The 128,152-nt window shown below is 42.8% G+C and overlaps 1 protein-coding gene across 1 annotated transcript; it reads left to right on the top strand.

Annotated features, from left to right (window-relative positions):
- Positions 1–52,500: 52,500 nt before the first annotated feature.
- LOC120053314 (contactin-1a-like) lies at positions 52,501–104,481 on the top strand. The gene is made up of 24 exons (XM_039000443.1): positions 52,501–52,573; positions 61,757–61,795; positions 69,492–69,618; positions 69,875–70,050; positions 70,680–70,775; positions 71,937–72,040; positions 72,341–72,443; positions 73,628–73,727; positions 73,934–74,115; positions 74,439–74,563; positions 75,839–75,956; positions 76,331–76,481; positions 77,414–77,541; positions 80,485–80,657; positions 83,724–83,847; positions 90,768–90,929; positions 93,474–93,623; positions 96,002–96,072; positions 96,939–97,173; positions 98,095–98,198; positions 98,448–98,637; positions 98,901–99,013; positions 102,708–102,864; positions 104,402–104,481. Exons 1-24 carry the CDS (start codon positions 52,501–52,503, stop codon positions 104,479–104,481), a joined length of 3,081 nt encoding a protein of 1,026 aa, XP_038856371.1.
- The last annotated feature ends 23,671 nt before the right edge of the window (positions 104,482–128,152 follow it).

The raw sequence follows: 128,152 nt of genomic DNA, 5'->3' as shown, positions 1-128,152 counted from the left end.
CATTTAGTTGTGAAGTCCATACTTTAACGAGATCACCTGGTGCATTCTGCACAACAGTGAGTGACTCACAAGGCTCCGGTCTCTTGTCGCTGTGTGCTTTTAAACAAACACCACGTGACACTTGACTGGGGACTACCATAAACTTCATAATAATGTGACAGGTTAAAGGAAGAACACAATGTTCTTTATCTCCTAACGAATTGCACAAGATGATTGCTGGTATTTACTTAAAAAGTAGCGACAAATATTCAAATGAAATATTGTATTAACGGTATTGACGGTATTGAAAAACCATCCCGTGTCTTTTTCCAAATAGCCCAGTATACGGTATATACGGTATACCGCCCAAGCCTAACACACACACACACACACACACACACACACACACACACACACACACACACACACACACACACACACACACACACACACACACACACACACACACACACACACACACACACACACACACACACACACACACACAGCTCTAAGCCTAAGTGCTGTAACGATGGGGACAAAAACCCTTTCCCTTTTCCTCATCCCGCTGACAAACATGTGACGCTCTGGTCTTGATGGTCTCTTCAGATTGCTCAGAAATTTCACCCAACCTCCATCAATAAAGAGAGGATCACTAATGGTACCGCTAGCTGGCTAGCTTTGTGAGAGAGACATGACGTCTTCTTCTGTTTGCTCAGAGACAGACCCCTCCTCTGTTCCATCCAGAGGGGGAGAAAGGCCCTCAGTCCGTCCCTACTGCCTTCTCTGTGCTCTCGCTCATCTTTGTATGTGTTTAGTCCCTACTGCCATCTCTGTCTGTGCCGCAGGCCTGTCATTCTCTACGTCTGTGGGTTGTCCTTCTCGCTCATGTATCAGAAGGGTTGGTCCATTTAGCTCTTTGTTCAAACCCAGAGAGAGAGAGAGAAATAAAGGTTGTCAGTTAGTCCCCACTGCTATCTCTGTATGCGTATTGTCCCCGCGGTTATATCCGCATGACCAGGGAGGTTTAGTATCATGAAATATTGTGTGGATGAAGGGCGGGCAGATTGAATAAAGAGAAAACAAGACCTTAAATAAATCCATGAATGTATAATTCTTGTGCAATTTATTTGTAGGATACATGGAGGTTGTTCTTTCAATATTTCAGGCTATCCTGGCATTAGTGCGTAAGCCTATGGCCTAACTATATGCGTGCCAAATAGCCTACAGGCCAGTCTCCAAATGCTTTTGGGAACGGGCAGAAAAGTTCACGTCGATCCTCAGAGGCAAAAATGACAATATCGGCGTTTAATTCACGAAAAGAAAAGCTGTGAAATGGAGAGTTGAAACTAAAGAGAAGAGAGGGCCAGAAAAGCTATGTTTGGGAATGATTTGTTGAAGTGGTAAAAGTGAAGTGAAGTGGTAGACCTATGGCACGTCAAGGGGAATGTAGCCTAGTGTTCAGATGAGTTAACCTGTCTGGCTCTGGCGTTCCGCTAGCGGAACTCCTCCCACATTCCACTGAAAAGGCAGAGCGCGAAATTCAAAAGATATTTTTTAGAAATATTTAACTTTCACACATTAACAAGTCCAATACAGCAAATGAAAGGTACGCATCTTGTGAATCCAGCCAACATTTTTCACAGCACAGGTAGCATGCACAAAGCCAACTTAACTAACCAAGAACCAACCAAACTAACCAACAAACAACTTCATCAGATGACAGTCTTATAACATGTTATTCAATAAATCTATGTTTTGTTCGAAAAATGTGCATATTTCAGGTATAAATCATAGTTTACATTGCAGCTACAATCAGAAATTGCACCGAAAGCAGCCATAATAATTACAGACACCAACGTCAAATACCTAAATACTCATCATAAAACATTTCTGAAAAATACATGGTGTACAGCAAATTAAAGACAAACATCTTGTGAATCCAGCCAATATTTCCGATTCTTTAAGTGTTTTACAGCGAAAACACAATATAGCATTATATTAGCTTACTACAATAGCCTACCACACTACCGCATTCATTCATCAAGGCACGTTAGCGATAGCAATAGGCACGTTAGCGATAGCGAATAAACCAGCAAGATATATAATTTTGACTAACCTTGATAAGCTTCATCAGATGACAGTCCTATAACATCAGGTTATACATACACTTATGTTTTGTTCGAAAATGTGCATATTTAGAGCTGAAATCAGCGCTTATACATTGTGCTAACGTTGTGCTAAGGTAGCATCTTTTTCCCACAACGTCCGGATATTTTTCTGACACTTTTTCTGACACACATATTCTGACCAAATAGCTATTCATAAACATAACTAAAAAATACATGTTGTATAGGAAATGATAGATACACTAGTTCTTAATGCAATCGCCGTGTTAGAATTCTAAAAATAACTTCATTACGACATCCAGCTTAGGTATAGCGAGAGAGTACCCAAAAGCTGGGCGCAAACGACTAGTTCACATGTACGACAGATATATGAAATAACATCATAAAATGGGTCCTACTTTTGCTGATCTTTCATCAGAATGTTGTACAAGGGGTCCTTTGTCGGGAACAATCGTTGTTTGGATTTAGAACGGCCTTTATCCCTCTCGATTTAGCAAGCACACTTGCCAAGTGGCGCGAATCTCTCCATGTCAACAAACGGAAGAGAACGGAACACGGCAAAACTCCCGAAAAAATTTCAATAATCTGATTAAACTATATTGAAAAAACATACTTTACGATGATATTGTCACATGTATCAAATAAAATCAAAGCCGGAGATATTAGTCGTCCATAACGGCAGCTTATCAGAAGGCAAATCCAGGTCCCTGCTCGCGCTCTCAAGAAAACAGGAAACTGGTGACACGTCATGCCAAGAGCTATAATTCGAGGCCAGATCAAGTTACACACTCCATTTCTTCTCTCACTCCTTGTCGACATCTAGTGGAAGACGTATGAAGTGCATCTAAACTAATAAACATCAAGGACTTTAATAGGCAGCCCCTAGAAGAGTGCATCGATTTCAGATTTTCCACTTCCTGTCAGGAAGTTTGCTACAAAAGGAGTTCTGTTTTACTCACAGATATAATTCAAACGGTTTTAGAAACTAGAGAGTGTTTTCTATCCAATAGTAATAATAATATGCATATTGTACGAGCAAGAATTGAGTACGAGGCCGTTTAAATTGGGCACGATTTCCCCCAAAGTGAAAACAGCGCCCTCTGTCCTCAACAGGTTAAATGGAAACTGAAATCTGGACACTGACTGTAGGTCTATAACCTCTCACATACTGTAGCTTTAATATTAACTTGTGCAGAATTAAGCATTTCATGCAGTAAAATTATACACCAAATGTAGGCTACATTTTGACTCAGGAACAGGAGTGGATAAATATGATTTCTTTCTTTCATTATCTTGAGAGAATGTAAATGTCTGTAGAGATGCTGTCTTTATCAGCATCATAAAGCAGATAGTATTTTAATCATATATATTACGCATCCAAGTCGAACTGAAATCTAATCAGTAACATGTTGGGTCGTTTTCACAGCTTTATTTTTTTTCCAACCGGTCAAACTGATGCCATTTGAAGATTTTGCACAGAAAATCGTGCATTTTATCCCCGGTACCTAAACGTCTTAGCTCCGTGCAAGAAGCAGAGATGACAGAGAAAACTTGATCAATGTCAGAATGAACGTTTCAATCTAGTTATCAATCTATTACATTATTATGTTGAGCAAGGGTGTATTTAGTCTTCTATGGCAACATCAAGGCTAATGGCAGAAGAGAATCTGCATGTAGCCTATTTAATTATAGACACGTTTACGAACAAATAGCCGACCAAATAGTAAAAAATTATAAGCAGAGACATATCTAAATCCTGTGCTCGCTGTAAAAAAAAAATGGTTCTATATTTGCAAGTTAGGGTAGGGGGCGGGCCTCAGATCTTCACTTTATCACATACAGTCATGCGGGTTGCGGATGGGTTATTAGCATTTGCGGATGAACAAACCGCTGACCCACACACCACTACGGTATGTGCTACAGGCTCGTCATTCTCTCTCTGTGTGGGTTTGAATTCACATAACATTTTTGGTGGCACTTCTGTGTTGCCTAGTGCCTACCTGTGTCCAATGACTTCAGCTGCTTTAGTTTGTTGCTAGGGCTTAGAAGGGCCAGTTATTATCTTTAAGGAATCACTTATGTTCAAGGCACTGAACTTGAAGAGGTAAATCGGTGCATTTAGTGTGTGCTTTAGTGTTTGTGTGGATGTGTGGCATCCAGCCCTGCAGCCCATGTGTACACACCATCTCTATTTTCAGTATGATAGGTGACGTATCCCTGCAGAGGAGTGTAACATTTGATTTGATTTGAGTGGTACTATGACAGGTAACGTAGCCCTGCAGAGGAGTGTAAAATGTGATTTGATTTGAGTGGTACTATGACAGGTAACATAGCCCTGTAGAGGAGTGGGACTATGATAGGTAACGTAGGCCTGCAGAGGAGTGGGACTATGATAGGTAACGTAGCCCTGAAGAGGAGTGGGACTATGATAGGTAACGTAGCCCTGAAGAGGAGTGGGACTATGATAGGTAACGTAGGCCTGCAGAGGAGTGGGACTATGATAGGTAACGTAGCCCTGCAGAGGAGTGGGACTATGATAGGTAACGTAGCCCTGCAGAGGAGTGGGACTATGATAGGTAACGTAGCCCTGAAGAGGAGTGGGACTATGATAGGTAACGTAGCCCTGAAGAGGAGTGGGACATAAAATACAACAGTCAGGAAAGGCGATCAGCTATTTTTACGATATCAAAGTCCCATTGCAATTTATATTCTTCGTTCTCAATATCACAAGGCGGTTTGAAAGTGATATTTGTCATTTACTTGTTATAGACTGATGACTTTATGGATAACAGTTTTCGGGTGAAAAGGCTTTATTAAGGAATAATGCATCACAATCAGAGTGCCTGAGGAAGATTTGTTACAACGTCCTGTAATTGTATGTCATGTGTCTTTTTGGCATTGAAGCTTGTAAAATGTGTGTGTGCGTGTGTGTGTGCGTTCCCCAGTCGGCATCAGTGTGATTCTGTTTGCTGATAAAGCACTGAGACTTCCTCAGTCATATAGAGTGAGTCCCTTCAAGTTGTCTGTCTGCCAACGAGACGTCTCGTTCTAAATCAGATTGCCGCCGTTCATTAAGATAATGTTCCATTAGACAAAGAGGACCTCTGGGAAATTGACTCCATATCTGCCTCCATTGTCGCTTTCATAGGGTAAATAAGATGACATTGATAAAAGTCAGATACGTCTGAGGCTGTATTGGCTGAACGTATTGGTACACTTTAAAAAAAAAAAAAGGGTTAGAAAAGGGTTCTTCGGCTGTCCTCAAAGGAGAAGCCTTTTTGTTTCCATGTAGAACCCTTTTTGGTTCCAGGTAAAACTATTTTTGGTACCATGTAGAACACTTTGTGCAAAGGGTTGTATCTGGAACCAAAAGGGTTCTACATGGAAACAAAAGGGTTCTACCTGGAAAGAAAAAGGCTTCTTCAAAGGGTACCCCTGTTTTAGGTTCTAGTTAGTACCTTTTTTAAGTGTAGAGGGGTTGATGGTAACTGGGAAATGTGTTTGTCTAGTAGGCCTATATCACTCATAGGACACATTCCCAAAAGTCACCCTATTTCCTTTTATAGTACACTACTTTTGACCAAGGGCCATAGCGATTTGGTCAAAAGTAGTGCACTGCAAAGGGAATAGGGGGACATTTGGAACCAGTTCCATTCGAACTACCCCATTCAATACAATACAGTAAAAGAGCCTTGCTTTTCTATAATATCTTAATGCAAATATCAGATGATGATTGTTGGTGACTTCATACAGTATTTGGGTTTGTAACTGACTGTTGGTTGTACAGTACTTTATATTTGGGTTTGTAACTGGGTTAAATTTGACAGAGGATTGAACCTCTCTGATTCGTCTCTTGACTTCCTATGGAGATATTTTTAGCTTTTACAATACAAAAGTACATCTTTGGGGAGAAGTAGATCACAAAGGGTTCTCTGTGTCTCTCTGTGTCTCTCTGTGTCTCTCTGTGTCTCTCTGTGTCTCTCTGTGTCTCTCTGTGTCTCTCTCTGTGTCTCTCTCTCTCTCTCTCTCTCTCTCTCTCTCTCTCTCTCTCTCTCTCTCTCTCTCTCTCTCTCTCTCTCTCTCTCTCTCTCTCTCTCTCTCTCTCTCTCTCTCTCTCTCTCTCTCTCTCTCTCTCTCTCTCTCTCTCTCTCTCTCTCTCTCTCTCTCTCTCTCTCTCTCTCTCTCTCTCTCTCTCTCTCTCTCTCTCTCTCTCTCTCTCTCTCTCTCACACACACACACACACACACACACACACACACACACACACACACACACACACACACACACACCAGGCTTGGCTCGACTATTTTCAATTTCCTTCCCTGACAATCTAAAAACCAATTCTGTTCTACAACTAGCTCATTATATTTTGGTCACTATAGCCCGATGGTAAAGAGGTTATGCTCCATAACAATGATAAGAAGGAAAAGTGACTACTCTGATAAAGTCAACAGGGCCAAGCTTTTTTGTTGTTGTCTAATTAGTTGGTCAAGTTTAAGTCTCCTAATGTGGATGATATGGACATGTTAATTAACATCGCGATTAAAGTGTTAAAGTGCCAGTTTACCCACGTGTATTAGCTTAGCATTTGACGGAGCAGAAAGATCACGTTGCATTACACTCGCTGTGTGGGCTGTATTCTCACTGGGGAAGCTGGAACCATCTGTTTAGCTGGATAACATAGGCCTAGATTTAGTTCAATACATTGTCAAAACAGAATATATTTGGAAAATGCACATTTAGGTTATTTATATCAAAATGCGCGAAATGCACAAAGAGTTACATAAATCCTGATGGGTAGTGGACCTCAAATTGTTTATGTCCTCATATATTGGCAGTCGCAAAAATGTTAGAAACACAAGCAGATTATCTGTTGAATGTGGAATCCTGGTCTAAATATTATGCGGCTAACCAATCTAGGCAGAAATATGAACGATTACTTTTCTCACACTCCAGCATAGATTCTTCAGCTGATTTAGTGGTTTGTGGGTTTGGATGGATGGATGGATAAATCCTTCTCTTTGGTATTGCCTTCTCTATTCAAACACTAGTCACATCTCACTGGTCACAGACAGACATCCGTTTTTGCCCAGTGGGATACCTCATCTCTGCTGTTGAGATATGATAATTGATCCAGCCAATATTTGACATTGTTTTCGAGCTTAGAATGGCTCCTGGTGTGTGATCCTACTCTGAAAGGCTTTGCGACTACAGGCCCTGATGTGTTCCTGTAATGTTCTATCCTATTTAGATAAACCCTAATCCCTCTTTACTAATCTGTCCTTATTATCATGTACACATGCATATTCAACGGTGCTTTCTATTCTCTTGTTCGGAGATGGAACAGAGATATGTCCATTAAAATACTACGATTTTAAAAATCACCATCAAAATCCGTCAGTTTAATCTAGAGATATCTGTTTTTTTGCATGGGCTGCGTCTCAATTAAATCAAATCAAAGTGTTTTTTTGTCACGTGCACCGAATACAACAGGTGTAGACCTTGAAATGCTTACTTACAGGCCCTAACCAACAGCACAATTTAAAAAAAGGTATTAGGTGAACAATAGATAAGTAAAGAAATAAAAAACAACAGTAAAAAGACAGTGAAAAATAACAGTAGCGAGGCTATATACAGGCACCAGTTAGTCAGGGTAATTGAGGTAGTATGTACATGTAGGTATGGTTAAAGTGACTATGCATATATGATAAACAGAGAGTAGCAGTAGCGTAAAAGAGGGGTTGGCGGGTGGTGGGTGGCGCTACACAATGCAGATAGTCCGGGTAGCCAATGTGCAGAGGCACCGGTTAGTCGGGCAAATTGAGGTAGTATGTACATGCATGTATAGTTAAAGTGACTATGCATCATGATAAACAGAGAGTAGCAGCAGCGTAAAAGAGGGGTTGGGGGGGGGGTCACAATACAAATAGTACGAGTAGCCATTTGATTACCTGTTCAGAGGTCTTATGGCTTAGGGGTAAAAGCTGTTGAGAAGCCTTTTGGTCCTAGACTTGGCGCTCCGGTACCGCTTGCCAGTACCGCTGGGGTCTTTGCCAATTTATAGGGCCTTCCTCTGACACCACCTGATGTAGAGTAGGCTTTGTCGTGCCCTCTTCACGACTGTCTTGGTGTGTTTGGACCATTCTAGTTTGTTGGTGATGTGGACACCAAGGAACTTGAAGCTCTCAACCTGCTCCACTACGGCGCCTTCGATGAGAATGGGGACATGCTCGGTCCTCCTTTTCCTGTAGTCCACAATCATCTCCTTAGTCTTGGTTACGTTGAGGGATAGGTTGTTATTCTGGCACCACCCGGCCAGGTCTCTGACCTCCTCCCTATAGGCTGGCTCGTCGTTGTGTCGTCTGCAAACTTAATGATGGTGTTGGAGTCGTGCCTGGCCACGCAGTCATGGGTGAACAGGGAGTACAGGAGGGGACTAAGCACGCACCCCTGAGGGGCTCCAGTGTTGAGGATCAGCGTGGCAGATGTGTTGCTACCTACCCTCACCACCTGGGGGCGGCCCGTCAGGAAGTCCAGGATCCAGTTGCAGAGGGAGATGCTTAGTCCCAGGATCCTTAGCTTAGTGATGAGCTTTGAGGGTACTATGGTGTTGAATGCTGAGCTGTAGTCAATTAATAGCATTCTCACGTAGGTGTTCCTTTTGTCTAGGTGGAAAAGGGCAGTGTGGAGTGCAATAGAGATTGCATCATCTGTGGATCTGTTGGGGCGGTATGCAAATTGGAGTGGGTCTAGGGTTTCTGGGATAATGGTGTTGATATGAGCCATTTGCAGCCTTTCAAAGCACTTCATGGCTACGGACGTGAGTGCTACGGGTCTGTAGTCATTTAGGCAGGTTGACTTAGTGTTCTTGGGCACAGGGACTATGGTGGTTTGCTTGAAAAATGTTGGTATTACAGACTCAATCAGGAACATGTTCAAAGTCGTCCGGAACAGCTGATGCTCTCATGCATGCCTCAGTGTTGCTTGCCCCGAAGCAAGCATAGAAGTGATTTAGCTCGTCTGATAGGCTCGTGTCACTGGGCCGCTCGCTGCTGTGCTTCCCTTTGTAGTCTGTAATAGTTTGCAAGCCCTGCCACATAAGACGAGCGTCGGAGCCGGTGTAGTACGATTCAATCTTTGCCCTGTATTAGCGCTTTACCTGTTTGATGGTTCGTACAGCTGACTGCCTGCGGTCTTAGTGCCAGCATCCATCTGTGGTGGTAAATAAACAGCCACGAAAAGTATAGATGAAAACTCTCTTGGCAAAAAGTGTGGTCTCCAGTGTATTATAAGATACTTTACTTCAGGTGAGAAAAATCTAGAGACTTCCTTAGATTTCGTGCACCAGCTGTTGTTTACAAATATGCACAGACCGCCCCCCCCCCCCCCCCCCCCCCCCCCATCTTACCGGAGTGTGCTGTTCTATCTAGCCGGTGCAGCGTATATCCTGCTAGCTGAATATCCATGTCATCATTCAGCCACGATTCTGTGAAACATAAAATGTTACAGTTTTTGCTCTACACATCCTACACTTTCTCCATCATTTTTATCATCTAGCCTACCTATGTGTTTTTAGTAATTTCAGTTGTGTAGATTGTCCAAGACAAGTGTTAGGAACGAGCTGTGCCTGTAAGGATAAGTGATGAATGCCTACAGGTGTGAGTGAGCGGTGAGGCAGTGGCAGATTGCAAAGCCGTGAGGCTGGACTGTACCGTCGTGGCCTTGCGGGACAACTTGCGTTTGTTTGAATCTTGAATCTGTGTTTGTTGAAGAGTAGGCATATTCGTAGTCTGGCCAACCAGTTTTCGTAACACCAGCCAAGGACAAAAGGCTTTATGGTAATGATATAGGTTTTTTCATCATGCGTCTTGAGTGACAGACGACAGGCCGGCCATACTGCATATTAACTAGAGCAGGGGTGTCAAATTAATTTTGCCATGATGTTTGGCAATTTGGCCTGGCTTGCTGTCGGCGTTCCAATTGATCCCAATGGTGTTTGATCGGGTTGAGGGCAGGGCTCTGTGCAGGCCAGTGAAGTTATTCCACACCCATCTTGACAAACCATTTCTGTATGGACCTCGCTTTGTGCACATTGGCATTGTTGTGCTGAAACAGGAAAGGGCCTTCCCCAAACTGTTGCCACAAAGTTGTAAGCACAGAATCATCTAGAATATCATTGTATGCTGTAGCATTAAGATTACCCTACAGTAGAACGAAGGGGCCTAGCCCGAACCATGAAAAACAGCCCCAGACCATTATTCCTCCTCATCAAACTTTACAGTTGGCACTATGCATTGGGGCAAGTGGAATTCTCCTGGCATCCGTCAAACCCAGATTTGTCTCTCAGACTGCAGGATGGTGAAGCGTGTACAGCTCACCGTCCAATGGCGGTAAACTTTACAGCACTCCAGCCGACGTTTGGCATTGCGCATGGTGATCTTAGGCTTGTGTGCGGCTGCTCGGCCATGGAAACCCATTTTATGAAGCTCCCGAAGAAACAGTTATTGTGCTGATGTTGCTTCCAGAGGCAGTTTGGAACTCGGGAGTGAGTGTTACAACCGAGGACAGACAACTTTTTACGTGCTACGCACTTCAGCACTCAATGGTCCCGTTCTGTGAGCTTGTGTGGCCTACTGACCTCTTGCTTTTAGTAGGGGAGGGTCTGTGAGTTAGAGGCTGCAGATGGAAGGCTAATACTAGGGCCAGCTAGCAGCCAGGGAGGAAAAGGTGTGTGTGTGTGTGAGGGGGAGAGAGAGTGAGTGAGAGAGTGAGAGATAAAGACCTCCAGAATGGAGCGTGGAGGGAATACAGACTACGGATGGACAGAGTAGTGCTCTTAGAGGAAGCTTCATTATACATTTAGAGTGTCCTGTTTTCCTTCTCTTAGATCGGACAGGTAAATCGTTTGTGGATCAATAGTTTACCTTCCTACTGGCTCCGGATGGAGTGAAGTGCATTTAAAACCCAGAAATCCCATTATCCCTGGCAAGGATGGGAAGCGTAGCACTAACACAGCTCACTCTCATGCAGGGAGATGGGCCACAGCTAGCAAACAGACCTAGGTTCAAATGCTATTCAAAATCTTTCAGATACTGTCAACGTTTTCTTTAGGATGGCGTCACGTGTACTCCCTCTCTGGCCTCTAGGTCATCAGGCTGCTGATTATCCCGCACACCTGTCACCATCGTCAAGCGCACCTGACACTCACCTGGACTCCGTCACCTCCTTGATTATCTTCCCTATATCTGTCACTCCACTTGGTTCTGTCCTCGGGTGTTGTTGACTCTGTTTTCATGTCGGTGCGTTGGTTGTGTTTCGTGTTTATTTTATTTATTAAAACACTGCCTGAACTTGCTTCCCGACTCTCAGCGCACTCATTTACAGCAGGCCTGGAGTGCCAGGTGGGCAGGGTTTGCACTTTTGGGACTTTTGTATTGATCCCATTGCAACAGACAAGCACATCCTCATTATTATACCTTGTTTGTTGTTCTACCATGGCAATGTGCCCCCTCCATCTCAAGCCGGCTGTATGTTATTAGATTCCCCATCTTAACACAATTACCTACATAAATATCCAGTCACATCTTTTCATCATGTCCATTGTTTGGAAAGGTTTGGATCATTTGGAGCGGTGTTTATACACCGTGTTACTCTGAAAAACGTTCAGCGTTCAGTCACGTTGCTCTTCGACGCGAAGTTGCTGTTGTTGCTCGGTGGAATCGATCCGATGGAGGCCGGGGTCACGTCGTGTACTACAGGCTATTATTTATTACTGCCATTTTTAATGACGCAAGTCACGGCCAACACCGGGGTCGTTATTGATTTAACACTCATTTAGAATTCACTGTTGTTCCTTTAAATGAGTTCTGATGGTGACGGTGCACCAGAACTTGGCTGAGAATAAACAGAGAGACTGAACGGGAGAGAGAGAGAGAAAAAGAGAGCGAGAGAGAGAGAGCAAGTGAGGGAATGAGTGAGCGGAAGAAGACGAGGGCCAGAGGCGAGAGGTAATGACTAAGGCGGAGAAGACAACAACAACTTGAGCTCTGACTCTTTCCCTTCCAACAGTGTAACCATAAATTAAACCACCCATCCAGCTCTTGCCCTGTGGCTGGTGTCCCAGTGCTGAAGGCCTGTGCTGAAGGCCTGTGCTGAAGGCCTGTGCTGAAGGCCTGTGCTGAAGGCCTGTGCTGTGCTGTGCGCTGTGCTGTGCGCTGTGCTGTGCGCTGGTGCGTTTGTGAAATGCATGTCTCTCTGCTGGCTGCTACTTGCTGTCCCTAGCTATGAGCCAGCACTGTGCTATGGGCCTATGCTGTACACCATGGTGCGTTTGTGTAGTGCGGTTGTCGACCTACGGGTCTGTGCTTCTGTGTTTGTGTAGCGATTGTCTCACTGCTTGCTGCTACTTGGTGTCCCAGGCCCCCCGGGGGCCCCTTGGCAGAACCGAGTCTTTGAAGAGACCATCGATGTGGGCTGCATTAGCATTCCATGTAGGCGAGCCGCCGAAAACAGGTCAGGTTCCAGTTTGACACTACGTACCCTTAGAGTTTTCCGTTGGATCCACCCAAAAGGGTCTGAGACGCCACCGCCACCCTCTTGCTGCATACGGAATGAGAAGAGATAAAAGGCTAAATAAGAGACCTTGTGTTAGCCCTCTCGACTAAATAGCACAGACATTTGTATGGATGTGGCCCCTGGCTGCAATCAGGCCAGGTCAGAACAAAACAACAACTAATTAGCTAGAGCAGGAATGGGCAAAAATATACAGTCAGGTCCGTAAATATTGGGACATGACCAAGTTATTATTTTATCTGTCTTCCACAGCACATTGGAGTTGAAATGAAATAATGAATATGAGCTGAAAGTGCATCCATCGGGTGAACGGTGTAGGAATTACAGCACTTTTTATTTGTGGTCCCCCCCTTTTTAAGGGACCAAAAGTAATTGGACAATTGGCTGCTCAGCTGTTCCATGGCCAGGTGTGTGTTATTCCCTCATTAGTTAATTTACAAGTAAGCAGATAAAAGGTCTAGAGTTGATTTCAAGTGTTGCATTTGCATTTGGAATCTGTTACTGTTAACCCTCAATATGAAGTCCAAAGTGCTGTCACTGCCAGTGAATCAAGCCATCATTAGGCTGAAAAATCAGAACAAACCCATCAGAGAGACAGCAAAAACATTAGGTGTGGCCAAATCAACTATTTGGTACATTCTTAACAAGAAAGAACACACTGGTGAGACCAGGAACACCAAAAGGACAAGAAGACCACGGAAAACAACTGTGGTGGATGACAGAAGAATTCTTTCCCTGGTGAAGAAAAACCCCTTCACAACAGTTGGCCAGATCAAGAACATCCTCTAGGAGGTAGGCGTATCTGTGTCAAAGTCAACAGTCAAGAGAAGACTTCACCAGAGTAAATACAGAGGGTATGCCACAAGATGTAAACCATTGGTAAGCCTCAAAAACACGAGGAACAGATTCGAGTTTTCCAAACAACATCTAAAAAAGCCTGTACAGTTCCAGTACAACATCCTATGGACAGATGAGGCAAAGATCAACTTGTAACAGAATGATGGGAAGAGAAGAGTATGGAGAAGGGAAGGAACTGCTCATGATCAAAGCATTCCACCTCATCTGTGAAGCATAGTGGAAGTAGTGTTTTGTCGTGGGCATGTATTGCTGCCAATGGAACTGGTTCCCTTGTTTTTATTGATGATGTGACTGCTGACAAAAGCAGCAGGATGAATTTTGACGTGTTTAGGGCTATATTATCTGCTCAGATTCAGCCAAAAGCTTCAAAACTCATTAAACTGCACTTGACAGTGCAGATGGACAATGACCTCAAGCATACTGCGAAAGCAACCCAATACTTTTTAAGGCAAAGAAGTGGAATGTTCTACAATGGCCAAGTCAATCACCTGACCTGAATTTAATTGAGAGTGCATTTCACTTGCTGAAGGCAAAACGGAAAGCAAAATGCCCCAAGAACAAGCAGGAACTCTCAACTTACTGTTGAGAGTCAGAATAGTAGAATACACAAGGTGCAATTTCGAAATTTGGTTGTGTATCAGCAGTTTCTCTTGTTGTGTCAGTCACTGCTAGTAGTCACTCAATTAGCTGATGTCAGCAAAAATGTTTTAGATTGGTAAATAAGTCTAGCCAGCTATCTTAACCAGGGGAGGGGTGGGTCAATGATTTTGGGTCATTTAAAACGGAGTCACTCACTCAGATATCATATTAAAAACTGCAAACATTTCTCTCTACCCTATGGAAAAATTGTACATTGAAGAATTGCATGAAATTTGTTATAAAATTGCTAAATCTTCTCTCTGCCTATGGAAAAGTGTGTAGAATTGCAGAAAATTAACGCTAAAACCAAAATAAAATCTCTGTCCGATGAAAAACATCCCCACAGCATGATGCTGCCACCACCATGCTTCACTGTGGGGATGGTGTTCTCGAGGTGATGAGAGGTGTTGGGTTTGCGCCAGACATAGCGTTTTCCTTGATGGCCAAAAAGCTAAATTTTTAGTCTGACCAGAGTACCTTCTTCCATATGTTTGGGGAGTCTCCCACATGCCTTTTGGCGAACACCAAACATGTTTGCTTATTTTTTTCTTTAAGCAATAGCTTTTTTCTGGGCACTCTTCCGTTAAGCCCAGTTCTGCGGAGTGTATGGCTTAAAGTGGTACTTTGGACTGATACTCCAATCTCCGCTGTGGAGCTTTGCAGCTCCTTCAGGGTTATCTTTGGTCTCTTTGTTGCCTCTCTGGTTAATGCTCTCCTTGCCTGGTCCGTGAGTTTTGGTGGGCGGCTCTCTCTTGGCAGGTTTGTTGTGGTGCTATATTCTTTCAGTTTTTTTTACAATGGATTTAATGGCGCTCCGTGGGATGTTCAAAGTTTCAGATATTTTTTTAGAGCACAACCCTGATCTGTACTTCTCCACAACTTTGTCCCTGACCTGTTTGGAGAGCTCCTTGGTCTTCATGGTGGTGCCCCTTGCTTAGTGGTATTGCAGACTGTGGGGCCTTTCAGAACAGGTGTATATATACTGAGATCATGTGACAATTAAATAAAGTCCACCTGTTTGCAATCTAACTAATTATGTGGTTTCTGAAGGTAATTGGTTACACCACTTTTCAATTATTATTTTTTTAATTTGTTGAATTTCGCTTCACCTATTTGGACTATTTTTGTGTTTGTCCATTACATGAAATGCACATAAAAATCTATTTAAATTAACGGTTGTAATGCAACAAAATAGGAAAAACGCTGAAGGGGCTGAATACTTTTGCAAGACACTGTATGGCTGTTTTATGAAAATCTGGGAATATTTGGCCAAGGAAACCTTTCTGGTTGGTTTCAGTGAATGTAAAGCAGTTAGGAAGGGAGACATTTTAAAACGGAATTGAGTGAAGTAGCAACACATATGTTAAATGACCATCTAATGAGCATGGAGATCCTCACAAGTTTGACAAACCTTATACACTACCATTCAAAAGTTTGGGGTCACCTAGACATTTCCTTGTTTTCCTTGAAAACATACATGAAATGAGTTGCAAAATGAATAGGAAATATAGTGAAGATGTAGACAAAGTTAAAAATAATGACTTTTCAATTGACATAATAATTGTGTCCTTCAAACTTTGCTTTCGTCATTGAATCTTCCATTTGCAGCAATTACAGCCTTGCAGACCTTTGGCATTCTTGTTGGCAATCTGAAGATATTTCACCCCATGCTTCCTGATGCCCCTCCCACAAGTTGGATTGGCTTGATGGGCACTTCTTACGTACCATATGGTCAAGCTGCTCCCAGAACAGTTCAATAGGGTTGAGATCCGGTAACTGTGCAGGCCACTCTATTATAGACAGAATACCAGCTGACTGCTTCTTCCCTAAATAATTATTGCATAGTTTGGAGCTGTGCTTTGGGTCATTGTCCTGTTGTAGGAGGAAATTGTCTCCAATTAAGCACCCTCTAGACTCTAGAGGGTATGGCATGGCGTTGCAAAATGGAGTAATAGCCTTCGTCTTTTACCGTGTACAAATCTCCCACTTTACCACCCCCAAACCATCACATTGCCTCCACCATGCTTGACAGATGGTGTCAAGCACTCCTCCAGCATCTTTTCATTTTTTTCTGCATCTCACAAATGTTCTTCTTTGTGATCCAAACACCTCAAACTTAGATGTGTCTGTCCATAACACTCTGTCCAGTGTCTGTGTTCTTTTGCCCATCTTAATATTTTATTTTTATTGGCCAGTCTGAGATATGGATTTTTCTTTGCAACTCTGCCTAGAAAGCCAGCATCCCGGAGTTGCCTCTTCACTGTTGACGTTGAGACTGGTGTTTTGTGGGTACTATTTAATGAAGCTGCCAGTTGAGGACTTGTGAGGCGTCTGTTTCTCAATCTAGACACTCTAATGTACTTGTCCTCTTGCTCAGTTGTGCACCGGGGCCTCCCACTCCTCTTTCTATTCTGGTTAGAGGCAGTTTGCGCTGTTCTGTGAAGGGAATAGTACACAGCGTTGTACAAGATCTTCAGTTTCTTGGCAATTTCTCGCATGGAATAGACTGACAAGTTTCAGAAGAAAGTCTTTGTTTCTAGCCATTTTGAGCATGTAATCGAACCCACAAATGCTGATGCTCCAGATACTCAACTAGTCTAAAGAAGTTTTACGTAACATAACGTCATGATTTGTTCTCAAGGATGCTTATGAAACTAAACATTTTCCGTGATCTGGAAAAAGTTAACAACTCAGCTGCCAGGACAAAATTCAAAACAACCCAGTTGGCTAGTTCAGCTATCTGTCAAGAAATGGGCAGGGTGTAACTTGATCCTACTGCTACGATTGGATAGAGCGAAGATGTAACTCTGCTCCCTTTCACATCTCTCTCCATTGCTCAAATAATTTGCTGGCTGCTGTTTACTACTATATTAGCTAGCTCAATGGCAATGACATTTTCTACCAAGCCATAAATGTGCATAATATCTAACAAGGAGGGTGAGGGTAAGGTTATATATATTTTTTTATTACGACGATGCACATTCTGTCTGAATGACAGAATTTGAGAACTGCCCACAGTTTGAGAACTGAGAACACATACGCGCACGCTGATCTACAAGCTTTCTTGGTTCATAAACATGCAGGCACGAGCCTTATTATTTAGGCATTTTAAAACCCTTCCTTCTTTCCCTATTATGGCAATCATCTAATCCAACTATCAACTGTCAATTTACAAACACGATTGCAGCTGATCAGAGAAGCACGACAGTAAAATAGCTGTTTAGAAACTCTGTGGTAACACTGCAAGTCAGATGGCTCGTTACCGAAAATGGTGCATGTTGAAAATGATAACCAGGTAACGTTAGCTAGCTATGTTGGCTATTTTCTCCTATCTGATATCTTAGCACCATGTTCATCTAGACAGCTATCTAGCATAGGAACTAATATAGCTAGCTAGCTAACACCGCAGATGAAAGGGTTAGTTATTGTAATCTTTGCTAACAGGTCACGTAGCAATCTGCTTTGATAGCTAGCTTGCGTACGTCCAGGGCCGGGCACGTCAACGCAAGCCTTATTATTAGTGAATTAAACTAAACGAATATTTGCAACAGGAGTTCGATTTTGGTCAGTGTGTCAATTCATCCATTTCTCAATACTGTACCTTTCTGTTGGAGAATGAGTTAGCTTGCTGCAGCTGATTTTCCCAGCTATGCATTCCTCGGCATTGTGCAGTGCTCGTGGCTCAGGCGGTGAGTGGCGGCTGACATCGCAGCAGTTTTTCTATGTAGCGGGACTATCGGCAAAGCTGATAGAGAAGGGCCGATAGACTAGAAAATACCAATATCGGCCCGATATATCGGCTCAAACGATTATTGGTCATTCTCTATCCCAGACCGTGAGCCACTGCAGCCCTTCCTGATTAGTTGAGGTCAAAGTTGCCCATCCCTGAGCTAGAGTGATGCTTTCACATCTGGGCCAGGACTGGTCGGCTGTCTGATGTAATCTTACCCCATCATTGTGTAATGCTATAGCACACCCTCACGAATCGCTATTGATAAGACTACAGTACCTGAATGTTCCTGCCGCATCTGAGAGAGAAAAAAAAGGGGGAAGAGAGCGAGAAATAAAGATTTGCCCATATCACCATACAGTTCACCTGTGCCACCCTCACCGTTCAAAGACCGTTCGACTGACGTCAATACGGTGCAGTGCTTTGAACAAATGCCCTTGCTTTAGTTTTACCGACCAAAAATAACTTCTGTTAAATTCTGCTAATTCATGCCGCTATTCATACCACAGCTCGTATTAATTGAAAATGTTCTTAGCAACGAGCGTTGCCTGGAGAGGAAGCAGCTAGTATTACAGCCATGCGACATCATTTCACATCTGCTTTGGCGAGAGCCCGTTTTTTTCCCGCGGTTTCCTTTCTTTCTTTTCTAAGATGCAACGATTCCATACCGATGAGTCAGACATAGTTCAGTTACGTGAACTATCGTGGTGACATTGAGATGATTGTGTTTTCGATTGAGTTCAAGCGTGTGTTTGTGCTTGTGTTTGTGTGCGTGTGTGGTGTGTGTATGTACAGTATGTGTGTGACGCGGTGCCCTTCGCTCTGTCCGTCCTACTCACAGTATGGTCCTGCTGTGTGACTGTATGCAGCATGAGTGGAGCTGTGTGTGGGAGATAACAACCAGCAGGGTGGAGGGTTAGGATTCACCCGTCTCCCCCTCGTCTCCCCCTCGTCTGCCTCACCTCACTGCGACCTCTCCTCCATTCACTGCCATTACACAGCTCTCATAGTCATTAATAACCAAGCCCGTCTGTGATACAGTTGCAGCTATGCATCACCATCCAGCACATTTTAGACTGCTTTGGGAGGCGTCCAACACTCTGCCTTCCCGTCACAAATTGTAATCAAAACAACATATTTTTCATCAATATGTATCAGTATGTAGCCTACAGTATGCACTGACTCTGTACTGTAGGTTGCTTTGGATACAAGCGTCTGTTGGTGGGATATATTTATATTATTAACACATTATTTTTTTCAGAGAGGGGTATGATGTGATGTTTCAGTCAGTTGGTCAGACACTGGATGGATTGATGTTGGTCTGTGATTCCGTTTTTTTTGGTGGAGACGTTTGTGTGTGTGTGTGTGTCCATTTCTGTGGTTGAGTTTATGCTTATGCGCGTGTGTGTGTGCTGGAGACTAGACCAGACTGTTGGTCTCCTCTGACATGATCTATTCATTTCCCAATGGTGCGTCTCTCTAATACCACAAAGCACCGGGACAGCATTGGGATAATCCTAATGGCAATATGGGGACCTGCACTTTTTCATATTATTGGATAGGATAGAACGAGGGAATAAGGGAGAGTGAGTGTGTTGAAACATCAGTGGGGTTTATTCAAACCCACGCTGCAACTGTACAGTACACGTGTTTCAGCAGCAATGGCTTAGACAACTACACCCCCTGCAGAACACAGGGACCTGGACTTTTGGCAAACAACTCGTCACATGGATTCTCTTTTAATAAGTCTTGATGTGTTTGGCATCAATAGATTATGAATGATCAAATGCTTCCCCCCCCAAACAGATGTGAACTAAATGATTATTTCACAGAACAGTGCACGATGTCTCTCTACCTTCTACTAATCTCTGTAACTACGATTAACAAGCCGAAACAGCATGACTTTCAGCAAAATAACTTGAATAGCTACCATTCTCTGTGGCGCTCAACCGAAACCCCATCTATCTGTAGTGAAGCAGCATATTGTGTAACACATTCCTTACCCTACTTTAGCTATGTTCTACTTAGCTGCAGGAATCAAGATGATGGTGATTGAACCAAGTGTGTATGTCCCAAATGGCACCTTATTCCCTATATAGTGGACTACTTCTGACCAAAGCCCTATGGGCCCTGGTCAAAAGTAGTGCACCACAGTATACAGTGAATAGGGTGCCTTTTTGGATGCAGTCAGTGTACAGCCAGCATGTTTGGTGCATTTCAGGCTGCGTAGGTTTCATTTGAGAAATGAGCCCCATATTGTTAGCTGCTCCACTTGCAGGAACTAAACTGTTGGACGAATATACTGTTACATAAATTTGTAATCAGGATGTTAGAAAAACTGTAATGTGGGATTTTTCTTCAGTATGGTGAAAGGGAGCTATTTTTCACGTATTATAATACCTGCGCTTAAGATATATATTTCACATCAGCGTTTTCAGATTTACACGTTTCCTGTAAATCTGCCATATGATGTAGGTGATTGATTTGAGATTGCATCACCACGTATACACACTGCGTTGCTATTTAATCTATTATTATCACGTTTCAGGGAAGACCCAGATGCAGAAGGTGTCAAAGTAACAAAAGTTAATTACTAGAACAGGGGACCGGCAAAACGACAGGTCAAGGGCAGGCAGAGGTCAGTAATCCAGATCAGAGTCCAAAAGGTACAGAACGGCAGGCAGTCTCGGGGTCAGGACAGGCAGAGGTCAATAATCCAGTGTGGTGGGACAAGGTACAGGACGGCAGGCAGGCTCAGGGCAGGCAGAATGGTCAAAACCGTGAAAAACTAGAAACCAGGAACTATAGAAAAGAGGCGCAAGGGGAAACCCACTGGTAGGCTTGACGAACAAAACAAACTGGCAACAGACAAACAGAGAACACAGGTATAAATACAGAAGGGATAATGAGGGGAGATGGGAGACACCTGGTGGGGGGTGGAGACAATCACAAAGACAGGTGCAATAGATCAGGGGTGTGACAATTATCACAGTACTTGTCTCTTCACATCTACCTTAAGACGTAATATTGCTGTGTATGTCAGCACAGCGCTGTAGAGGGAGACAAGCAAATGAATGTTTTTCTTGGAGGCATTTGCTCTAACAAGACACCTGCTTAGTATGGCGAGCCGTGATGCCGACACTGTGACTGGGCCAGAAACAGCCAGCGGATGGTGACTCAGGCCTCAGAGCCCTGGGCCTAGTCAGAGCTCATTGGTCATTGCCAGTCTGGGCACACACAGGTTTTAAAGAGGGAGTTGCATTGAGGCCACGTTTCAGCAGTGGGAAGAATCAGCCCAAGAACAGGGCTCTGTCTCTTTTGCTTAAAGATATGCCCTCTCCTCGTCTCCTTCTGTTAATCTGCACTGATTGGGAAAGACTTGACAGTTGAAAACAATATGGTGGACACTCATCATGGAAATGTAATAGTCCGGTGGCCATTTGATTAGTTGTTCAGCAGTCTTATGGCTTGGGGTTAGAAGCTGTGAAGGAGCCTTTGACTTACAATGTCAGTTTACTTCCTGTCTGAATTGCCTGTGTTGAAATGTAACTGACCCAAGTCCTGATGACGAACTGAGGAGGATTTGTGTCTCAAAGATACAAGTCTCAAAGATACAGGACAAGAAGAAGATTCTTATGGTGATGAGTCCACTTATACCGGTTGCCACTTCAGAGGGACGTGTTACGAACTCGTACAGTAGTCAATACAATCACAAGGCTGCCTTTGTCTTGTTCACTCAAAGACTTGAGGAGGAGTACAGTTGCTCTTTCACCATTGTGTCCCAAAAATAAAATACTGTGACGACAACCTCAGAAACAGAAACAGAAATGTTTCCGGCCCCCCAAAAAACCTGGCCAAACAACTGAAAATCCACCAACTGGAACCTCTTAGGAGGGCTACAGAGGAGCTTGTTAGTACTTCACTCTTTGTTATTGTTTATTTATTGGGGTGCTTTTGACCGTTTCTAAGGGTTTCTCCTTATCTGTCCCCATTTGGGAATACCATTAACTGTAGGATTCATTAAGTTGGAGTTGGTTTAATTTATAGTTAAAGAGGTTTAAATGTAGATTGAGCTTTAGAATATCTGTCACTGTTTTGGAGATTCCATTAGAATATCTATCACTGTTTTGGAGATGCCCATTAGAATATCCATCACTGTTTTGGAGATGCCCATTAGAATATCTATCACTGTTTTGGAGATGCTCATTAGAATATTTATCACTGTTTTGGAGATGCTCATTAGAATATATATCACTGTTTTGGAGATACCCATTAGAATATCTATCATTGTTTTGGAGATGCTCATTAGAATATCTATCATTGTTTTGGAGATGTCCATTAGAATATCTATCACTGTTTTGGAGATGTCCATTAGAATATCTATCACTGTTTTGGAGATGACCATTAGAATATCTATCATTGTTTTGGAGATGTCCATTAGAATATCTATCACTGTTTTGGAGATGCCCATTAGAATATCTATCACTGTTTTGGAGATGCTCATTAGAATATCTATCACTGTTTTGGAGATGTCCATTAGAATATCTATCACTGTTTTGGAGATGACCATTAGAATATCTATCACTGTTTTGGAGATGACCATTAGAATATCTATCATTGTTTTGGAGATGTCCATTAGAATATCTATCACTGTTTTGGAGATGCTCATTAGAATATCTATCACTGTTTGGGAGATGCTCATTAGAATATCTATCACTGTTTTGGAGATGTCCATTAGAATATCTATCACTGTTTTGGAGATGACCATTAGAATATCTATCATTGTTTTGGAGATGTCCATTAGAATATCTATCACTGTTTTGGAGATGCCCATTAGAATATCTATCACTGTTTTGGAGATGTCCATTAGAATATCTATCACTGTTTTGAAGATGCTCATTAGAATATCTATTACTGTTTTGGAGATGCCCATTAGAATATCTATCACTGTTTTGGAGATGCCCATTAGAATATCTATCACTGTTTTGGAGATGTCCATTAGAATATCTATCACTGTTTTGGAGATGACCATTAGAATATCTATCACTGTTTTGGAGATGCTCATTAGAATATCTGTCACTGTTTTGGAGATGCCCATTAGAATATCTATCACTGTTTTGAAGATGTCCATTAGAATATCTATCACTGTTTTGGAGATGCTCATTAGAATATCTATCACTGTTTGGGAGATGCTCATTAGAATATCTATCACTGTTTTGGAGATGCTCATTAGAATATCTATCACTGTTTGGGAGATGCTCATTAGAATATCTATCACTGTTTTGAAGATGCTCATTAGAATATCTATCACTGTTTTGGAGATGCCCATTAGAATATCTATCACTGTTTTGGAGATGCTCATTAGAATATCTATCACTGTTTTGGAGATGCCCATTAGAATATCTATCACTGTTTTGGAGATGCCCATTAGAATATCTATCACTGTTTTGGAGATGCTCATTAGAATATATATCACTGTTTTGAAGATGTCCATTAGAATATATATCACTGTTTTGGAGATGCTCATTAGAATATCTATCACTGTTTTGGAGATGCCCATTAGAATATCTATCACTGTTTTGGAGATGTCCATTAGAATATCTATCACTGTTTTGGAGATGTCCATTAGAATATCTATCACTGTTTTGGAGATGCCCATTAGAATATCTATCACTGTTTTGAAGATGTCCATTAGAATATCTATCACTGTTTTGGAGATGCCCAGCCAGTGTGTGTGTGTGTGTGTGCACACGTGCGTTTGCGTGCATGTGTGTGTGTGCATGCATGTGTGTGTGTGTCTGCTCCCGGTCTGTCTATGTGTGTTGTCAAATCAAATCAAATGTATTTATATAGCCCTTCTTACATCAGCTGATATCTCAAAGTGCTGTACAGAAACCCAGCATAAAACCGCAAACAGCAAGCAATGCAGGTGTAGAAGCACGGTGGCTAGGAAAAACTCCCTAGAAAGGCCAAAACCTAGGAAGAAACCTAGAGAGGAACCAGGCTATGAGGGGTGGCCAGTCCTCTTCTGGCTGTGCCGGGTGGAGATTATAACAGAACATGGCCAAGATGTTCAAATGTTCATAAATGACCAGCATGGTCAAATAATAATAATCACAGTAGTTGTCGAGGGTGCAACAAGTCAGAACCTCAGGAATAAATGTCAGTTGGCTTTTCATAGCCGATCATTGAGAGTATCTCTACCGCTCCTGCTGTCTCTAGAGAGTTGAAAACAGCAGGTCTGGGACAGGTAGCACGTCCGGTGAACAGGTCAGGGTTCCATAGCCGCAGGCAGAACAGTTGAAACTGGAGCAGCAGCACGGCCAGGTGGACTGGGGACAGCAAGGAGTCATCATGCCAGGTAGCCCTGAGGCATGGTCCTAGGGCTCAGGTCCTTCGGTGAGAGAGAAAGAAAGAGAGAATTAGAGAGAATTAGAGAGAGCATACTTAAATTCACACAGGACACCGGATAAGACAGGAGAAGTACTCCAGATATAACAGACTGACCCTAGCCCCCCGACACATAAACTACTGCAGTATAAATACTGGAGGCTGAGACAGGAGGGGTCAGGAGACACTGTGGCCCCATCCGATGATACCCCCGGACAGGGCCAAACAGGCAGGATATAACCCCACCCACTTTGCCAAAGCACAGCCCCCACACCACTAGAGGGATATCTTCAACCACCAACTTACCATCCTGAGACAAGGCCGAGTATAGCCCACAAAGATCTCCGCCACGGCACAACCCAAGGGGGGTCCTGTGTACACAGGACAGGAAATCAACAACAGGATATCACAAAGCAGACAGAGAGCAAGGTTACCATCAGATCCAGACAACTGGATGAAACCAGACAGACAGGCGTACAGCTTCTTAGGGATTATTACAGTGAACATAGTATGGCTGCAAGACTATCATCAATCAATATTGTAAACTCAGTCATGCCTCTGCTGTGCGTCACATTTACAGTACATAATTATAATGCAAACGTGAGTTATTGATTGATTTATTGACTGGTTTACTGTCGTCTCACACTTCACAGAGGAGTGTTCATCTTATTCAGTCTATATTATGGCTTACAGTATGTGTTTTATACCTGATGCTGAATCTGTCAAGATTCTAGGCTTTCTAATGGCTAGAGGTTTCGAGACAGCCATATCACAGAGACTTCTCCATCCTCACTGTCTGAAAGTGTCTTGTTGAGCTGTTTTGACTAGGCAGTGCCAGTCGCAGAGTTACGTCTTCGGGTTTGCCTGCCATTGTCCAACGCCTGTTATGTGTACTTGTGTGTGTACAGTATATTTGACATCAGTCTCCCATTCGACATGGAGTGCCTAGTAGTGGAAAGGGCCACTCCACTGCAGGGATAGAGTGGCTCTCCTCTTTAGCTGACAAGCATTTTACTGCTCACACACTTAATGCACACACACACACACACACACACATTCAAGTTGCTGCGTCTCCCAGCCTGACAAAGCACAAGAAACAAAGGCAATTTAGGCAGCGTTCGATGCGGGGTAGATGAGTGTTAGGCCTGGGTCGAACTGAGGAAATGTACAGATAGGATTTCAGTCATTTTGATCTACAGTCCTGTGTCTCTTCTATGGCCTGGTGCTCCGAGTGCCTTTCTCATCTGCTGGCATACTCAAGTAGAGTTATTCTGATCAGATGGTTAAAATGAAGAGGAATAGGTCAGAGGAGAGATGTTGCTTTTGTTTTAAGAGATGAGGGAAAACGTTTTGCTTTAGTTTTTTTCTAGACCTGTATATAGTAGTCAGTGTAGGTTGCCTTCTCTTCAGTTTTCTTTTCCTGAGTTCGTGTGGCTGTGTGTGTTTGGCACACTTGTGGTCCTGCATGTGTGTGTGTGTGTGTGTGTGTGTGTGTGTGTGTGTGTGTGTGTGTGTGTGTGTGTGTCCATGCCTGTGTGTGTGTGTGTCTCCCAGATCTGTTATTATAATGTGGAGCAGTAGAAGGAACAAACAGGACCTTGGTCCAGGCTCTGACCTTGTTTGCTAATTAAGTGTCCAACCTATTTTTCCACTCGAGAAAAACGCTCATATCTTAGAGATCGCCAGAAGGTCCTAAGAGCCGCAATCCTCTCAGCCTGACTTTGTGTGTGTGTGTGTGTGTGTGTGTGTGTGTGTGTGTGGGGGTCTTCGTGTGTACTCATATCATCGGGCTAAGTATATATGGCCATATGAATGTTATTCCACAGACACCAATCCTCTAAACACGTTAGCTATCGCACATCACAGTGCACTGCACACACGGGCTCTCGACATTGTTTTAGTTTCTCTTTAGCCATATATTTCCAGTTGTCCCGTTGCATTTATTGGTCAGCTTTACATTATTCACTGAGCATGAACATTGCCCTATTTAACGACCGCTTCCCACGCTTCTCAGGACTGCGGTTAACCATACACAACGAGGCCCAGTGCTTTTTCTAACACCTCTTCTCCTGTACGCCCTAGAAAAGGTATCACGGTGGGGGAAAAAAAACCTGAACAGTCTATTCTGTCCTGTGATTTTATGGTACATTGACCAAGCACTTTCACTTAAGCCATTGTGCTTATTTCTGTGAGTTTCCCCCAAAACAATGGAGCACTATTGTTATTGTTAGGCTTTGACACAGGTCAGTCAGTCTAATGACAACCCTGACCTATATTTGGGGACCTCAGTCAAAGGAGAGGCAGACAGACCACCACACACTGTAGATGCCCTCTGTAATGACCTCAGAGTAGCACATACAGGATATGACACAAACAACAGAGAGTTCAGGGCCAGTGGGAAGGAAACCAATGATGTAGTATACTGTATGTCCTCCGTTGCAGCTCTCCAGCTCTACCAGGGTAACTGGGCTTAGTAGAGGGATATCATCCTGGCCACACAGTCGGAGGTGTGTGTGTGAAGCCTCGTGTGTGTGTGTGTGTGTGTGTGTGTGTGTGTGTGTGTGTGTGTGTGTGTGTGTGTGTGTGTGTGTGTGTGTGTGTGTGTGTGTGTGTGTGTGTGTGAGGTAGGTGAGATGGCTGGTTTAATGTGTGCGTTTAGTGGCTGGTGAGGTGGGATGAGATGATAGAGGGCTAGCGGAGGATAGGGGAGGGTAGGGAGCTGACTGGATGACTCTCTCTGTGTCCGTGTGTCTGTTTTGTGTATGTTTGTGCTGCAGTACAACACCAGCCTGCAGGCTTGTGGCCTGTGCTCTGCAGAAGGGGTCTCATTATCAGATGCTCACAGTGGACCCGACCGGTCTGTCTCAATACTGCAGTGCCGCACCGGAGAAGGGATGTGTCTGTAGTGGGTGTGTGTATGTGTCAGGGTTGTGCTCAATTCCGAACTGAATTGAATATGCCTCATAAATTCCAATTAAATTATTGAATTTGATACAGAATAGGATACAGAATTGCAATTGGAATTTGAATTAACCTTTCTAGGACACACGTTCTGCTAGCGGAACCCCCCCACAACATTCCGCTGAAAAGGCAGCGCGGGAAATTCGAAAAGATTTTTTAGAAATATGTAACTTTCACACATTAACAAGTCCAATACAGCAAATGAAAGATAAACATCTTGTTAATCTACCCATCGTGTCCGATTTAAAAAATGCTTTACAGCGAAAACACAACATATGATTACGTTAGATCACTGCCAAGTCCAAAAAACACACAGCCATTTTCCCAGCCAAAGATAGGAGTCATAAAAAGCAGAAATAGAGATAAAATGAATCACTAACCTTTGATGATCTTCATCAGATGACACTCATAGGACATCATGTTACACAGTACATGTATGTTTTGTTCGATAATGTGCATATTTATATCTAAAAATCTTAGTTTACATTGGCGCCATGTTCAGAAATGCCTCCAAAATATCCGGAGAAATTGCAGAGAGCCACATCTAATAACAGAAATACTCATCATACACTTTGATGAAAGATACATGTTTTACATAGAATTAAAGATACACTTGTTCTTAATGCAACCGCTGTGTCAGATTTCAAAAAAACTTTACGGAAGAAGCACACCATGCAATAATCTGAGACGGCGCTCAGATATAAAAAAAAACATTTCTCCGCCATGTTGGAGTCAACAGAAATACGAAATTACATCATAAATATTCCCTTACCTTTGATGATCTTCATCAGAATGCACTCCCAGGAATCCTAGTTCCACAATAAATTGTTGTTTTGTTCGATAATACCAATTATTTATGTCCAAGTAGCTACTTTTGCTAGCGCGTTTAGTACACATATCCACACGCTTTTGCAAGTGACGCATAACGTCAGACAAACTTCAAAAGGTCATATTACAGGTCGAATAAACTGGTCAAACTAAGTAGAGAATCAATCTTCAGGATGTTGTTATCATATATATCCAATAACGTTCCTTCGTGCCTGTAGAAGTAATGGAACGCATGGCGATATCATGTGGAATGCGCGTGACCAGGAACTGGCAATCTGCCAGACCACTGACTCATTCCCCTCTCATCTGGCCCCACAACACAGTATAAGCTTCATTCAACGTTCTACAGACTGTTGACATCTAGTGGAAGGCGTAGGAAGTGCAAACAGATCCATATCTTGGGACTTGAACAGGCGATGAGTTGAATATCAACCAGCCTCAGAATTTCCACTTCCTGTTTGGAAGTCTGCCTGCCATATGAGTTCTGTTATACTCACAGACATAATTCAAACAGTTTTAGAAACTTCAGAGTGTTTTCTATCCAATAGTAATAATAATATGCATATATAAGCATCTGGGACAGAGAAGGAGGCAGTTCAATTTGGGCACGCTATTCATCCAAAGTGAAAATGCTGCCCCCTATCCCTAAAAAGTTTTAAAGGAAATATAATTGAATTTAGTCAAATTCAATTAAATTCAAATGCCTCTTCTATTCCATATTAAGTGTAGTCTATACAAATATACATCTTGTACATAAAACACCCCTTACTGAAAAAAACATGTCTTCTGGCAGTTTTCCGCATATATTTTCACATGCAAATGAGTTTTGTGGCAAACCGTTGCGGCAAATTTGCTGCGACTACTGATCTTCTGGCAAGCAATTCTGGCAAACATTCTACGGTTTGCAAATTTGCTGCAAACTCAGTATGAATGTGCAAATGAGATCAGTTTTTGGGGTTAGTGTGTGTTAACAACGTTGAAATACATAAACCAAATCACATATACCTTTAAATGAACTTGCTTCTCACAGAGAAAGCTAAACATACTAAATGTAGTAAATATACTAAACAACATGTTTTCAATGTCTTAACAGATAGAAATAAATCCAATACAAATTGAACATCAGCATGCTAAAGAAAAGAGCAATGACTGGCTATTTCCCAAATAAATAGATGATTTAATATTTTTATGTAGCTACAACATTTACATGAGAGAAATGTGTACACTATGGGGATGTTTAAATGGGCAACTACAGAATTTACATGAGCCAAGTGATAACTGAGCAGTAGCTTTCAACCAATGGACATTTAAAAGATAGTTAACAACATTTAAATAATAAATAGAACCAAAACTAAATCAAACCCATTTCAGAACTATAGCCCTTTTGAGTGAACTTTGGAGATGGTGGCCCGGTGGAAGTCCTTCAGCCAAATCTTGTTGAATGCAAAAATAAAATGAGGATACTGAAAACAATTACTGAAAACATTTTCTATTTTGGCATCTTAAAAGTAGACTCCGTAGCTAATGGGTGGGTTTGGCTTTGGAAAAAAGGGGTCAACTGTTACAAAGTTGCCTTGATTTGGCTATGCTTCTCGCTGAAACTGGCACTCTATATATGTTTCAGCAAGGAAACAATGTTTCTGCCTTGTATTAATGCTATAAACAAATGATTTAGCTAGCATAAACTGGGACTTAGGCCTACTAAATCTAAATGTGTGGTCAACTGTTCCTAGAGAGCCACAGTATACAGAATTGATTCAAATGAATCAGCTAATTATGATATTAAATCTAGACTGGGGACTTCATAATTTAAAGACAGTTGTCTACTAGTCGTATTTTATTCCTGACTCGGGTGTATACGGCTTGGGTGGAAGAAAAGCAACATAAAAATGGAGTTATTGAGACCATATTATTTTTCCAAAATGAATTATTGTTGACGTACATCTCAAAGCCATGCATGCAACAATCCTTGACCTGGTGCACACACACATTTCTCTGTCCTCAGTTTGATTGAAGGCGTCAATCTGTCTTTTTGCCTTGTAACTGATTGCTTCTAGAAAGAGAGAAGGAACAACACATGATGAAGATGAGCTACTACTTTAAAGCAATGAAGGATCTAATTGTTACAAATAATGAATGTATGGGCTACATTTATGAGAATAATACATGCATTTGCTTAACTTATCAACCTTGAAGATGATACACTAATTTGTCACTCAAAAGAAGTGTTATGAGTGAGTGCATCAATGTCTCTTCCAACACCACAGGTAAATACTGTTGCCACCGGTTTGCCTCAGATTCACCACTAGTGGCAAACATTTGCAAACTCCGGGCAACATTTTCTGGCACACTATTTAGTTTGCAGCAAATTTGCCACAACTTTAGGGTAGTTTGCCGCAACAAATCCATTTTTGTAAAGGATCAAACGTGTCATTATAATACATAAAAAAAATATTGATGAAGAAAATTGATTTTCAGGACAAACTCTTAAAATGAATTATAAAAACCCCCAACTGTTATTATATTTCATGAATCACCTAAATTTGGTTTAATATGGGTAAAATAATACATTTCCCAGAATGCATTAGTTTAACCCTCAAGTTGACCCTAAAGCCTTCAAAACGAAGCCAAACGTATGAAATGGGTGGTGGAAATATAATTGGCTATTCTAAGTACAAGGTTAAAAGAGTACATGAACAATATTTCCAGAGAAAAGTGATATATTCTTTGATATCTGGAGGTATGATCAGTCAGATTCAATTAAACTCTCATGTGTTAAGACTGAGTGGAATTTCTTTGAATTGCACTGCATTTAATGTCTTTTTTTGTTTTTACCCTCACCAATTTCGTGGTATCCAATTGGTAGTTACAGTCATGTCTCATCACTGCAACTCCCTTACGGACTCGGAAGAGGCGAAGGTCGAGAGCCGTGGGTCCTCCAAACACAACCCGATCAAGCCGCACTGCTTCTTGACACAATGCCCACTTAACCCGGAAACCAGCCGCACCAATGTGTCGGTGGAAACACCGTACACCTGGCGACCGTGTCAGCGTGCACTGCGCCCGGCCCGCCACAGGAGTCGCTAGTGTGCGATGGGACAAGGACATCCCTCCCCTAACCCGGACGGCGCTGGGCCAGTTGTGCGCCGCCCCATGGGTCTCCCGGTCGCGGCAGGCTGGGACAGAGCCTGAACTCGAAACTAGAATCTCTAGTGGAACAGCTAGCACTGCGATGCAGTGCCATAGACCACTGCGCCACACTGCATTAAATTCTACTTCCTGTCACACACCAAAAAATCTACATCCTGTGGGGTGTGGTCAATTACATTTGGATTTGAGTTGAATGGGAGTCTTCCAAAATTCTGAATTGAGCACAACCCTGGTGTGTCGGTCTATGTTTCTCTGTAGTGGCAGTGTGTGTGTGTGTGTGTGTGTGTGTGTGTGTGTGTGTGTGTGTGTGTGTGTGTGTGTGTGTGTGTGTGGTGTGTGTGTGTAACGAGGGGGGATAGCACACAGTCTGTGTCTCAGTGTTTTTTTTCTTCCCTCCCTCTGTGTGTATTTGTGTAAGATCATTTTTACATTATGTTTGCTCTTGAGCTATTGATTCCACACTTAAATGATTTGGGGAATATGCCTCCTTAAATATGTATAAGTTAGTGTTTCGTCTTATTTTTTTTGTATTATTCATGTACAATAAAGTAAATGCATCGTCCTATGTGCCCAGTAGCCCAGTATACCCTACTTTGCTTTAGGGGGGGCATCCTTGTTAATTATCATAAGTAGGTTATGTGTAAGTCTGCCTTACAGTGTATATGCACTCACTGTATATACAGTGCATAGAATACAGAGCCATAGAGGGGTGATGTATTTTCAATCCAGGTTTAAAATGTCACCTGTAGAGAGCATTTTTGCACCTCCTGAGGGTCTAAAGGCGCTGCCACAGTATCACCATATCGGTTGCATCCAAAATGGCACCCTATTCCCTATTGAGTGCACTACTTTTGACCAAGGGCCCAAAGTAGTGCACTTCAAAGGTCTAGCGGGTTTGAATCCGGCCCAATGCTATTTCAGCACACTCTCCTCTACAAAACGATGGAGTTGATCGTGGACTTCAGGAGACAGCTTCAAGTTCCTCGGCGTACACGTCACTGACAAGTTGAAATGGTCCACCCACATAGACAGTGTGGTGAAGAATGAACAACAGCGCCTCAACCTCAGGAGGCTGAAGAAATTAAGACCCTCACAAACTTTTACAGATGCACCATTGAGAGCATCCTGTCGGCTGTATCACCGCCTGGTAGGGCAACTGCACCGTCCTCAACCGCAGGGCTCTCCAGAGGGTGGTGCAGTCTGCCGCATTGCATCACTGCCTGCCTTCCAGGACATCTACAGCATCCGGTGTCACAGGAAGGCCCCAAAAATGATCATGGACCTCAGCCACGGCCTGTTCCCCCCGCTACCATCCAGAAGGCGAGGTCAGTACAGGTGAGCCAAAGCTGGGACCGAGAGACTGAAAAACAGCTTCTATCTCGAGGCCATCAGACTGTTAAATAGTCACCACTAGCCGGTCTCCGCCCTGTTATTCAACCCTGCTCCTTAGAGGCTGCTTCCTATGCACACAGACATAGAACACAGGTCACTTTAATAATGTTTACATACTGTTTTACCCACTTCATACAGTATGTACAGTATATACTGTATTCTAGTCAAGGCCTATCCTATTTAACTATTGCTGTACATATACTATTCTTCACATATACTACATATTCTATCTACATACTGGCCATAATGTCTATACATCCCATCATATACAGTATATATCTATACTATGACCTTGTTAAATACTCTTTTCTAATTGGCTTGAAGGGCATTTTAGAGTGTGTATTATTTCCCTATAACGCACGGTATAGCAGCACGGTAGAATTCAATGGCTTTAGTTAATTCTTACATGTTCTATACTCCAGACTCCGATATTGCTCGTCCTAATATTTCTTTCTATATTTCTTCATTCCAATCTTTTACTTCTTTAGATGTGTCTGTATTGTTGTGTATTGTCAGATATTACTGCACTGTTGGAGCTAGGAACACAAGCATTTCGCTACACCCGCTAAATATGTGTATGCGACCAATACAATTTGATTTGATATATTTCACCTCTGTAAACATACAACAAGTAGTGCACTATAATGGAATAGGGTGCCCTTTGGGACTCAGACATTATGTGTCGTACTGTAGTGACCTTTTATAATGAGTTTGCATGCGTGAATAAAGTGCTGTTATTTGATTAGCCATGTATGAATAGCAGCAGGCAGGGAAATGGTTCTCACTTGTGTCCCTTGGGATAGGCACATTTTCTATTCTCTTTCTGCTCCTTGAGAAATTCATGAGAAAGCGCCCGCGTGTAAAAGAGGAATAGGGCACTTGTTTGGTTACTACAGTAGGTCACATTAATGTTCACTCGAAGGACAAGGACTTCAATTCAAATCAACAAAAATGTACCGTGAATATTATTACCCATTCACTGTTGATGGTAATGATAAGCCTTTGAGGTACGACCCTTAATATGTTAATCTGGATTTCAGAGGTTTCCTTCTGTATAATAGGTCAGGTTTATTTTGTTTTTTAATATTATTCAGAATATTATGAATGGGTGTTTTTTCTCTCCTTCCATGCAGAAACTAATCCAATTATAACCTCCAGCTTTAGAATACTTTTTTAATAATGCAGACAGCACTTTGGTAGACGGGTTGACAGTCTCTGTTTGCACGCCACCTTCTTTCACGGAAACCAGATGAACCCTGGTTCAACCTCTGAGACCGACATGGAGAAGATTCCTCTACGATCTGGCTGATTTCGCTCATCCTGGTGGGTTCTGTGTTGGGTTAGGATGGATTTGGCTTAGCCCTGTACCATAATAACCACATTGTTGTTTACTGATTGTTGTTGTTATTCTCTGGGAGTGCTACAATGCCCGTATAATGATGGGGTCATGGGGTATACGGCTAGGGTTGGCTGTGTGGTAGTATTGTTGTACTTGTATGCTAGCAGACAGACTGCACTCTTAAAAAGAAAGCGCTATCTAGAACCATATAGGGTTCTTCGGCTGTCCCAATAAGAGAATCGTGTGGAGATCCCTTTTTGGTTCCACCAAAAAAGTTATCCAATGGGGACAGCCGAAGTAGCCTTTTGGATCCCTTTTTTCTAAGGGTGTTGTTACGCATATTTTGTGTCGACATTGGTGTTGCTGGCGCCAGACTCTCACCAACTAAGCCACACAGGGCTGATGTACACTTATGGCACCAGACAGACTGTTTAGGAAGCAAAAGAGGCAGCTTTGAGCCCTACAGATCCCAGTGGTCAAATCTTGGCAATCATGGGTAGTTTTCCTGCTTTTGGCTTAGGCTCAATTCAAGCCTCTCTTGTCTGAGAGCTGAGGCGCAGCGTTTTATTATTAACAGCAACACAATTATCCATGTTTCAATAAAAATTAACTACCTGCATGTACACACTCTGATTAATTGACCTGATTGTCTTAAATACCTAGGGGTGGCAGGTAGCCTAGTGGTTAGAGCATTGGGCCAGTAACTGAAAGATTGCCAGATTGAATCCCTGAGCTGACAAGGTAAAAAGCTGTCATTCTGCCCCTGAACAAGGCAGTTAACCCTCTGTTCCTAGGCTGTCATTGTAAAAAATAAAAATAAAATACAGCCGATGTCCCCTGTGGAAATACAATTAGCAAAATACAAAAATCCCCCTAACGAAATCTGCATCTGGGGTGGAAGGTGGCCGAGCTACAGCGGTGTTTGTGAATGTGTTATTCAGTGTGTTTCTATGGGCTAATAGTAAGGCCAAATATATCAAACATTTTATCAAATTCTATTTGTATCTATTTTTTTTTTTTTATACCTAAAGGGGTCCTAAAATTCAAAATCAAATTGCTAAATGATCCTTGGTATGACCATCTTAAAACAATCCCATATGTTAGCTTAGTAGAACCCCCCCCCCACTTCCCCCAGCTTAGACTCTTAAGGATTAATGGATGGAGGCAAGTGTTTGGGGCAATGTGGTTCCTGACCTGATAGTAACTTGACTTTATAGTTATATTTAGATATCCCCAGTATGCTTCCCCTTCACGTACAGACACACACACGCACACACACATACACACTCCGCCACCCCCAAGTGGTAACAGTCAAGTCAGTTCAATCTGGTTAGTCTACTTTCGAAAGAGCGATTGAAGAGGAAAACACAATCAAGTGTAAGTACAGTACACTGTTGAAGAGACAGAACATGCTGTGTGGGCCCTAATAACCTCCATGTTGTAATCCCCTCCGGAGAATCCGAAGCCCCTATGTTCTGTTCTTGTACATTGTGGTTTGGAGCTCCCGTCGTGTCCGGTAGTCTTACCAAGAACCTCCAGGTGAGACACATAAGAATGTAGAATGTTAGGCTCAGCACTTTCTGGGCATCTAAAATGAGGCGAATGGCAGCTTCCATACAAAATATACTGTCAATGTTGTATTCATGACTACATCACCTGATGTTTGATCAGCTCTTGTGGTCAGATGAGTGGGCTTGATAGAGAACGTCAGTGTTTTCTCATGGTCCTATTGTATTCCTATCAGTGTTTGCGTGTGTATGTGTGTGTTTGCGTGTGTGTGTGTATGTTTGTGCATGTGCGTGCCCCTGTGTGTGGACTACAGGGAGGAAATGTGTTCAGTGGAAAGACTATAGTGCTGAGTCAGAAGACTGGAGTCAATCACATAGAGGAGAACTACCTCAGAGTTGTGTATGTGCATGTCTGGGTGTGTGTTTGTGCATGTGTGGGTGGGCGTGCGTGTGTGCATGTCTGTGCGTGTGTGTGTGTAGGTGAGCGTGTGTGTGTGTGCGTGTGCGTGCGTGTGTGGGTGAGCGTGCGTGCGTGTGTGTGTGCGTGCATGTGTGTGCGCAGCATAAACTACACACAACACAAACCCTATGCTCAGCTATTATGGTACTGCAGTGTGTAATGGCCACTAATGGGAACCTGGCTAAATAACATGAGTGTTCACTATGTAGTCTCAGGGAACGCCCTTGACTCTCTTCTTGACCTCATTAGCTTTTCAACTGTGATATTTGGTGGACCAGAGATATTAGATATCAGAGTTGGTGGCGTTGACTGATGCACTTTTACTGAGTTGCATTTTCCTGTTCCCAAGAGAGACCAGTGAGATAATTGTTTACTTATATTTTTTATTTTTAGGGTGGACTACTAATGACAATACTGTGGTTAATTGACATACTTATACAATGCAACATGAATAACAAGCAGTGATGTTTCTCTTCTCCCTCCAAACCATTACAGGAAAGTCTGTGTCACTGCGGTTCCTTCCTGACATGTTTTAAGGCTTCTGGAATGAGCTTAGCTCAATTAAGGTCCATATCCTCTTCTCACAGTGTTGGCATGGTCGACAGGGCATAAATTGCCCAGTTAAGATGGATGATATGTCTCTCTGTGTGTGTGTGTGTGTGTGTGTGGTTGTTCAGTTAAAACGGATGCATATGGGACACGCAGACAGAGAGAAACAACATGGTTTTCTGCATGATTACGCCGACTATGAACTCCTATAAATCCAATCAATCCTAAGCCCCGCTTGTGTTTCTCAGCTCTCTTTCTGTGTGTGTGTGTGTGTGTGTGTGTATCGTCTCAGAACACACGGAAAGTTCTCATCTTTAGAACGATTGCACTATTTATCACCATGGCAGAGCAATCTGGTAAGGTGTAACATCAAAAAAGAAATATAATAATAATTGCATGGAGTAACGCATTCAGTACTGTAGTAATGCAAGTCTTGCTTGCCAGACTCATGGCACTCCAGACAAGGCGGCTATGTCGAAGAGACAAACCCCGTTCAATATCTACTTATCTATTGTCTTACAAATCCTCGCCGCTCTTGCCCAGCACTTTGTCGTAAATGGTGACTGGATTATGTCCCCAATGTAGAGCAAAGGCTACATCTCTAATTAGCTTGGTATTCCGGGCTACACCATCTTGTGTTCTATTTCAATTGAAGTCTATCTTCATCTAATATTTGTGAAATTAGAAACTTAATGGAGCTCATTCGTGAATTAATAATCGAGCTAGCTTCACAGTTTCGTTTCCACTTTAAGTATCTTGCCACTGCGAGTTGTAAGAGCAACTCAGAATAGGAAGTTCCACTTGGGGCACACTCTCCCGAAAGATAACTGGTATGGGACGAAGGGAATACTTTACCACTGAAAAAAACATGGCACCCCCTGAATATGTTTGACAGACTATGTCGGTATTGAATTAGAACAACCCAGGGAGAAAGGCTTACTGGCAGTGCTTTAGTGCTTTAGTGGCACCCATATTCATTCAATCATCTTTCACATCCTCATGTTTCAAATCACGTTTTATTATGCTTCAGGGTGGTAAGGATGTTCACAAGGTGCTGAGTCTTGTTCTTCATGCAAAACAAGTTTTTATTTTATCATTCAAGTCTTAAACTCTCGGATTGATACTTGTACTCAAGTATCATCTTCAGTCAAAACAATGTCCCCGAGGGCTTGTGTCACAGCGAGCATGATGATGATGTTGAGGAGAAGGAAGGGGAGGAGGCAGAGGACAAATTGAAAAAGGTGCTTCTGCACTTGAGGTGCTGACTCTCAAAGTCTCATGGTCTGGCCCCCAGCCAGGGGTATGACTATAGAGAGAGAATGTGTATATCTGTCTGAGAGTGAGTGAGACAGGAGGAGGGCTTAAGAGATTAGACCTTCCCCTGTCCCCTGTCCGCTGTGTGTGTATCTGCGTGCGTGTATGTGTGTGTGTGCGTATGCCTCTCCATCTGTGTGTGTGTGTGTGCCTCTCCATCTGTGTGTGTGTGTAGCGACAACCCCTCGGCGAATCTACTCTCTCTGCGCTGCGGGGAGGCGTCTTCAATGGCAGCGTATTTGCATCGCTACCGTCCTAGTCCTCTCCGTCAGGGAATTAGGCTTTACTCCTCCGCCTCTCCGACTGAGAGCTTCTCTCCTCTGCTTGCCTCCATCCATCCACTGCTGCGCTCATTTGTGAGAGACAATGGAGAGAAGGATTTATAGGACAGTTGGCAGGAAAGGCCCGTTTGAGAGGATGGTAGCGACACGGGCTGCTAAGTAGGTTCGTTTTCTCACAAACAAGCAAGAAACCACATGCTGTATGCACACACACGAACAAGCACGCTCACATATGAACACACGCAGGCACACACAAACACACACACACACACACACACACACACACACACACACACACACACACACACACACACACACACACACACACACACACACACACACACACACACAACAACAACAACACTGTCATGACACAGTCCTCCTTCAAAAAGGAAAGAGGTGGCTACAGCAGATGGTTTTCCAGTCTATTTTGTATCCTGGTTATTTTCAGGTCCAGGATAATGACTCAATATGATATTGCAGGTTATGGATATGGATATTCATCGCACCAATGAATGTAACCCCTCTGAAGGACTAAATATAATTTAGCAGAATGCTCGTGGCTTATTTTATTATTCTGTTAAAGCGTTTTCTCTCTCTGTGGTTTAGGCGAAGTTAATCGGTGGCCTAATGTTGAATTCATTCCCTTTAATCCAATAATGTAATGAATGGGGCTCGGCGCTTGGAAGCCTCGACATAGATTCATCTGTTTATTGTTTGTCTCGGTTTAGCCGGGCTAATGTAAATGGCATTGACGCCTCTCTGGGATTCATTGCACAGTAATGTTCAATATTTTCATAGCATACCGAAGGCCCCTCTTGGAAAAATTATGTTTTTCTTTTCTATTCTTTCTATTCTAGACATGCATGATGCATTAAACTACATTTTTGTAGTTTCGAAGGTCCTATTTCTTCACACTTTTTGTATTAGTCTTCGACATAACTCTTCCTGATTGTGGTCTGGGACTATGCACCTGAAGTATATCTGTCTGGAAGCACCGATCCAACTGTTGATGTGTCACTCTTAACTACTGATTACAGTTATTTGTGTTGGATGAACCCATAGTTACCAGTGAGTGTAGGGGTTAAGATGTCTATTGTGTTTTGGGCCTGATGCTTGTCACTGCTATCCTATACTATTCTATGGAGACCACTTAACTGCTATCCTCTCAGACCAGATGTGTCATATAGTAATTGAGCTGTGTGTCTTTTTCCTCTGAGAGTTCAGTCCTCCTTTCGACATTTTGCCTTAAGCTCATTAATCATGTTTGGGTTTATAATGGCAATCTTTCCATACCTCGATACAACACCTCAATACACATGGGTTACTGATCTGGAGTGTTTGTTTAGTAAATAGTACAGAGGAGTGTGTTTATGTGTTTGTGTGTGGGCGCATGCGCGTGTGCGTCCGTGTGTGTTTGCGTCTGCGTGTGTGTCGTCCGTGTGTGTGCACATGCGGGTACATGTGTGTGTGTGTGACTACTGGATTGAAAGTTCATCCCAGTTCACATTACAATTATCAGTGATTAGTCCTGTGGGAAAATGCACAGCCATTTACCCCCTGTCCGACATTTAATAGACATGGTTATGGAGTTACTTGTGAGTGGGGAGAGAAAGGTCAAGTGAATAAAGAAACATGCTATTCTTATTTACAATAACATCTACTCTAAAATGGCACAATACATTATTTGACACTAATTTCTATTGGGCACAAAATAATCTGAAACACAGGTTTGGATAAAAAATACTCGCAAATAAAGCTGACAGTCTGCACTTTAACCTCATAGTCATTGTTTCATTTCAGTACAGAGCCCAAACAACAAAACATGTGTCACTGTCCCAAGACTTTTGGAGCTCACTGTATCTAATCAGTAGAGAATGTTCAAGTGAATAAAGAGCTGTGTCTCCATGGTGACGAGACAGTTAATACCATATACGAGATGAATCGAGAATGGACCGTATATAGGTTTAAATTATTACCTCACTCCAGTCCAGTAACATCTTTAGCAGCGAAATTGGCTCACACCTAAAAAATATATTATCACATACCAGTTACTCAGATTCCCGGTTAGTGACATTTCAAGAACTTGAAAGGCTTGATATCTGTCATTCGTGGAATAATATAAAAAGCCTGAGTAATCTGATTAAAGATGCATGTAAAAACGTGATATTCTACACTTCAAGTCATGCCTTCACTGATAGAGTATCTGATTTTCTCAATCTATTTCGAAATAGCATTGCGTAGTGTTGCCCTTGGAGGAGTCTACATAACAGAACGGAAACTCCAACTGGTATTCTTGACGCTTCCAAACAGAGGAGTCTACAGCCATGACTTAGGGCGAAGCTACTGCAGTGCTGACTGTAGAGCATGCATAGGGCTATGGGATTTATGGATAGCCTAGACTAGCATAAAGCTCGAATGCTTGGCATGCATTGAAGGAATGGTTGTGCTGGTGTTATTGATAACACAGGTCAGCTGGTGTGTGTAGCCTTCGTGACCCTAAAGGCATTATGTTGACTGAGAGACGGATAAATAGCTTACATTACATTAGCGTGACAAGTGGAGACTGGAGAGAGTGAGCGACACGGAGAACGAAGCATGACTGGGCTGTCTACGATGGGATTACGTCACGATACTACGCCTTCTGTTTGGGGCATTATTTTCAGTAGCCTAATCAGTGAGATATGTACCATACTGTGCCACAGGCTAGACCTAGTAGTAGCCTAGTCAGTGGGATGTGTTCCATACTGTGCCACAGGCCAGACCTAATAGTAGCCTAGTCAGTGGGATGTGTAACATACTGTGCCACATGCTAGACCTAATAGTAGCCTAGTCAGTGGGATGTGTAACATACTGTGCCACAGGCTAGACCTAGTAGTAGCCTAGTCAGTGGGATGTGTACCATACTGTGCCACAGGCTAGACCTAATAGTAGCCTAGTCAGTGGGATGTGTACCATACTGTGCCACAGGCCAGACCTAATAGTAGCCTAGTCAGTGGGATGTTTAACATACTGTGCCACAGGCTAGACCTAATAGTAGCCTAGTCAGTGGGATATGTACCATACTATGCTACAGGCTAGACCTAATAGTAGCCTAGTCAGTGGGATGTGTACCATACTGTGCCACAGGCCAGACCTAATAGTAGCCTAGTCAGTGGGATGTGTAACATACTGTGCCACAGGCTAGACCTAATAGTAGCCTAGTCAGTGGGATGTGTACCATACTATGCTACAGGCTAGACCTAATAGTAGCCTAGTCAGTGGGATGTGTACCATACTGTGCAACAGGCTAGACCTAGTAGTAGCCTAGTCAGTGAGATGTGTACCATACTGTGCCACAGGCTAGACCTAGTAGTAGCCTAGTCAGTGAGATGTGTACCATACTGTACCACAGAATATACCTAATAGTAGCCTAGTCAGTGAGATGTGTATCATACTGTGCCACAGGCTAGACCTAATAGTAGCCTAGTCAGTGGGATGTGTACCATACTGTGCCACAGGCTAGACCTAATAGTAGCCTAGTCAGTGGGGTGTGTACCATACTGTGCCACAGGCTAGACCTAATAGTAGCCTAGTCAGTGAGATGTGTACAATACTGTGCCACAGGCTAGACCTAATAGTAGCCTAGTCAGTGGAATGTGTACAATACTGTGCGACAGGCTAGACCTAATAGTAGCCTAGTCAGTGGAATGTGTACAATACTGTGCCACAGGCTAGACCTAATAGTAGCCTAGTCAGTGGGATGTGTACATTACTGTGCCACATGCTAGACCTAATAGTAGCCTAGTCAGTGGGATGTGTACAATACTGTGCCACAGGCTAGACCTAATAGTAGCCTAGTCGGTGGGATGTGTACAATACTGTGCCACAGGCTAGACCTAATAGTAGCCTAGTCAGTGAGCTGTGTACCATACTGTGCCACAGGCTAGACCTAATAGTAGCCTAGTCAGTGAGATGTGTACCATACTGTGCCACGGGCTAGACCTAGCAGTAGCCTAGTCAGTGGGATGTGTACCATACTGTGCCACAGGCTAGACCTAGTAGTAGCCTAGTCAGTGGGATGTGTAACATACTGTGCCACAGGCTAGACCTAGTAGTAGCCTAGTCAGTGAGATGTGTACCATACTGTGCCACGGGCTAGACCTAGCAGTAGCCTAGTCAGTGGGATGTGTACCATACTGTGCCACAGGCTAGACCTAGTAGTAGCCTAGTCAGTGGGATGTGTACCATACTGTGCCACAGGCTAGACCTAGTAGTAGCCTAGTCAGTGAGATGTGTACCATACTGTGCCACAGGCTAGACCTAGTAGTAGCCTAGTCAGTGGGATGTGTAACATACTGTGCCACAGGCTAGACCTAGTAGTAGCCTAGTCAGTGGGATGTGTACCATACTGTGCCACAGGCTAGACCTAGTAGTAGCCTAGTCAGTGAGATGTGTACCATACTGTGCCACAGGCTAGACCTAATAGTAGCCTAGTCAGTGAGATGTGTACAATACTGTGCCACATGCTAGACCTAATAGTAGCCTAGTCAGTGGGATGTGTATCATACTGTGCCACAGGCTAGTAATAGCCTACACTTGGTTTTATAAAGCAGCTGTTATGAATGTGCCAATGAAATCAATAATCAATCCAGTTCTTGACAGTTTGTGTTTTATGTTTATTACTTTATCTAGCATCATATTTCTTTGTCTTATCTGTCCTCTTACCAAACTATCACTGGTGCTACTGCAAAGTATTTTTGCAGGGATTGCTACTAGCGTTAGCGCAATGACATGCTAGCTGTTTCCATAGACTTCCATTTATTGAGCCAACGTCTATCCATTTAAAAGCGCGTCCCGGCAGCAATATTTATTTAAATATAATTACATTATTTGTTGCAGTGGTGGCAATAATTTATTTGAATGAATATAGGGTAAACACCGGAGATGCTTCCCTATGCTACAGGATGGGAAGCAGTGTCGGGAAACAAGGGAAGCAATTTAAAGCCTCTAAGCAGTTGTGTGGTTGCGGTCAGAAGTTATGTGGTTGCGGTCAGAAGTTATGTGGTTGAGGTCAGAAGTTACGTGGTTGAGGTCAGAAGTTATGTGGTTGAGGTCAGAAGTTATGTGGTTGCGGTCAGAAGTTATGTGGTTGCGGTCAGAAGTTATGTGGTTGCGGTCAGAAGTTATGTGGTTGAGGTCAGAAGTTACGTGGTTGAGGTCAGAAGTTACGTGGTTGAGGTCAGAAGTTACGTGGTTGCGGTCAGAAGTTACGTGGTTGCGGTCAGAAGTTATGTGGTTGAGGTCAGAAGTTATGTGGTTGCGGTCAGAAGTTATGTGGTTGAGGTCAGAAGTTATGTGGTTGAGGTCAGAAGTTATGTGGTTGAGGTCAGAAGTTATGTGGTTGAGGTCAGAAGTTATGTGGTTGAGGTCAGAAGTTATGTGGTTGAGGTCAGAAGTTACGTGGTTGAGGTCAGAAGTTACGTGGTTGAGGTCAGAAGTTACGTGGTTGAGGTCAGAAGTTACGTGGTTGAGGTCAGAAGTTACGTGGTTGAGGTCAGAAGTTACGTGGATTGCGGTCAGAAGTTATGTGGTTGAGGTCAGAAGTTATGTGGTTGAGGTCAGAAGTTATGTGGTTGAGGTCAGAAGTTATGTGGTTGAGGTCAGAAGTTATGTGGTTGAGGTCAGAAGTTATGTGGTTGCGGTCAGAAGTTATGTGGTTGCGGTCAGAAGTTATGTGGTTGCGGTCAGAAGTTACGTGGTTGAGGTCAGAAGTTACGTGGTTGAGGTCAGAAGTTACGTGGTTGAGGTCAGAAGTTATGTGGTTGAGGTCAGAAGTTACGTGGTTGCGGTCAGAAGTTACGTGGTTGCGGTCAGAAGTTACGTGGTTGAGGTCAGAAGTTACGTGGTTGAGGTCAGAAGTTACCTTCACCCTACTGTATCAAGGCTGAATTGGAGTGATGTAGATTATGGAGGCCACATTTTTATCAGCTGTTGCTCATTTTCTATTCACAAGTCAATTATTTTTGATAATTAATTCATAGGGGAAGGCTATGATATGCAACAAAGACTGAGACCAGAATGGAGTACTACAACACTGTACAGCATTGTTGTAGTACTTTCTCTGACACATTTTCAAATGTGGATAGTTGAATAGCAGTGAATCCACATAAACATACTTTTGGCAGATGGTGTACACTACAGTAGGTACTTATTAGACAAAAAAATGGTTGAATAAACATTATTTCCACATCAACTGTTAACCTAAATCCAGTGACATATTACATTTTTTTTAAATGTTGAATTCTACTGATTACTCAACCAAATGGAAATCAACACTAGTGGGTAAACACTGGGGAATGATCGACAGACCTTTCCGATCAAAAGAATTGAAGCATAAAGCTTTTACACCCAGACTACTGGTTTGTAAGACTGCAGCCTCACAACCATGTTGTTAGTATGCACAGCTTGACATCGTTTCTCCTTGCAATTCAGTCCAATCAATATACTGTATGTCTCCTCTCCTTTTTTCTCGTTATATATTTTCTGCAGCATTTGGACAAAATGTTCTCAGAACGACCACACAATAATGTTGTATATGATGATATACTGGCCATTCTCAACTTCCTCTCATGTGTGAGGACCGACATACATTCTTGACAAACATGTACAATAGCGGCAGCAAGGGGACCACATTGAATACCCCACGTTTGTGGTCAGTTCATCAACAGAAAATGTCTCGCTATAAACTTTGACCCCGGTGGTCACTCACTCCCTTTCTGATTGAGACCCATCCTGTTTTAACCTCTTCTTGGCATCTTCTATCACAGGATTACTTGAAATCTCTCTCTCTCTCTCTCTCTCTCTCTCTCTCTCTCTCTCTCTCTCTCTCTCTCTCTCTCTCTCTGAAGAACATCTTGTTTTTGCAGTTTACCTCTCTCATATATCCCCCCCTACCCTCCCCCTCCTTGGCTCTGACTAGGCTGATAAGGGCTGATGTCCTCATAAACCATAAACACCCCACCTCCCACCCTCTATTATGTGGCTTAGAGTAGACCAAGCGGAGGAGAAATGGGGGGAGGGGTGTCGCTCTGCACCAACGGATGCCCTGGGGGGAGGGGGGGGGGTCAATGGTGGGGGTGGGGAGTCTTGTTAAACCATAGCTAATGTTATTGGTTACTGGAGTGTGAAAGTAAAAAAATTGAAGAAGATCACCGAATCTGAATTTAAATCCTTGTGTTGTATACTGCATAAGGGGTCCTTAAGTAATCTCAGGATTTCACGCCAGAAAGTCAAGATGGGAAACCCAGCCCGAAAATCTGGCCACATGCAGTAATGGCGTGTCTGTGCCCGTGCGTGAGTCTGATGATAATGTTCAAGGTGTGATTTATAGAGGATGAGAAATGGCCTTGAGGCCTGGCTGTCGTGTCCCTGGCCCTCTGGCAGGTGATTTAGTGTGATAAGTGAGTTTCCTTCATCAGGTGCATTCAGACTGGTACAATAGAGGAAATTGGAGCCTGAAGAGACCATATTACTACTGATTATTAGATTCACTACCCAGTCTGCTGCTCTTCTGCTGCTCGCTCTGCTGACTCTTTGATTCTAGCGCATACTGTAATACATACCCCAGGACACCTATCGTAGAAAAAGAAAGCCAGGCCTTGGCACTCAGGTGTCTGCTTAAATCTTGAAATGAATTTGAGGGACCAACAACTATCCAGGCTGTAATAGGTCTATGTGAAATATTTATTTGATAGATCTATTCTAGAATCTGCCTTTGCATATCCTCTCCTAGGTGCACTTCTTAAATTCGTTCATGATTCATAACTTAATAATGCTGTAAAAATGAGGATCCTGTTTGCAGTGTATGAGAGTCTCTGGGTTGTTGTGGGCCTGGAATGAATGACCTGGTGCTGGATCAAACTGTATTCATGAACTGTCTCAGAGTAGGAGTGAAACTGATCCCAGATCAACAATCCTACTTTCTGCCTATTATTACAGGCCTAGGTCCCCAACAACAATGGCGTTCCGGACTAAAATTAGAGTTTGCATAGTTTTTATCCACGGTCACAAAAGGCCCCTGCAAACACACAATTGCTCCCTTTCAAATGTGTTGCTAGGATACGAGCGCAGCGGAGACGAAATCCCCTCTGTGTTTCGTTTCTCCAGCTGCAAAGCTCAGACATTATGTTATGTTATGTGTGTGTTGGAACCAGTTCAGGGAACAGAACAGAAAAACGGAATAATTTTTTTTCTTCACGAAAGTGATCTATACTGTTCCGGAACAGAACTGTTATTTTACAAGCATGGGAAACAGTTCAGAGGTTTAAAAAGGAACCGAAATGAACTATATAAACCTTAACTTTTTTGTTGTTGGTTCGAACCAGTTCAGAAAATGTGTTTTGTTGGTCAGAACTGTGGAACGGAACAACAAAAAAAAGATGATTCTGCTCAGAACGAATCGATTAATTTTGGTTCCAACCCTTGCCGAAGATACTCTGACATTTCATGCTCATAGGTCATTAGCTCGTTAGCAATCCAGCATGGCTTGGATATAAATCGATTGTCTGATTAATTGTTGTTGTTGATTTATGCTATTATTAGTCGATTTTCAAGTGTCAGCGTTTCAAGTGCCCGTTTGGTACTGATAAAGTAGTCCTCTGAAAAGTGTCTATTTGATGCTTAGAAATCAGTATCTAATTCAACATTATTGATAACAATACAAATGCTTTTATTATCTGATGAACCAGCATGCAACCCATCGTTTTTAACCCCCTGGTGGTGTTTCATGAATCCTGCCTAGTGCCCAGGGATGAGCATCATTACCTGAGCCTGTCTGTTGCTATGGCAGACGTCTCCAGGGAAACCAGGAAGATGCCGCCGCGCTGTTCTATTCTGCTGTTCCGCTGTCTGCAAGTAGCGCATTCTAGAGTGTTGCCGAAACAGCTGTTGCTTGTCATATTGTGTTTCCTTGGCGATGGGTTGATCATGTCACAGTATGCTCCAGGTAGTCTCTGACTCTGGGGGGCACATAGTGACTGAGTGTTCAGCGATGGCCCACTCAGCTAAAACAGCACTTAGGGAGGGTGGTTGCTAGTGACAACCATGGACCTGTCAATCATGGTGTTGTCGACCTGTTAGGGAAGACAGGGAGCTGGTCTCCTGCTGTGGTACCTAGAAGGCTGACATGATCAGTACTGTTGTTCAGGGCCAATGACATGAATAGTGGAAAGGATACTAGTACTGTATGTACCCGAGTTGTCTTACTGGGCATGACTAGTGCTGTTCAATTGTAGGGTATGACATGTAGTCAATTGATTCACTCATATGATCCCCAAGCCCTTTGCCCTCGAGCCTCAATTTGTCGGGGCATAGACTCTACAAGGTGTCAAAAGTGTTCCACCGGGATGCTGGCCCATGTGGACTCCAATGCTTCAGTTGTGTCAAGTTGGCTGGATGTCCTTTGGGTGGTGGACCATTTTTTATGCACACAGGAAACTGTTGAGCGTGAAAAACCCAGCTTGCCCATTCACCCTCTGAATGGCACACATACACAATCCATGTCTCAATTGTTGCAAGGCTTAAAAATCCTTCTCCTCCCCTTCATCAATGTTATGACCATATTATAACAGGTTATGACAAGTTATGTCTGCTGTTATGACATTTTATGACATGGTTATGACCTTGTCATAACGTGTTATGGTGCTGGGTGTCAAGTAAAGTGTTACCATATGTGACTCACCACCTGGATTTGGTCTTATGTAGAAATATTTGAATTTCAGTTTTTTACATTAGCTTAGAGTAGAGACTCAGAGCTACAAAATGGTATATCATACACTACATTTGAGGAAACAATGGGAAAGTAAATCTGCTTTGAAAGGTGATCAACTTGTAAACTCACTTATGAGAAAACCGTCTTTCAATGTTTTGGTACTACTTTTGGAGAGCCCTTCTTTGTCTACACCCATTCACCCTCTTAAGCCTTAGCCCCACCCATCTCTTTAAGGGTTGATCCAACCGTTCTGTACTAACTTGCCAGCTACTTCCAGACATCTAAGAGAGATAAAATAGCTCACTGAACATTACTAGCCCTATTGCTCTGTGGTTTCGCGTTGAGAGCGCACACTGGACGCTCTGTCCAATAAGTAGGGTTGTTCCGAAAGCTCTGACCTCACAACTACAGTCAAGCACCCAAGCTAACTAGCTAGCATTGGCTAGCTAACGTTACTTCCAGACACATAATGAGGAAACACCCCACTCTGACCATTCTACTCACCCTAGCAGAGCTGGTTAGGCTTTTTTCATGTTATCCAGAGTGTTTGTGACTGTAACTGTGCTGTGCTGTTGGCAGCAATTGAATTACACCTTGTTGCCGAACTTCACCGGACATATTCAACGGGTGTTGAGCGTTCAAAAATGCATCAGTTATTCTGCCCTCTGGCACACTAAAACTAGATTGCTAATCTAGGTAAACAATGAATCCCAATGCATGACGTAACGTTAGTTATCATTTACAACTGGGACCTGGCCAAGATAAAGCAAAGCAGTGTGACAAAAACAACAATACAGAGTTACACATAAACAAACGTACAGTCAATAACACAAACTGTCATTGTCCTGCTGGAAGGTGAACCTCCGTTCCAGTCTCAAATCTCTGGACAACTGGAACAGGTTTCCCTCAAGAATTTCCCTGTATTTAGTGCCAGCCATCATTCCTTCAATTCTGACCAGTTTCCCCGTCCCTGCCAATGAAAAACATCCCCACAGCATGATGCTGCCACCACCATGCTTCTCGGGGCGGCGAGAGGTGTTGGGTTTGCGCCAGACATAGCATTTTCCTTGATGGCCAAAAAGCTAGATTTTAGTCTCATCTGACCAGAGTACCTTCTTCCATATGTTTGGGGAGTCTCCCACGTGCATTTTAGCGAACCAAACTGTTTGCCTATTTTCTTCTTTAAGCAATGGCTTTTTTCTGGCCACTCTTCTGTTTAGCCCAGCTCTGTGGAGTGTACGGCTTAAAGTGGTCCTATGGACAGATACTCCAATCTCCGCTGTGGAGCTTCGCAGCTCCTTCAGGGTTATCTTTGGTCTCTTTGTTGCCTCTGATTAATGCCCTCCTTGCCTGCTCCGTGAGTTTTGGTGGGCGGCCCTCTCTTGGCAGGTTTGTTGTGGTGCTATTTTCTTTCCAATTTTTAATAATGGATTTAATGGTGCTCTGTGGGATGTTCAAAGTTTCGGATATTTTTTTATAACCCAACCTTGATCTGTACTTCTCCACATCTTTGTCCTTCTCCACATCTTTGTCCTTGACCTGTTTGGAGAGCTCCTTGGTCTTCATGGTGCCGCTTGCTTGGTGGTGTCCTGTGCTTAGTGGTGTTGCAGACTCTGGGGCCTTTCGGAAAAGGTGTATACAGTTGAAGTCGGAAGTTTACATACACCTTAGCCAAATACATTTAAACTCAGTTTTTCACAATTCCTGATATTTAATCCTAGTAAAGATTCCCTGTTTTAGGTCAGTTACAATCACCACAATATTTTAAGAATGTGAAATGTCAGAATAATAGTAGAGAGAATGATTTATTTAGTCTTTTATTTCTTTCATCACATTCCCAGTTGGTCAGAAGTTTACCTACACTCAATTCGTATTTGGTAGCATTGCCTTTAAATTGTTTCACTTGGGTCAAATGTTAAAGGAAGCCTTCCACAAGCTTCCCACAATAAGTTGGAGTCAGGTTTGAGTCAGGTTTGTAAGCCTCCTTGATCGCACATGCTTTTTCAGTTCTGCCCACAACTTTTTTTATACGTTTTAGGCCAGGGCTTTGTGATGGCCACTCCAATACCTTGACTTTGTTGTCCTTAAGCCATTTTGCCAGAACTTTGGAAGTATGCTTGGGGTCATTGTCCATTTGGAAGACCCATTTGCGACCAAGCTTTAACTTCCTGACCGATGTCTTGAGATGTTGCTTCAGTATATCCACATCATTTTCCACCGTCATGATGCCATCTATTTTGTGAAGTGCACCAGTCCCTCCTGCAGCAAAGCACCCCTACCAACATGATGCTCCACCCCCGTGCTTCACTGTTGGGATGGTGTTCTTCAGCTTGCAAGCCTCCCCCTTTTTCCTCCAAACATAACGATGGTCATTATGGCCAAACAGTTCTATTTTTGTTTCATCAGACCAGAGGACATTTCTCCAAAAAGTACGATATTTTTCCCCATGGGCAGTTGCAAACCGTAGTCTGGCTTTTTCATGGCGGGTTTGGAGCAATGGCTTCTTCCTTGCTGAGCGGCCTTTCAGGTTATGTCGATATAGGACTCGTTTTACTGTGGATACAGATACTTTTGTACCTGTTTCCTCCAGCATCTTCACAAGGTCCTTTGCTGTTGTTCTGGGATTGATTTGCACTTTTCGCACCAAAGTACGTTCATCTCTTGGAGACAAAACGCTTCTCCTTCCTGAGCGGTATGACGGCTGCGTGGTCCCATGGTGTTTATACTTGCGTACTATTGTTTGTACAGATGAACGTGGTACCTTCAGGCGTTTGGAAATTGCTCCCAAGGATAAACCAGACTTGTGGCGGTCTGCAATCTTTTTCTATTTTCATTTTCCCATGATGTCAAGCAAAGAGGCACTGAGTTTGAAGGTAGGCCTTGAAATACATCCACAGGTACACCTCCAATTGACTCAAATGATGTCAATTAGCATATCAGAAGCTTCTAAAGCCATGACATCATTTTCTGAAATTTTCCAAGCTATTTAAAGGCACAGTCAACTTAGTGTATGTAAACTTCTGACCCACTGGAATTGGGATACAGTGAATTATATGTGAAATAATCTGTCTGTAAACAATTGTTGGAAAAATTACTTGTGTCATGCACAAAGTAGATGTCCTAACCGACTTGCCAAAACTATAGTTTGTTAACAAGACATGTGTGGGAAGGTTGCTCTCTTTTTCTGTGGCAAAACCAACTAGGCTCGTAATTTAACAATTTTATTCGTATGTACAGATGGCATATAATATTTGATATTAAGACATATGAAAGTTCACATGTTCGAGAAGGCATTTCTGCCAAAAACGCATTTTCATGAAAGAAAAATTATTACGTTCAAACAGCTCTCATGTGAAGTCGTGACTTGCGACATATGCCTAGTTTCCTGAATCGGGTCACATATTTGCTCTTTTCTTGAAATGTATTGGATTCACTGAAATAGCTCCTTCGCCTGATGCCAAAAAGGGCAAGAGTATTAATCTTATTGCACAAGTAATATTCCTTTAAACTGTTCCTTCATGTCCATGCTCAGTATATATATATTATATATATATATATATATATATATATATATATATATATATATATATATTATATATATAATAGTAAGTTTGAACTGCTCAGCTCTCACGACAATTACCAAAAAATGATTGCCATCAGAATATCCATTATATCTAGGGGTTTAAGAAGTCCATAAAAAATGGCTGCCAAAGTTTATTAATACCTTCTGGTCCAAACTGCTGTTGGTTAATCCTTGATTTAATGAGGTGTCTTTGAAGAAAGTAATGGGCTACGTGATGCAATGTTACTGTCTTATTTTAGTGGTGCAATGTGTTGTTCCATTATTCGGCAATTTACATCTCTCCACTCTCTGTCTCTCTTGCAGGAAAAGCAGCCTGTCCTGCTAATGTTTCATCATCAGCAGTGGTTCTAAGCATCACCTCAGGAGGTTCTACACAGAGCAACATGCTGCACCTCCTCCTCCTCCTGTCCCTCACTCTCCCCTCCACTGGTGAGTTTCATATGGTAATCACACTCTAGGGATTTTCACACTACTGAGCCGTGTCGAGCCGAGCCTAACCAAGCGGTACTGCGCCGGTCTAGTTATGCAGTCACCGTAGTTGCTGGAACTTTACTGAAAATAAAAACATCAGCGCTAGCTTGGACAGTTTAGTTCGGGCCGGCACGGTAGTGTGAAGAAGGGTAACAGTCTCATATTCAGTTTAACTGCAGGACAAATAGAATGTGTCTGTCCATTTGAATTGCTACTTTTTTGGGATGCAGCCAAGGTCAAGCAACTATCCACTGTATGTGCAGGCAGATAGAAGAGAGCAGGGCTGAAAATGACCTGCCTGTGTTGTGTAACCCCAGACAAACCCTTCAGGAGTTGAGATTTCAATTCAGCTGAAGCAAAGAATGTGTTGTTTGGACTCTGGCGTTCTCACTACTTCCCAACACATATCCTTCAAACAGATTGGGATGGTGGAGATTACATTTGTTCATAGGAAGAGGTGTGTGAGTCACGCTTCGACTTCACCCGAAGGCAACGACAACAGGGCGTGTTTGTGCGTGTGTGTGTGCCGGGCCCAGCGCATCGCACCACCACCCCATCACATTGTGCTGTATGCCTGCCTGATCCGGCCTCTTCTGAAACACAACAACAGACCGGCATGCAGAAATGGGTCATCCCTATGGCCAAGGGACATCGCTTTGACAGAGCCGTTGAGAGCCAACAAGGAGGAAGTTAGTCTAATGATTAATGTAATGTCGTTTTGGTAGTTACGTAAACTACGACATAGTCAAGACCGTGGCGAAGGAAGTCAGCAGAGGGCCACTGTCTGTTTGGGCAGAGGTCTGATAATCGTTGTTGACCATAGAAGTAGAGTCACTAGAAGGGACACAGTCCATCACAGAACATTGACTTGAATAGGAATGTCCGTTCTAGTAATTCTATTTCTTTGCTGTTGACCAGCTGATTCTCCACCCTACTAAGGCTCTTATTGGACAATGCCTCAGTACTGTATGTCTCATGTCATGTTACAGGATGTGACATCAAACTCAAGCCTGAAATATCTTCGAACAAGGAAACTGCAGCAGCATTCTAGTGTGCAGATTTCTATATTTCTTTCATCACATCAAACCCAAGCTGACCAAACTCATCTCAGTGGGATTGTTTGAATGGCCCTAGTCTGTAGCCTTCAGTACACATCTGCTGTCAATGCCCAATCACTGTGATTGTCACATATTCTATAATGCAAACAGAGACAGAAATGTATGGAGCAGTGTATTCAAAAGACAAGTCAAATCTCACTGCAAGCATAATTCGGTAAGCTTGCAATGTATAGCAATGTCACCTTTAACCCCTTGCTTCATCCGGAAGGGGAGACACAGTAGATAGTGACAGTATGTACTGTATATAGATTGGGCGGTGAGAAGTTTAACCTGCTGCAATATTAGGCCGTTTCCTCTCAACAGTGATGGATGAATATGCAGAATAGAAGGAAACTCCAACACACTGTTGATCTTAATATTTTTTATTTAACCTGTATTTAACCAGGCAAGTCAAATGAGAACAAATTCTTATTTCCAATGACGGCCTGGCAAGAGGCAAAAGGCCTTCTTTGGGGACGGGGGATAAAACATTTTTTTTTAACTATGTAAAACAAAACAGACAACAGAGACAGAAGAGACTGGCATCAGCACAAATACAACAGCAAACAAACTGTGGATGTGTGTGTGTGTGTGTGTGTGTGTGTGTGTGTGTGTGTGTGTGTGTGTGTGTGTGTGTGTGTGTGTGTGTGTGTGTGTGTGTGTGTGTGTGTGTGTGTGTGTGTGTGTGTGTGTGCGCAGGAATGTGTGTGGTGTGTATAAAGTAAAACAACATGCTTCCTTATATAAAGCAATGCAAACTAGTGACATCGGGTGAAAACTAGAGAAAGCTAGTCAAAAGTACAAGTCAAAAGTTTGGACACACCTACTCATTCAAGGGTTTTTCTTTATTTTTTATTATTTTCTACATTGTGGAATAATAGTGAAGACATCAAAACTATGAAATAACACATATGGAGTCATGTAGTAACCAAAAAAGTGTTAAACAAATCAAAATATATTTTTAGATTCTTCAAAGTGGCCACCGTTTGCCTTGATGGCAGCTTTGGACCCTCTTGGCATTCTCTCAATTCTGTTCATCTATTTGTCCTTTTAATTCCTCCAGGGACACCAGGTCCTGGGGTTTTATGTTGGCTTTGAGGGAATTCCAAGACCAGTGGGCTGAGTAATGAAAGGACCTTTTTCTATGATCGGTAAAAACTTTTTGGGACTGTTGGCATGAAACAAGATTGAGATCTGAGCTTGAATGTGTTTTCATTTTGAGCTAGAAAGGAGGATAGATAAAATGGAACATTTTCCCTAAAATGGCCTTATAATTAAGAATGTGTCACTCTTTGAGCCTGCGGGTTGCTAGTGATGTCCACTCGACAGCACTGTAGAGATCACAATGGTGAGTTAGACGTCTCTGATTGGTGACAAAACAAAGGGCTGCATGATACACAGAGAGAAAAGTAAATAGTAAATGCATAAATAGTATTTAAATGCATAAATAGTATTACCATAGTCCAACACAGAGAGAAAGTACAACGAATCAACTATTTTCTGTCGGCAAAGGTAAACAAGCTTTGTGCCGGTAATAAAACCCAACACGCAGCTTGAATTTCCTGACAAGGTTCAAATCAAATTGTATTTGTCACATGCGCCGAATACAGTGAAATGCTTTAAGAAGTGTTGAGCTTCACCACATGGGTGGGGATCACCACATCAACTTCTCATCCACCCAGACTCCCAAATATTTGTAAATGTTTACTTGCTCTATAGAATGTCCTTCCAAAGTAGTAATTCTATGTTTTTTAGTGTTTATTATTGGAAAATACAGTGCATTTTGTTTTAGAGGAATTCAGAGCAACCTTCAAATCGTACCGATTCTATTTGATGTTAAAAGCTGTTTGAGCTTTTTCAGAAGCCAAAGTTAAACTGCTGACACTTGAATAGAGAACAGTGTCATCCGCATAACAATTTACATCAGCTGTCTCAATATGTCTCCCAATGTTGTTAATATAGATAATAAACAGCAGGGGACCTAAAATGTATCCTTGAGGCACACCCGAGCACAATTCTACGGTGTCTGACTTACAACCATCTGGCTTTGACAGGTAGTTCTCAAACCACTCCAGAGCATGACAAGTAATCCCAATACACTTCAATTTCTGCACCAAGACAGTATGGTCCACAGTGTCAAATGCTTTTGACAAGTCTATGAATACAGATACACAATGCAGCTTATTATCCAGGGCACAGTGAATATATTCAAAACCCTAAAAGTTGCTGTGACAGTGCTGTGGCTAGACTTGAAACCTGATTGCATACCACTCAAAATACTATTTTCCTGGAGGTATACCTTAAACTGCTTATTGACTAAGGACTCCAATACCTTTGCCAGAACAGACAATTTAGATATGGGCCGATAGTTATTCAGTAGAGTGGGACCACCTCCTTTCAAAAGAGGTAGGACAAATGCTGATTCCCACAACTTGGGGGTTTCGTTCAATTCTATGGTGAGGTTAAAGATGCATGTTAAAAGGGGGAGCAATGATGTCTGCAGCTAATTGTAGCCGACGGGGGTCTAAATCATCAGGACCAGGGGATTTTCTTTACATTAATTGCTTTCAGGGCTCTATGCACCTCTGAGACAGAATAGGGCGAGCATTTCACAGGGGGCTCATGTTAACCTTTAACCCTATCAACTAATCCGCCTGCATCGAGAAAATCTGCCTGCATAAATGACCACCTGTGAGTCAACCAGGAGTTGTTTAGGGAGCTGTGCTTCTTTTTTACACTCTAAACCTTTCACTACTTGCCAAATTTGGAAGGATTATTCAGATTATCAGCAGGAGATTTGAGGTAGTGGTCTGCTTTCAGCTTTCGGGTCATAGCCACACCCTGATTCTGACGGCATTTAAAAGCCATCCAATCATCAGCTGAATCAGACCTTCTTGCTTTAGTTCATCTGAGAACCAACGGTTGTCTCTGCACTTAATTCTGTATTATTTGAATGGACATGCTTGTTGCGTACTTCCTGGAATGCTTTATGGGAGTAAGAAAAAGCTAATTCAACATCGGGGATGAATTCAACTCTATTCCAGGCTATATTCAAAACATCATGTTATAAACCCTGAGTATCAGACTGCTTCCAGTTTCTTTTCATGATGATACATGGAGGCAGTTTAGGAATTTGACCATCCCTTACACAGGCAGCAGCACAGTGATCAGTTATACCAGCAGCCTTAAAACGACGTGGAGTGTTGGTTGAAATAAGATCAATCAAAGAGGATTTCAGAGGACACTTTGCATTCAATCTTGTTACATTGTTAACAATCTGAGTAAGATCATAGGTAATACATAGATTCTGGAGTTGATCAGAGCTGGATGTCAACCAGTCTATGTTCAGGTCACCCATAAGCACAATTTCAGATTTGACATTGGCGGTGATGGTTACAATGCCTTTGTCAGTGCTAGATTTTCTGAGGCAGGTTTCAGAAAGCATAAATACATCTGGGTCTGTGGTTTTTATCCATATATTCACAAGATCAATTATTGCAACAAGACTTCTTACATTTATGTGCCACTCTGACTTTTTAATTCGGATGGGGTAGAAATGTCAGGACCTGGGTTAGATTGCACATTTCCTGACAGTAGTAAAAGCAGCAAAATAATAGCAAGTCTATATCGGATTTTACAACATTTTGATTCACAAACAGTACTAGAACCATAGTCCAGAGCAGTGGTTCCCAAAATGGTATAGTCCCGTAACCCTTCAAACATTCAACCTCCAGCTGCGTACCCCCTCTAGCACCAGGGTCAGCGCACTCTCAAATGTTGTTTTTTGCCATCATTGACAGCCTGCCACACACACACTACAGTATACGATACATTTATTAAACATGAGAATGAGTGTGAGTTTGTCACAACCCGGCTCGTGGGAAGTGACAAAGAGCTCTTATAGGACCAAATAATAATATAATAATAGTCAATAATTTTGCTCTTTATTTAGCCATCTTACATATAAAACTTTATTTGTTCATCAAAAATTGTGAATAACTCCCCACAGGCTAATGAGAAGGGTGTGCTTGAAAGGATGCACATAACTCTGCAATGTTGGGTTGTATTGGAGAGAGTCTCAGTCTTAAATAATTTTCCACACACAGTCTGTGCCTGTATTTAGTTTCATGCTAGTGAGGGCCGAGAATCCACTCTCACATAGGTACGCAGTTGTAAAGTGTCTTAACAGTGCGATTTGCCAAGGCAGGATACACTGAGCACAGCCCAATCCAGAAATCTGGCAGTGGCTCCTGATTCAAATCAAATCAAATGTATTTATATAGCCCTTCTTACATCAGCTGATATCTCAAAGTGCTGTACAGAAACCCAGCCTAAAACCCCAAACAGCAAGCAATGCAGGTGTAGAAGCACGGTGGCTAGGAAAAACTCCCTAGAAAGGCCAAAACCTAGGAAGAAACCTAGAGAGGAACCAGGCTATGAGGGGTGGCCAGTCCTCTTCCGGCTGTGCCGGGTGGAGATTATAACAGAACATGGCCAAGATGTTCAAATGTTCATAAATGACCAGCATAGTAAAATAATAATAATCACAGTAGTTGTTGAGGGTGCAGCAAGTCAGCACCTCAGGAGTAAATGTCAGTTGGCTTTTCATAACCGATCATTTAGAGTATCTCTACCGCTCCTGCTCTCTAGAGAGTTGAAAACAGCAGGTCTGGGACAGGTAGCATGTCCGGTGAACAGGTCAGGGTTCCATAGCCGCAGGCAGAACAGTTGAAACTGGAGCAGCAGGAGACAGCAAGGAGTCATCATGCCAGGTAGTCCTGAGGCATGGTCCTAGGGCTCAGGTCCTCCGAGAAAGAGAAAGAAAGAGAGAAAGAGAGAATTAGAGAGAGCATACTTAAATTCACACAGGACACCGGATAAGACAGGAGAAGTACTCCAGATATAACAAACTGACCCTAGCCCCCCGACACATAAACTACTGCAGCATAAATACTGGAGGCTGAGACAGGAGGGGTCAGGAGACACTGTGACCCCATCCGATGATACCCCCGGACAGGGCCAAACAGGAAGGATATAACCCCACCCACTTTGCCAAAGCACATCCCCCACACCACTAGAGGGATATCTTCAACCACCAACTTACCATCCTGAGACAAGGCCGAGTATAGCCCACAAAGATCTCCGCCACAGAACCACTTGTTGCAATTTCGAAGAGGCTCTCTTGTTCAGATATCGGTAAGTGGACTGGGGGCAGGGCAAGCAAGGGATAACGAATCCAGTTGTTTGTGTCATCCGTTTCGGCAAAGTACCTGCGTAATTGCGCACCCAGCTCACCCAGGTGCTTCGCTATTTCACATATGACATTGTCCCTAAGCTTGAGTTCATTTCATAACCTCAATTTTGTCCCGCACATTGAATATAGTTGCGGAGAGTCCCTGTAATCCTAGATTCAGATCATTCAGGCGAGAAAAAACATCACCCAGATCGGCCAGTCGTGTGAGAAACTCATCATAATGCAAGCGATCAGACAAGTGAAAATGATGGTCAGTAAAGAAAACTTTAAGCTCGTCTCTCAATTAAAAAAAAACATGTCAATACTTTGCTCCTTGATAACCAGCGCACTTCTGTATGTTGTAAAAGCGTTACATGGTCGCTGCCCATATCATTGCATAATGCATAAAACACACGAGAGTTCATGGGCCTTATTTTAACAAAGTTAACAATTTCCACTGTAGTGTCCCAAACATCTTTCAAGCTGTCAGGCATTCCCTTGGCAGCAAGAGCCTCTCGGTGGATCCTGCAGTGTACCCAAGTGGCGTCGGGAGCAACTGCTTGCACGCGCGTTACCACTCCACTATGTCTCCCTGTCATGGCTTTTGTGCCATCAGTACACATCTTGACCACCAAAGTCCATTTGATGTCACAAAGCTGTCCAGTAATTCAAAAATATCCTCTCATGTTGTCCTGGTTTCCAGAAGAGGATGTCTTCCTTAATTGATCCCCCGTAAACGTAACGAACATATACTAGGAGCTGTGCCAGGCCCGCCACATCTGTTGACTCATCCAGCTGTAACGCATATAATTCCCTGGCTTGTATGCGAAGCAGTTATTGTTTCAAAACATCTCCTGCCATTTCACTTATGTGTCGTGAAACAGTTTTATGAAGTCATTGTCTATATAGTTTTTTGGGCCTTTTCCCCCAGCATTGTCCCAGCCATATCCACGGCAGCAGGAAGAATGAAGTCCTCCACAATAGTATGCGGCTTGCCTGTCCTAGCCACTCGGTAGCTCACCATATAAGACACTTCTAGCCCCTTCTTATTAATGTTATCTGTTGCTTTTATACATGTCTTACTACTCGAAAATCGTCTTTATTCTCTCTCCAAAAACCCCTGTGGCTTATTTTTCAAATAGTCATGTTTCATTTCTAAATGTCAGCGCAAGAGTGAAGGTTTCCCGCAAGAGAGTAACGGTTAATGTGAATGGATGTTAATTATTTGACTAGGCTACCTGTATTTGACATTGTGTTGTTATTTCGCTGAACGCTAGATGGTTTAATTTGATTTTTGGCAGTGAAACGAGTCTACTCAGGCGAGAGAGAAAAAACTCACCCAAATGTATAGCCCGTTGTACTGTTTGAGATTGTGAAGATTGTTTTAATTTGAATTTTAAATGTGAATCACATTTTTATTTGGCATATCCCCGATGGCATTGCTCATCCCCCTGGGGAAAACCTTGTCCAGAGGAACCAGAGTCTTTAATACAGTATACAAAAGTATGTGGACACCCCTTCAAATTGGTGGATTTGGCTATTTCAGCCACACCCGTTGCTGACACGGGTGTAAAATCGAGTGCCCAGCCGTGCAATCTCCATAAACAAACATTAGCGGTAGAATGGCCTTACTGAAGAGCTCAGTGACTTTCAACGTGGCTCAGCAGCGAAGTGGTAGGCCACACAAGCTCACAGACCGCCGAGTGCTGTTTTTCGGGAGCTTCGTAAAATGGAAACGCATTCTCTGGAGTGATGAATTACCCTTCACCATCTTGCAGTCTGACGGACGAATCTGGGTTTGGCAGATGCCAGGAGAATGCTACCTGCCTGAATGCATAGTGCCAACTGTAAAGTTTGGTGGATGAGGGATAAGGGCCTTAGGCTGTTTTTCATGGTTCGGGTTAAGCCCCTTAGTTCCAGTGAAGGGAAATCTTAATGCTACAACTTACAATGACATTCTAGATGATTCTGTGCTTCCAACTTTGTGGCAACAGTTTGGGGAAGGCCCTTTCCTGTTACAGCATGACAATGCCCCTGTGCACAAAGCGAGGTCCATACAGCAATGGTTTGTCGAGATCGGTGTGGAAGAACTTGACTAGCCTGCACAGAGCCCTGACCTCAATGCCAACAAATACCTTTGGGATTAATTGGAACGCCAACTTCGAGCCAGGCCTAATCGCCTAACATCAGTGCCCGACCTCATTAATGTGGCAGAATGGAAGCAGCAATGTTCCAACATCTAGTGGAAAGCCTTCCCAGAAGAGTGGAGGCTGTTATTACAGTAAAGGGGGGGGGTCAACTCCATATTAATGCCCATGATTTTTGCTCATTCAATGAGCAAATGTCCACATACTTTTGGTCGTGTAGTGTATTTCAAAAGCTGCATACAGTCCAGAGACATGGCCCTAATTGCATCATCCTCAGTGTAAGAGTCAAGAGTTAAATAGCAACAGAAACATGTTCATTTACAGCCTATCAATCAAAATAAGAAATAACCATAGAAACTGCCTTTGAGGTTGCATACTAATCACAAATATGCATTAGCTACAATAAAATAAGCTACAATGAGATAGCAATAAAGTCCAAGTAATACACATCTAAATGCATAGAAGTTCCAGAGTAAAAGTCCACAGGCTAAAGATAACATTTGGATCAGAGACACCTGTGTGCGCATGCAGAGGCGTCATGCCCATAGGGGGCGCAGGGGCTCAGATTTGTCCTATTTAATAAATATATACACTATACACAGAAATTATATTTTTTGTTGTTTCTCTTTAATACTACTAGTTACCAAGCAATTTTACGAAGTAGGCTTTAGCTAGCCCAAATAGGTTCCCAAGCTCCCAACCTCATAACTAGCTACCAAGGAGCCATTTTAGGCTATTAATCACGTTAGAGTAGCTATCTTAGCTAGCATGCCTGCTGGTAAGGTTGGTAGACTTTAGAAAAGCAAGAAATAAGTACATTTATTGAATAATACTCACATTCCTTTCGATCGTTTACCCCGATTTTAGCAGCGATGCAAAGAAGCATATTTCGTTTATTTAAAAAAAGAAACACCAGTCAGGACGATACAGACAGCAGGAAAAAGTTGTTTCAGGTGTTTGAAAAATGCAAAATTGACCACCCATCCGCATGTACTCTGTGCCCCCTCAGATTTTTGGGGTGCATGTGTGCGGGTGTAATGTAAGTGTGTGCTGGAGCGGTGACCGAAGCTCGGGTGAGAATGGGCAAGTGGCGGGGGTACTTGTGCCAGGTTGGATAGTCGGGAGCGGATCAAAAGGTGGGGGCCAAGCAGTGCAGCACGCTATGGGAGTAGCTTAGGTATCACACCCGCTTTGGGGAAGCTTGTGTCGGGAGGCTGGGTAGGAGAGGAGGCTTTTAACCAGACAGGTGCATGGTGTAGGAGCTTTCAGCAATGGCACTGGAGAGATTCATATTCGTTTTCTCCAATATGCAAAAAGATAGAGGATCTGTAATGGATTTTCTAAATGAACATGCTGACCTGCCTTGTCTCCCCCTCTCTCTTGACTCTCTTCCAGATGCATCTGTCTTCGGAGGGGAACCTGGTTTCTACGGAGGTAAGACTTGTTATGGATAATCTCAACAGAGTGGTGTGTGTGTGTGTGTGTGTGTGTGTGTGTGTGTGTGTGTGTGTGTGTGTGTGTGTGTGTGTGTGTGTGTGTGTGTGTGTGTGTGTGTGTGTGTGTGTGTGTGTGTGTGTGTGTGTGTGTGTGTGTGTGTGTTTCTTCAGTTTGGAATAATGAGGAAATGTTGCAATGTCACCAAATCCAAGCAGAATCCAGAAACACACACAGCAATATGCAGATTGCTCAAATGGGATTTATCAGTGAGTAGCCTACTTAAAAATCTGACAAGAGTTACTAGAAACCATGTTTGGAGGGGATTTCCCCCCCAGCTGGTTATTAGCGTGTGTACAGTGAGCATTACACACCAGACCACAAGGCATTTAGTGAATCTGTGAGTGAACTGATAAGTATCTATATCAACAATTCATGTGAAAGACAGAACTGGAAGCGAAAGAGCAATTTAACACCTCGGACGTTATATGTGGCAGACTTCCTTCTCACCAGACAGACTGGCAGCTTGGTTTCTTCTCAGCTGCATCCATTCAGTAGTAACTATCACAAGGTTGTAATCTCTTGTGGACAGATGCGACGTGTGGCTCAATAGGCTCTAATTACCTACCTGTGAATCAGTGTCGTCCAACAGTTTTTTTGCGGGGGCTCCCCCGCAAGTTCTGAGCAAGGTCTACCAAAGAAATCTAGCTAACATACTGTAGCTAATCTCATGCTATTTTACACATTTTGACATGACGCTGAGAGAAAATGTTGCTGTTTCAAGCATATTACCATGGGGCAGAGAAAAAAAAATGTGCAGTGTTATAGCTAATCCAATGCTATTTGACACATTTGTCAATGAGGCTGAGAGAATTCCCAGTTTTTAAAGGTGATTTCTTGCAATTTTACATATATTGCCACGGGGCAGATAGGAAAATGTGCAGCTACTGTATATAGCTAATTTCATTCCATTCTACATGTTTTGCAATGAGACAGAAACAAACACTAATTACTATCTCACAATTTTAACCATAACTGTTTATTAACGTGTAAAAAAAATGTTATTGATGGTTAAAGTAATTGGCCCATTGTCAAATGCATAATTAAAAGTATTATTTGATGTGAACCCGTTTTTGCCATTGGGCCTGGATATCAGACTGCAGAGCTCTTTAGAGTTGTGTGAATGAGGTGGTACGTTTTCAATTGGCTGACACCTATCACGTGATTTGTGCAGGCTGAAATATGGTGCGTTGGGATGCTATCGTGAACTTTCACGTTTGTAACAAGCATCGTAACAAGCACTCGTTGTTACACCTTTGTAACTACAGACTGCAGTTACCACGTTACATATTGCTATTACAGTGTAACTATGAATTAATACGATTAATTACAATACTTGTTACGGTGTAATTACATATGTAGTTACTGTAATAAGGCCCCCTTAAAATGAAGTGTTAGCTTGTTTTCTCCATGCTGAGCGTAACCGAAGAAAACGCACTGAAACAGGAAAACTCATTTCCATTTCCCATTGCAAAACGTTTTTGGTTGCTTACCCTACTGAAAATGACCTTGTAATGGAGCTCTCAGTCTGTCTGTTTATGGGCCGGGGCCTTGAGGCCTCGAGGCCCTATGGAAAGTCCTTCATGATTCATTGAGGGCCACCGACGGCATCACAGGCAAGCTGCTCTCAAAGAGCATTTTGTTCGACACTTAACCCAAGTCCAGGAAGATTGAGAGAGTTGGAGAAAATTCTGATTTGATCTTTGCTGTCCTTTTGTACGGCCTGCAGTTGACTAGTTTGCCTGTTTTTAGACCTTCTGACTGTTTCCGCACGTATTTAGACCGCTCTATTCCATTCGAAGACATGCCATCGCTCACACTTCCCTCGTCCACTAGATTAGAACACAGACGGAGATGGTTTATTTCAGCAACATTTCAGCACTGCAAGTTTGGCTGTACGGCTTCGACATTAGGAAGGCCTCAGTTGTCAATCACGTTGATATTTTGACCTGCAGTTGACTTGTCCTTCTTTGGGACGTTATTAGACAGCTCTTTTCCATTTTAAAACACACCATAGCCCGTGTGTCCCTCGCCCACCAGATTAGAGCATCGCTATGTTTGTTCCAGCAAACGTTCCTCGTTGACAGTTTGTTTGGTCACTTCTGCAGCCAATAAGACAGGTGAGTGTAGCCCGCAGGTGTTAAAAGAGGGACAGAACAAACTTTTGTAAGAGCTAACTAGGTTATAAGCATGATATATGCTTCCGACTGCATCTATCTTCAATGACCTGGAAAGATTTGTGTCCCAGTGCTTAATTTTGGTATTCTGTGCTCTGACAAACTAGTACACAAACCATCAGTCCTTCCCTCCAGGATCTTCCAATGCATTTAAAAAAAATACTTGTAGCAAAAAATACAATGGAAGTATGTCTGTCTCATATAATGTAGCCCACAAACAATGGAAGTATGTCTGTCTCATATAATGTAGCCCACAAACAATGGAAGTATGTCTGTCTCATATAATGTAGCGCACAAACAATGGAAGTATGTCTGTCTCATATAATGTAGCCCACAAACAATGGAAGTATGTCAAGGCCATTGGGCCTCAGTACTCCCTGGTCCCCAGTTCTGGCCTTGCATCGACCCACCGGGTGGTGGTGGTTGAAACACTTGAGAACGTTATCGGCCTGTCAGCGTGGGCTAACAGACTGGCACTGACCGAGTGTGCGTCCAAAATGGCACCCTCTTCCCTATGTAGTGCACTACTTTTGACCAGGGCCCTGTAGAGGTAATAGGGTGCCATTTGGGACTCAGCCTGGAAGTTCCCCTCTCATCGTTGTCGGCTGGTAAAGGACAGAGCCTAATGGAACGTTGTCTGGAGGTCAAGGTTAACTTTTTACCGCGTCTATTCTGGGGATCCTTATGCTGTAGCAGATGATGATGACGCATGTTCCTCCACCACAACACATGTGATGATCTGGTTAAATATCCTGACATTACGACGATGATGAGGACCTTTAGGAAATGGTTTATTTGTCTGGCATTGTGTTGCCATGGGAGCAGCAACGGGTCTTGTAATAATACAGTGATCTAGATGTATTATGCTATTACAGATGGAATGCGTGACGTTTTTGAAAGTCCGAGAGTTCACCAGGTTCATCAATTTGTGAATGAGAAAATGAAAGTTGATTAAGCAGAGGTTGGCCACGAAGAAAGAGCATCTTACATTATTGTAATGTATTTTAAATTTTCTGTAACAATAATAAAAAATAAAAAACATTGTTATTATAATTTTCTTCCTTTATGGAGAAAATAAAATGGGTGAATAACTAGAATTGACCGATTATGTCGAAATATGTTGGTTTCACGGCTTCTGTTTGGATAAAACGCATAGATAATAATACAGATCTTTATAGAATTAGCATTTCCATTGACAACTAGCATTTCCATTGACTCTAGTCACGTTTGTTGTGCATTTGGAAAACGTAACACACACTAAGGTGACTCCTTGTCCCAGAAACATGGGAGGTCTCCTAATTATCTATAGACAAGGTCAGGGACCTGCAATGGTTAATTTACTGTGTGCTGTCATAGTGTACAGGGTATGCATAGATAGCACTATTTATATATTCCCCTCACCCACCACCATATTCCCTCACTAACCAACCAGTGACAGTCAGTGAAGGGTAAATTGAAATGATTTTGTGAGAAGGGGAACATGTTGTGACAATGCATGCAGGGTACGTTGTTTATTCTCTCCTAGACATCATCTCTCACTCTCTCTCTCTCTCTCTTACTCTCTCTATCTCTCTCTCTCTCTTTTCACGGCCTCTCACGTTCTCTCTCTCATGAATGATAAGTGGCGTATCGACCGTGGGCGATCAAATTGGGTACGCTTTTTGTGGATGTGTCACAGCAGGTGTGCAAGAATAAAGGACCAGTCTGCCTTCTTTGTAAGTGCGTCTGTGAATGTGGCAGCAGAGATGTGCAAGATTAAGGCCCCTGTGTCTATGTAAACCCTAGGACATATTTATCTTATCTGTACTCTGTGTCGTGTTGTGTGAATGCATGCATAGTGTGCTGCAGGATCTAGGGCCTACAGTAGACAGGTTTCCATTGACCCAAGTGTAATCGGCAATGCTGCAACCAAAAAAATCATTACGAAATGTGTAATGGAAACAGCAGATATAGGATAAATGTCATAAAGATCGACAAAATGTGTATCCGTTCGACAGAGGCGTATTTTTATTTTGTCTACCTGTCTTTATTGCGACAAATGATGATGCAAATTGTGTTTTTCGAATACATGATTGCCATATCATTTTGAACGTACGTATGCAATGGCATCACTTAGGCCTATCTATAATGCTCCACCCCACATTGAATTATAAACGTCTACTCCTTGAAAAATCCAAAACTACATTTGCAGGACAAGGATTGTCCTGACTTTCAAGAATGTCCGAATTGCTTCTCCTTGCTTTTCTGGTCGACCTGTTTCGAGTTTCATCTTCTACAGTTCATATCTACAGTGCAAATTTCACTATGGCACGGACCGTGGCGATACGTTGGCACGTGTAATTATTAGAATATGGCAAATAGTAGTCAATTATTGTATTCTATCCATGTTGGCGTTCGCAGCCTACCTGAGACATGAAACAGATAGGTGGCAAGGCATACAGGCTGTCACCAATTTACTAATGGAAACACTTCAACCTCTCTCTCTCTCTCTCTCTCTCTCTCTCTCTCTCTCTCTCTCTCTCTCTCTCTCTCTCTCTCTCCCTCTCTCTCTCTATACCATACACCATACTGGCACATCTCTGGTACTGAATAGTATTCGTATTAACGTATTCTTTGTGATGCGGTGATACCCAGTGCGCTCTACAGTAACACTTTCACAGTGAGGATTTGGCTAGCAGCGAAGCTCTAGCCACGTTTCACTCACAGACCTGGCATGGTGAATATACCCACAGAATGCTGCAGCAGAGATGCCTCCGGGATACAGCACATGTGTTCACCGTCCCACTTGGACAACAACCAATTTCTTCATGTAATCAAACAAACAAACAAACAAAACAAACAAATAGATGCCCAGATTAACAACTGTCTGTGAGTCTGGGAGTTAACTGCATGCTAGCTTGTAGCTCGACTAGTTATGTCTGTATTATTTATTAATTACATTTACAAATAATATCACCATAATGTCCAGAGGATGGCTCTCCTCTTCACAGCCCAGGAGAGAATAGGGTGTGTGTGTGTGTGTGTGTGTGTGTGTCAGTGTGTTTGTCCATTGACTGCTGAGCACATGATTGCATACCCCAAAAAGCTTTTACACCTCTTTAACGGAGTCACCCAGCCATTGCTACCACAGCCAAGTCATGCCAGAAGACGAGACAGAGAGGGGGGTTAATACAGAGAGAGAGAAAGAGTGTCTGAGACACTGAGAGACACACAGAATGAGAGGAGAGAGAAAGACAGAGAACAATATGGAAGTCTTTCTCGAGAGGGAGAGAGAGGTGTACAAGAAGTAGGGAACAGAGAGATGAGAGAGATGGAGACAGAGAGAAACAGTCTGTGTTTGAGCCAGGCAAAGAGAGAGAGAGAGAAAGAAAGAGACTATTGATGTTTTTTTCGTTGAGAGAGCGATAGAGGCAGAGCAGCGAGACGGCCGAGGAAGAGAGAGAGAGGCATCGAGAAGCAATGAGAACTAGTGAGAGAGGAGAGAGAAATTCATGTGCGAGGGGAAGGGAGAGAGAGCATTAACACAGATGTGAGAGCATCAAGGTCCCTGGTATCTGCAGGCTGTGGGCTTTATGGGGTCTGTTTAACACTCCTCTCTACCATCTGTCACTTCACATGGTACAGTCAAGAAGTCGTGAATGCACACACACACACACACACACACACACACATGACTTTACGATGACTAGCATTCCTTTCACTGGGCCAGACAGGCCTGTGTGTCCATTTCAGCTCTCTTCCATACGGTCACTGCTCTTCTCCTCTTCTCCTCTCTTCTTCCCTGAACACTGTTTCTCACTTAACGTGCCTCCGTGCCCTATTTATGGCAGAGCATGTGTAATTATCTCTCTCTCTCTCAAGCAGCAGTCATTCCAAATGGTTGGAACTAGGCCATCAAGCTATGGCAGTGTCAGGCTCTTACACATTGTCCTTGCGTTGGAGTGTGTGAGCTTCGTTCCTGTCCATTGCAATTGTTTCCTTACATTTTCTGAAGTATCTGATAAAAATCATATTTTCTGAAGTCCAAGGTTCTCCCGCTCTCTCGTTCGCATTCTCTGTCTCTCTCTCTCTCTTTCACTCTCATTCTCTCTCTCGCTCTCCCTCATTGTCTCTCCTTATATATCTTGCTCACTGAGAATGAAGACTATAATAGCAAATAAGGCACCTCAGGGGTTTGTGGTATATGGCCAATATACCACTGTTAAGTTATTATGCACGAAGCAACTCGGAGTGCCTGGATCCAGCCCTTAGCAGTGCTATATTGACCATATACCACAAAACCCTGGTGCCTTATTGCTATTATAAACTGGTTATCAACGTAATTAGAGCAGTAAACAAGTCGTTTTTATGTCATATCCGTGGTCTACTGTCTGATATACCACAGCTTTCAGCCAATCAGTATTCAGCGCTCAAAGACATCCGTCTTTTTTCTGTCAGGATTTTGTGAGAATACGAACCCTTTGTCCTGGGTTTGTAAAGGTGGCAGTTCGCGTGTAATTCTTATATTTTCTAGGGGAATGAATCTTCAGGGAATCTTTAGAGGCAATGCTTGCCTATGTAGACAGATGAGATAAGAGCAGGATGTGTGTGTGCAGAGGTCGCTCCTCAGTGACAGTGGCATAGAGGTGACAGATGTGCTGAGAGAGCGAGATCACACACACACACACCTGAATGGACAGTCACGATCTGAGAGAATAATCAGCATCTCAGGAACATTTTGCCTCATTGGTTATTCATTGCCTTGTCTTGCATTGTGTTTCCGTCTTATTCATGCGAGCTCTGTGATGCGTGTGTATTTTAATGACTAATTGGATCTAATTATCCAAGTGTGTTTGTGTGTGTGCGTGCGTGCATGCGCGGCGCGTATGTTTAGATTGTGTGTGTGCATTCGTGTGTGTGTGCTTGTCGACACCGGTTTAAAGGCAGGTCGAATGACGCAAGGCATTTCCATCAAAGAGATCTCTCTCTGTGTTTAACCCGCTAACTGCTTGTCTTGTCAACCTTGAGGATGATGGTGGCATCTGAAAGGGTTTTGGGTGACGTGTTCATTTCCAATTTAAGATTTGGTATTCGCTTCCGACAATAATTGAACCAATGGGAGATGGTTCTGCGTATAGTAGGTTAGCCACCTGACATCAGAAGATACTACAGTACTAAGAAATACCAAGGGTACAGTAGGAGCCAGGTTGCTGGGAGTAGAAAGACATGACACCAAGTTGTTCATGCACCGCAAGAATGCAGTTAATCGATGACAAATGTTTTCTTCGCGAACGAAAATAAACTCAAAATTCACATCACTTACTCACACATCTTTTCCCGAGACCTGTGTCTCAGTCGTTAGGCACTAAGCGAAAGAGACGGAACTGAAACAGACAGATGGACAGGATTGTTCCTGTCTGACCTACCAGTTCCTGATTCATTCACCCTATTTGTCTGTATGTGTGTCTCTTTCCTCGCAGACGATGCTACAGGTTACGGGCCGGTGTTTGAGGACCAGCCGGTCGAAACCATCTACCCTGAGGAGTCGCCTGAGGCCAAAATCACCATGAGCTGTCGAGCACGAGCCAACCCACCTGCCACATACCAGTAACATATGCTCTGCTCTCCTCTCTGCTCACCCCCTTAAATACCACACGCTGTGTGTGCTGTATGTCCCCCCATCTCTCTGTCTCTCCCCAGCATGATGTCCCGCACAGGGCCAAGTCTGGAGGTCCTAATACATGGCTTTAAAGGACAGGACTTTAAAACATCCAGGCCTCATTCGCCATGCAATTCTTGAAATGTGGGAGAAATGCATTGTGATATATATGTTTAAAATGAACTTGAGCTTCTCCTTCTTCAGGTGGAGGTTGGACAGCCGGAACATAGACCTGGATGGTGATAACCATTACACTCTGGTCGGGGGCGACCTGGTCATCTCTAACCCCATTAAGAACAAGCACGTTGGGAACTACTCCTGTGTGGCCACCAACGACTACGGCACCGTGGTCAGCCGAGAGGCTGGCGTCCAGTTTGGATGTGAGTGGATGGGATCCGCCGTTCGTTATTTTGGCGTAACACATGATCATAGGCAGGAAGGACGGAGGGCCGTTTTATGAACAGGGGCTACACTTTCATGCCTATATTCGTAGAGCTGTGATAGGGACTCGGGAGGGCCACATTATAACAACTTTGGAAATGACATTTGAATGGTCAAACTTTTATAGAGTGTGTGGCACGAGACGGAATCACTTCTGCCGAATCAATAGTTAGTTCCCTCCCTTTGAAATGTGACAGTTGCAAATTATAAGCCTGCTAGCTAAAGTAATGCAGGTTCTGGTTTTAAAATGGTTTTGAGCTAGGAGGTTACAGGGTTTAAGAGTATTGGAGGATAAGTGTTATTACGGAAATGAGGTGAGGGAGAGCATTACAGTGGATTCTCCAGGCTTGTTAATGAATCTGAACTCTCTCTCTTCCTCTTCTCTCGCCTCCTCCCCCTCTCCCCATCACTCTCTCCCTCTTTCTCCCCCCCCCCTCTCTCTCGCTCTCTCTCTCTCTTGCTTGCCCCCCTTTCTCTCTCTCTCTCTCTCTCTCTCTCTCTGTCTCACACTCCCTCACTCACTCCCTCACTCCCTCATTCACTCACTCCCTCACGCTCTCTCCTCCAGACCTGGACTTCTTCTCGTCTGAGGAAAGAGAGGCGGTGCACGTGAAGGAGGGCCAGGGGGCAGTCCTGCTCTGCGCTCCTCCTCCACACTACCCATGTAAGTGCTAGCTAGGCTAACAGCTTGCAGCTAATTCTCTGATGCTAGGCTATTTCTACAGCTTTTGTCTAAAGACATGTCTTCAAAATGTATCATAAAATGTCTTAAGATGTCTTGAAAAGTATCTATATCTTAATTAAAGTGTCTCAAGACGTCTTGACTTAATGTCTCAAGATGTGTCGAGACATGTTAAGACAAAGTGTGATGGCTGGGGATGAATGCTATGGTGCTAGGTTAACACTATGGTGCTAGGTTAACACTATGGTGCTAGGTTAACACTATGGTTTGTAGCATTGCACGTATTACATGTGTCTCTATTCCAGTATTAAATCCAACAGTATGTTTGCTATGACTCAATTAACCCAGATTGTCATAACAGTGAAAATCAATGAAAGTGTGCCCCCTGCTGGTGACTGGCAGTACTCCTTCATGAGGCTGCTTCTGTTCTGACATATTGTAGGCCATATCCTCACGCTGTAGCCCTGAGCTGAGTTTTACACTTCTAGTCTCAGTGTAGGGATGTGTGAGGCAAAATAAGCTGTTTTTAATGCTTTTTTAAATGCAATTTCATACAGTAGCTTTGTATTCTTCATCAAAGGTACTTTACACTAATCTGTTCAGGTTTTCCTCTCTGAGTCGGGCGTTTTTCCTGGCCCAATTTTGGTCTCCTTTATTTGTATATTTCTTAATTATTGATCTTCGTTAAACAAACCTATTTGGTATCAACCGGGAGCTCCACTAGAATTCTGTACAGCAGATATGCATAGTCATTCTTATGCAAATTATACAACCAAATCACTGTGTGAAATGATGGTAACATACATGTCTTTCAGCTGCTGCCGCGGCTACTGGATTGCAGTTCCTCAGTGATACTTGTCCTTTTCAACTCTTTTCATAGCGTCATGATGACAGTTTGATATGAAAGCATCAAATGCGTTCGTTGTTAGCTTTCATTTTAAAGTGTGGTTTGGGTCAGCATGATAGTGTGGTTTGGGTCAGCATGATAGTGTGGTTTGAAAACAGTGTAAGAATCAAAGAGCCAACTCCTCAGCCTTTCTCCTGGCTCGGCTCCATCTTGGCACTCCGCCGTCTCCTCTGCCCTTTGACTGACAGATTCAGGCTTGATCGCCATGTTGACGGTTGTGTATCTTTTCTCAACAGACGAGCTGTCATTCCGCTGGATTCTGAATGAGTTCCCCATCTTCATCACGCTGGATAAACGTCGCTTTGTCTCCCAGACCACAGGGAACCTCTACATCTCTAAGGTGGATTTCAGAATGTGTCTTCGGGTGCCGTTGCAGACAGTCCGATCATTTCACCCTAGCGTACTTTTTTTTACGCCCTATCTGGTCAAAGGTAGTGCACTATCACGGGAATAGGTTGCCATTTATGACACGGCGTTTGAACTTTATTGAGCGACGCTCACAGTTTTTATAAACTGAAGAAAGGCTGAATTTACAGCATCGAAAATGTTCACATAAAAACACGCAGTCACAAACATGGGTTACATAATACAGGACATAAGATCGAATATGTTCACATGGATTGTTTCCGTCTCTCACCAGGTGGATTCATCAGACAGTGGCAACTACTCCTGCTTCGTCTCCAGCACATCCATCGCCAAGAGCGTCTTCAGCAAGTTCATCCCCCTCGTCCCCCTGGCTGAACGTTAGTTTCTGTTTTAAGTCCCTGTTTTAACTGTCCTATATGTTGAGGTAGGAATCTACTCAGCAAACATTCCCGTCCCATCGTATCTAATAGTATGCACGCACCATGACCTATAAAAAGGTTGTCGTTACCGGAAGATTTCAGTAATCACACAATTGCCCACTTTTTTGGGGTTTGGAAGATTTGAATCTGTTCAGTGAAGATGGGCACCATATTACCCTACAGTATGTGAGATCATTGTCAAGGTGTTAGATATCACACAATTGCCTACTATTTGTAGTTTGCTTAGGGCAGTAGAGTTGGTCCAGCTTGTGACCAGCGAACCACAAATGGACATTGCTGACGAGAGGTCGGTAGCAGGCGAGAACCCAGGCAGTCACCATCTCTGGAGTTGGAGTTTGAGATCACAGTTGGAAGTGTTGCGAGAGAGACCCTGTGCTTGTGTTGTTTATGACTGTGGGAAAGGCTTGAGGAGAGAAATACTTGAGATAAAGACGAAGAGAAGGCCTCACTTTCCTCAAGAGTTCATAAATGATTACTTGGTGGTGATATACCCTCAGTTGGTCCTCCTTGTTTGTTTGCTGAGTTATGCTAACGTTACCTAGTACCGACCTAGCAGATTTAAAAACACAAACTAGCATGTTTTTAGCCTGGTCCCAGATATGTTTGTACTCTCTTGGCAACGCCTATGGTCATGTCATATTTGGCGATTACATGCATGACGATTACCCAAGGAGTTGTCTATAGCACAAACATAATAGGGAGCAAGCTAGCATGTCGTGTTCTAGTTGAAAAGGTTGTAGGGGAGAACAGTAGTTTACCCCGGCAACACTTCATGCTTTGCCATGCATATGTTTTATTATGACTACGTTACTACAGCACAACACAGGCCTCTGGCTGTGTCATGGCCCATATTTAGCACTGTATTGGACACTCATCCTGAAGGGCAGACTGAGTCGGAAACAGTGTGTGTGTGTGTGTGCTACAGCAAAGCTAGCGTGTCCTACCTGACACAACCGTTTACAAGAAAGCGCCTCCAACCGTGTATCACCTTGTCCGTACACAGAGTTAACTAACATAACACCTTGTTGCTGGTCTAAGTTGTTCTGCCTCCTAGGGGGTGTTGTGAATAAACAGGCGACTCACATCCAGTCGTTTCTATTTCCTGTTTCTCCACCAACCAGGTCCAATCAGGAAATACCCCGCTGACATCAAAGTCAAGTTCCCAGACACTTACGCGCTGGTGGGACAGAATGTCACAATGGAATGCTTCGCCCTGGGAAAGTAAGTATGGATAAAGCCAGTGCATTGCTACAAGTACATATATCAGAGAATCACTTATACTAGCTATCCTAGCTCAGACTTAGAGTATGAAATAGTTTATTGTTATACAGCTGTACGTATAGATTCTAATGACAAGGCCATAGGATTATAGGTCTCAGCTCCTCTCCTCTCCGTTGTTCTCACTTCCCGTCCCTCACTCTCCACAGCCCCATCCCTCAGATCCGCTGGAAGAAGATGAACGGAGAGCTGCCGTCCAATCACGACGTCAGCATGGCGGGCGCCCGCCTCCACCTGTACAACGTGCAGTATGAGGACGAGGGGACATACGAGTGTGAGGCCCTCAACTCTAAAGGAAAGGACTGGCACAGGGCACGGGTCTCTGTAGAAGGTAGGGCTACTAACACGGTTTATATTCTCTAGCTTGGTAGTTGCAACTCATTGACTTGCAAATTGTTATGATTTAGCACCTTTTCGGGCCTCATTTGAGTTGTGCGGGTAGCCTGGTGATTAAGAGCAGTCGGGCCAATAACCGAAAGGTCGCTGGTTTGAATCCCTGAGCTGACTAGGTGAACGATCTGTTGATGTGCTCCTGTAAATTGCTCTGGATAAATGTACAATGTTCACATAGATCATGCATTGGTGTTGAGCGTTGATCTCAAGTTCGGATTTGGGCCTCACACTGTCTGTTTTCCTCATCTCACTCTGTTCCAGCATTCCCAGAGTGGACAGAGTCCATCAACAGTACAGAGAAGGACATCAGTAGTGACTACACCATGTCCTGTGTGGCTAGCGGCAAGCCCAAACCCCGCGTACAATGGCTCAAGAACAGCTATCCCGTGAGAGAACTTTCACATACCCTTTTCACACTGCTGAGCTGAGCCGAAGAGCCAAGCAAGAGCTGTGCTGAGCTGGTCTGGTTAATCACCCGCCATAGTTGCTGTAATGGAAAATACCATATGAAGACAAACAAATCTGAGCCAGTACAGTGTGGTTGGGTTTGGCAATGTGAATCAGGAAATAGTGCTAGCACGGCGCTCAATTGGCTCAGCGCCGTGCGGGTTTGGCCGAGGTAGGCCGTTATTGCAAATAAGAATTTGTTGACTTGCCTAGTTAAATAAAGGTTCAATAAAATTTCAAAAATTATATACTTTTAAATAATGCTCCATCAGCTATGGTGGATGCATAACCAGGCCTGCTCAGTACAGCTTGATTTGGCTGGCTCGGTTCGGTTGAGTTGTGTGAAAATTCCTGTCGTGTTCCAGCAGGTCCCTTAGTGAGATAAACACGACCCTCTCAGCAGCCAGCATCAGGGTGGCACTGTTGTGACCCGGCCGCTAGCATGGGTACTCTGAATAGTCTGAACACAAGGCACGGTCAAGATTCAGGAGAAGGTGCCTCTTGTCGTTTCTGAGAGGGTGCCAGCGTGGAGAGGAGAGGAGAGGAGAGGAGAGGAGAGGAGAGGAGAGGAGAGGAGAGGAGAGGAGAGGAGAGGAGGAGGGAAGAGAAGCAAGTTGAGGGGTCTTGTGTAGCTCAGTTGGTAGAGCATGGCGCTTGCAACACCAGGGTTGTTGGTTCGATTCCCACAGGGGACCAGTACAAAAATGTATGTAATCACTACTGTAAGTTGCTCTGGATAAGAGTGTCTGCTAAAATGCAACGAGGAGAGGAAAAAGTACTTGTTTCTGAGGGTGCCAGCCCAAAGAGGTTACATATCTAACTGTCACCAACCCCTGTCAGGAGGGAAGGCAAGCGGGAGGATTCTGATGCCACGGTGATACTTCATTATGTATTAACGATGGTTTCATTAAGTCAAATGAAGGCATTTTAATGCTAAAGGGATGCTATTTAATTCAACACTGCATCATTTGGTACACGTTAATCCTAGATTTCAAAAGCATTTTGATGGTTCAACGTCAAATTTGAGGTTTCACAAAAGTGAAATCTAGACGTCGTCAGTAAAAGCCTCACTATTATTTACTGTGATGAAATCTCAATGTTGATTTTGAAACATCCAAATGTTTTATTGTAAAATGACATTTTAGCATACCATGTACTATTGAAATGCTGAAGGATATAACTGTGACATTTATTTATTTATTCATTTTCTGCAGTACGATAAGCGTAATTTGAGGTTCAGTGGTCTGACGTTTGAGGACTCTGGGATGTACCAGTGTATAGCAGAGAATCGCCATGGAGTCATCTATGCTAACGCAGAGCTGCGAGTGATTGGTGAGTCAAAAAAAGGCTCAGAAGATTCATTGTAATTGGCTCAGTCCAAAGATTGAAGGTCACCGCACTAGCTGACTAATTTGGACTAAATTAAAACATGAAGTTGCCTTGTCGGTTTTCATCGAGGCTACGTTACACATATAAACAAATGACATAGTCCAATAAACCGACAGCATGCCCTTTTCAGCGGTGACTTGATCCAAAACACGTCCTAATTATGGTAATGTGGCAGGAACAGAAGTGAATTGCTAAATACACACACCCCCGTGCTTCTCTCTGAGATTTTTTTCAATACTTTATTTTTTTTGAACAGAAACAGTTTAACGAATAAACCCTAATGACTCAAATCTTTTTTTCTCTGTGACCCTATGCAGCGTGCGCCCCCACGTTTGAGCACAACCCTGTGAAGTGGAGGATTCTGGGAGCTAAGAACGGCAGAGTGGTCACAGAGTGTAAACCGAAAGCAGCTCCCAAACCCTCGTTCTCCTGGAGCAAGGGCGCCGAACTGCTCTTCAACTCCACCAGGTCAGCATCTGGGTCGGGTCTGGTTAGGTCTGGGGTCAGAACTCATCTAAATGGTCATGACGATCAATCAAATTCGTTTTGGTCTCCTCAAAATGTGCCTTGTCTGAGTGTGCTGTAGTGTAACGAACGCTTCTATCATTCTTTGGCATGCCATACTAGGGACGACCAGGCTACCTCACAATGTCTAGTCTTACTGTATGTATAGATATTTTGTATTACTCGCTTCAAAAAGATGCTGAGTGTCAGGTTTGCACCTTTAGCAGGGTATGGGGATGCTTTTGTTTGTCGTTGAGTACTGTGCTGTAGTCTGCTTTCCGCCACTGACTGACATTAAGCTTGCTCTAAAGCTCATCAGACAGGACAGAGAGAGCCTGCCTGTGTAAGATCCTGCCCTCCGCCCCTCTGCTCCTCAACCACTAAACAAGGCTAATCTGCCTTCACAAAGACCCACCACTCACCACAGGGACACTGGGGCTTCCTGTGCCATAATCACTCTGAAACAAACTACCCAAATCACCATAGCCGAATAATCTCTGTCCCCTTCAAACTACCCAAATCACTATAGCCGAATAATCTCTGTATCTCTCAAACTACCCAAATCACCATAGCCGAATAATCTCTGTCTCTCTCAAACTACCCAAATCACTCTCAACCATCTACCACTAACTCACTATGGAGGAATTATTTAATAACAGAGATGTCCAACATGACTGCCTGCCTACCATGTAGGTTCTGGAGGATTTTTCCTGTCCATGTGAATGAGTGCTGAATATTTTGTTGCCTTACAGGATTTGCTCTTGTCATATTTGTATTGCCCTTGTCGATGTATTTTGTACACTCTGAGGATTTTGTGATCATCAGTATCAGATCTCTTGCAATGAAGTAGCTGTATCTGTGTTTTGTAACGCTCACATATTGTGCGTTATCATCAGGGTGTTAATCTGGGAGGATGGTAGTCTGGAAATTCTGAATGTGACCGAAGCAGACGAGGGGCGTTACACCTGCTTTGCTGAGAACAATCGGGGCAAGGCCAACAGCACAGGCTCCCTCTCCATCACAGGCAAGCTACACACACACGATGCGCGCGCGCACGCACGCACACGCACACACACACACACACACACAATGGCAGTAGGTAGCACATGGGATATTATAGCGTGCATTTGTTTTGTACGATTTTCCAATTACAAGCGTGTACAGTATGTTGTGAGCTTCTGTTAACTGTATGGTTTGTCAATTATTAATGTTGAGCACATGTTATGGGAATTACACTGAACAAAAATATAAACTCAACATGTGTTGGTCCCATGTTTCATGAGCTGAAATAAAAGATCCAAGAAGTGTTCCACATGCACATTAAAAGCTCTCGAATGTTGTGCACAAATTTGTTTACGTCCCTTATAGTCAGCATTTCTCCTTAGACAAAATGATCCAGCCACCTGACAGGTGTGGCCTATCAAGAAGCTGATTAAACAGCATGATCATTACACAGGTGCCTCTTGTGCCGGGGACAATAAAAGGCCACTCTAAAATGTGCAGTTTTGTCACACGACACAATGCCACAGATGTCTCAAGTTTTGAGATAGTGTTGAATTGGCATGCTGACTGCAGGAATGTCCACCAGAGCTGTTGCCAGAGAATTGAATGTCCATTTCTCTACCATAACACACCTCAAACGTTGTTTTAGAGAATTTGGCAGTATGTCCAACCGGCCTCACAACCGCAGACCACGTGTATGGCGTTTTGTGGGCGAGCGGATTGCTGATGTCAACATACAGCTGACGCATTACAACTTTCCAGATTTTTGACCACTTTTTTTCGCTGACCTCCATTGACTTAGTCACCCTAATCTTGGCCATCCTACGAGGGTAAAAACTCCAATAACATTTGAACGGCTCATGATAGAGACATGAGGTTTGGATCATTGGATAATTCTTGGAGGAGTATCTACACAATTAACATTTCCCATTGGTCAAAATATGCGTTTTTGATTGGAACCCCACTAAGGAATAACTCACAAGCATCCTTACATGCTGACCACATCGAACCGTGTTGCGTGCGCGAGCATTGCAAAATAAATGTACACATTCATGTTATTCAATAATTTCATCCAAACTGCTCGCGCGCATCAACGAGAACTTGGTTCTATTTTTGAAGCTTGATGCGCTGTCAGTCCCGCCTCTCCCATCTCCTCATTGGTTGTTAAGGAGCATATACCCACATTGGTGATTGAAAGATGAACTGAGTCCAAACTCCAGTCCAGTTGGTGGTGGTAATGCAACAAACTTCTTAAGGCTAGGCGTCCCACTAGCGGGACAACATCCAGTGAAACTGGAGGGTGCGCAATTCAAATAAATAATCATAAAATTAATGGATATTAAACATTTAGGTACATACAAGTGTCTTATATCAGTTAAAAGCTTAAATTATTGTTAATCTAACGGCACTGTCCGATTTACAGTAGCCATTACAGCGAAAGCATGCCATGCGATTGTTTGCGGACGGCGTCCCACATAAAAATATTTTTCCACCGGCACAGGTTTCATAAATTCACAAATAGCAATTAAATATTCACTTACTCTTTGAAAATCTTCTTCTGATTTGTCATCCAAATGGTCCCAGCTATAACATGTAGTGTTGTTTTGTTAGATAAAATCCTTCTTTATATTCCAAAAAGTCAGTTTAGTTGGCGCCATCGATTTGAGTAATCCACTCCTTCAACATGCCAAGATAGGAATCCGAAGATCTACCCCTAAACTTTGTTTCAACAAGTCAAAATACGTTTCTATCCAATCCACAGATACCCTAAAATGTAATTAAACTATAATATTTCATACGGAAAGAAGTATTTTCAATAGGAAAACGATATTAGCAGGTGCGTGTCCTCTTCATCATGCGCGCATACACAAATTTCCAAGTCTTTGTCCCTGTAGTAAAACTCATATTTCTTACTCGTTTTGGAAGAAACAAGCCTGAAACCTTGAACAAAGACTACTGACACCCAGCGGAAGCCATAGGAATTGCATACTGGGAGCTAGATTTAATTATTTCCCTATACGTTCCATTGGAAGAGCATGGGCCCTCAAAAAAAAGATTCTGGTTGGTTTTTCTTTGGATGTTCTCCTACCATATCTATTGTGTTAGTCTCCTACATTATTTCAACATTTCTACAAACTTCAAAGTGTCTTCTTTCCAATGGTACCAATTATATGCATATCCTGGCTTCAGGGCCTGAGCAACAGGCAGTTTACTTTGGGCATGTCAGTCAGGCTTAAAACCGCCATATAAAGTTTGCAATACAATAAGAAGACTTAAAGAAGAGAGATTACTAGAAACTAACTAGGTTTCCCCTTTTATCTGTGGATTAGTTGTTGGAGTAGAAAACACGGGATTTTGTGTGACTCAAAATGGAACAAAATTCTGCAAAGATACAGAAAAAAAGGACCGTGTGCATTTCAGGTAAAATAACAACCCAATGTTTATATCCCAGGACCAATTAGCTAGCAACAGCTAGCTAGCTAAATGTCCATGAAGGTTTCATGCTTTTCGACCTGTCCCCAAATTAATATAGTTGGTTCAGAGTTCGTTTTGATATTTCAACCTGCATGTCCTGATCGCATCTGGTGTGGATGGACAATATCAACATGTCTGCGATGGCGCACGAGGACGGTGTAGTCAGCAGGTTAGATGTAGACCTGAAGAGCACTTACTGTGATCCATATCTTACCCTTCACTGCCCTCTACTGGTCAGAGATGCTCACTACCACTTAACTCCACCCAGTTCACATCAATACATTTTTACAGTGTCTGACAAACTGCACTTCCCTAAGGCTTGAATATTAAATTAAAGTGGATTTTGGCGGATAATTGTACTATAGAGTACATCCATTGCTGATCTTTCCACATTGTGGTCGGCACATTGTGGTCAGCACATTGTAGTCAGCGAAGCTCAGCACAATACTGCAAACTTGACTACTTACCCCCTTAATTTTCTTTTCCCCAGAGGCCACTAAGATCACCTTGGCTCCTTCCAACGCAGACGTGACGGTGGGGGAGAGTACCCACATGCAGTGCGCCGCGTCACATGATTCCACGCTGGACATCACATTCGTCTGGACCCTGGACGCCCACGCCATCGACTTCGACCGGGAGGGATCCCACTATGAACGCAACCTGGTAAGAGACGAGAAAGGCAGGCCAGAAAACATTGGGTTGACAGTTCAAATCCCTGGTATGGCTGAAATATTAAGTTAGTATTACTCTGGTGTAGCTCTGTAATACTCTGGTGTAAATCGTATCTCTGTAACACTGTAATACCACTGTACCTCTGTACTGTAATACCCATTTAGCATCAGTTACTAAAATACCCATGGACTGCTAACTGCGGGTGGCCTGTATCACCAGTTTAACTGCAGTTTCCTCATCAATGATGTGAGCCACTCTCTGTCCGTGCAGCCTTAGCAGTAAGCAGCAGCTAGCGTTCCTCATCTGTCATTCCACAGGAATGTCTCCATATAACGATTGATGACCTTGCATAGCTGTGTACAAGGCTCATTTTCCCTCTCATAAAATTACAGCATGCTCCAGTTGAATTTGATTTATCTATCAGAATAGTATGACTCATATTATAGTAAGTAAGTTAATATAATGCTGCCTTTATATTCTCAATGGGAGTATTTCATAAACAGAAAACATGGCTGTCTTTGTAAATAAGCATTTGTTCCGAACTGACTCGCCTGGATAAAGGGTCGATGACATAAATAGTGCTTCTTTGACCTTGGTTTGCTTCGTGCTGTGAGAGTGCAGTTCACATAACAAGCTACTGTAGATATTCTGCAGGCTTCTGTGGATCAAGTATTCTGTCTATTACATTTCCCCGTTGAGAATACTAAAGAAGTACCATGTTGTATTCGGTAAACGAGGCAGAAGGGTGATAGCCCTCTGGTACAGCTCCCTGTAGTTCTCCTGATTGGATGTTCAGATCTCTGTATCCCACCTAGTTTCTTCCAAAGCCTATATAGTGACGCGAGTCTGGCAAGCGGGACTATATCCCTCAGGATTTGGAAAGTTGTAGCCTTGTTACAATAGATACTATGTTAATGGCGAATTGGAAGACGGGAAGGGCGCCATTTTTTGTCTAGCTGGAGCTCACGAGACATTTTACAACAGCCATAATGCTTTCGAAAGATGGCCCAGGTGGACAAATAAAACCCAGAATAGTATGCCTGTATCGTGTTACAGAAATAAAACCCAGAATCCAATCAAATACAATTTTATTTGTCACATGCGCCGAATACAACAGGTGTAGACCTTACTGTGAAATGCTTACTTACAAGCCCATAACCAACAGTGCAGTTCAAGAAATTGAGTTAATAAAATATCTATTAAATAAACTAAAGTTTAAAAAATCGACTCAATCAAAAAGGAACACAACAAATGTACATAACAATAACAAAGGGGGGGGGGGGGGGGGGGGGGGGGGGGGGGGGGGGGGGGGGGGGGGGGGGGGGGGGTCAATGTAGATAGTCCAGGTGGCCATTTGATTAGTTGTTCAGCAGTCTTATGGCTTGGGGGTAGAAGCAGTTAAGGAGCATTTTGGTCCTAGACTTGGCGCTACGGTACCGCTTGCCGTGCTGTAGCAGAGAGAACAGTCTATGGTGTTGGAGTCGTGCTTGGCCACGCAGTCGTGGGTGAACAGGGAGTACAGGAGGTGACTAAGCACGCACCCCTGAGGGGACCCAGTGTTGAGGATCAGCGTGGCAGATGGGTTGTTGACTACCGTCACCACCTGGGGGCGAGAGATGGAGTGAAGTGTTTGGTTTTGGTTCCCACTCTGTTGTGTTAGTGTCCTATGATTAAACAATGTAGACAGACGGACTGAGGGGGACAAACAGTATCTGTCTGTTCCCCAAACGTCACATCTCAGCCAGTGCCCCGTCACCGTGAATAAATTACTACACAATGAATTACTGTGATCGGGCCCGTCAGGAAGTCTAGTATCCAGTTGCAGAGGGAGGTGTTTAGTCCCAGGGCCCTTAGCTTAGTGATGAGCTTTGTGGGCACTATGGTGTTGAACGCTGAGCTATATTACTCTGGACGAATAATATACCTGTATTGTGATATATAAATAGAACCCAGAATAATAGACCTGTATTGTGATATATAAATACAACCCACAATAATATACCTGTATTGTGATACATAAATACAACCCAGAATAATATGCCTGTATTGTGATATATAAATACAACCCAGAATAATATACCTGTATTGTGATATATAAATACAACCCAGAATAATAGACCTGTATTGTGATATATAAATACAACCCAGAATAATAGACCTGTATTGTGATATATAAATACAACCAAGAATAATATACCTGTTTGTGATATATAAATACAACCCAGAATAATATACCTGTATTGTGATATATAAATACAACCCAGAATAATAGACCTGTATTGTGATATATAAATACAACCCACAATAATATACCTGTATTGTGATATATAAATACAACCCACAATAATATACCTGTATTGTGATTTATAAATACAACCCACAATAATAGACCTGTATTGTGATATATAAATACAACCCAGAATAATAGACCTGTATTGTGATATATAAATACAACCCAGAATAATATAACTGTATTGTGATATATAAATACAACCCAGAATAATATACCTGTATTGTGATATATAAATACAACCCAGAATAATATACCTGTATTGTGATATATAAATACAACCCAGAATAATAGACCTGTATTGTGATATTTAAATACAACCCAGAATAATAGACCTGTATTGTGATATATAAATACAACCCAGAATAATAGACCTGTATTGTGATATGTAAATACAACCCAGAATAATATACCTGTATTGTGATATGTAAATACAACCCAGAATAATATACCTGTATTGTGATATATAAATACAACCCAGAATAATAGACCTGTATTGTGATATATAAATACAACCCAGAATAATAGACCTGTATTGTGATATATAAATACAACCCAGAATAATATACCTGTATTGTGATATATAAATACAACCCAGAATAATATACCTGTATTGTGATATATAAATAGTGTAGCTAAGTGTCTGTTCTAACTGAAATGACTAGAACTAAGAGGTTGTGTGTCTGCACAGAATGAAATAGACAATTATGTTACGCTATTACTGGTATTATACTGCATCTCTGGATGTGTCCTGTTGTCCTGTTCAGAATGGCGGTTCCAGTGGAGAGCTGCTCATTAAGAACACCCAGCTGAATCACTCTGGACGTTACACCTGCACCGCCCAGACCCCTGTGGACAACGTCACCGCATCCGCCAATCTGGTAGTCAGAGGTACGTCTCACACACACACACACACACACGCACACGCACACGCACACGCACACGCACACGCACACACAGCACTAGAGTTGACAGGGTGGGAGGTAGGTAAGTGGGGTGCTAGACAGAGAGTGGGAGATGATTGACGCAACACTCTCTGTGGAACCTGTAGTTTGTCTCCATATCTGCTCTGTATATTAGTTCATTAAACAGATCTAATTTCTACAAGGTAGGAGGAGCTGCCCTCTGAAAACAAAGTAAATGACAAATTGAATGACAAGCTGGCTTAAATAGCCCCTATAAACTCTCGACACTGAGGAGGTGTCATAAGTTAGCCTGCAAAATGTGTATGTGTGCCTGCATACAGTACTTGCGTGTGTGTGCGTGAGGGGTTGTACATCTAGCCAGAGTTAGGAGACCAGTGGAAAAACCACTGAAGGAGGATATGCCTTTTGTCTTGGAGCCTGGCCAACCACTGGAGAGGAGGCACGTGTCATAGAGTCTCACACCATGTCATTTATAAACACACTGGTTTAATTATCTGTGCTACCCCGCCGCATCTGAGAATGTTCCAGCCACCAAGGTCCTAGGCTTGTGGGTACAGGCAGATCTTCGATGGGACATGCAGGTCAACGCATCGTCCAAAGAAGTCTGAGGAGGTTTGGCAGTCCAAGACCTGAAAACTGTCTATGAGACTTACATACGTCCTGTGGTGGGGTATGCTGTTGCCGTGTGGCGTTTCAACCTCACTGAGAAACAGAACCAGGCCTTAGAAAGAATCCAGAGCTGGGCCGTCACGATCGTTCTAGGTTCTGGCTACACAACATACTCAGCGGCCTGCCAAAAACCTACAGATGAAGCCATTGAGTGGAGCTGTGCCTGAAATTTGCTCTCGAGCTGCAAAGTTCAAACAATCAGATGCAACACTTAACACGACAGAAAAAGCCCAGTATCGTCATTAGTTAGGCTTTTAAACTGACACTAGACGGGGTAGATGATCACATTGAAATGTTTCTCCTTTTAATCATGTTTATGCTCTAAGTATCTTACGCACGCTGCACTGCAATTCGGTTTTCTTTACTGTAAACTGACAGAGTGCACCGTTGTGACACATGCATTTATGTATTTGTGTGAATAAAACATATCTATCCGGAAAGGAAAGGTCAGGCCTTTTATCTGGCCTCCTCAAAGAGCTTGGGAAATGAATGCTCCAGTGTTTGGGTTCTTTGGTATTCAAGCAACTGAATCTCCTAAAGTATTTCCAAGGCATGACTTCTGCAATGCTGTATGCCCTAAAACGACCTTTCTCTCAGTGGGACAAAGGGGCTCTTTAGAACGGACTGAGAACTTTAGCGGAGGAGCGATCCGGTGTGTGATGATCCTCACCGTGCCCTGGTGGTGATGCTCGAGAGCAGGCGCTGACAGATGGGAAGGTGATGTTCCCAGGATGCAGCGGCATAAAAACAAGGCAGAGACCCTGGCCTGCAGGCATGACCAATGGAGTGCCAAGAGGAAGGAGATGAAAGATGACCATGTGTCAAATCGGACAATGAGGAAGTAGATCTATTGAAGGATTTTACCGGGGAAATATCCCACAGCAGCTGTATCTTATTATGACCATCTTATTATTATAGCTCTCTGTGTCATGTGCAGTATCTAGATGAACCTACGTATCACAACAATGTATAATTGTTGTCGTTCAATGGGGGATTTAAAAACATGAGCTGGCGCACACAGAGAAAAAATAGTTTGTGTGGAGGTGCTGACTAACGGCGAATAAACTATAAACTATCCAAATAAAGAAAGTTCAATGGGGGGGAAAACATTTTAAAAAGCAGCGCCTTTGAATTTTCTAATAGACTTTCCCCCATATGACACAAAAATGTCCTAGCTCTGAAGCTTATCATCCTGCACAGACCCTGGCCTGCATTGGGACATGGATGCAGAGCTTGCTCTATTCACCAGTCCGCTTCCACACAACAATACAACAAGCCTGAAAATGGACTTATTTGTGTAAAAGATGTTAGTTATATCTTCCTGTGAAACAACTCAGGGCTACTTCAGAATGGAGACAGAAGCTAAGCACACACACACACACACATACATACATGCACACACACTTGTGCAATCCCCTAAACCATTGTTCCTGTTCCCAAGAAAGCTAAGGTAACTGAGCTAAACGACTACCGCCCCGTAGCACTCACTTCCGTCATCATGAAGTGCTTTGAGAGACTAGTCAAGGACCATATCACCTCCACCCTACCTGACACCCTAGACCCACTCCAATTTGCTTACCGACCCAATAGGTCCACAGACGACGCAATCGCAACCACACTGCACACTGCCCTAACCCATCTGGATAAGAGGAATACCTATGTGAGAATGCTGTTCATCGACTACAGCTCAGCATTTAACACCATAGTACCCTCCAAACTCGTCATCAAGCTCGAGACCCTGGGTCTCGACCCCGCCCTGTGCAACTGGGTCCTGGACTTCCTGACGGGCCGCCCCCAGGTGGTGAGGGTAGGTAACAACATCTCCACCCCGCTGATCCTCAACACTGGGGCCCCACAAGGGTGCGTTCTGAGCCCTCTCCTGTACTCCCTGTTCACCCACGACTGTGTGGCCATGCACGCCTCCAACTCAATCATCAAGTTTGCGGACGACACTACAGTGGTAGGCTTGATTACCAACAACGACGAGACGGCCTACAGGGAGGAGGTGAGGGCTCTCGGAGTGTGGTGTCAGGAAAATAACCTCACACTCAACGTCAACAAAACAAAGGAGATGATTGTGGACTTCAGGAAACAGCAGAGGGAGCACCCCCCTATCCACATCGACGGGACAGTAGTGGAGAAGGTGGAAAGTTTTAAGTTCCTCGGGGTACACATCACGGACAAACTGAATTGGTCCACCCACACAGACAGCGTTGTGAAGAAGGCGCAGCAGCGCCTCTTCAACCTCAGGAGGCTGAAGAAATTCGGCTTGTCACCAAAAGCACTCACAAACTTCTACAGATGCACAATCGAGAGCATCCTGTCGGGCTGTATCACCGCCTGGTACGGCAACTGCTCCGCCCACAACCGTAAGGCTCTCCAGAGGGTAGTGAGGTCTGCACAACGCATCACCGGGGGCAAACTACCTGCCCTCCAGGACACCTACACCACCCGATGTCACAGGAAGGCCATAAAGATCATCAAGGACAACAACCACCCAAGCCACTGCCTGTTTACCCCGCTATCATCCAGAAGGCGAGGTCAGTACAGGTGCATCAAAGCAGGGACCGAGAGACTGAAAAACAGCTTCTATCTCAAGGCCATCAGACTGTTAAACAGCCACCACTAACATTTAGTGGCCGCTGCCAACATACTGACTCAACTCCAGCCACTTTAATAATGGGAATTGATGGAAATTATGTAAAAATGTACCACTAGCCACTTTAAACAATGCCACTTAATATAATGTTTACATACCCTACATTACTCATCTCATATGTATATGTATATACTGTACTCTATATCATCTACTGCATCTTGCCATCTTTATGTAATACATGTATCACTAGCCACTTTAAACTATGCCACTTTATGTTTACATACCCTACATTACTCATCTCATATGTATATACTGTACTCTATACCATCTACTGCATCTTGCCTATGCCGTTCTGTACCATCACTCATTCATATATCTTTATGTACATATTCTTTATCCCTTTACACTTGTGTGTATAAGGTAGTAGTTGTGGAATTGTTAGGTTAGATTACTTGTTGGTTATTACTGCATTGTCGGAACTAGAAGCACAAGCATTTCGCTACACTCGCATTAACATCTGCTAAACATGTGTATGTGACAAATAAAATTTGATTTGATTTGATTTAAATGAATTAACGTCCTATATGATTTGCTCAAAATGTGTTTTGAGTACAGTATACTGCCATCCACTTGGTATAAGTCTAAAGTGAATCCCATTCCCAAATCTTTAACAAACGACCCGAGAATGCCACTGAACTATAGAGGCATAGGTTTATTAAGTACGGTTTATAAATTATATTCATCCATCCACAACGAATTACATTTTTGGAGGACCAAAACGTTCTGGTGGAAGAACAAAATGTTTTTTTGTAAATCCAGAGCCCGTATAGGTCATATCTTCTCGGTCTGTACAATAATTAGAAATAGATTACATGAAGAGAAGCCTACTTTTGCATGTTTCATCGATTTCCAGAAAGCTTTTGATTTTGTAAATAGGGTTCTTTATCCTATAGTTTGTTAAAGACTGGGGTTGATGGGAAATTTTATCAAGCAATCCAGTCCCTTTACAAAGTACCAATTGATTGTGTGCGTGTTAATGAATATCGTACAGATTGGTTTCCCACACCCTCGGGTAGTAGTTGAAAAACTCGTTTTAATGACTTCAACCTAAGTGTATGTAAACTTCCGACTTCAACTGTATGTGTACATGTACAGTTGAAGTCGGAATTTTACATACACTTAGTTGGAGTCATTAAAACCCGTTTTTCAACCACTCCACAAATTTCTTGTTAACAATCTATAGTTTTGGCAAGTCGGTTAGGACTTCTACTTTGTGCATGACACAAGTAATTTTTCCAACAATTGTTTACAGACAGATTATTTAACTTGTAATTCACTGTATCACAATTCCAGTGGGTCAGAAGTTTACATACACTAAGTTGACTGTGCCTTCAAACAGCTTGGAAAATTTCAGAAAATGATGTCATGGCTTTAGAAGCTTCTGATAGGCTAATTGACATACTTTTTTGTCGATTGGAGGTGTACCTGTGGATGTATTTCAACTTGTACTTTGGTGCAAAAAGTGCATATCAATCCCAGAACAACAGCAAAGGACCTTGTGAAGATGCTGGAGGAAACAGGTACAAAAGTATCTATTTCCACAGTAAAACAAGTCCTATATCGACATAACCTGAAGGGCCGCTCAGCAAGGAAGAAGATACTGCTCCAAAACCACCATAAAAAAGCCAGACTACGGTTTGCAACTGCACATGGGGACAAAGATTGTACTTTTTGGACAAATGTCCTCTGGTCTGATGAAACAAAAAGTGACCATCGTCATGTTTGGAGGAAAAAGGGGGATGCTTGCAAGCCGAAGAACACCATCCCAACCGTGAAACATGGGTGTGGCAGAATCATGTTGTGGGGGTGCTTTGCACCAAGAGGGACTGGTGCACTTCACAAAATAGATGGCCTCATGAGGTATGAAAATTATGTGGATATATTGAAGCAACATCTCAAGACATCAGTCAGGAAGTTAAAGCTTGGTCGGAAATGGGTCTTCCAAATGGACAATTTTTATTTAACTAGGCAAGTCAGTTAAGAACAAATTCTTATTTTCAATGACAGCCTAGGAACAGTGGGTTAACTACCTTGTTCAGGGGCAGAACAACATATTTTTTACCTTGTCAGCTCGGGGATTCACTCTTGCAACCTTTCGGTTATTAGTCCAGTGCTCTAACCACTACCTGCCGACCCCAAGTGTTCTTCCAAAGTTGTGGCAAAATGGCTTAAGGACAACAAAGTCAAGGTATTGGAGTGGCCATCAGAAAGCCCTGACCTCAATCCTATAGAAAATTTGTGGGCAGAACTGAAAAAGCGTGTGCGAGCAAGGAGGCCTACAAACCTGACTCAGTTACACCAGCTCTGTCAGAAGGAATGGTCCAAAATTCACCCAACTTATTGTGGGAAGCTTGTGAAAGGCTAGCCAAAACGTTTTACCCAAGTTAAACAATTTAAAGGCAATGCTACCAAATACTAATTGAGTGTATGTAAACTTCTGACCCACTGGGAATGTGATGAAAGAAATAAAAGCTGAAATAAATCATTCTCTCTACTATTATTCTGACATTTCACATTCTTAAAATATTGTGGTGATCCTAACTGACCTTAAACAGGTAATTTTTACTAGGATTAAATGTCAGGAATTGTGAAAAACAGTTGAAATGTATTTGGCTAAGGTCTATGTAAACTTCCGACTTCAACTGTATGTATTTATGTACATTATTTTACTGCTCTAGGGATGTAATTATTGTTTGGATAACCTTATTTACTATTATGTATTGATTTATATTTATATATATATATATTTTTTTTTATAAAAAAAATCACTCTTTATGTGATGCACAATGCAGAGGATGCCAGAAGAAGAATTATAATTTAATTACCATGTGAATTATTGTAATGTTTGTTTATCTGTCAATTAATCCCGTAAGGGATGGGTTGCCAAATGGCAATTTGACACGAAAATAAAATTTAATTAATTGATTAATTAATTGATTCATTCTACACACAATCTCTCTGTCACTCTACAGTCTAATCGCCTTAGTTCTCTGGGTGGATTCTGTGACAGACACGAAGGTCCTGCTTGATTTCTGCAGCTGGCTGTGGGTGTGTTGAGAGAGAGAGAGACTCACCCCAACAGTCTGCGTTTTCTATTAGAGTCTCCTTCTCTCTCTCCTCCAGGAAAACAGAACTAGAAAAACAGTGGATTTAAAAAAGGCTCTTGGTCCATAGGCTCAGTTAATGAATGTGAATGGCCCTAAGCAAGGTATTCATCCTCAAGGCTAAGACTGATGTCAGTGGAATCGCCTGTTTGGATGTGTGATGTGCATCAAACAGTTCATTCAGAATAGGTGTTGCAGTATAAGTACAACGTAGACTTAACAGGCAAGGAATCTTGCCAAGTCTATACACCCATGAACAGGAGGGGAAAAGCATATATTTATTTTGTTTGACATTATACCTTACTATTCAGTATGGGCATGCACATATGCAGTATGTTTGTATGATACCCATGACCTAGTATTTTCTGTAATAATAACCAATGATTATCTCTGCTCCCCTGCTTCCCCCACTCACCCTCCCTCTCCACCCTCTCTTCCTCTCCTTCTCTCCAGGTCCACCTGGGTCTCCAGGTGGGGTGCGTGTGGAGGAGATCAGGGATAAGAGTGTGCGTCTGATCTGGAGCCGAGGTACAGACAACCACAGCCCCATCTCTAAATACACTATCCAGTGCCGGGACTCGTTCTCTCAGGAGGACTGGAGAGATGCCACCACATGTAAGTCAAATAAATAAAGCACATACAGTACCAGTCAAAAGTTTGGATCTACTCATTCCAGAGTTTTTCTTTATTTGTATTATTTTCTACATTGTAGAATAATAGGGAAGACATCAAAACTATGGAATAACACATATGGAATCATGTAGTAACCAAAAAAAGTGTTAAACAAATTAAAATATTAATTTGAGATTCTTCAAAGTAGCCACCTTTTACCTTGATGACAGCGCTGCATACGCTTGGCATTCTCTCAACCAGCTTCATGAGGTAGTCACCTGGAATGCATTTTAATTAACAGGTGTACCTTGTTAAAAGTTAATTTGTGGAATTTCTTTCCTTCTTAATGCGTTTGAGCCAATCAGTTGTGTTGTGACAAGGTAGGGGTGGTATACAGAAGATAGCCCTATTTGGTAAAAGACCAAGTCCATATTATGGCAAGAACAGCTCAAATAAGCAAAGAGAAACGACAGTCAATCATTACTTCAAGACATGAAGGTCAGTCAATGCGGAAAATGTCAAGAACTTTTAAAGTTTTTTCAAGTGCAGTGGCAAAAACCATCAAGCGCTGTGATGAAACTGGCTCTCATGAGGAACGACACAGGAAAGGAAGACCCAGAATTACCTCTGCTGCAGAGGATACGTTCATTAGAGTTAACTACACCTCAGATTGCAGCCCAAATAAATGCTTTACAGAGTTCAAGTAATAGACACATCTCAACATCAACTGTTTAGAGGAGACTGTGTGAATCAGGCCTTCATGGTCGAATTGCTGCTAAGAAACCATTACTGAAGGACACCAATAATAAGAAGAGACTTGCTTGGGCCAAGAAACATGATCAATGGACAATAGACCGGTGGAAATCTGTCCTTTGGTCTGACGGGTTCAAATTTGAGATTTTTGGTTCCAACTGCCATGTCTTTGTGAGATGCAGAGTAGGCGAACGGATGATCACGGTGGGAACCACACAAGCGGAGAAGCATGGAGGAGGGGGTGTGATGGTGTGGGGGTGCTTTGCTGGTGACAGTGTCTGTGATTTATTTAGAATTCAAGGCACACTTAACCAGCATGGCACACTTAACCAGCATGGCTACCACAACATTCTGCAGCGATACGCCATCCCATCTGGTTTGTGCTTAGTGGGACTATCATTTGTTCTTCAACTGGACAATGACCCAACACAACTCCAGGCTGTGTAAGGGCTATTTGACCAAGAAGGAGAGTGATGGAGTGCTGCATCAGATGACCTGGCCTCCACAATCACCCGACCTCAACCCAATTGAGATTGTTTGGGATGAGTTGGACCGCAGAGTGAAGGAAAAACAGAGAACAAGTGTTCAACGTATGTGGGAACTCCTTCCAGACTGTAGGGAAAAGCATTCCAGGTGAAGCTGGTTGAGAGAATGCCAAGAGTTTGCAAAGCTGTCATCAAGGCAAAGGGTGGCTACTTTGAAGAATCTCAAATATAAAATATATTTTGATTTGTTTAACACTTTTTTGGTTACTGCATGATTCCATATGTGTTATTTCATAGTTTTGATGTCTTAACTATTATTCTACAAAGTAGAAAATAGCAAAAATAAAGAAAAACCCTTGAATGTTTAGGTTAGTCCAAACTTTTTACTGGTACTGTACATCAAACTGTAGACTGGTCAAATAAGTACCTTAAATGTGTAGGTCTTGCAGTTTGTGCTGCCGCTTTCAGAACCCATACTAGTGTCTCCTCTCCAACCTTTTTCTGTCTCTCTCCTACTGTCTATCGGTCCAATAAAATACTTTATTTTTTTTACTCCATGAACACCAAATTCTGGTCAAATAAACTAACACTGCTGTGGAGACTGCTGTGGTGCCACTCTGGCTGGCTAAGTGCCAGATACATACAGTGCTTTCGGGAAAGTATTCAGACCCCTTCACTTTTTCCACATTTTGTTACATTACAGCCTTCTTCTAAATTGGATTAAATAAATAAAAAATCTATCTACACACAATACCCCATAATGACATAGCAAAAACTGTTTTTTAGAAGCGCCAGATACATGGTGGAGCTCTTAAAGAAGCAAAACCTGCAGAGACCGAAACCACAAATGTTCTGAATGTATGGAATGTGTCCTCACAGGCACCGTTTCATAAGTCCTAGGTCAGCATTTATATAAAATGGTCAGTAGCATCGAGGTAATACAACTTGTATGAAAAAGACGTCCAAGTGCTGGCAGCATTTATACACACTATGTTATGATTGTTTGTCTGATACTTCTCTGAGGTGAAACTATGTGTTTCTATGTGTCTCTGTTTTAGGATGCTTTTCAGTCATTCAGTTTTTATTGTTATTCTTGAGTTTTTTCTCCTCTTATGTTTGTTGTCGGAACTAGAAGCACAAGCATTTCGCTACACTCGCATTAACATCTGCTAACCATGTGTACGTGACAAATAAAATTTGATTTGATTTGTTTCGTAAACATTTAAGTTTTTCTTCGTTTTCTTTCTGCAATGTGAACATTTCCATGTCTGAAATGTTCTGTGTAAATAAAGCTTGATTTGATTTGTAGCCCCTCCGGATGTGGAAGGAAATGCAGAGACAGCCACGGTGGTGGACTTGCTTCCATGGACAGAGTATGAGTTCAGGGTGATAGCCACCAACACCCTGGGGACAGGAGACCCCAGCAGCCCCTCTCCCAAAGTCACCACGCTGGAGGCAGGTGAGTGGAACCGAGCTGGTATGGAACCGCCATCGCATCATGAGTAACCTTGCCTTAGATATGAAAACTTGTCTTGGCTACCAGAGCTAATGTCTAGGCCAGTAGTCACCAACCTTTCCTGAGCCAAGATCACTTTCTGAGTCCAAAAGCAAGCCAAGATCTACCATTCAGATTTTTTTTTAACATGACAAAAAAAAATGTAAGCCTATGCAACATTAACCTATTAAAAACAGTTATGTTTGTGCAGTAGGCTATAGGCCCAATACATTATCACTACATGTTGGCTATGCTTGAATTGCCCTGCCAATGTCGTTCTTCTCAGACCATTTAGAAATTATATTTAAAAATGTTGGGTATATGATCACACTGGTAATTGTATTCCTTGTGAGGCACAGCTGAGTGAGCATAATGATTTTCTATCATTTATTTTACTGGACTGATGGCCTGTATCTGATGGTCAGTTTAGGCAGGTAGGCTAACGGGTAGCCCTTTCCTGCAGTCAAATGACCGAATGGCCTCATGGGTGGAATGTTATTCATATTTTTCATAATTTCATAATTAATAAACATGATTATTTTTTAAATGCTGAAAATCCGGGGTTCTATGTCAAAAATCTTTGTTATATTTCAGTTTTCTGTGATGTATAGAAAGTGTCATATTGAATACATTTCAACTCTATATCTGACAAGGTACGTCCATAACCATGTGTGTCAGGTGCATACTTTTGTTTCAAAGTAGATTTGTTTAAGACTACCAAGAAACACTCTGTGTGACCCTGATTTACCCCACTGCAGTACAAGGTTAAAAGCGTTGGGCCAGTAACGAAAGGTTGCTTGTTTAAATCCCAGAGCTGGCAAAGTGGAAAAATTGTCCGCTCTGCCCTTGAGCAAGGCAGTTAACCCCCAACAACAACTGCTTCCCGGACGCTGATGCCGTCGATTAAGGCAGCTCTCCGCACCTCTCTGGTTCTGAGAGGTTGGGTTAAATGCGGAAGACACATTACATTTGAATGCATTCATTTGTGACTAGGTATCCCCTTTCTCCAGTCTGAGGAGAGGGAGAGGTAGAGAGAGGGCAGCGGTGAGGCTGCCTCTCACCCGACTCACCGTCCCTCTGCTCGCTCTCTGCTGAGAAAAGGGGACACACGGTCTTCCAGCTGATGGCGAAACTCAAGTCGCACTGCATTATTTCTGCCTCATGCACCAGTTCATGTTGTTACTCCTATGACCAGAGAAAGTTAAATATCCCTTGATATTAAAGGAGACACGAACCGCTAATAATACAGTAGCAACGCAAGCTAATCGAAACACTTTGCTAAACTCATTCATTACTGCTGCGGTGCTGGTTGTAGTGTGTGTGAAAGTAGGGAGAGCACACATTTTATAGCTTCTAAAAGTGTTGAGCAAAGTGTTGACAGTGCTGAGTAACAACTTAAACATGAACTTACTTATAAAAACAGCAGCTCTTTGCTGTATTCATTGAGTCTCTCTCTAGTCATGGTTTTAAAGTCTCACAGTATCAACTTTGCTGTGTACGCCAGGCTTCTTTCTACAGCCTATGGTTCGAGGAAACTGTGCAGACACGTTGATCTGAGCTATCTGATTGGCCAGCGGTAGACCTATAGGTTCACTTGATTTGCTCTCTAGGACTGCCGGGTCGGGTATGTGGAGTTCTACCTTCAGACACATGAAATGGTTCAAAATGGGAACTCTTTGCCTTCCCGGCGCTAGAGCTTCTGAATCAAATGTACCTACTGCCAACTGCGATAAATAAATAAAATATATATTTTTTTTAACATGAATTTTTGGCGATCGACTACGAATGCCATGGAGATCACTATCAACCGGTTGGTGACCACTGGCCTAGGCTTTAGCTCAGCAGGAGATCTGGAGATCTGCTTTTGAACTGGAGATCTGCTTTTGAACCCCAGTCGGCCATATGAGCTAATTTAAGTTCAACATTGGAAAAAGTAGGCCATAGTGGAACCTTTCTACACACATGAGATAAGACTGAGCTTTAAGCAGAGCAGGAAAGAGCTGTAGCATTTCTACCCCCACAGTGTGGCATCGGTCCCATATGAACATTAAGGTGTTGCACTTGGCAGCATTAGTGACAGTGGTATGGTATTTGCAAAGCCAATGCTGCGTCAGTACGGGTGCCAATGGAAGGGTACAGTATGTGTTGTTTGGCATTGTACTGTGTGGACAATGGCCCATATTCACAAAGTGTCTCAAAGTAGCAGTGCTGATCTAGGATCTCGTTTGTCCTTTTAGATCATAATGAATATGATTAAAATGGGCAGGCTGGATCCTACTCTGATGTGCTTTGTGAATACTGGCCTGCGAATGTGAACTCAGATCTTGGCGTTTTGCTTTTAGTTCCTGTGGTGGCTCCCTCAGACATCGGCGGCGGTGGCGGGACCAGCAGGGAGCTGACCATAACTTGGACGGTAGGTCGAGCCAATACTTTTTTTCCCGGTCTCTGCCAGGGTGAACTATGACCACAAACTCAACTTCCCTCCTAAATCTGATCTGACAGCAGCCAGGAGAAGAAGTGGCAGAAGTTTTGCACATGCAAAATACATTTCGTCTTTGCCTTTTTTTTCTCTCTCCTCTTTGCAAGGCAGTGCAAAACAGCTGTGAAAAGTACGGTGGCTATATTCATGGAGGAAGACACATCACACCATAGCACATTCATAACCGTACGGTTTGACGGACAAAGACTGGTATCCAGAAGGGCTTTTGTATCGGTCTCTCGCTCGTTTACACTCACACCACTCACACCAGCAAATCTACCAGGGATAGATATCAAGCGTTAGCTAGCCTCCGTTTCTCTGCTGCCCCCTTTTGACAAATTCCTATTGCGCTCCTGGGCAAATTGCCTTTTCCTTGCTCGAAGCCTGGCAGCATCGATCCCACAGCAGTTGGTCGATGTGATGAGGCTTGTGTCTTTAAAGGTTAACCGTGTGCGTTTAGAGGTTAGCGGTGTCTGATGCATGTACGCCACGCAGAACATATGGTCTGATGGTGCCTGAGCCAAGCGGGGAGACGAGGCATGGGGAGAGGGTGTTGGTCTAATAATGAGAGTGTCAGAACTTTGGAACAAACACGGTGTCAGAAACACGGTCGTCGTGTTTACTAGAATAGTATTATATATTATATAAACATGCTTTAGAGTGATGATAAGCCCTTATTTTGGGTCTGGCCATTGTCTTGTCACTCAGCATAACTCTGTCTGCAAGGATGTCTTTCTTGCTGTGGATATTTCTGTTATTCTTAGTCTTTCAACTCTCGTTCCTATTCCATCTACCTCCAGCCGGTGCAGCCACAGTACTATTATGGACGTAACTTTGGCTACATCATCGCCTTCAAGCCCCGGGATGGCTACGAGTGGAGGAAGGTGACTGTGGCAGACCCCGAGGCTAAACACTACGTCCACAAAGACTCATCCATCCTCGCCTCCACAGAGTTTGAGGTCAAAGTCAAGGCCTTCAACAGCAAAGGGGAAGGACCCTATAGTCTCATGGCTGTCGTCTACTCTGCGCAGGACGGTAAGCACAGATCTAGGATCATCTTACTCCTAAGCCCAACCGCAAGCGTAGGTGGGAAAACAGGGAAAACTGACCCCAGATTATTGTACTCTGTCAGCAGCATAGAGAGAGCCGGGCTCTTCAGAACGCCACGCCTTCATATCAACTGTTTCAATCTGTCAGTGTCAATTATTTATCAGCACGGTGACTTTTTAATGGAGTGGGATATACTTAATAACTAATCCCAAAGATGAATGTGAAGAATTGTACCCTTAGAATGTGAACCCTCCCTACCCTCTCTCCATCTCTCCCTACCTCTCTTCCTCCCTCCGTTCCCCGCCCTCATCAGAGTAGGATTATCGTGATCTTTGTGGCATGAGCCAGAAAGCTGATTATTCGCCCCAAGGATGCCAAGCATTTAGCCCACTTATTAACTTCAGCTGACAGACAATCAAGATAGCCACTACGGAGAGATGCTCGGTTGCCGTGGTAACGCTCATTGGGAGTGTAAAAGAGGGCAGAAGCATTCAGTTAAGCCCGATGACGTGTGCGTGAAGGTTTCTCGGCGCGGCTCCCTGCGTGAGATTTAAACATCAAAGGAAGGACAGCGAATACTCTGAGAGTGTGTCATGGTTCGTAACTCAGAGGAAAGTGTTTGTTGGAGAGCAGAAAGAATGTGATGAGAGAGATTTCTGTCACTGAGCTTGTTCTAGGTCATGATTAATGCCTGTTAACAGATGCCTCCTTACCAAGACTGGGGGAGGTCTGCATGAACAGGTCAGACTTGGTGCCAACATGAAGTTGTAAAGTGAAAGAAAAGCTATATTCATAGAAAATTGATAGTTACTGTAGGTGGGTATATGGAGGAAATACTTTTACCGGGTCTCTCTCTCTCTCTCTGTCTTATAGTGTCTTAAATTATATATCTGTGTGTGCCACCAGTGCCATCTAAAGCCCCTACTAGTGTGGGGGCCAGGGCGCTGTCCGCCACTGAGGCCATCGTGTGGTGGCTTCCTGTCACCCAGCACACTGTAGAAGGCTACCAGGTCAGTACTATGTGTCTGTGTCTATGAGGAGTAACATGACTGTTTATCAGATAGAAGTAGAAGCGACCTGTCTGCACCAACCCAGAGTCCTCCAAACAATGGACAAACCCTGAGTACTGAGTTGTATTTGATCCAGTACAATCAGCTAATAGTCATTACCATATTATTTTACCAGGAAGTATTTAGGCCCTAGAATATTATATACAGTATATTGAGTCTCTGTGACCGTCTCCTTCTTCTCCTGTCCAGGTGCGGTACTGGAGGAAGGCGGAGGATAGCGAGACATCCAGTCAGAGGGTGGTGGTGTCCAGCAGAGAGAACCAGACCAGGCTGGATAATATGACCCCAGACTCCCACTACCTCGTAGAGGTCAAGGCCTACAATGCAGCCGGATACGGACCCAGCAGCCAACACTTACAGATCTACACCAAGAAAGCCCGTACGTATTTTTATCTCAGGGCTGGTTTCCTGGAAATAAATGAAAACTACTCTTAGACTAAAACATTTTTTCAATGGAGTTTCTCTATTGAAAGTGTCTTAGTGGTGGACTAGGCTTAATCTGTGTCTGTGAGACTGGTCCACAGCTAAATAATCGTCAGCATATTCTGAGTTATGTACCGCAAAAGTGTGATCTCATTGATTCTGTTTGATTGTCACATGATCCTTACACTGTAGAACAATTTTTCTTCTGTTTTTCGCCAGCCCCAAGCCGGCCTCCTAAAATAATCAGTAAAAAGCTGAAAGGCACATCAGTGAATATCGCCTGGGAACATGTTGAACCCTTGGCCAACGAGTCAACAATAGATGGCTACAAGGTGGGTACAGTTTTACAAATGCACGGAAGCTTGTAGTGTAGTCAACAACAAAAAAGAAGGTCTGTACTTCAGATCAACACATGAGCAATAGTCTCTCTCCAGCATCTGCCACATACGCACATGAGACATAACAGATTTCTTAAAGCTACAGCTTTCAAAACTCAACCAAGCTAGAAGGTCCACATTACTCGACACAACATACAGTTTACTCAAGTGCCTTTCTCATACACTGCAAAAAGGGAAATCTAAGCAAGCCTAAATATCTTATATTGAAGTGATAATTCACTTTTTACCAAGCTAAATTATCTAACATCATTGGCAGATAGTTTTGCTTATTTTAACCTAAAAAAAAGGCTTATTACAAGTAAGGGAACCAAAGCCTCCCTCCCAGAGAATCTTAACCCGTACTATGGTCGCTTCGAGGCAGACAATACCGAGCCATCCAGGAAGACTCTCGCTGCTCCGTACAACCAGGTGCTTTCGCTCTCCAAAGCTGACGTGAGGAAAACTCTCAAAAGAGTAAATACTCACAAAGCTGCCAGCCCAGATGGCATCCCTGGCCGCATCCTCAGAGTGTGTTCTGACCAGCTGGCGGGCGTCTTCTCGGACATATTCAACCTGTCCCAGGCCGTAGTGCCCACCTGCTTCAAGGACACCACCATCATCCCAGTGCCCAAGAAGAACAAGGTATCATGCCCAAATCGCCCTGTCGCACTCACCCCGCTCATCATGAAGTGCTTCAAGGGCCTGGTCATGGCCCACGTTAAGGCCAGCACGCCAGGCACACTGGACCCACTCCAATTTGCCTACCGCTCCAACAGATCCATGGTAGATGCCATTTCCATCACTATTCACATGGCCGTAACACATCGAGGCAAGAGGAACACCTGTGTGAGCTTACTGATCATTGACTACAGTTTAGCAGTCAACACTATTGTTCCCTCCAAGCTTGACCCGCTGCAACATCAAGTTTGCTGACGAAACCACGGTGGTAAGGCCTCATAGCCAACCATGAAGAGTCGGCCTATAGAGCGGAGGTAAGCGGAATTGTGGTGCCAGGCCCACAACCTCTCCCTCGACGTCAGCAAAACAAAGGAGTTAATTGTTGACTTCAGGAAGCAGAGGAGGGAACATTCCCCGATCCACATCGATGGGACTGCAGTAGAGCGAGGGAGACGTTTTAAGTTCCTTGGCGTCCACATTACCGAGGACTTGACATGGACCAACAACACCACCACTCTTGTCAAGAGGGCGCACCAGTGTCTCTACTTCCTAAGGCTGTCAAATTAAGGCTGAAATTTGGCATGCCACCCCGGGTCCTCTCCTAATACTACCTTCTGCACCATTGAGAGCGTCCTGACCAGTTGCATCACGGCCTGGGGACGGGGAAACGCTCCATCCACGACCGAAAGGCCCTCCAACGGGTGAAGACGGTCCAGTACAACACCGGGACCGTGTTCCCACCCATCCAGGACATCTAGTCGAAGCAGTGTGGAAGGCTGGCAGCATCTTTACTGTCGAGCAGACTGTATTGGAGTATGAGGTCTGATGCCAACAGGCTCAGAGACCAACAGGCTCTATCTACAAGCGAGAGAGTTGGCAGAGAGCTGGCCCCTTTAGACTAGTCACCTGCACTGACCTGCACCGACTCTCTGTACCTTAGCACACATGCACTCACTCATTCATACACTCACATAGATATACAGTGGCAAGAAAAACTATGTGAACCCTTGGTAATTACCTGGATTTCTTCATACATTTGTCATCAAATTGGATCTGATCTTAATTTAAGTCACAACAATGGACAAACACAGTGTGCTTAAACTAATAACACACAACTTTAACCATTCACAGTGTAGGTTGGAACAAGTATGTGAACCCCTAGGCTAATGACTTCTCCAAAAGCTAATTGGAGTCAGCTAACCTGGAGTCCAATCAATGAGACGAGATTGGAGATGTTGGTTAGAGCTGCCCTACTCTATAAAAAGAGTTTGCTATTCACAAGAAGCATTGCCTGATGTGAACCATGCCTCGAACAAAATCTCAGAAGACCTAAGATTAAGAATTGTTGACTTGCATAAAGCTGGAAAGGGTTACAAATGTATCTCTAAAAGCCTTGATATTCATCAGTCCACGGTAAGACAAATTGTCTAAAATTTTGAAAGTTCAGCACTGTTGCTACTCTCCCTTGGAGTGGCCGTCCTGCAAAGATGACTGCAAGAGCACAGTGCAGAATGCTCAATGAGGTTAAGAAGAATCCTGGAGTATCAGGTAAAGACTTATGGAAATCTCTGGAACATGCTAACATCTCTGTTGACAAGTCTACAATACGTAAAACACTAAACAAGAATGGTGTTCATGGGAGGACACCACGGAAGAACCCATTGCTGTCCCAAAAAAACATTGCTGCACGTCTGACTACTGGCAAAATATTCTGTGGACAGATGAAACTAAAGTTGAGTTGTATGGAAGGAACACACAACACTATGTGTGGAGAAAAAAAGGCACAGCACACAAACATCAAAACCTCATCCCGACTGTAAAGTATGGTGGAGGGAGCGTCATGGTTTGGGACTGCTCTGCTGCCTCAGGGCCTGGACAGCTTGCTATCATCGACAGAAAAATGAATTCCCAAGTTTATCAAGACATTTTGCAGGAGAATGTAAGGCTATCTGTCCTCCAATTGAAGCTCAACAGAAGTTGGGTGATGCAACAGGACAACAACCCAAAACACAGAAGTAAATCAACAACAGAACGGCTTCAACAGAAGAAAATACACCTTCTGGAGTGGCCCAGTCAGAGTCCTGACCTCATCCTGATTGAGATGCTGTGGCATGACCTCAAGAGTACAGTTCACACCAGACATCCCAAGAATATTGCTGAAACTGAAACAGTTTTGTATAGAGGAATGGTCCAAAATTACACCTGATCGTGCAGGTCTGATCCGCAACTACAGAAAACGTTTGGTTGAGGTTATTGCTGCCAAAGGAGGGTCAACCAGTTATTAAATCCAAGGGTTCACATACTTTCCCCATCCTCCACTGTGTGTTCAATAAAGACATGAAAAAGTATAATCGTTTGTGTGTTATTAGTTTAAGCAGACTGTGTTTGTCTATTGTTGTGACTAAGATGAAGATCAGATCAAATTTGATGACCAATTTATGCAGAAATCCAGGTAATTCCAAAGGGTTCACATACTTTTTCTTGCCACTGTACACTCATACACATACGCACGCACACACATACACACACACACACATACATTGATGCTACACACATCACAACTGCTGCTACAAGATTGCTAAATACTTCACAATTTAAAACACTTGCCCACCAATCCCCCTTCCCCAAAACACATTTAAATATTGGGCTATAAATTGTGCCTTCCTGTATTACACTATAATGTTTATTCTATTCTACTGAGCCATTTATTTTATGTTCATATTCTTATCTTTTATTATTTATTATTGTTGTTGCATTGTCGAGAAGGAACTTGCAAGTAAGCATTTCGTTGGACAGTGTATACCATGTGTATCCCATACATACAAGACGATTAAGGGAATTATCAGTCAATATAAGATCATTTAGGCTAGCTTATATTTCACTTTTTGCGGTGTAGCCACAGCTCCTTAGTATGAACATATATGAACTGATCTAATATTCTCTCTGTGTCTGTGTGTTGGTCTCCATACAGGTCCTGTACAGGCAGGCCAGCAAATCCACTGGGATGCTGTTTACCACTGGGAAGCGGTCCATAGACCTGCCCATGCACAAGGATGGGGACTACATAGTGGAGGTCAGGGCTCACAGCGAGGGAGGGGACGGGGCTGTGGCCCAAGTACGCATCTCAGGTAACACATCAATCAAATATCAACATAATACATTTACAAAAATGTATAAGGCCCCTTTTAGAGGCAGAAATTAATATGACACAAAATGGAGGCTGATTGTGAGGAGGTGCTATAGATTAAGTAACACACCGCCAACATAATCAAATCAAATCAAATGTATGTATATAGCCCTTCGTACATCAGCTGATATCTCAAAGTAGCTGTACAGAAACGCAGCCTAAAACCCCAAAACAGCAAGCAATGCAGGTGTAGAAGCACGGTGGCTAGGAAAAACTCTCCTAGAAAGGCCAAAACCTAGGAAGAAACCTAGAGAGGAACCAGGCTATGAGGGGTGGCCAGTCCTCTTCTGGCTACACTTGAGTGAAGCACTGTAATCCATCTGAAGTTGAATCCCATATTTTGTGCGGTGGGGAGATATCCCCATCTTATCCAAGGCAGCTGGCCCTCCATTTGTCAAACCCCCTACATTATAATCCCCCCGGAGCTCTGATTCCCAGGAGTCTGTGAAATCAAGCTGTCAGGTGGGCCTGGCCTACATGATAACAGCTACCCAGGAGGGGGTTTCCCTCTTCCTCTTCTCACAAGACCCCCTCTACCCCTTGATCCATCCACCCAGACTCTCAGCCAACCCTCCATCCTCCACCCCATCCACTCAGCCAGTCATTCAGTCAGGCGACCAGTCAGTCTGAAGTCAGTGGGCCATCACCGGGCTTTTGTAATGGACTTTAGACCAAAGCCTTTCCACCCATCTTATACCTCTATAATAATATACACTATGAAAATGTCAGTGACAGCTCCTGTCCATGGGCCACCTGGTTGACTGTGACAAATGGCTCTGGCTTTCGGTGTCCATCTTTAAAACTGAAATACTCCTGCTATTTTATGACAGCCCAGGAATCAGCTGTAGGCTACACAATGCACTCATCTATACATACATTTGGAATTGTGATCAGTTCACCAATGGCTTCTCTACTGGAGTGAGCCCTCATGAATGTAGCATGTGTGGGTTGAACAGAGGTGAACTCTCTATGACAGTAAATGTTGTGTCAGCCAGCCACAACCGTCAGCAAGTAATTTACAGTGCATGTCATCGATCTCCAAATTGGATGTGGCACTCACATTTTGCCACTGAAAAAAAAAACTGACTCTGTCTTGCCATACAAATTCTAAATCCAATCTTTGGCTTATATTACATATTACACAGGTGGTAGGGAGAGGGGCCACTCAGAGTGGTACACAGCATGATATCATAAAACCATGAAGGAAAGTGGTTGAAACTTTGTCGCCAATTAACAACATAGAAGCATAAATTGCAGTGTGCACTCTTTTTTTAAAACAATTTTCTAAACATATGATTTGATATCCACTACCTGCTCAAACACATTGGATGTGCGTATGTAATATTTTCCTATCATGAAACCATACACAGAATCCCTAACAGAACAGACCAAATATACATGGCTTGGTTGATAGGTTAGAACGCTACCCAAAATGTAATTGAAACGTCACCATTGTGCCTCTGTCTGTCTCCCTCCAGCTGGAGGCGTCATGGCTGCCAAGTCCCTCAGCTTGGCCTCCCTGCTCCTGGTGGCTCTGCTCTGCCTGATGGGCCTCTGAATGTCGCGCCATCTTTATCTGTGAAGGAGACTCTGTGAAGTTGACGCCTATCTATGACAACTTTGGTTTCCACAACCTCTGGTTTCACCCTGCAGGCCAAAAACCCATATTCCCCGTTCCGAGGAATAAGGCTCTGTTTGTGGAAAAAGACACAATACAAAATTTGGACAAAGAAGATATCTGGGATCTCTCTTATTTTAACCCTACATTATCTTTAAAGGAGGAGCGTCTAAGGAGGTCTTTCAACTTTTTCAATATGCCTTATATGTAAACGGTTACACTTATCTTTCACAATGCCATGACTTGCTCTTGACTGGGTGAGGTGTTAGTGCATAGGTACTGCACAAAGATGGCAGGTAACTGTTTCCAACAATATTGTGATACAGGCCTTTCTTGTTCATTCATGAAGGTACAGTAGCTTCAAAGTGTGTGTTTTATTTGATGTATGGCATTATGGACAATTGTTACAACATAGCATTCCACATATACTGTATATATAAGCTTAGCAGGTAATATAGCTGTGAAGGATAAGTGTATGAGTTTATGAAAATGTCTATGTGTTTTAATTGCATTTCAGTGGCTTTTTCTTTCCCTCTTTCGTTTCTTTTCAAGATGAATTACACCATCCCCTTACAGAGGTACAGTCAAACCACATCCTAAGATGTATCTTATCGAACATCAACAGACAAAAAGAGCAATTCATGTAATACTAATATAATATATGCAACGTATATGGTTTTGCTATCGAATAAGTACATATAGCCAGTACATATAGCTTACTATTAACGCTGTAACTTCTTTGTTCAGAGAAACATTGATTTTTTATCTCACAAAAACATGCTTATTTCCAACTCATAACATTCTCTAAAATGAATAGACCAGTTTACAAGTGTTTGCATGTCGACATTGTTATCGGAAAGATTTTCCTGACAAAACAAGAGAAACTTCTCAGCCAGAGTGATGCGAGCATTTTTAGCACATGTGTATGTAAAAGTTGAATGTATTGACAAACTGTTGGGAACAAGAAATTAGCTTGAAAACATATCAGACCTGCAGTTTGTATATATCCATAAAAATGATGCTGATTCATGATTTCGACTGGCTGAGAAAAGCTGCCTGCCTGTCTGTCTGTCTCTCATCCGGACTCCCGACACGTTCATTACCCTGGGACAGCTGGAGTTGAATATTGAAACAAGGTTGCAAATATCTGAGAGACAGACAGCAAGGTTTATACAAATCTCCGCTGTTGAAAACTAAATGTTAGTCTTAAAGAAATGTGAGATCATGTCTAGATGCTTTTTATAGTGGAGATCAAGTTTATAAATTGTGACCGACCGGCTTAAATCGGTCTCAAAATTTGAAGTTGTGTTTTGTACATTGGATAAAAGTGGAGACTCAGAGCTACAAAATGGTATATCATACACTGCATTTTGAAGAACAATGGGAAAGTAATTCTGCTTTGAAAGTTGATAAACTTGTAAACTCACTTTTGAGAAAATGGCCTTTGAATGTTTTGGTACCTACTGGAGAGCTCTCCTTTGTCTACACCCATTCAGCATTGTTCACACCCTCTTAAAATGGGTGGGGCTAAACAATGAACCATAATCCCAATCCATAGAGTACTAGCAATACAAAACGATTGTCATAGCTAGCTAAAGTTACCCAAATAGGTTCAGTGTTAGCTAGTTAGCTTGCTAACATTAGGCTATAACTAGCAATGCGAAATGGCATTCTGATATAACATTGAAGTTACTACACACAGATCATAAACATAATATTAGCTAGCGGGCCTGCCATCGAATGTCAGCTAGCTCGCTAACAGCAAGCTTTAGCTTGCAATGAAAACAACTTTCTGACAAAATTATAAACGTATAATATCTGAAACTGTAGCTAGACTCTTACCCGTATACATGGACGAATGCTTCACGGCAGACTGCAACCCCTTTCATTAAATAAGACATCCTGTTTTGCTTGTACGCTTTTTTGCCAACGTTTACTGACATATTCAACCGCTGTTATTCTGCACTCTGGCACACTCAGACAAGAGTGCTCTGAAACAGTTGTTGCAGTGACATTCTATTGAAATGGATACTTGCATAGTTGGAGTCTTTTGTTAAGTTTTACTACACGATAAATCAAATAAAAAAGCCGTGTTAGATAGGATTACCTAGACATAATGACCAGCTCAAATAGACAGAAGCCTGCTATATGGCAGACCAATCCAAACTCATCTCTTGGCATGTCCAGCCCACTCATTATCTCAGCCAATCATGACTAGCGGGAAGGTTGCTGTCTTTTTAACCAACTGTGCTCGTAATTTAACAATTTTATTCGTATAGAGCCTTGCAAAAGTATTCATCCCCTTTGGCGTTTTTTTCCTATTTTGCTGCATTACAACCTGTAATTTAAATGGATTTTTATTTGGATTTCATGTAATGGACATACACAAAATAGTCCAAATTGGTGAAGTGAAATGAAGAAAATTACTTGTTTCAAAAAATTATAAAGAATAATAAACGGAAAACTGGTGCGTGCATATGTATTCACCCCCTTTACTATGAAGCCCCTAAATAAGATCTGGTGCAACCAATTACCTTCAGAAGTCACATAATTAGTTAAAGAAAGTCCACCTGTGTGCAATCTAAGTGTCACATACCTGTCACATGATCTCAGTATATATACACCAGTTCTGAAAGGCCCAAGAGTCTGCGACACCACTAAGCAAGGGGCACCACCAAGCAAGTGGAACCATGAAGACGAAGGAGCTCTCCAAACAGGTCAGGGACAAAGTTGTGGAGAAGTACAGATAAGGGTTGAGTTATAAAAAAATATCCGAAACTTTGAACATCCCACGGAGCACCATTAAATCCATTATTAAAATTTTTTAAGAATATGGCACCACAACAAACCTGCCAAGAGAGGGCCACCCACCAAAACTCACAGACCAGGCAAGGAGGGCATTAATCAGAGAGGCAATAAAGAGACCAAAGGTAACCCTGAAGGAGCTGCAAAACTCCACAGCTGAGATTGGAGTATCTGTCCATCGGACCACTTTAAGCCGTACACTCCACAGAGCTGGGCTTTATTGGAAGAGTGGCCAGAAAAAAAACATTGCTTAAAGAAAGAAATAAGCAAATATGTTTGGTGTTCGCCAAATAGCATGTGGGAGACTCCCCAAACATATGGAAGAAGGTACTCTGGTCAGATGAGACTAAAATTGAGCTTTTTGGCCATCAAGGAAAATGTCTGGCGCAAACCCAACACCTCTCATCAACCCAAGAACACCATCCCCACAGTGAAGCATGGTGGTGGCAGCATCATGCTATGGGGATGTTTTTGGTGGCAGGGACTGGAAAACTGGTCAGAATTGAAGGAATGATGGATTGCACTAAATACAGGGAAATTCTTGAGGGAAACCTGTTTCAGTCTTCCAGAGATTTGAGACTGGGACGGAGGTTCACCTTCCAGCAGGACAATGACCCTAAGCATACTGCTAAAGCAACACTCGAGTGGTTTAAGGGGAAACATTTAAATATCTTGGAATGGCCTAGTCAAAGCCCAGACCTCAATTTAATTGAGAATCTGTGGTATGACTTAAAGATTGCTGTACACCAGTGGAACCCATCCAACTCGAAGGAACACTGGACACATGTTATGTTTTGCCTTGAAGAATGGGCAAAAATCCCAGTGGCTATATGTGCCAAGCTTATAGAGACATACCCCAAGAGACTTGCAGCTGTAATTGCTGCAAAAGGTGGCTCTACAAAGTATTGACTTTGGGGAGGTGAATGCATGCTCAAGTTTTCAGTTTTTTTGTCTTATTTCTTGTTTGTTTCACAATAAAAAATATTTTGCATCTTCAAAGTTGCAGGCAGTTGTGTAAATCAAATGATACAAACCCCCAAAAAATCTATTTTAATTACAGATTCTAAGGCAACAAAACAGGAAAAATGCCAGGGGGGTGAATACTTTGGCAAGCCACTGTATTTACAGATGGAATACAAGTTTGTTATTAAGGCACATGAAAGTTCACATGTTCGAGAAGTCATTTCTGCCAATGAACGCATTTTGATAAATAAAAACGTTTAAGTTCAAACAGCTCTCCTGTGAAGTAGTGACCTGCGACATACGCCTAGCTGCCTGACTGGGCTGATAAAACAGTGGATTGCGCAGATGGAACAGAGGAAATAGGCATTTTAACGTCATAGATTTAGCTGGTGGTAACTTGTTGAATAGACACCGGCTGAAATGCGGTTTTAACCAATCAGCATTCAGGATTAGACCCACCGGTTGTAAAACATGACATAAACAATGTGTGACAGTGGTGTATTTGGTTTGCTTGTCAGGACACCTAACTGTCCTGTGACCGTCGCTTTGCCATAACATGTGTCCAGTGTTGTAAGCATGTACACTTGGAGGAACCATATAACTAAACTGAGTTTGGAATCATACAAATAGAATTATAGAATGGGTATTTTCCCTTCGAAGGATTCTATTTATATGGTTTGAATATATAGAGTACATTGAGCGCAAAAAGGTTTTGTTTTGACTGTATCAGACCTTAGTGGTAGACTACATGCTGGTGCTTTGTAAAGAATGTTTTGCATTTTGTTTCATCTTTTTAATGTCTCATTTATTTCGTATTTTTTTTAAATGTTTCTGCCATTTTTAATCAATGTCTCAAGTGTGAGTGTCACTATCAACAGTGATGCAGTGACTCTCACTCAGTTCAGTAAGTAACCGTGCAATGTCTGTTTGAATCTTGAATGGCTATTCAAATTGTATTATGCGTAACACAACCTGCCTAGCTCCTATAACAGTTATACTATTATTGTGTGTCGTGGTCCATAAACTGGTGCAACTACAGATAAACAACACAAACTTTCAATATCCGTATCATAGTCCTCCGAAGCTCATACATTGGTCCTGCTATGTTTGGAACGTTCATTTGTCTTTTTATTAACAACATGAGAGTTACATGTTATCAGAGAGATATATAGAGTATGCATTATCAATCGGTGTTGTTGTTCATCACTATGACCCGCCACTGGTTAAACAGTAGAGATGTTATTACTGTTATTTCCCTGCGAGAAGTATAAAAATGCAGATTTCTTTTTTTTATTTCTCCCTGAATACATGTTCGGTGTGATGCTAGCCATGCTTTTACTAGCTCTGGTCCAGGGTGTTCAAGTGGCTTGCTCCGCAAGGCTCAAGCAGCGCCCTGGACCCAGAGCTATGCTTTCTGCATACATTGTGACTCTATCGACGAAACACCTACCAAAGTGCTTTTCCCGGTTTCCCCTCATGCGACAAGTCATTGAAAGAGTTGCCAAATGCATGAATGCCTTGAACTTTGATATTTGGAAGGAAATTTGCTATTACTACATCCTAACATGCATGACATTGGAAAGTAATTATAGGCCTATATGGTAAAGAAGCTCCATCCATACATTGCAATGAGTCAACTCATTATGCATACAGGCAACTTCCTATCAGCTTCATATGAACTCAACATGCCTTTGTGGCAAATAATAATAAACATTCATTCCATTATGAGTGACATCCCTTTATGTCAGCGACTGTGTGTTATGTGTACATACTGCACATTCTATAGCGAAGCCTAACGTGTGCATTAGTTGCCTCATCAAGCCAGTCATCTCAAGGGGAAGTCTTTGGAGGGCAGGATTGCAAATGTTTTGAAACTTTCCCAAAATTCCCAGCTTTTCCAGAAATCCCAAATGGAGAATTCCCAAGTTTTCCAGGAAATCCAGTTGGCGGATTTTTTTCGACCCTAATGGGGGTTAAGGTCTTACAGAAAGAACCTAAACTGACTAAAGGAATCTCACTCGTTCAAGTTCAGTAGGCCCTACTGGTCAGTCCTGCGGTCGGTCTCTTGCATTACTGTAAGATGGGTTGGGCGTTGATGACATCACCGTTGTTGATACAGCAGCAGTGTTTGGCTGTATGTTCAGTGCTGTATTCATACTGTTCTGAATCGCACGTGTTGAGGGCTGAAACTGGACTCTCCAATTGGCTGGACATAAAATGAACAATAAAAGTTTAGTTAACTATTCATTTAAGGTGACTTGTCTCTTTTATATATTGTCTTGAATGTCCATAGGCCGACGGAAGTACAGAATGTACAGTGAATAAATGAAGAAAAGACAAAACTCTATGTACACCAAACCAAAAAGTCTCAGCTGATTAAACATAAGATCCTTGAAGAGCTAAATTAAATTCCAGAAAGCGGTGTTTTGCATTAATTAGGCCTAAAGTAGCTGTTCCACAGCCTAAAACCACCTGGACTCTGGGGCAGTAAGTTGCTAATGCGCTAAAGTTGTCCGTGATCAGATTTGAACACGCATCCTTTGGGTTGCTGGACGTTCATGTTATACACCCATCCATACACCCTGAACAAACACCCTCCTTTTGTTTTTGACTTAAGTAACCTTCTGTCTTGTGTAACCATATCAAACATAACATATTATACTCATTTGATTGTCCCGGATTTACATGTATTATGTTACGTCTAGTCTATGAGACCAGGCTGCTAAAACAGACTCCATTAGATTGAACTTGCCTATTTTTTTTTCTCTGGACAATAGAATTTGGTCCAATAACAGGGGTAAATTATACTCAAACCTCACAACAGTTAAGTATCTCAAATAATAACATTGCATTGTGAACAGGAATAAATTGTATGTATTCCCAGTAAATATGTAGGCCACGAGTATTAATATTTACCAATACAAAGACAATAATAAACATAATTGAATATTAGGCAAAGTGGACTTCCCCAATGGTGGCACAACAGTCAATAACAGTGTGCACCTCTGGACGAGGATGCCCTTTGGCAGAGCGCAGGAAAACAGCTGATCAGAACCTAGGTTGACGATATGTTTCCTAATTCCTACTGAGTAGTAGAATGTGTTACTGAGTAGTAGAATGTGTTAGAAAAAAGCTTTTTTGAAAAACAATTTAATTCCTAAATCTCCTAGTGGGGTCTTTACCACTGAGGGCTAGAGGTGGTTGACTCTAAAACTGCTGATATACGGACTTCGCACCGAACGTGATTTTTCTCAATCATAAAGCTCTCTCTGCACAATGCAGTTCTTCCTCAGTAACATAGCTGTGGTAGACCTTTTTACCGGGGTTTCAGGTTTTTAAGATTTGTATTTAGGATATCGTCATGTAAAAGTAGGCCTATACGGTCTAATTGTGAAAACATGTAATTCCCGTGTTTCACCTATATCAGTGGTCACCAACCTTTTCTGAGTCAAGATCACTTTCTGAGTGTGAATGCAAGCAGAGATTTACCGCTCAGATTTTTTTGAAACATGACATAACGTAAGCCTATGCAACATTAACCAATTAAAAACAGTACTGTAGCAATGAGGTTTTCGCAGTAGGCTATAGGCCCAATTCCTTACCACTATGCTTGAATTGCCCTGCCAATGTTGTTCTTCTCGGACCATTTAGAAATTATATTTACAACATTTTGGTATATGATTATCGCAGTTAATATATCATGCGTTGTATTACTTTTGAGGCAGAGCTGACTGAGCATAATATACAGCTCTGGAAAAAATGTAGAGACCACTGCAAAATTATCCGTTTTTCTGGTTTTACTATTTATAAGTATTTGTTTGGGTAAAATTAATATTTTTGTTTTATTCTATGAACTACTGACAACATTTCTACCAAATTCCAAATAAAAATATTGTCATTTAGGCATTTATTTGCAGAAAATGACAACTGGTCAAAATATCAAAAAAGATGCAGTGTTGTCATACCTCGAATAATGCAAAGAAAATAAATTCATATTCATTTTTAAACAACACACTACTAATGTTTTAACTTAGGAAGAGTTCAGAAATCAATATTTGGTGGAATAACCCTGATTTTCAATCACAGCTTTCATGCGTCTTGGCATGCTCTCCACCAGTCTTTCACATTGATGTCGGGTGACTTTATGCCACTCCTGGCACAAAAATTCAAGCAGCTCGGCTTTGTTTGATGGCTTGTGACTCATCCATCTTCCCCTTGATCACATTCCAGAGGTTTTGAATGGGGTTCAGGTCTGGAGATTGGGCTGGCCATGACAGGGTCTTGATCTGGTGGTCCTCCATCCACACCTTGATTGACCTGGCTGTGGGGCATGGAGCATTGTACTGCTGGGAAAACCAATCCTCAGAGTTGGGGAACATTGTCAGAGCAGAAGGAAGCAAGTTTTCTTCCAGGACAACCTTGTACGTGGCGTGATTCATGCGTCCATCACAAAAACAGATCTGTCTGATTCCAGCCTTGCTGAAGCACCCCCAGATCATCACCGATCCTCCACCAAATTTCACAGTGGGTGCGAGACACTGTGGCTTGTAGGCCTCTCCTTTAAGTTCCTTAGTGTTCAATCACCAACAAACTATCATGGTCCAAACACACCAAGACAGTCGTGAGGAGGGCACGACAACGCCTATTCCTCCCCAGGGGACTGGAAAGATTTGGCACGGGTCCTCAGATCCTCAAAGTGTTATACAGCTGCACCATCGAGATCATCCTGAATGGTTGCATCACTGCCTTGTATGGCAACTGCTCCAAGCCATAAGACTCCTGAACAGCTAACAAAATGGCTACCCAGACTATTTGTATTGTCCCCACCCCATCCACCCTTTTTACTCTGCTGCTACTCTCTGTTTATTCATCAAATGTACTTATATAGCCCTTCTTACATCACCCAGCCTAAAACCCCAAACAGCAAGCAATGCAGGTGTAGAAGCACGGTGGCTAGGCAAAACTCCCTAGAAAGGCCAGAACCTAGGAAGAAACCTAGAGCGGAACCAGGCTATGAGGGGTGGCCAGTCCTCTTCTGGCTGTGCCGGGTGGAGATTATAACAGAACATGGCCTAGATGTTCAAATGTTCATAGTTGACCAGCAGGTTCAAATAATAATAATCACAGTGGTTGTCGAGGGTGCAACAGGTCAGCACCTCAGGAGTAAATGTCAGTTGGCTTTTCATAGCCGATCATTCAGAGTATCTCTACCGCTCCTGCTGTCTCTAGAGAGTTGAAACAGCAGGTTTTAGAGAGTTGAAAACAGCAGGCAGCACGTCAGGTGACGTGTTACCTGCATAGTCACTTTACGTCTACCTACATAAATGATTACCTCAATTACCTCGACTAACCGGTGCCCCCGCACATTGATTCTGTACCGGTACCCCCTGTATATAGCCTCGCTACTGTTATTTTATTGTTGCTCTTGAATTATAATTATTATTATTATTATTTTATTTTTTTACTTCAGTTTATTTTAGTAAATACTTTCTGAACACTTTTTTTTCTTAAAACTGCATTATTATTAACCAATAACCAATAATAATATTATTATTATTATTGGTTATTGGTTAATAATAATGCATTTGGTTAATAATAACCCCCCCCCCCCCCCCCACGGCTCTTTCTCAAATAAAAAATGTAATCTGTCTTATCTCAACTTTTTAAGTCACTCGAACCATTTAGATCTATAAACATTTTTTGAAATACCAGTAAAGGAGCCTAAAGATAAATAATACACTTGTTTAGAGAGAAAACGTTTAATCAGTGTTTTAACCTGTTTGGCGTGCAAGCCCGACGTCGGTACACTTATGACAACAGCCAGCTCAAAGTGCAGGGCGCGAAATTCAAAAGATATTTTTTTTAAATATTTAACTTTCACACATTAACAAGTCCAATACAGCATATGAAAGGTAACCATCTTGTGAATCAAGCCAACATGTCCGATTTTTAAAATGTTTTACAGGGAAGACAAAATATGTAAATCTATTAGCTAACCACGTTAGCAAAAGACACCACTTTTCTTACTCCATCAGTTTTTTACTCCATCAGTAGCTATCACAAAATCGACCAAATAAAGATATAAATAGCCACTAACCAAGAAACAACTTCATCAGATGACAGTCTGATAACATATTTATTGTATAGCATATGTTTTGTTCGAAAAATTTGCATATTTCAGGTATAAATCATAGTTTACATTTCAGCTACAATCAGAAATTGCACCGAAAGCAGCCATAATATTTACAGACACCAACGTCAAATACCTAATTACTCATCATAAAACATTTCTGAAAAATACATAGTGTACAGCAATTGAAAGACAGACATCTTGTGATTCCAGACAATATTTCCGATTTATTAAATGTTTTACAGCGAAAACAAAATGTAGCGTTATATTAGCATAGCCACAATAGCCAGAAACACTTGGGCGCCGACGACCAGTTCACATGCACGACAGATATTAGAAATAGCATCATAAAATGTTTCTTACTTTTGGTGATCTTCCGTCAGAATGTTGGACAAGGTGTCCTTTGTCCAGAACAGTCGTTGTTTGGATCTGGAACGGCAAATTTCCCTCTTCATTTAGCATGGGCACTTGCCAAGTGCTACGGATCTCTCCAACGTCAACAAAGTCAGAGAACGGAACACGGCAAAACTCCCGAAAAAATTTAAATAATCTGATTAAACTATATTGAAAAAACATACTTTACGATGATATGGTCACATGTATCAAATAAAATCTAAGACGGAGATGTTAGTCGTCCATAACGAGAGCAAAACAGAAGGCAAATCCATGTCCTCTTTCGCGCGCTCCAGAAACAGGAAGTGGACGGTCACGTCAAACAAAGAGCTTTAATTCCACCTCAGACCAAGATAAACACGAATTTTTTTCTCTCACCGCCTCTTGACAACCAGGGGAAGGTGTATGAAGTGTATGTAGACTCTTACGTATCATGCCCATGTATAGGCAGGAAGTTGAACAGAGCATCGATTTCTGACATTCCACTTCCTGGTCAGGAAGTGTGCTGCAGAATGACTTCTGTTTCACTCAGAGAAATAATTCAAACGGTTTTAGAAACTAGAGAGTGTTTTCTATCCAATAGTAATAATAATATGCATATTGTACAAGCAAGAATTGAGTACGAGGCCGTTTGAAATGGGCACGATTTAACTGGCTACTCAATACTGCCCCTTGCAGCCATAACAGGTTTTAAGGGGGGGTGATTTACCCCAAATTACCCCAAGTTACCTTATCATCTTCACTGTTAGGCATTCGTCCTCTCCAATGATTGACTATTTCTGTGATAACAGCTCAGGTGAAAAATATCCCTTTTCATTGCCAGAGTTTAGAACTGATTAGAGATCAGAGATAGTGTTACAACTCTGTTCTCCATTATAGATAACACCAGCTCTCTCAGGATACTATTTATTTTATGCCAGAACCAGAAACAGTCTGAGTTTTGTTTTCCAGTTTGTATCCAACAATGATTTCAGATAACAAAGTCAAAACTATGTATTTCCCCTTTGTTTGTGGGGATTAAGGTCACAGCCTATTTATCAGTTAGATTTAGATAAAAATTGAGATAAGGGAATCCATCCACACTTCCTGCTAATCAAAATGGCTCCAATAGTTACTTCTACACACATGAACGTACAGAGGAAGATTATGGGAAAAAGAGGGAGATAACTTCTCCCTGAATGTGTCTCACATCAGTTGGCTTATCAGCCAGAACATATGGGTTCTCTGTGATAGGTGATAGGCCTCGTCCCAGGTGGTTTTGTGGTTTTGTTGTTCTTGTTGACATCGTTTGTTGCTACATCTCCTAAGGTCCTAAGGGAAATCAGATTGTCAGATTTATAGATACCGCCTACTGAGTTTAATCTGTAAATTCCATCTGAAAGAACCAGAGTCCAAAAAGTATACCCACTGGGCAGACACTGAACCAATGTGTGATAGACATTTAATTGACATCTGTGCCCAGTGGGTAGTTACTTCAATTGTGATGTAAAACAAACCTTGATCGTCTCACTAGAAAATGAATCTGTCTTGGTTTGATTTATTGACAAGGAGGATTTGTTAATTACTTTTTAAATTATTATTAATGAGGAGGACTATTCACTTTTTCCTCACAGAACAGCTTGGTCTGGAATCAACGTACTGTTTATGAAGTGTGATGTGACACTAGACAGAGTAACACTGGAGGCTGTGTTTCACCAAGACTGTTGTCAGCAGTAAACACTATTAGTATGTCAGAGACATATGGCCTAGACTAGTATATGTGTTTCTTCCAGATAGGTGCAAACATCCCAGGGCTGAGAACTATTGGCTTTGTAAATCTACACCTGCCAGCCTCCCGCTCTCTCTCTCTCTCTGACATGTCATACAACACATGATGTCACTTTGTTTTTGTGTACTCCGTACCAGACACAGAGCCCTGAAACATGATGCCTTCTCTCTGAGAGGTGCCTGTACTCTGTCATGCTGGGTTAGACAGTTAGATGGTGGATGGACACTGGGCTGTAGGCCACGGGATCAGGCTCGCGTAGTGATCTCTACAAAGATATTATATTACAGAGTTTAGCTGTATAGAAGGAGTTCCCAAAATACCACTTTTTTTGTGATGGTTAGTCATCATAGAGCCACATTCTATATTGCAGCCTATTTTTGTAGAGCATGGAAAATAAATTAGAATACATAATTTATTCTTATTTTGAAATAAATAAAAAATGCATGATGTGAAAATGGAGGCAAAGGGTTTTGTTGAGTTGCGGAAATCCAATTGTCTGAAAATCAATGACATCGTTGTATCATGTTATCTGAAGACTTGAGAGACCTCTGGTGGTTCTATTGAAAACAATTAATGGAAATGACTGTAATGTCCTCTGTTTAAAATGAATTCAGTACTATTAGCATACCACCAGTGTTTTTGTTACTATTATGGATAGGGAACTTACCCATGACGCATATTTTCTTTCTCTCTCATCATATTGGGAATAGACAAGGGTGAGTAGACTAGTTAGTCTACAACTCCAGCAACAAGTGGGCGGTTAAAAGTTATCCAGTTAATTTACAGTTAGTAAGGGACGGCGACATCGATGGGACGTAGACGCGGCAAACGTTGACATCGCATTTTCACCCGAAGCGCATAGTTTCTATTGCCTAGACTGTTTTACATTGGGATTTTGACTTTACGCACAGTCTGTATAGCAACCGTCTGCAAATCCATCAGTTCATTCTACACCTGGCCAAACTTCTGCTAACTTTTTAATATTGCCACTGCAGAGAGGCTGTATATGAAACTGTGCAAGGAGGACGGAGAAAGTAGCGGAGAGGTTTTGAAACCAAGCAAGATGGATAATGATTTGTGTATGGTAAAAGACGACTCCAACTTTGACCACAGAGATGTGGGTGTCTGTAAGAAAGGTTGCAGACTTCTCTTGCAGACAGACGTCGTCCAGGGAGACCATTGCTGTTTAGATGCGCTTCGCATGCTAAACGATGCGCTCCAGGAACGGAGCGTTACCTTGGAGCATGAAGCCCGGATGCAGCGGCTCAGGTGGGTCAGGAGAGAGCAGTCCCTACTGGCCCAGGTGTCATCCCTCCAAAGCGAGGCGCAGCTGACTGCTCTGAGGTACCAGCGAAAGTTGCACCAATACATGCTGAACATCAACAACATAGCCAAACAGGTTATTGGATATTACAAGGTGAGAACTTGTATCATATTAAACCCAACACCAAGTATTGCTTTTGATGTGATACAATTACATAATGTCAAGATAGGTATGCCTACTGTATTTGAGATGGACACATTAGATGGCATCTATAACACTATATTCCATTATCCAACAACATACACTATTAGTCTATTTCTCTTTACTGATTTTTGTTGTTGGTATGATAATGTATACAGAGTGACTCGGGAGCTTCTGGAGTCTGCCTGTCTCAGCTATCTGAACAAGGACCAACAGATGCACTGGACGGACTAGAGGACCAGGAGGAGCATGGCCAGGTACCAGAGGTAAGCCACGGCAACATTTTAACTCTACTGATGATTACATCTTCTGTCATTTTACCTGATTGGCATATTTGGGCTTTTCCAGAGCACATCATTTACTCCTTGTAACTGAGGGGATTCAGTCAGTATTGATCATCAGACCTGTTATATTTAGCATACTAACATTGCTTTGGCTTGCCCATGTCAGACAAACCTATGTTCCAAAATAGACTTCCAGGGCTGGAGAATTTAGATTTTTTTTCAAACACCTGAAAAAGCTTTTTCCTGCAATCTAGATCCATAATCATTATGCCTAATTCTATGTAAAAATATGTATATTCTACTGCATATCTAATATACATTTTGAGCTGTCTGTATCCTCTAGACTAGTGGTGAAAGAAACTAAATAGGGTTCTCTGCATCTCTGCTAAAATCTGGGTAAAATATTGAAAGGAATGTGAGTCTTATTCAGGGCATTTAGTTATTGCTTGCTTTTCAAAAGACAACCAACCTTGCCAGCAGGCATGCCAGCTAAAGTATTTAGCCAAGCTAGCTACTCTAACGTGACTTTTTTTGCATTTGTGCTGATGCCAGCAATGGTTTGGGTCTCACGGTGTGTCCCTTTCAGATGGTTAAGCATTTCACTTGTACTACCATTACTGTATCTCATTTCCACCTTAAAACATTTTAATTTCACCACCTTCTCATTTAACTTCTCAAAGTATTGCCGTACAGGACTTCGCTGCTGTCGCTTGCCTTTCCCTGACATTTTTGCAACTGTTAATGACGATGATGTAGTGGTGGAGAGTCGACTCCAAAAATAATTGATTCCTTGCACGTCGACTCCTGGTGTCGACTCCCATTTCTGAGCGTCAAGAGTCGAATCCTAAGATTCAGTATTTTTGTAACGGAGGAGATTGATTAGTTGCCGTAATTCTTAGAACACAAAAACGTGGACTCTTTCATAGCGAGGGACAGAGAGGGCAGGGGCACAGTATAGGCAGGTCGGCTAGGCAGAGAGTCAGAACAGTGCACTAGGCCTATCTATTGGCAATCAAAAGCTGCATCTCGACCTCCCGAGTGGCACATGCGACCGGGAGACCCATGAGGCGGCACACTATTGGCCCAGCGTCATCTGGGATAGGGGAGGATTTAGCCGGCATGTCCTTGTCCCATCGCGCTATAGCGACTCCTGTGGCAGGCCGGGCGCATGCACGCTGACACAGTCGCCTGTTGTAAGGTGTTTCTTCTGACACATTGATGCGGCTGGCTTCCGGATTAAACGAGCAGTGTGTCCAGAAGCAGTGCAGTGTGTCAAGAAGCAGTGCAGCTTGGCAGGGTCGTGTTTCGGAGGACGCCTGGCTCTCGACCTTCGCCTGTCTCTAGTCCGTACAGGAGTTGCAGCGATAGGACAAGACTGTAACTACCAATTGGGGAGAAAGAAGGGGTAAAATGTAAAAAAGCCAAACATTTATTCTGTATCTCGCAATAGAATGCTGTATCTCGCAATTTATTGGCTTGCAATGCCTCGCAACTTCAGTAACGCAGGGGCTATCATCAATGAATAGGCTAAGGATATTCTACACGCAACAGACCGAAGACTGAACACACACTCGCATCATTAGCGAAGAGAAAGAGCTGGCGAAGGAGAGAGAGGAGGGGTGCAGGCAGAAAGAACCGTGCGCATGTCTTAGTAATCTGTATCTCACAATGTCTTGTCTCGCATGCCTTGCAAATTCTCCAAATTACACAACTTTCCCCAGGCCTTTGTAGCCTATCGTCTTGTTAGGGTATACCATCAAAAATCATTTGTTTTGTTATAACTGGAATTTGATGGATTCTTCATAGCTAGTTATGAGGTCGGAAGATTGGGAACCTATCTGGGCTAGCTAAAGCCAACTTCATAAAATTGCTAGGTGGCTAGTAGTATTACAGAGAACCGACAACAATAACAACATGACACATCTGAGGGGGCATGTGCACCAGTGCCCCCTATGGCATGATGCCTCTGACTTAGGGAATTTAATATGGCACAATTTTCCAACGCAAAGCAGACCACTTCAGGTTGTGATTTTTTGGGGGATGGTTTATGCTCTCTTTCTTGATGGTTTATGCTAATGATGCCAGTGTGTGTTCAGTCTTCGGTCTGTTGCGTGTAGAATATCCTTAGCCCATTCATTGATGACAGGCCCTGCGTTACTGAAGTCGCGAGACATTGCAAGCCAAGAAACTGTGAGATACAGCATTCTATTGCGAGATACAGAAGCTAGCTGTCCTCCGGCTATGCCATGGTGCTACCCTGCGCTCCGGTGCTACCCTGCGGAGTGCTGCTGAGGACTTTCGTTGCACAACAGTGTGTTTAAATCAATTATTTGGTGATGTAAATATTTATTCTGTTTTCTTTTCTAAAAAGGATAACTTTTTTAAATGTTTCACTATTTAGATTTTTATTAATTTCACTGAGGAGGATGGTCCTCCCCTTCCTCTTCTGAGGACCGTCCATTTGTCTATATACAGTTATCCAGTTGTGAGCAGTGACACTGTGGGTCCTGCAGCATGTTTTGAGTCAGCTGGTTGATTTAGATGGTGCAGCTGAAAGCCTTCACTCTGAGAGGACGACGTCAGTTAGCAGGATGACAGGCAGTTGTGTGTTATTGAAGAGGAAGGATTTAAGCAAGATGTGCAGGCCGAGTCACTCCTGCCTTACTTCAGATCCTTCTCTGTGAGTAGGTGAGGAGTTGAAAACTTGGTGAGATTAAACACACTTTGTGGGCCTATAGTTCGCCTCCGTTGATATCCTAAGCGTAAGGGACCAAGGACATGAGGCTACCCACCACTACTGCACAGTTTGAAATTGCTTTTGTGTATACTCGTAACATATTTTCATTGTTATAAAATGTGTAGTGGCTCGAAGTGTAGCTCACTGTTTCAGTGTTGTTGTCAATGGGAAGAGATCGCTAGGTACTCCTGGCTCTCCTTTTCAAGTGGAAAGGGCCTATAGTTTAGAGGGTTGCTGACACAGTAATGGTATTCTGGAGAGGTGCCATTCACTAAAACAAAGTGAAACCTACGGCACAATCAGGCCTTTTCACCTGGCTGTGAGTGATTCTACTGGAGATGTAGCTGGTCGCTCGTCTCATTGATACCTTAGCCTGGAGTGAGGAAGAGAGTGAAGGGAGAGAGAAGAGGGAGGTATGGATGGAGGAAGAGAGTGTTAGAGAAGAAGAGAGAGACTGAAGGAGAGAGAGAGAGAGACTGAAGGAGAGAGAGAGAGACTGAAGGAGAGAGAGAGAGACTGAAGGAGAGAGAGAGAAAGAGAGAGGGAGAGAAAGAGAGAGGGAGAGAGAAAGAGAAAGAGAGAGAGAAGGCCATTCTGATTAGGCCCAGAGCACAAAGATGACAGAAATAGATTGTGCTGTGACAAGAGGAAATATAGATTTATCACCTGCACTTTCGTGTCAGCTGATTAGATTTCAGTTTTTTGGGGAGGAGGCGAGACTTGAGTCCAAACAAAAGATGATTGCTGATAAACAATAGGATTTCCAGTTGGATTTTTCTCCCCACAGCAAACTCAACGTCGTCTGCTATGTTTGAGGAGAAACAAAGGAGAAACAATCTCATTCAATTAGTTTGCTGAGAGACATACAGTATCAGATAATCTTCACCCTCTGTGTGTTGTAAGACACTGGCGTTTCATTGGTCACGTCCGTTGCGGATGGACACTTCGATTGTCTTTCTGATGTCTATTCGGACCCTGGTCGCTTATCTAGACGGCTTAACTGTGTTTCCTGTCCGTTCCTTGCAGTCTGCTTCTAACAGACTAAAGGTCGGCATTTAGGGGTGTTTTCTGTACCCGACATGCTCGGTTGCGGTGGCCAGTCGTCCAGAGTAAGCACGGTGTAACTGTTTACTCTAGCTGCTGGACCGTATTTCCTACTTCCTGTATCATTTGACTAACTTTTAGTGGAGCAGCTAAAACAAACTTCTTCTTCGTGGCTTTATTTAGATTGTAGTACTGTAGGGAAGGCCAAGATAATGGTGTTTTTATAGCTCTGTAGACCTGTGTACATAGCTACATGTGAGATGTGGTTGGTCCATCAAGTCTTTTTTGTTTAAGAGATATCAAAAAAGTATGCCTCGAGTATGTCTCAGTAGATGATTATTCAGGTTGTGGTGTCTTTTAACATGCTGTTCTTGTGGGTTAACTGAAACCTTTCATCTGTTTAGTCTTTTCTTGTAATTTAGGTTTATTGGAGCAATGACATTTTTTATATTTCTTTCCTTGTTCGATTGGCTAACCTTCTGTTATTTATAAAGCTTCGACGCTTGTGGCCTTCTCATTAAAATAAGTCGAGATTGAGATCGTTTCTGGACCACGGAGGGTATGGCTAAGGAGCTGGACCTCACCACCGAGGTCCCGAGAGGGTACTTGCTGCGCACACACACACACACACACACACACACACACACACACACACACACACACACACACACACACACACACACACACACACACACACACACACACAGAGACATAGAGACACACACACAGAGACACACACACACCGGCAGAAACACGCACTGTTGTGTTTGGCGATGTGTGTGTTGACTCTGTATCCAGTCTCCCTCCTCCGCGGTGCATAGTGTGTGTGCGTGCGTGCGTGCGTTGACTCTCCTCGGTGGTGCAGTAGATCTAGAGGTGTGTTGTTTTAGGCAGAGGATGTGAACCAGGAAGCTGTTCCCCTAAAAGCCACCGGGGTCGTGAAGAGAGTTATGCTGGGTAAAACTGTAGCTTTTTTGAAAGACTCTTTCAAGCAGTTGAAGAGTTGTTAGTTAGTTAGTTTGAGCTGTGGATGGTTGGAGTATAGCTTAGGTCCTGATCTTAGGTGAATCACATTAGTTGACCCTTAAGAACTACACTTTAAATCCACTTTGATGTACAATAAAACTTTGCCGGTTCATCAACATGTGAGCATGTTTGTGTGCACGTCTGTGTTTACTGTGTCTGTGATAGTCAACCTCAAAGCACAACAGATTTGAGGTCCCAGATTTCAGGTCCTCTTGAGGCCGAGCGCCCTCCGCCCAGTGACTGGAGCAATACACCATTATACCACTCACTCAAACAGCAAGGGAGACCTCTGCGCTCCTCACACCGTAATGAGTGCAGCCTGGAGCCTGCCTCTCCACTGAACCTGGGTGGCGTAGAATAGATCAGAGCTCAACAGCGATGGCTGCAGCATCTGGTAAAGAAGTCTAATATCACAACACGGTTAAAAGCCATAACATACTGTAAGCAATGAGTCAAAAGAAGCCAGGCAGTTGATGAGATTAACAGGTTGAGAAAATGCATTTTGAGGGACTTCTTTATAGGGCCAGGGAGACTTTTTTTAAATATTTTTTTTACAGAAACACACACACCGCTGTGTCCAATGATTTTACCCCTCTGTCACGAAAGGCTCTACCGTATAGAAGGGCTCTCGTGAGACTGAGTATTTAGCCCTCTGTATCTTTATGATGAGTAGATCGCTTTGTAAGTGACTTGATTCACCCACAAAATGGCTGCTGTGGTTGACTGTTTAAAAGCCCCAGACCCCCACCCTTCAAGTCTCACAGCTGGGGGGGTCTGTTAGTCATTGACCTGGTGGGTCTCTTACCGTCACAGAAACCTACACACTCTTACATTATCCTGTGGCATAATGTCCAGCTGTTACAGGACAATTAGGAAAGTCCCGATTCAGGACACATGCACGCACACAGCTGGCTGCTTACCATCAAGGCTCTGTCCGCAGTGTGACATGAGTATGTAATCAGGGGCCGTATCCACAAAACGGTCTCAGAGTAGAACATTGGTCATAAGTGATAGGAATAGAGACGTTTTACTCCTACTCTTATGGGTAAAAATAAAAGCAATGCGTGACGCTTCTTTAGTCACATGAGACCAACCTAGTAGACAGATATTTAGGAGACCTCCTGAGCTGTCCTGACCAGTTAGAAGTTACCAGCAGGTGTGTTGATGATAGGAAAAGGCAGCAAGTCAGTGGCATTGCTTTGGAGTTGAAATAATATTTTAATATTTCTATATAATGTAGACCTATCCCTAAATTGTATATATAAAATCCAATTAATATAATATAATATGCGCCACTATCTCTTGTGCTTTTGACAATGATTTCACCTGAGGCATATTTTTCTTTCAATTATTTCATTAACCTACATCATGTTATTTCAAACTATCCCTAAATTGGGCATGCCTATACGTTGGGCGATTGACAGCATCTCGGGCCTATGTGTTTGACGATTAATGGTAGACCTTTCAAACTTTTTATGCAACAATAATTGCAAGTAACTTGATGCCTACTGTGCCCGAAAGCGAGTTATTGAACGGGAATGACAAGTTTGTTGATATTAACAGTAATATTATCAAAATGATGATTCATACTGGAATAGCCTATGCCTATTACATTATTCAAAATATCAGAATTTGTTCAAAAAGGCCAACATATTAGGCACGAATTAAGAGTAGGCAAAGTGATCGTGTCACGCTAAAATTCTACCACAATTTGACCATTGCAACATTTGATGGACAGTCACATTCACTGTGGTTTTCTGAAGCTCTATAGACTTCACAGCTGGCAAAGGCTCATCGCGATTGCTTGTTCCCCATCATTTGCAACAACGTCAATGAGCGTCATCACTATCTTTACTTTGCGGTACCTCAAACTGTCTTAAGATTCCTAGGACCTTTTCTGAGATGCTTTGTGGATATGAGCCTTAGGGCCTAGATGTGGCCAGGTCTGCCTGCTGAGGAGTTTTGTCCGTGGGACCATTCTCTCCCGCAAACTAAGCCCTCATGACCAGTGTCAGCACTGTTGAATTACATGAAATTAGGTGAAATACCATCAAAACAAATGTCTCCTCTATACTGTATCATAATTTAGTTCAGCTCCAATCAGCAGCACCCAGTCTCAGACAGCCTCTCTGTTCAGAAGGAGGATTAAGTCCTAATAAGTGAGGGGAAAGGGAAGCCGTTAGATGCAGAGAGACAGGTGTACAGTTAAAGCCTGTACAGTACAGTAAAGTACAGTACATTATGGATGTGTTGAAGGGAGAGATAAGCCAAGGTAATGTGCCAGGTGCACTGGGTATTAGTTCATGAAGCTTGACGTTGGGCACTGCACTGTACTCTTGCCAAGGGGGAAACCAGAGGGACAGAAACAAGGGATCAAAAACAATTCCCGCTTTCTACTTCATGTTGAAGGGTAGATAACCCTCCTCAAAACGTCTTCAACACATCGCTGAATGAAAAGACATGAAAACAACACCACACTTTGTTTTCATAGGCGTTCAGTTACCGCGGCACAGTGTCAGAGGATTAAAAAAACTGAAAATGTATCTGACTTCATCCAAGTCTGAGCAACAGGGTTTTGAAGATGTCAGAACCTCTTGTGAGGCACACAGGTTAGGTTACTCTGTGTTGACTTTGAAGTGAAAGCGACTCCCCCTTAACTGTCTGACAAAGTGTTTCCTCGTCAACTGCTTCAGTTCTCTCTCTCTTCGGGAAGTTCCATGCGACCCCCGTAGAGAAAGACATGCAATTTCAAACACACTCACCCCACTCAAACAGACAGCTTCGCAGACGTCTGCCTTGCCTCGTCTTGCCTTCCACAAATCCCTCCTAATGAATATGCATAGCCCTATTATCTGTCCTTTGAAAGGATCCTTCTCGTCTTCTAGTCAAAATCCCATCGTGAAGAGGAGAGAAGACGTGAGTATGAACAACAACAGTGGGGAATCTTATATGGGAGGTTTGACAGATCTTCGTCAATGGTAAAATGTGTGCGGGTGCCTGTGCGTGCGTGTGGCAGATTCCTCAATCACAACTCACTACTGACAGCTCTGTATTGTCTGGCCTTGTAGGAGGAAATTAATAGTGACAAGCTTTGTGTGTGTTCTTATTGGAATTTTATTGAACAGAATAGAGCTGCTTAATTTAACCCCCCCCCTCTCTAGTTTGACTGAGAGGGAACAGGAGCTGTAATGGGTTTTGATTTTAAATGAGGTACATTTTGGTAGAGTCTGAGGGGATGGTTGAGATGATAAATATTCACTCTGAGGAAACATGAGGTCATATCGTCTCATAGATAAAGGTCAGCGTCTTTTTGATCCTAGTTGTTGTAACACTCCTGTAAAGACAGGAGGAAGGAGGAAGACTACCTTTCACTGGTTATCAACCAGCTCCAAGTAGCTGATTAGTTGTCCCGGGATTGGAAGAGACATTCAGCAAGAAAATGCAATTGTCTTTTCAAATGTAACATGTGGGTCTCTTCTGGTAAAGTGTGTCCATCAGAGGAATTATTATGTTTGGTCCATCAAGTGTGCATTTGTGTGTGCGCTAACATGCACAGTCAGTGTAGGCTATCCCACTGTGCACAGATGTCAATTCAATGTCTGTTCCACGTCGGTTCAATGTCATTTCATGGAAACAAAGTTGATTCAACCAGTGTAGGATGTGTTTGTCTGTATTTATTTTTGTTATTCTGCATGTGCGGGCCTGAGTGTGTTTTCCCTCTGGACGGTCAGTGTTTCTCTACCCCATTTCTCCCTAATTGACCTCCGGCGTGTTTGTGTGCGTGCGTTTGTGTGTGTGCGTGTGTGTGTGTATGTGTGCTGAGTCATCATAGTGAGGTCAAAGCCTCTCTGTTGGTACCAGCCCTCTGCCAACAGACGGCTAGGCCAAACTCTGATTGGAGCAGATAAGAAAATAGCCAATCAGATCCAATCTATTTTGTTGCGTCAATGCTGCCTCCAACGTTGAGATCATATTGTTCATTGAAGTGTGTGCAATGTGGTTCCTATTATGTTGTTATACCTGGAGCCAAGCCACTCTGCATGCATCTGTTTTGAATGTGGTAGGTAAGTGGGGTGGTAGGGTGACTACAGTCTTCATCCAGCAGATGGCAGAATGCACATTCTGTGTTGGGGGAAAAAAACAGTCAACGGAAGGTACAGGTGTTGGCAAATTTGGTATTGTGAGGCTGGCGATTGTAGAGAGGGAGACAGATAGCATTCTAGGATTTGAGTTGATATTGCGGATTGTATTGTTCTGGGACTGTCTGCACATTTTACAGCTGGTACATTTTTTTCCATGTATATGTTTATTACTGGTTCAGCTCAAATATAAACTGATTGCGTTCTATATGGCAGCATATGGAATAGTCTCTACTCTTTGCCAAACAGCTTAGAGTCTAGATATTGTGTGTTACGGTGTATGTGTTTTTTTCTCGGTGTATGTCAATAGAATATATACAGGACTATTTAAAAATAGAGTATCTCCCCAAGGCTTCAAAGCCCATGTGAAGTGTACTGCTCAGCTTCCCTTCCCCTCTCATCTCCCGTCTTGAGTCATCTCAGCTGTGCTCTCGGTTCTATGCACTTCCAAGAGAGCCTCCGACTTACATAAAACTCTCTCAGAGATCACAGAACCACGCTACAAACCTGTCATGTTATAGTCTACACAGAAAGTGGCCAGTGATGTTCCCGAGCTGGGATTGGCTCGGGTTCCCCCAAAATAACTGTTGCACAATGTTTGTTTTAAACAACATTGATTTTTCATGAAAAACTGTATTGAACCAGTTGATTCCTAGTGGTGTAACTGCAACAACACAAGCTACCCCCTAACACTTTGAACAAGTGGGAAAACGGCAAGACCAATTGACGAGCACATTCCTTGTCATTTCAGCAAGCCATGACACCCCACCATCTCAGATTGTTCTGAAACGGCTTCCGTAGTTAGAAACACACAGGATTGGCATTCCTGAAACATTATTTTGTTGAAATTTAAGTTG

Source organism: Salvelinus namaycush, chromosome 9, assembly GCF_016432855.1.
Source record: "Salvelinus namaycush isolate Seneca chromosome 9, SaNama_1.0, whole genome shotgun sequence".
NCBI classification, from domain to species: Eukaryota; Metazoa; Chordata; class Actinopteri; order Salmoniformes; family Salmonidae; genus Salvelinus; species Salvelinus namaycush.
This window is presented reverse-complemented; position numbering and strand designations above follow the sequence as displayed.

What these genes read in the sequence shown, in the direction of transcription:
- LOC120053314 (XM_039000443.1), top strand. Translation starts at nt 52,501, where the DNA reads ATGCAGAAATGGGTCATCCCTATGGCCAAGGGACATCGCTTTGACAGA. An exon ending in AGGCTCCCTCTCCATCACAG is followed by an intron (nt 77,542 to 80,484) that starts GCAAGCTACACA and finishes TCTTTTCCCCAG; the next exon opens with AGGCCACTAAGATCACCTTG. An exon ending in GGCCCAAGTACGCATCTCAG is followed by an intron (nt 102,865 to 104,401) that starts GTAACACATCAA and finishes GTCTCCCTCCAG; the next exon opens with CTGGAGGCGTCATGGCTGCC.